General features: G+C 45.4%; 5 protein-coding genes across 13 annotated transcripts; 2 read left to right on the top strand and 3 right to left on the bottom strand.

Annotated features, from left to right (window-relative positions):
* Positions 1-5150: 5150 nt before the first annotated feature.
* Positions 5151-9091, bottom strand: CSTL1 (cystatin like 1). The gene is made up of 3 exons (XM_058562166.1): positions 8873-9091; positions 5926-6039; positions 5151-5234 (listed from the first exon to the last, which is right to left on the bottom strand). Exons 1-3 carry the CDS (start codon positions 9089-9091, stop codon positions 5151-5153), a joined length of 417 nt encoding a protein of 138 aa, XP_058418149.1.
* A 16202-nt stretch (positions 9092-25293) lies between these two features.
* On the top strand, positions 25294-79553 carry NAPB (NSF attachment protein beta). Of its 2 annotated transcripts, XM_058563345.1 has the most exons (11): positions 25294-25435; positions 44742-44821; positions 49067-49183; positions 51302-51348; positions 51499-51576; positions 68307-68362; positions 68519-68603; positions 75942-76046; positions 77077-77145; positions 77506-77556; positions 78760-79553. In XM_058563345.1, exons 1-11 carry the CDS (start codon positions 25338-25340, stop codon positions 78868-78870), a joined length of 897 nt encoding a protein of 298 aa, XP_058419328.1. In that variant the 5' UTR covers positions 25294-25337; the 3' UTR covers positions 78871-79553. The 2 variants fall into 2 exon arrangements, with proteins under 2 accessions (XP_058419328.1, XP_058419327.1); XM_058563344.1 differs by lacking the exons at positions 44742-44821; positions 51302-51348 and adding an exon at positions 44856-44930 and having other exon boundaries at positions 25374-25435.
* A 4378-nt stretch (positions 79554-83931) lies between these two features.
* Positions 83932-95006, bottom strand: GZF1 (GDNF inducible zinc finger protein 1). Of its 8 annotated transcripts, XM_058563339.1 has the most exons (7): positions 94239-94314; positions 93367-93438; positions 91154-92532; positions 89696-89790; positions 87922-88089; positions 87089-87295; positions 83932-86097 (listed from the first exon to the last, which is right to left on the bottom strand). In XM_058563339.1, exons 3-7 carry the CDS (start codon positions 92509-92511, stop codon positions 85793-85795), a joined length of 2133 nt encoding a protein of 710 aa, XP_058419322.1. In that variant the 5' UTR covers positions 92512-92532; positions 93367-93438; positions 94239-94314; the 3' UTR covers positions 83932-85792. The 8 variants fall into 8 exon arrangements, with proteins under 8 accessions (XP_058419322.1, XP_058419323.1, XP_058419320.1 ...); XM_058563340.1 differs by lacking the exons at positions 93367-93438; positions 94239-94314 and adding an exon at positions 94945-95006; XM_058563337.1 differs by lacking the exons at positions 93367-93438; positions 94239-94314 and adding an exon at positions 94322-94897.
* Positions 94298-107590, top strand: LOC131418217 (basic proline-rich protein-like). The gene is made up of 5 exons (XM_058562210.1): positions 94298-94396; positions 94489-95737; positions 103219-103492; positions 103644-103813; positions 107013-107590. The coding sequence occupies exons 1-5, from the start codon at positions 94298-94300 to the stop codon at positions 107588-107590; spliced, it is 2370 nt and encodes a 789-aa protein (XP_058418193.1).
* A 7927-nt stretch (positions 107591-115517) lies between these two features.
* NXT1 (nuclear transport factor 2 like export factor 1) lies at positions 115518-117069 on the bottom strand. Its single transcript, XM_058563346.1, has one exon. It carries the CDS (start codon positions 116428-116430, stop codon positions 115783-115785), a length of 648 nt encoding a protein of 215 aa, XP_058419329.1. The 5' UTR covers positions 116431-117069; the 3' UTR covers positions 115518-115782.
* Between the last annotated feature and the right edge of the window lie 21226 nt (positions 117070-138295).

Raw genomic sequence — 138295 nt, 5'->3', positions numbered from 1 at the left:
CTGAGGCTCTATTCATATATTTAGTTGACTTTCTGTTGTTCAGATGAGTAGTTTCTATTGTTTTCTCTTCCAGTTCTCCCTCCATCCATGGTGAGTCCATCCACTGAATTTTTTATTTTAGTTATTGTATTTTTCAATTCTAAAATTTACATTTGTTTCTTCTTTATATCTTCTATTTCTTTGGTGAGATTTTTTACATCTTTGCTTAGACTTCCTATTTGTTCATTTGTTCAAAGCATGTTAATAATTGCTCATTGCAGCATTTTTATGATGACTGCTTTAAAATCTTTATTGCGATTTGTAAGAAATATATATATTTGGTCATTCAGATGACCAACATGTGTTTCTCACATATATTTGGTCTTCATCCACAGCTCCTGGCTCACAGCTCCCAAATCCCTTGGCATTTCCAGAGCAATAAGAGCGGTGGGAGCATTCTCTGTTAGAGTATTCAGTTTCTTGTCCTCAGTTACTGAAAACCCCTCAAGGCCATAGAGATAAAACCGTCTTGTTTATGTTAATGAAGGTGACTTTGGGACCCCTCCCAAGGATGGGGGCTGGCTGCCAGGAGAACCAGCCAAGTGACCAGAGCATTGGAAATTTCAGTCCCTCCACCTGACCTCTGGGGAGGGGGGATGCTTGAGGTTGAGTCAGTTGCCAATGGCCAATGACTTAGCCAATCACGACTGTGTAATGAAGTCTCCATAAAAACCCAAAAGGACAGTTTGGTGGCCTCTTTTTATGGAGAGCTTTCACACTGAGGAAACAGAGTGCTTCCACGCGTCACTGTGCCAGGCCCCAAGCTCCACGAGGACAGAAGCTCCTTTGTTCAGGACCTCCCCCGATGTATCTTTTCATCTGGCTGTGACTTTGTATTCTTTAATGTCATTTGTAACAAATCGGTAATCTAGTGAGTAAACAGGTTTTCTTGAGTTCAGTAAGCTGCGCTAGAAAACTAATCGCAACTGAAGAGGGGGTCATGGGAACCTCTGATTTATAGCCAGTCAGTCAGAAGTACAAGTAGTAACCTGGACTTGCAATTGGCAACCTGAGTTGGAGGGGTCATTGGAACCTCCAGTTTGTAGCTGGTCAGTCAGAAGCACAGGTGACAACCTGAGCTTGCAACTGGCATCTGAAGTAGATGGCCAATCTGTGAGACTGAGCCTTTTACCTGTGGAATCTGATCTCCGAGTAGGTAGTGTCTGAAGTGAGTTGAATTCTTGGACACACTGCTGGTGTCGGTATGGGGAAGCCTCCATACACACGCACGGAATTGGGTCCAAGAACCCTTTGCACTTATCAAATGACGTTAAATCTGTGGCATCTCTATGTTAGTATCTGTTCATTATCTTTTCTCATTTAAGTTTAAATTTTCCTGTTTCTTAGTAGGACAAATGATTTTCGACAAAAACTTGGATGTTTTCCTGTTGTAACTCTGAATCTTATTTGTATCTCTTTTCAAAGGCCTCCTCTGACGGTGTTCTGATGGGAAGAGAGGGCCGCCACCTCATTACTGACAGGTGAGGATGGAAGCCAGGTTCTCCCCTCGTCCTCTGTTGACATAGTGTGGGGAATGCTCATCACAGCTGGACAGGGGTGGGAGTTCAGGCTCCCCAGCAGGCCTCTGCTGATACCACTCTGGCTGGGAGGGACATGAGTACCTCATCACTGCTGCCCCACGTGCCTCTTCTGACACCACCTCGGTGGAGAAAAAGAAGTCCAGGCTCTCCACACGGTCTTCACTATCAGCACAGGGAGGAGGGGGCTTGTTACCACCCAATGAGGATGAAAGTCCCAGCTCCCTACTTGGCCTTCTCTGGCACCATCCTAACACGGTGTTGGGCTCCTCATTACAGCCTCAGGAGGGTGAAAGTCTAGGCTCCCTACTCAGCCTTTGCTGGGGGGGAGGGTTGTAGAGCTTCATTTTTTTCCTGTGCTCTTTGGCTAGAGCAGAGCAGTTATTGTCTAAATGTTTTCTGTCCCGATGGGCTGCCCCTTTCCTGGCCCTTTGGCTAGAGAGAGCAGGCTTTTGTTGAGGCATTTTTCTCTGCACATATTGGCATTTCCAGGTTGCCAGCTTCTTCATCCCCAAGTCTGAAATATATGAAGCAAAAAGAAAACCCAGTGTATCAGCTTCCTCTAGCTGATGTAACAAATTACCACAAGCTCGGTGGCCTAAAACTGAGAAATTTGTTCTCACAAAGTTCTGGAGCCGTGAAGTCTGAAATGAAAGCTATTAGCAAGACCATGTTCCCTCCAGAGGGCCTAGGAGAGACTCTGTTCCCTGTCTCTTCCAGCCTCTGGTAGCTTCTGGCATTCCTGGGCTGTGGCCGCATCACTGCCATCTCTGCCTCATCTTCACACACCTTCTCCTCTGTGTGTCTCTGCCAAATCTCTCTGCCTGTCTCTTATAAGGACCTGTCTTGGGTCCTTTAGATGTCAGGGCCTGGACTTCGCACTCCAATCACACAGGCCTTCCTTGGGCCTTCCACAGCCCTTCTAGCTGCACTTTATAAAGATTTTATTTATTTATTTTCCCCCCAAAGCCCCAGTAGATAGTTGTATGTCATAGCTGCACATCCTTCTAGTTGCTGTATGTGGGACACGGCCTCAGCATGGCTGGAGAAGCGGTGCGTCAGTGAGCGCCCAGGATCCGAACCCGGGCCGCCAGCAGGGGAGCACACGCACTTAACTGCTAAGCCACGGGGCCGGCCCTAGCTGCCCTTTATAAAAGCAAGATAGGTGGGTGGGGCAGGAAGAGCTCACTTTAAAAATTCAAAGCAAAGCCATAAAGTTTGGTAAAATATTATTTAAAAATTGAGGGACAATATGAAATTACATAAAATAAAGATAGAAACAAAAGAATTAGGCCATATTACAAAAAGATACAAAGAAGTAAGAACTTAGAGGTTGAACAAGGTCTAAATCAAGAATTAAGTAACATTAGAGTGGTACACTAAGTAAAAAATTAAAAATGTTAGGGGCCAGCCCGGTGGCGTAGCGGTTAAGTGCATGCACTCCACTGCGGCCGTGCAGGGTTCGCAGGCCTGGATCCCAGGTGCGCACCAATGCACTGCTTGTCAAGCCGTGCTATGGCGGCGTACCATATAAAGTGGAGGAAGATGGGCACGGATGTTAGCTCAGGGCCAATCTTCCTTGGCAAAAAGGAGAAGGATTGGCATCAGATGTTAGCTCAGGGCTGATCTTCCTCACCAAAAAAAAGAAAAATCCTTAAAAGATCTTGAATAAATTAAAGACTGAACATAGACGCACCACATTATCCACCAATTCCACTCTTAGGTATGTACCCAACAGAACACGTGCACACATCCACCATTAGACATTGTACACATTTGTTTATTCTTAATAGCTATTATTCTTAAAAGTTAGAAACTACCCAAAAGCCCATTATCAGTAGAATGAATAAATAGATTGTGATATATTCACACAATGGAATTCTACACAATAATAAAAGTGAACTACAAGTACACACAACATGGATGAATTCAAAAATATGATGAGTGAAAAAAGCCAGAAACAAAAGAATATATACTGTATGATTCCATTTCTAAAAGTTCAACCAACAGGCCAGACTCAGAGAGGATATTAGGATCTGGACAGAGGTTATCTTTGGAGGCTCCTCCCCTGTAAAGTGGAGCTCAGAGTCACTGGTTCACTGGGTTGTCATGATGATCAATCAAGATAATGAGGGCAGCAGGCCAGTGCCAGGAACCTAATCAGCCCTCAGTGAGGTTAGATTTGTAGGACTGGGTGCTTCTGGCTTCCCTCTTTTTTGGAACAAGAATTTCACCACCTTTAACTCTTCACCTCCATCCCCTCTTCTCCCTCAGGCATCCTGGGAAAATTTGAGGTTCTCACTTGTGTGTATACTTTTCCCCTTTGGAAATACTCTCTCAAGTTGCCATTATGACTGTGCTGGTGGGACTGGTCCCTGCGGAGGAGACCAACTGGTCCAGTGGTACACTCTCAGCCCACACTCGCTCCCCATTTCTGGTTCAGTGTGCTCCTCTCTGCTCCACCATGAGTCACACAAGGGAAGACACCACAGGTCCTGTTCCACCAGCAATGAGCACGTGGGAGGCTCAGGAGAATGGAGTTCTCCTAGCCAGCCCGAGACCACTGTCCTTGGAAAGACCTGCTTGCAAAGTTGGCCTTGGCTGGAGTCTGGGAACTCGGATGATAAACAGCTCCCTACACTGATATAAACATTTCCCTAAATGATAAGACGGCCTCCCTGTGTCTACACTGTTGTACAGACAACGTGATTTATGCTGAATGCCTTCTTTCCTTGTGGGAGCCTGAAATTTGGGTACATGCTAGGCAGAGGCTGCTGCGTGCCCAGCTCCAGGGAAAACCCGAGGCACAGAGTCCCTACCGCGCTTCCCTGGCAGACAACATTTCACACGTGTGTCCTGCATGACTGCGCCAGGCGAGGACTCTGGACGCCTGTGCCTGGCTTCCTAGGTCTTCTCCTCACGCACCTCTTCCCTCTGCTGACTCTGCTTCATATCCTTTCACTGCGGTAAGTCACGGCCGTGAGCACGACTACACGCCAAGTCCTGGGAGTCCTCCCAGTGAGTTACTGAACCCGGGGTGGTCTCGGGGACCTGGAACACACTCACAAAGATGTGCCTCAGTCACAGAGTTGTATATGCACAGAGAAGAGACAGAGCTCGTCCAAGCTTAGGCCAGATGTCATGAGGTGCCTGGATCATGAAAAGCCTCAGAGAGATGGGCCGAAGTAGAAAAAAATTTGAGGTTCCCCCAGAGTTAACAACCTTCTGCTCAAATTGACCGGCTGCAAAAGACCACTGAAAATGTAGACAAGTGAGTGTGAGTGTGTGAGAATGCATGTCAGAGTGTGAGTGCATGTGAGAGTATGCTGTGTGTGTGTGTGCATGTGTGTGAGCGCATTGTGAGTTTGAGTGAATGTGCACAGGCACGTGTGAGTGTGTGAGAACGTGAGTGTGTATGCAAATGTGCATGTGTGAATGTGTGTGTGTCTGTGTCTGTGAGTGGGTGTGTAGCGAGACCCTGATGAGGGAGATGTGGTCCTTTCTGACGCCTATAACAGAAAGCACACAGGGGAGAGGTCTATGGTTTCATCAAGGATCTTTGCACAAATGCACTTAGGCCTCCAGACAAGAGTTGTTCCAGAGCTGATAATAGTTCATCCAGGGCACAGTGTATATCAAAAAATCACAAATGAAACTCTGTGGAAGGAGAAAGAAAACAATCAGCTTTCAGGGAAATATTTTTTGAAGGCGAACAAAAAGCTCCTGCCCCCTGAGGTCTGGGGGGTCTGGACCCCTCACCTGGCTGCGCACTGACCACGTGGGCCGGGAGGATCTGCTCCCTGTCACACGGTGGGGGTGGAGGGGGCGCCAGGCCCTGAACAGGAATCTCACCCCGGGCTTCCCCTGCCCATCTGGAGAGGTCTCCCCACACTGCCCCAGTCCTCCTACACCTGCACCCAGGCACAGGGAGACCTTCGTATCTGCCAGCTTGCAGGTGGTGCCACCAGGAGGGACCAGGAAAGGGTGGGCAGAGGTTGGAAGACAAGGAGGCAACTGGGCAGTCCTCAGGGACCTGGAGAGTGTAAGCCGAGACCAGAACAAGGTTCCCGAGGAAAGTAAACGCCACTTCCTCCTGAGGCCTGGGAGTGGGCCAGGTGGGCAGGAGTCCAGCGACAGGGAGGCCTGGGGCAAGGGTGGTGCCAGCACAGGGTGGGGAGACTGCCTTCCTCCCACCCCCAGGGGCCTCCGATGGCGTGAGGTGGCCCTAGGGCTATGCCCTCACCCTGCCCCAATCCACACAGCTGGAAAAGCTGTCAATGTCCAATTCGTGCTTACTTTGTAAGTTTTTACTTTTTCCCCTCTTGATCATAAGTCCCTTCAAACACACCTTTTTCAGGTTCTTCTTGCTTTGAATGGGACATGAATGACTTTTTATGCTGTTCCTCTTGCATTTGGTCCGGCTAATCTTCACGGTGACCATGTACTCCACTCCCGTTGTCAGCTAACGAGAATCAATGGCACTGTTAGTTTTGACTCCAAGCATCCAGTTGCTGACTTTCTCCAGGAAAAACTAGGACAGAGAGTGAAGCCCCAGGAGCCACAGTCCCTGTTCCCGGAGCTCATCCACCAAAAGCACAGCTCCCTCCTCCCCTCCCAAGCTGGAGGATGCACAGGGACGGTGTGGCCCCTGGTCAGCACCCAGTGTGGGCGGAACCCATTTTCTTGCCCTGGACTGGCTTCACTGCTGCAGCCACAGCCAGCTTTTCCCCTGTCTCCCTCACATCCTTGGGACGAGGGAGGCTACACATCACGAGCTTGGCTGCCCTGCAACCCCAGAGCACCCCCAGTCTGCACACAAGGTCCTCAGAAAGCATGGAGCCACATCTTGTCCCTCAGCTCTCTCAGTCCCCTTCATCCATGTCCTCTCTGCCTACTCTCCTTTCCAACAAACCTGATGGGAGGCAGTTTAGGAACACAGCTGAAAACACGGGCTTAGGAATCAAATCAGTTTGGGGCACGAGTTCCGCATCTGCTAATACTGTGACCTTGGGCAAGTGCCTAGCAGCTTCAGTGTCTCCACTTACAGAGCATAGATAATAATCATGCCTGCTCAAGGAGTTGTTATGTGGGCAAATGGGAAGCACGCATTTCGCTGAACACACAAAATAAAATAACTTAATATTTACAAATTATTAAATTTTTAGGAAAGTGTCAGGAACATTACTCTGAAGTGGCTATGGAGTTGGGAGAGCAACAGAATGAAAGACAGAAGAACTGTGCTCAAGTGCTGGCTTAATCCCCTGCCATCTCTGTCACCTTGGCCAACTCCCTCCACCTCCCTGAGTCTCAGTTTCCTCAGCTATAAAATGAGGAAGATGCTGTCGCTTTCTTCCTAGTGTGTGTGCGAGTGATGAACACGTAAGCCATGGAAAACACACGCCAGGGCTCTTCCTGTCTTCTTGTACTCATGTTCAAGTATGAGGCTGTGAAGACTTGCGGGGTTAAAGACCGAGAAAGCCTTTTGTGGCAGGGAAGCCCCATACCCAGAAGCGAAACTTTAACAAATGGTTTGGTGATTATTGTTGCCTGTTGGAAGCTGAGCTGGATTCCCCAAGTAAATATGTGGACTAGAGAGTTCTGCACTGGTGAGGGGAGAAGCTCCTGGAAGTTCCCTGCTTCCTTGTCCTAATGTCAGTAGTCAAACCAAATGAGGAGGCTTGGCACTCTCTAGGGTGGCAATAGAGGGAGAGAGTGCTCACACTGCCCCCAGGAGGAAAGCACCCCCAGAAAACCTCAAGGCAGTGCAGGGGGAGGGGCTGAGGGCAGTACCGCTTTCCTGGTCCTGGTGGGGCTGAGCATCTGCCAGAAGAACCTCAGGATGTGGGGCTCTGTTGCTCGTTGTCCAAGGACAGTTCCATGCAGGTGATGGCATCTTGCAGGGCTAGTGCCACGCACTGTCACACTGACCTTCAGCACACTGTACATATGAAAACACTAAAACACTGGCCATAAATTTAACTAACAGTCCAGGGTGCAAAGTGTCTTCTTATTCACCACTAGACTTGATTGTTAGTAATAGGAATAATCATAATAATACAAATATTCTTACAAGTGCTGCTTCACTCGTATTCTGCCCACTTTGCAGGTGAGGAAACTGAGACCTGGGGAGTATGGATAGCACTTGACCAAGATCCCATGATAAGGAGGGGGAACTGGAGCCCAGGCACAGGCAGCACACCATGCCACCTCCTGATCCCCTCTGTGAGGGATTAGGATGGACACAACCTTGCAGCCACAGGTGTGAGGATGCCCAGGGACCCTTGCCCTAGGTCACCCAGCTACCAAGGAGCACACTCGCTCTGTCCACTCATTCATTTGCATGACATCAAAAGTTTGCTCATAACAATTCTTTTAAAGTGAACTGTTAATGACAATGGATTGATTCCACAGGACAGACCTCCTCCGGTTCTCAGATTCATCCTTGGGAAGATTGATGGGGAGAACAAGCCAACTTCAACAAGAACTTGGCTGCCACCTTGTGGCCAAGTCACCTCAACGTTCTTGGCCCTGATGAGCCACCACCTTGTGGCAGGAGTGTGTGACTGATGCAGGGACAGGCTAATGTCTTCATGCTGTGACTTGAGGCCATTTGTGTCACACTAACACTGCTCACCCGTCTCTGCCTCTGCCCTTGCTGGTTTCTCCTGTTCTCGCTGCCCGTCTCTCTGGCCAGAGCAGTTTTCTCCTAGTCAATTATTTTTTCCAAATCTGGTTAATTGAACTAAGATGTATTATTGACTGTGCCCCAACTTATATAGTTTACTATCTGAACTTGAAGGCAGTTTAGACCAACAAAAGCGATTTTCAAACAACTTTTCTTTCCTCTGTCACCCTTCAATTGATATATTTCAGAGAAACTTAATACATAAAACTAAAAAAAGAAAGGTGTTCTGTGGAATTCCAGGTTTATGTGGAACCCAGCTAGGAAGTGCTTCTCAACAAAGCACTTGTTCCGGGGAACCTGCTGTCACTCTGATAGGACCTACTTTCAGAATGAAAGGAATTCTTCCCAAGGAAGAGCTGCTGAGAATCTCAGGGGACTAAGAGTAAGAGAGTTGGGATTTCACTCCAGCCCTTAGACTAGCATCTCAGAAGGGTGGCTAAGGCAACTCTGGGGCCTGAACAGCTCTAAGGCATGCCCATTCCAAGTGAAGCCACTGCCGGCTTGGTGAAACCATCACTTAGTTCTCCCTGGGAGCCACATCGTGTCCGCATGTGTCTGAGTGGGCAAGAATGGGGGCAGTGCCCACATCTGGAGAAACTGAGGCACAAACCTGCATCTGGCTTCGAAGTAGCTTGTCAACTCCAAATAAGTAGGTGTCGTTGCTAGCATTGTTGTAGGTTTCAATGAAGAATTTGAGAGTTGAATTCATGTTTTTCTGACTCGTGGACTTCTCTCGGAAGCCTCCCCACCTTTGAAAGTGACCCAACTTGGCCGCCAGGACCAGGGCAGCCAGCAGCAGCAGAGGGTTCCTCCAGCATCCACCTCCCATCTCTGCAGCCTCAGAAACCTCCTCTCCACTGCACCTTCCAGGGTGGGGAGGCGCCAGGCTGTGGCTCGCTCACTTTCCAGCAGCAGCCCTCGCCAACGCAGCCTTCTCCAGGAGATGGCCTGCCTGCATTTAAACAGAGGTTGAGACTGGAACCTCATCCTTCTGAGGCTCTGCCCACAGTACGACCAAAGGACCAACCAGGGAAATCTCCTTGCATGGCTGCCCAACCCACTCTCAGGTCAGAACATTTTCCACACATTTATGACACCCATTCACTTCTTTGGTGATTCAGGCAAGTGTAATTTCTAAACACCTGCCAAGATGGACAAGACCCTCTCCCTGCCTTCACACCTGAGATGTACTATTGCCTCTGCCCCAACTTATATAGTTTACTATCTGACCTTGAGGGCAGGTTGGACCTGAGAGGAAGAAAGCCCCCAGAACAAACCTTCACAGTACTATGCAATAAGAGCTGGTATATTGGATAGAGGATCACCATTTGTGGGAATTGGGGAAGACTTAGGGAGAAGGTAAAATTTGAACTGAGACCTAAGGAATCAGGGACATGGAACAGGGTATGGTACATTCTACTTACCTACTGTGGGTTCCAATCATCTAACCCAGCCATCAGCTACTCCCTGTGCTTCCTCTAGGGACAGGTTCTCTTTACTCACCTGCTACATACTCACCACAGATATCTGCCTGCGGGATCCCACTGTGCCTGCAGGCCCTGGAGCTAACTCTTGCTATCTTGGTGAGACCCCAGCAGAGCTTTGTGAGGTAATCCCAGCCTCCCTGTGAGGGAGGAATAAACTGTGAGCCTTATTCAGAAATTAATCCTGCAGACCACTGAAGGTTAGGTGTTGCCTGTGTAGGGGAGGAAATTCTCCTCTACCTTCTTTGGGTCTCTGGCTGGGCCTAAGAATTAAACTGACATAAGGTAGAGTAACAGGAGAAAAGCATACAAATTGTGTTGAATTTTTACATGTATATGGAAGCCTTCATTAGAGAATGGAGACTTGAAGAAGTGACCAGAGCAGGAAGCTTTTATATCTTTTAGAGAAAGAAAGAATAAATTTGTGAAGAATTGACAAGTTGGAGGGGTTTGGGCTAGGGGTAGGTAGTCCATGGTGAAGAAGTAACAAGTTTGTGTATACAGCCTTCTCGGCCCTAAATTCCCCATCTCTGGTGACGAGGTGTCCTCAGCCCTCCTGGTACAGGAGGGCACCTTTCAAACAGGAGATTTGTCTCCTACTTTCAGAGAACAAGGGCCAGGGGGGAGGTCAGAGTGTTCTTCCCGCTTCTGCTGTTTTCTCAGACTCCTCCAGCTTAAGAGATTCAAGATGCCAACGGGCCATATTCTGGGGTAGCGTGTCCTGAACCCCATCACCTGCACCCATAAGAGCTCCCTATTTTTGAAATACTCACTAAGGTGGGATCCTGAATGAGGTCCTGCTCCAGAAAAAGAACATTAGTGGGACAACTGATGAAATGTAAATAAAATCTGTAGATTAGTTAATAGTATTGTATGAATGCTAACTTCCTAGTTTTCACCATTGTACTGTAAAATTATGTAAGATGTTAACATTCGGGGAAGTGGGGTGAAGGGTGTGTGAGAACATTTATGCTATTTTTTTAAGTCTGAAATTATTTCAAAATAAATGTTAAAATGTTCCAAAATAAATAAATAGGACCTTGGTCTTTGAGAAGCAGCATGATTTGGTGGGGAAAGCGTGGGCCTTGCAATCCAGCTCTCCTGGGTTCAAATCCCTTGCTGGGTGACTCTGAGAGAGTTACTTAATCTCCTGAGCCTCAGTTTCTTCATCTATAATATGAGAATGGAAAAAGCACTAATCTTGGATTGTGGTGGAGACTAAATGAATACAGGCAAAGAACCTGTTCCCAGGTCAGGCATCAGCCAGCGCTCAAGAACATCCTCTTGTCGGGAGAGAGGGAGAATCTCCCTCTGCCCTTTTCCTTAAGGTTCTTATGGCTGGCCAAATAATTAACAAGACAGGTTAGCAGGAGAAAATAATACCAAGTTTAATAGCATGTATACATGGGAGAAACTCAGAAATGAGCAACTTGCCCCTCTGTCTAAGCTGCCCGCTTAAGCATTGTAGCTAAAGGCAAGGAAGGTGTTGGGGGTGGGTAGTGGTCTGGGACCTTAGAGGGCAAGAAGACAACTCACATGGAGATAGGAATGCAAATGTTCGCCTGACAATTCTTCTCAGGGTCATCTATAGACAATGTGGTCAGGGAGACAGAGAGTTTTTGATAAAAGGGGCTTGGTGCCTTTCCTATTGTAACCTCTATCCTATGTTATCTTTACAGCCATCATGATAATAACTCCTTCCTGAAACAGATCTTTTGTTTTAAATTCTTTAGGCAGTTTGGGAGGGGAAACTCAAATATTCTTCCTGAGTTCTCTGAGTCCTTATTGTCTTCAGCTCGAAATAATCCGCATACCAGAGTGGTGCCTCCTGGGGTAGCTTGCCCTGAGCACCATCACTCTGCACGGTTCTTCCACAACTCTGAACCCACATGCTGAAGCCCGTGGTCTGTCAGATCCCAACTGCCTCAGAGTGTCATTGTAAGATAGATACATCAGGATTCTGAGGAATATGTGCGAGTGCTCAGATCTAGACAAGCTCAGCCAGCCCTGGAAATCTGGGATATGCCCTTCAGACTGTGGACCTGAGGAAAGGAAAGTAGTATTCAAGAGGCCATATTAGGAAACTCGTGAATATGGGGCTAAATACATAAAAAATAGGTCTGTTTGGGGCCAGCAAATTGGCACGCTCCACTTCAGTAGCCGGGGTTCACGGGTTCAGATCCCAGGCATGGACCTACGCACTGCTTATCACACCATGCTGTGGCGGCATCCCACATATAAAGTGGAGGAAGATGGGCACGGATGTTAGCCCAGGGCCAGTTTTCCTCAGCAAAAAGAGGAGGCTTGCCACAGATGTTAGCTCAGGGCTAATCTTCCTCACACACACATAAATAAGTCTGCTTAAGAAATATGGGCCTTGGCTATGTGCATAAAGTAGGAGAAAAATGGGTCCCTATAATTTCCACGGAATAAGAGGAAATATAGGCTTTGGCTATGTCCTTACAATAAAACAACAAAAGGAGGACTTATCACGTCACTCCTGGAGTTCGTTGGCTTGTGGCAGCGTAGGTCTAGTCTCTGCCACCGTCTTCACACAGACTGGCTCCTGTGTCTCTTTGTCTCAAATCTCTTTCCTTTCTCTTGTAAGAACACCAGTCATTGGATTTAGGGCCTACTCTAAATCCACTATGATCTCATCTTAAGATCTTTAACGTAATTAAATCTGTAAAGAATCTGTATTTAAATAAGCTCACATTCACAGGTACTAGGGATTAGGACTTGGATATATATTTCAGGGGAACACAATTCAACTCACTAAAAAGTCCGCAAAATAAGAAGAAAATTGGGAGGGCAAGCGTGTCCACGTGTGTATAGTTTCCCCTGGCGACTGTAACAAATTACCACAAACTTGGTGTCTTAAAACAACAGGAATTTATTCTCTAACAGTTCTGGAGGCCAGAAGTCCAAAGTCATTTTCAGTGTGTCGGCAGGGCTGTACTCCCTCCAGAGGTTCTAGAGAGAACACTTTCCTCGCCTCTTACAGCTTCCACTGGCTGCCGGCATCCCTTGGCATGTGGCCACATCACTCCAATCTCTGCTTCCATGGTCACATGGCCCCCTTCTCCTCTGCCTCAAATCTCCCTCTGGATCCCTCTTATAGGGATACATGGGCTGCATTTAGCGCCCACCTGGAAATTCCAGGATGATCTGCCCATCTCAAGATCTTGAACTTAATCACCTACGTAAAGTCCTTCTTTGCCACATAAGGTAATTTTCACAGGTTCCAGGGGTTAGAATGTGGCTATCTTTTGGAGGGCCATTATTCAGCCTACCACACCATGGATTAGGGGAAAATAGGAGGGCTGATTATTTCCATGAAATAGGGGGAGAACAAAGACCCTGGTCACATCCCTGGAAAAGCGAAAAAGGGAAATGGACACATTCAGGGAAATAGGAGGCCCCACCAATTCTATGCTTAAGAGGAAAATAGGTGCCCTGGTTATGTCCATGGAATAAGAAAAAATAGGGCTCTGGTTATCTTCAGGAGTAAGGATAAAATGGGGGCATGATCGTGCACCAAGGGGAAAACAGCAGTCCTGGTCATGTCCATGGAATAAGGGAAAAATAGGAGACCTGATAACACATGGGATCAGATGATAACAGAGAGCAGTGTTATATCTATGAGTCAGAGGAAAAATAAGGTAAGACAGATTATTTCCATAGATTAACGGGGAAATGGGAGTTTTAGTCATGTCTATATTATAACAGGAAAATAGGAGGCTGGTCATGTCCATGGAATGAAGAGAAAATAGGATTCTAGTAATGTCCATGGTATAGGGGGAAACAGGGAGCTTGGTTAAGATCATGGGATAAAGGGAAAATAAGGGGCCTGGTTATATCTGGATTATGCTGTGGGGAAAGGTGGCAATTTAATGTTCATAAAATAAGGAGTAACCAGGGACCCCTATCAAGTCCATGGATAAGTGGAAAATAAATGCCTCATTATGTCTGTGCAACAAGGGTCAAATAAGGACCCTGTCATGTCCACGGAACATGGTGAAAATAAGGGGCCTAGCTATGTCCATGAATTAAGAGGAAAATATGGAACCTGATAAAATCCACAGAAAGGGAAAATTTTAGGCCTGATTATTTCCATGCAATGAGGAGAAAACAGGGTAGCGTGCTGGATGTGTCCACATGATAAGGAGAAAGTGGGGGGGGACCTCGTTATAACCATGGAATAAGGGACAGAGCAGGGGGCCCTGGCGAGGGCTACAGAATTAAAGGAAAATAGGAGGGGGGCCGGCCTGGTGGCGCAAGCGCTTAAGTGCACGCACTCTGCTGCGGTGGCCCAGGGTTTGCCGGTTCGGATCCTGGGCACACACTGACGCACCGCTTGGCAAGCCATGCTGTGGTGGCGTCCCATACAAAGTGGAGGAAGATGGGCATGGATGTTAGCCCAGCAAAAAAAAAGAGGAGGATTGGCAGATGTTAGCACAGGGCTGATCTTCCTCACAAAAAAATAAATAAATAAAATAAAGGAAAATAGGAGACCCATTATATCCGTGGAGAAGGAGAAAAATGGAGACCATGACTATGTCCACATAATAGGGGGAAATAGGGACCCCAGCCATGTCCATGGAACATGAGAAAAGCCCTGGTCATGTACATGAAAGAGGGGGAAATCAAGGACCTGGCTGTGTCCATGCACGAAGAGGAAAATATTAAGCCCAACAATGTCCATGGAATAGAGAAAAGTATGAGGTCTGATTGTTTCCATGGAATAAAGGGAAAATAGAAGCCCAAGATGTCCAGGAGTAAGAAGAAAAATGGAGACATGGCCATGTTCATGGAATAAGCAGAAAATAGGGGCCTTGGTCCTCTCCATGGAATAAGGAAGAAATCGGGGGCCTGATTATATCCATTGAATAGGAGGAAACAGGGAGCCTGGTCACGTCCACAGAATTAGGGGAAAGTAGGATCTCTGGATACTTCCATGGAAAAGGGAAAAATAGGGAACTTGGTCATCTCCATGAAATAACAGGAAACTAGAGGCCCTGGCTCTACATATGTCCTGGTCACGACCACAGAACAATAGGAAAATAGAGCACCTATTTATTTCCATGGAATAATAGGAAAATATGTTGCCTGGTTACAGTCATAGGGTAAGAGGAAAATAGGGAGCCTGATTATTTCCATGGAATAAGGGTACATTAGGCAGGCTGGTTATGTTCATGGGAAAAGTGAAAAACAGGAGCCCTGTTCTTGGCAATCAAAGAAAGGGGAAGTAGGAGCCCTGATTGTGGCATGAAATTACAGGAAATAGGGGGCCTGCTGTGTCCATGGAATAAGAAAGGAATGCAAAAGGGCGTGAGGAAACTTTGGGTGATAGATGTGTTCATTTTATGGATTACAGTGATGATTTCATGGGTGATACATATGTCAAAACTCATCAAATTGTGCACTTTAAATATGTGCAGTTTGTTTTATGTCAATTATACTCCAATAAAGCAGTTGGATGATGGATGGAAGGATGGACAGACAGATGATTGGGTGAGTGGACAGATGAATGGATGGACAGATGGATGGACAGACGGGTGGATAAAGGGTGTGTGGGAATACGCACAGTGCTTTCCATGGAACAGATATTCAGCCTGGGGTCCCCTTCCTGCCACTGCTGTGCCCCTTTTTGTGACTGGTACCCAGGGCACTGAGTGAGAAACGGTTGCCTTTGGTCAGAGCCACATGGGGACAAATCTGACAAGAGTAACGACTGCACCGTGGGCCCTCCCACCTGCCTGCACCCAGGCCACCTTCTCATCTGCTGCCACACCACCCAGGGGAAGACAGCCTTGCTGGCAGTTGGTTCTTAGGAAAGAGAAAGCATCTCTGCCAAGAGCCCAGCAAACCTGGCCTCCTGTCTCATGGGCTGGGCCTGGCAGCAGGGCATTGCTGGGCCAGTCACGGTGGCAAGTGGATGAGACTTGTCTTAGGGTAGCCCGTGGCTATGTGGTGTGTGGGTGAAGTGGTGGGGCCCAAGGGGGGCCCTCTGTAGGCTGCACAACTTCCTGGTTTTGCCTGTTGCCAACCATGCTTGGGAATTCTTTGTGAGGCCTGCTCCCAGGGGACAATAGGCAGGAAACAAACAAAGGGACAAATGTGTCCTATCACTGCATGCTCTGCTCGTGTGGGCTGAGGAGTCTGGAAACCAGGAATTTCCTGGCTGTGGCTTTTAATTCACTCCCTTGTCCTACCTTGTCATTACTACCCATCCCCCCACCCCAGAATAACTTCTCAGGCTCCTCCTTGACCTGAGCTCTCAGGCCTTCCCAAATCACGCATCAGTCTGGTCAAAAACCATTGCTCATGGTGTTATGCCTCTGATTGGGAACGTGAAGTGGGGTACCCTTGCTCCCCAAAGCAGGAAGTGACCTGGAGGTCATCTAACAGGTGGGAACCCATGCCCAAGGATGCCAGGCATGTTCTAGGACAGGTAGCCAGCTAGAGCATCCTCTTCCCAGCCAGGCTGAGTCCAGACATCCAGGCTGGTCAGTCCTGGTCTCACTGTGGGGCCTGGGGCTTCTCTGAGGGGTGCAAGAGCTGCAGAGTAGGGTCAGACGCGGGGAAGGAGGCAGTTTTTCCACTGTTGCTTGGCAGTTACTTCACCTTCTGAGTCTCAGTTTCCTCATCTGTAAAACCGGTATAATAGTAAATACCTCAGAAGACTGTGAAAATTAAATTACAAGAGGCACAGAAGTGCCCGGCACAGGGCGGGCGCACAGGGCTCAATCATGTCGGCTATTTCAATAAGGAGGGAAACCTCCTCCAACAGCCATGGAGATGAAACTGGTGGAACTGCCCCGGGGCTTTCCTGTAAAGTCCTCCCTGCAGCCCTCCCTCCATCTTCATTGCCACTGACAGCATCAGGACCACGAGATGGGTCACGGGTGACACCCTCTTCATGAGCCTCCATCTGCTATTCTGCATCTGCTCCTCACTCTGGGCGAACAAAGAAGCCCTTGGGAACAACAGGGCTGATCTCATTTGGGGTCTTCTCTCCACCCTCTTTTCTTGTTTTCTTTTTGTAGCACTGTTTGATAAGTTCATCTTTGTCCCCTAAATAGTCCTACTCTGGACTGGCTGCTGACCTGGATATCACCCACACAGAAAGCAAAGCTGTTTGAGGCCCACCCTGCTGCCAGCAACCCTTCAAAGCCAGCCCAGTGAGGAGCAATCCACAGTATGGGTACCTGCCTGAGTACTCTCCCAAGTGAGGCTGCAGAGGAGCACTGCCCAGGCTGCCAGTGGTAGCTCCCACTGTGACCCTCAGCCCTCGCCCCTGGGGCTGCAGCAGAAGGACATGGCTGACCTTGGCTGGAAATGCCTGCTGGTCCCGGGGAGCAGGCCAGCAGCAGGTGCAGAAGCAACAATGATGAGGTGGTGCTACAGATGGCTCCGAGCTGGCCTCGCCAAACAAGATCTAGTGTACATTTTCTCTTTCCACACGAAGAAACTCGAGAAATCATGAGGATCAGAAAGTCAGAGATGTCACAAGAGGCCAAGCGTTCTCACTGACTCCATAGGACTTCCACCTGGGATCAAGGATGGCAGAGGGGCAGGGGGTGGGGGAGTGTTGTCAGCAGGCCATCATCCTCACACAGCCGCTGGTGTCCTTCTGCAGCTGTTTTCCATAATGCAGGCTGGTTTGCCAGCCCCGTGCACAGGCCACTCCAGTTAAATAACCAGCAGGTCACCTTTTGAAAGCAAATAAAAAGCACATAGTTTCTGCAGGCTGCTGTGCCCCTGCTTCTGCTTTCTCCTGCTATCTTTCTGTTTTTCTGTGAGCAGACAGCCGTCCTCCTGAAGGAATGAGCAGCAAAAGCTGAAAAGGGCCAAGACTTCGTTGTCACCATCAAGTTCCAGTCCTCTGCCCATTTTTTCTCTTTGGTTATCTGTCTTCCACCGATTTGCAGGATTTCTATATCCCTAATAATAGTTATTTTGGGGTATATGTGCTGCAAATATCTTTTTTTGGCTTGTGGCTTTGTCTTTTCATTTGAGTTATGCTATGTTGGTGAAAAGAAATCCTTAATCTTAATGGAGGGAATGCATCGATTTTTTTTCTCTTACAGTTTGCAGTTTTGATGTCTTACTTAGGAAATCAAGGTCATAAAGCCACTTTCCTGTATTTTCATTTAAAACTTCTAAAAGTTTTAAAGTTCAGCATTTCACATTATGTCCGTAACATCTTTGTACATGGTATGTATGGTAATGCTGTGTTCAGAAATTTTGTATCCACATTCCTGAGACTGGCCCAAGATTGTCCTTTCTCCTACCGGCCTTTTCTGGTTTGGGTTTCAGGGTTATCCCAGCCTCATACAATGAGGGGGGAGCGCGTCAGTCAGGGTCCCCACAGTAAACAGAGGCACACTCACCACAGGGGGGTTCATTTACAGGGTGTTTACGATTCTGCAGATGCAGGGGAACCCCAGAGCAGTCACAGGGCCATCATCTGCTGAAGGATGGGGGAGGCAATCTAGATGTCAGGGAGCCTCAGCTGGCCACCCTGTGAAGAGTCCAGGGAACAAATGCCATGACGTTATTCACCTTCTGCCCCCCCACCTCATGCTGGGCATCTCGTTGGCCAAACACAACAGGAAGTCAGAGGGCATGGGAGCCCCACTGACAGAGTTCATACAGGTCAGCGTCCTGGGCCAAACAGCAGCATAAAGACGGGTAGTGGGTGGAACTGGGGAGCAACGTGATCTGATACAGGGAGTTTTCCCTTTGTCTTAATTCTCTGGAGGAATTGCTAGTTTTTCACTTTCTTGATCATTTCTTTGAGGGATTGGGAAATAGAGATTCTATGATCTGGCTTCATTTCATTTTCTTTGTCCAGACACCCTCCCAATGTACAGTTGATTCTCATCATTTGAGGAAGTTATGTTCTATAAAGTCACCACAGACACTGAATTAAATACTGAACCATTGCACCTAAGGGAAATAAAGGTTTGGTTCCCGTGAGTCTCTGGTCACATTTTTGTCAACCCATCAATACATAACCTTGTTTTATATGTATTTCTGTTTAAAGACACTTTATTTGACGTATATAGTTGACTCATTAACATTGAACTCATAGCCAACAGCACTATAACTCGTGCCTGTGCAAAGCTCATCTAACACATGTATTTTCTCCATAAGGCACATCACAGCCTTCTTGTGCCTAGGAACACTAGACAGCACTTCAGCACTTTGTTTTGGGGGCCATTTTAAATAACAAATTGCCAACAAAAAGTACAAAACATATGGGGCCGCCCCAGTGGCGTAGGGGTTAAGTTTGCACGCTCCGCTTCAGCGGCCCAGGGTTTGCAGGTTCGGATCCCGGGCACGGACATGCACACTGTTCATCAAGCCATGCTGTGGCAGCATCCTACATATACAATAGAGGAAGATTGGCATGGATGTTAGCTCAGAGACAATCTTCCTCAAGCAGAAAAAGTTGTTGGCTCAAGGCCAATCTTCCTCACAACCCCCCCACCCAAAATAAAAGTACAAAAAATGTGAAAAACGTGGCACTAAATAGACCATGACAAGGACACTTATAGTACGAGAGCTAAAAAAAAAAAAAAAAGGCAGTGTTGCCTTGTCCAACCTTAGCTGGGAACCTGTGTGTCACGCCACTCAAATTTTTCACTGCTCTGTAAATGTCCATAATGACCACAAAACTGCCATGAGTACTGATGTTGGGGTTACAAATAAATTTTACCAAAAAGGCAAATTTGCAAAAAGAGAGTCCATGAATAATGAGCATCAATCGTATTTTCAAATCCAGTCACTACAGTGCAGAGTGGGCGTATGAAGATGCGGTTCTTTCAGACTGAACATGAAGAGATGCAGGCACCACACCCTGAATCAGCCTGTGACAGTGTGGGCACTGATGGGAAGACCCTTCTTGCTTTTTCAGACAGACTTAGATATTTTGGTAATAGACAAATATGATGGAACCCAAATCTGCCACAATTTACACAATGTGTAAAATTTGGTGCATTGAACTATTATCCAACAACAATTAATCACAAAGATTTGTAGCAATATAGAAAATGCTTGTTTCCTAAACAAACAAAATAAAGATTTGATAGGACACATATACATAAAAAATGAAAACAGTCTGGTTAGGTAAAAATATAGAAGAAAAAATTTTCCTAAAATTTCTTTTAATGTAATATTAAATAATAATGTGATAGGAAAGCAAAAGACAGTCCAAGAAATAAACCATTTTTCCCTTTAAGCCATTGTGCCTGTAGCTCAGAACCATAACTTTGAGAAGAACTATATTAAGCATAGAGAAGAAAAGTCTTAGAATATATCATATAAATAAAAGTTGTGTCATCTTTGTTTTTATGCCCATTTGCCATATTTAAAAGCATCAAGTTAATTTCAAAATGTGTTTGTGGAATTTCGTATCAACTAATCAAAAGAATAATGTTAACTAATGACAATATTATTTTTTCACAAGTATTTATTTTAACTTAATTTACCATTTTCTATGTTTCTGCTAACAGATATTTGTGTATATTTAATTTTACCTTTTCTAATTCTTTGGTCTAAATTTTACAGAATAATTTCTTAAGGAAATGTTAAATAATATTAACAAAGCTGCCTTTGGGAATATTTGTAGCAATTTTGACATAGTGTGTAATGTCACACACACACACACATACACAAACCAATGTTGATTTGAAAAGTTAAAAAAAATTATAAGAAAAAGCACTTATCTAATTATTTGTCTGAAGTTCCCATTCAAATGCTCTCGAGTTTTGCAAGTCCATGAGGAAAAGGAAAAGAACCACTGTAAACAGAGTGAATAAATTCTGTCCTTAAAGCTGCACAAAGTACAGAAGCCCCACCTCAACACCAGGAATGGAGAACATTCATTTTCATGAATTCATTACTTTTATGCTTTTGGATGAAGAGCCTACTGGAATGGCTTCCTTTCTTCCCTGCCTTCTAAAGGGGAGCACGCTGCACAGACTTGGCCTTGTCCAGCTGCCTCCGAGCCACTCTTATTTTGCAGACAGAAGCGAGGCGGAGATGTCATTGGAGGAGGAGCTGAAGGCCGGGCAGGGCCCCTCGTGGCTCCAGGGCCCTTGGAGGTAAGGGGCTGCTCCCCAGCCCCCACAGGGAGACTCCAGCTTCACAGCTTTGTCAATGTAACTGGAGTGGACCAGGGTGGGAACTGGCTCCCCTGAACCTAACTGTGGTTGTTTTAACATGTCTGTAAACCCTTCGAGATCCACCCCCTGAATATGGGTGAGCCTGAGTGATTTGCTTCAGGGAAGCAGGAGTGATGGCTCAGAACTTTGGAGACTAGATCATAAAGGTGATCCACCCGCCACCCGGCTCCCCCTCCCCCCAGCACCTTTGACGCCCGGGCCACCATGTAAGAGACCAGAGAGTGATGCGAGGATCTGTGGCTGCTCTGGCCTTTTGAGTCTTCTCATCCCAGGCACCAGGCATGTGCGGGAAGAGGAGGCCCCAGCTCTGCTACCATCTGACTGAGAACTCCCCAGCTGAGCCCAGTCCCTAAAACCCCTAAGACCACAGGCGATAATACTAATAAATGACTGTTGTTTTACACCACTAAGTTGAAGTGGGGAAGCAGAACCCTAAGTATACAATTATCCATGGATGAGAATGCTAATCTATGAATCTGTAATGTAATGAACACCATGACTGCCCATGGGGACCAGAACACACCTATTGGTCCTCAGCGCATACTCTCTCTGTCTTAGTTTGTGTCCTCCCAGAAGGAGACCTTGAGACAAGGAGTCTAGAGAAAGCAATTTATCGGGAGGTGACATCAGCAGGCAGCACCAGTGGGGTGTGGGGGCAGGGAAAGGAAGGAAGTCAATAAAGGGTATAGAACAAACGACCTTCTACTGTAGGTAGCTGGTGCTCCTTCCCACTGGGGCCCTCTAAGAGAGAGTATAGAACATTCCTCAGAGTTGTCCCACCAGATGGGTATTTATCCTTCCACTTCCCAACAGTCATTGATTGAGGGCTGCTCCCAGGAGACAAAGAGGCATTAATTCCTCTATTAATAAAGCTAATTAATCCCCCTACTCCTCCAGCGTTCATGCAGAGCAGGCTGGAATGCCAAAGAGAACCCCCAGGAGAATTGCAGGTGACAGTAGTTGGGACCAGCAAGCATGTGAATATTAAGTGCTAGTCATGATCAGCAGTTTCCAACTGACTTTGGAATTACAGGGAGGGGAGGTGGGTGACACTAAGTGACCTTAGTAACTGGTAGCTGCTGCTGGACCCTGAGTAGTGTGAGCAGCTGCACTCAGCTGCATGGCGGTTATTCACCCAGTGCACTAGGCATCTGCACTAGCCAGTCAGGAGGCCAGCCCAGGCAATCCTGGAGGTACACTGCGTTTGTGCCTGCTGCACTCTCTCGCAGTGCCGAACTCCACACAGGACTCTCTGCATGCCACACCCCCTTCTATGAACACACGCAGATGGCCACACCTTGTTTTCCCCATGGGTCCTTTTCTGACCCTGCTTCTCTTAGAGCTGGCTGTTCTCAAATGGCTTCAGCCTTGCCTTTGCAGGCCACCTCTCAGGGTGGGTAGTTGGACACTCGACATTCCAATCTAACCTCATGCGTTCATTCAGTCTGAGTGTCTTTGTGTCTACTCTGATCTGCTCATAAGGAAAGGCCTGCAGGTTCTGCTTGGCTCTGCCTTGTTCAGGGTGCAGGCACCTCCTTTCCTGCTCATCTTCCCAGAAATGCAGTCTGAAGCCTTTTTCCTCTTTTCTTCCAAGTGTCCAGAGCCATTGAAAGGCAAGGTGTGTATAGGCCAGCATTGTCCACCAGAACTTCGTACAATGACAGAAATGTTCCATATTTGTGCAGTCCAATATGGCAGCCACTAGCTACCTGTGGCTATCAAGCAATTGAAATGTGCCTAGTGTGACTGAGGAACAAAATTTTGTACCTTATTTCATATTATTTGGTTTAAATTTAAATGGTCACCTGTGGCAAGTGGCCACCATCCTGGTCAGCACATGTGTAGGCCACAGGTCCTTTCGATCTACTCCTGGACAGCTCCTACTCGAGGGCCTCACTCCCTCCCTGGTCCACACCAGAGCAGGTCTCCTTTTCTTTCACCCTTCAAAAATGCCTCATCTGTCCCCCTAGTTGGTCCTTATTCTGTGAGGTTTGTCTCTCTGCTTTGCCAAATCCCCTCACCTAGACTCTGGGAGAAGAAAACACACGCTGTACACAATAATTAAGGTTTGAAGTTTTTCTCCCAACTGAGCCTGGATTGGGGGAACAGGAGGAGTGCCCATGATAAAGAAAATGAGGGAAATACCCAGAAATATCAAAAACATCGAGATGTACTCCCGCCACCCTTAGTTGCAAGTTCTAGCTTAGAGGAGACAGTCCATTCTACCTCCTTTTAAGCTGACTATAGATCTAAGAATCTAAAATTGTATGCTTTAGAATAGTGGTGGAGAATTCTTTTTAATATGTGCACTTCCTAGACCGCAACTCCAGGAGATCCTGATACAAAAAGCTGGTGGCTTAGGAATCAGTATTTCTTGAACATCCTTTAGAGTTTTTGCATTGAGCCAGCTTTGGGAACTGCTTTAATCAACATCTTGATGCTGCTCGTAGGAGCTTTCAAGTTGGCCCAACTCCATTAAATCCCCATAGACTGCTCTGCTTTTCAAATGCTGATGTCCACTTTTTGCAGTTTATTTCTTTACTCCTGCATTTATTGCTGAAGCCGGGTACCTGAGGGTTACTGTAAATATTCAGTAAGAACATGACTACCCTTCGATCTTGTTCCCAACACAGACATAGATGAAAAGAAGTTAATCTTGCTGACTTGCTGTTTTCTTGTTTAACCTGAGGGGTGACTCAAGGGTCACAAGGATTTATGAACTTGTCTTGCAGAAGAAAAACAATGTCTTTAAGGAGGTTACGATCACCAGATAACCAGGCCCCAGCTGCTGTTGACACCCAGAAGTCCGGCTGCCCAAAGACTTATCTGGAGTGAAAGAAACACGGATTTCCCCTTTGTTTCTCTAAAATTCTTCCTGCCAAGCCTCTTAGCTCTACAAAGACCCCCTGTTTTCTTCTTTTGTAAAGGTGGATCTGAGAGAATCCATTGTCCTGCCTTCTCGCTTTGGCCCATTCAAATAAAACTTTCTCCATCTCCAAGCACTGGTGTCTGAGTGTTCGGCTTATTTCACATTGGGCACACAAACTTGAGATTAAGAGGTTCAGTATCACTGCCACCTTTAATTTTCTGCCTCCTTCTTCCCCCATACTGCTCCAAAAGCACACACATAGCTTTTGGAAGTTAGAATAATGCATGTAGTAAGAGTAAATAAACTCTGTCTGAAGATGTGAGACTTCCTTCTCTCTCTAGAGTGCCTGCAATGCGTGGACTCTGTGACACGTGCTTTAGTTACCTTTCTTTCTAGGAGTTGGCCCTCTTGCCTTGCTGTCTAAAGACAGGATTCATTTTCTTAGATATATTTTGTGTGCCAGAGCCCACAGTGTATTTATTAATAGTTTGAAATTGTCACAAGTTCTCATTTGGCAGTGATTTTCATATTTGCTTCACCACCTCTGCTTTAGTATTGCCAATGTAAATGGTCTAGAGTTTGTATTAAAAAATAACTCCCTCTGGGACAGGCCTGGAAATCCTTAGCACCCGAGGGCATCTATCTATGGATACTTCTCCTAGAAAATTAGACGTCTTCCTGGCAGGCAGGACTTGCATCCCAGGAGATGCACTCTCTATGGTCACCATTATATAAAGGATAAGAGAGCTCAATGGCTCACATCCATTGAAAAGAATTCAGTCAATAAAAAGAGTAGATTGGTCATTAATGCAACTCATTAACAATCAAAGAAGAGAGGAGAGACAGAAAGGTACAATATGGGGAGACTGAAAACTAACTCTGAATTCATACTAGCGAAAATGATATATTCTTAAACGTCTTGCTCGGGAGATAAAAATGGCTGTTTCTGCGAGCTGTTGCTGGTGAGTGCGTGGGCATCACAAGGTTAATAAAATTGCTTTCGGAGGCTGCTTTAGCTCCTTTGCAGAGCTGGGGCATAGGTTGAGCGTTCCAGTCTGTTATCCGTTTCCTCATCCATCCCATTGCCATGTGTCAATCCTGACGAGCAGGGATTTTTGAACCAACGTGATGCTGCGTATTTGAGTTGATGATTACTGGAAGCCAGGGGTCATTTTCCATTTCCCGCATACCTAAACGATTAAAATTTACCTTGGCCTAGGACCCCTACAGAGGGTCACACTCCCCGGGCGCCCGCGGTCTCCACGCTCGGTTCCCACCACACCCAGCTCTGCGGCGAGCTGGCAACTGTAGTCGACCGGCGAGCTTCGCCGCCGCCAGACCCGGGACCACAAATCCCGTCAGGCCGCGCGGCCGCGTCTGCGCTCCCCGCCTCCAGACCCGGGACTACAAATCCCGTCAGGCCGCGCGCCGCGCCTGCGCTCCCCGCCGCTACGAGAGGCGAGCGAAGCCTTGGACGCCGCGTCCAAGCCGCCTGAGGAGGTTTTGGCGGCGGCGGCGGCCGGCGACATGGACAACGTGGGGAAGGAGCGTGAGGCGGTGCAGCTGATGGCGGAGGCTGAGAAGCGAGTCAAGGCCTCCCACTCCTTCCTCCGAGGGCTGTTTGGGTGAGCGCCAGACCGCGCGTGCCCTGAGGGTCTCTGTCCCGGGCCCCTCCCTGGCTGGCTGCCCCCCGCGCCTCCCTTGGGGTCCCCCGGAGCCCGCAGAACGCCCCAGGGGCCCTCAGCCCCACACACCCTCCAGGGCCGCAGAGCTCCCCCCCAGCCCCTCGGCCCGGCGCTGTCCCCCTCGGTGCGGGGGTCCCCGGCCTCGCGGGCCCGCGGTAGCCGGGGGTGCGCGGGCCCTCACCGCCGTGCCCGGCCGGGGTGTTCCTCTGGCGGCGGCTGGACGCGTTGCTCGGGGCCCGGTGTCGGGGGTCGTGAGGCGGCCCCGCGGGCGCCGGAGGGGCGTCTGGGCGCGTCCCCGCGGAGGGGCAAGTGGCCGCGGCGTCCCCGTTCCAGCGGTCAGGGGCCGTGTGCCTTGCACCGAGTGGGCATTTGGTGAATTGTCGTGGGTGAACGAATGCGTCTTCTCGGCATAGTATTTTTCCTTCACCGGAGACTGGTGTCGTGGCCAGGGCCTCCTATTTGGTTATGGATGAGGCGGCGCCTGTTGAAGGCAGCGTCCTTGGGGGAATCCCGTTAATTTTCTATAATTTTTCCGTGCTCTCTAGGGAAGGTCTTAAATTCGGACTTCCCCAGAAGCAGAGCCTGCACTGGCAGTTGTTGGAAGAATTATGGACGGTTGAATGAATGATTCAGCTGTTTAGGATGAGAGACAGAAATTTCGTAGTGGTTTTTTGTTTTGCCTTTTGAAAGCAAAAGATCCTCTGTCGACACCAAGAGCGTGTTCTCGTTCTTGAGAAGCACCGGTGGCCCCTACTTAACCATACCATGATTAGACACAGTTTTATTTCTGTACAAATTCAACGTGGAACCTGCTTTTTTTGCCACGTTCGTTCTTTTGGTTATAATACTTTACAGTTGTTGATGCATCTGCTGGAAATGCTTAAATGCAGGTTTCATGCAGTGCACAGTAGTACGGGCTGCAAAGATGCATAAACGTAAGAGTCCTTGTCCTCAAGAACCTCTCAGAAGGCATTTATCCCAGCTGGTTTCCGTACTTCTCATGTGATGTGTGGTTTGGAATATAGCAGTGAATTTTAAGTTTCTTTCCCTTTCAAAGTAATGACAGTACATGAGGAACGCTGCCTAATCTTGATGCTATCCTTAAAAATAGATTATTTCTCCGATTCACAAAACATTTAAATTTATTCAGATTAAATTGAGTGTTATGGTACCTCAAGCCAGGAGGTGATCTTAATGTCACAGCGTATTTCAAGCCAGGATGTGCTTCCCTGGAAGAGACAGAGGAGGAAGGCATTACAGTCCTTGATGCTTGTTTCAGCGGAACATTCCTTTTTGTGAAGAGGTGTTGCGTTGTTGGTTTTGTGAAATTAGGCCAAATCTTGAGCCAATAATTCTAAAAGGATTTTGAAAAGCCTTTTTGTTTTGAAAGAACCGTCTCTTTTCTCCTTGACTATTGATCACCTATTTCATTGACAGGCCATATAAGAAGACTTGCATCTTCACCATTCACACTCAGTTTGGGCAAAGTTATTGCATCCTAGGTCAGACCTTGGTATAGCAGGTCATTTTATTATCCTAGCTTTGGGACCCGGGGCAAGTTACTTAGCCTCTCTGTGCCTCAATTCCCTCTGCTATAAAATGGGAGTAATAACAGTTCTTCTCATAGTGAGGGGTCAGTGAGTTTATGCTTGTGAAGTGTTTAGTACTGTTGGAGCTGGTGATTATGAAATATTAATTAGCATATTCAGCCAAATTGTCAGCCTCAGTTATTTATCAAGGAAGCAGAGAGCCAGATAGATTGACTTTTCCAGGATTTCAGAGCCAAAGACCTTTTGAACTGGATCATTGGTCTTTTAATGAAATAAAATATCCGAAAGAGCCTGGTACCATGAAGTGTTATGGAGGACTGTGTTATTTTCAGTAATACTTGGGTCCAGCAAAGCTTGGGGAAGAAGAATACTCAGAGTTCTGTGAGTTTTAATAGTGTTATATAATTATTTGAAGCCAAAAACCAAGCCTAGTTTCTCTGTCAATTACAATGGGAAGATAAATTCTGTATCAATTTTAGATGTTTAGAATCCTATGTTGTATGTGGCGTCACTTGCACCTGTCATCACCCTTCTAGGCTGGAATGCATGTTACTCTCCCCTGCCCCCATTTCCTTAGCTGTAGAATTTTCCTTGCTAATCGTCTACTTGTTATCCTTTATTTAAACCATGGTAGACCCTCTTTGAGTCAGACTCCTGAATTAACAAAGTAACATACATACCAGGTATCATCTGAGCCCATATATTGATAAGAGCTGACCAGTTAGTGCTTTCAAGAGGACAGGTGATGCTGTTTTGAGGCTGTGGCAGCCATTAAAAGCTGCTCAGCATATTGCAGATATTTCAGATCACAGACTCATTCTCAGCATCCTAACTGCAGATTAAAACCTATTCATCTCCTTCACTCAGTGTTTATCCACCATCCAACACTGGTTTTGTGGCAATACTGTATTCTCACTACTCTTCTGTAGCTCTTCCTTTTGTGTTGCTTTCAGTAAAATTAGATGAAAATATGCATTGTATATTTCTGAGAAAGGGTCAGTCATGTATTTCTTCTGTGTGTAAGGCACAGGTCTCATGCTTGTCTGCAAGATGTCAGTGTTCCTTCCCCAAATCCCCCCTGCTGGAAAAGAGCTGCTGAGGGACCAAAGCATCACGAGAACCACTGTTAGACAGTGTTGTGTTTTTGTAGTTGTGGAATTAAATTAAAACTTCCTCTTTCTAAAGGGCTTAGCATAGTAGAGTAAAACTGCCACAAAAAGAATAGGTTTTCATTTCATTTGTTTCCAGCGATGAGCTATCAAATTTTGTAGTTAATTTCAAATTCTAATTTAGAATCTTAATGAACTGCTATATTGTCTTAAACTGGCCTGAGTCTGACATTAAGATAGTTGTGAATTGTGAAAGCCTCTCTCACTATCCTCTCCATCTTGTTACTAGGAGACCAGATTGGGGATAACCTGCACAGTGCACATCAAAGAGAGTGGCAGCTTAAGAATGACAGTGGGAAGATGTTCTGGATGGTTAATGCTATCGTCTCTTGCTTTTGAATGTTCCCCAATCTCAAAGCTTATAGAAGAACCATAAATCTGGCAGGGTCAAAGTAAATTTAATGAAAGGCTGTATTGGGTTATCTTGAAATAATTGTGAATCTATAATTTCTTAGCTATTTGTGAAAATTGGGACTATTTCTTAAGCATTGTAGGCCATTAATTATCAGTATTCTTCACTCAGTTTTGTTTCGATGAAGATTGTGTTTAAGTTTTGCCAAAATATGGTGGGGACACGTAATAGCGTTTATAAAGCATTTAGGTCTTCCTCAGTTACGATAGATACTCAAATGCAGATTGAACTTTAAAAAAATCATTAGGCTCAAATTTACTTAGAGACCGGTAGTATAGTATAAGGAAAATGTATGTACTGACTGTATTTCATGTATATATTATATAATTAAGAAATAGAGGAACCTATATATTGGATAATTATTTCATATATAATGAACTATAATAATATATATTATTATATATAGGAAGACTAAATACAGGCTCTAGTTCTCTCATTTACTAGTTTTGTGACCCTGGCCAAGTAAATCATACTTGGAGCTTCTGTGTTTTCAGCTTTCAAACAGGCAAGGGGACAGAATCTGCTTTTCAGAGTTGTAAGGATTGAATGAGGTGTCAGAATGCTTATTAAGCTACGCAGCTATATTACTGTTAATTATAATCATTTGGTTTTCTAATTTTAGTATCAAGTTACAGTTTATGTATCAAATGATAAACTATTACCAGATTGGCCTTTTTCTGATTGCATTTTTGCATTGTTCACCATATATGCTCTCATTCTTGTGAGCCCTGTGAGGTGCAGAGTTGTTTAGAAGAGGTAGGGAGCGCCCAGTGGTGGTGTGTAGGTTTAGAATGTAAGCTCCTGGGAGCCGGTCTGATTTTATGGCTGTGGTCCAGCACCTCACCCAGCGCGTGGCAGGCACTAGGCACTTAGTGAATATTGGTGGAGAGAATGAGCGGATGCATGCTAATACAAATGCTGATTTTTTTTTCCTCTTTTTTGTTTAGTTTTCAAGAGCAAAGGCAACAAAGTGAAGGGGAATTCATGTCACTTTCTTCTGTGTTTTACTTAAATATGTGTTTATTATAAACGTAGCAGCTACACAGGGTAGAAAAATGCAAGGAGTACAGAAGGGTTTCAATTGAAAAGTGCAATTTTCCCTCAGTCTTGCCTGTCCTAAATCTTCCCCAGAAGTAACTGTTTCTAACTTTCATCCTAATTCTTCTGATGGTTACCACCATAATTCTAAATAATTTTAGAATACTTCTACTTCTGAAACCAGTAAACAGCCATTGATGATTCGGTAGCTATTAACTAAAGTTGTTTTTCTTTTTTGCAGTTACTGATTATAGCTTGTAGTTGTTCACCCACCCATTGTTAGCTGTGCTGCTTAGGCAATATGCTGACTCCCACTAGGTTCCTACAGATAACATCTCCCTGGTGCCTGGGTCACCATGGTAATGGGTCTTTTTCAGGAATTAGGACCCCCTTGTCCAGTTCAGGTCTGTTGAGACCACCCACTCATCAACTAGGCCCTCACAGATGCCCGATAAGTGACCTTTTGATGTCAAGAGGCTAAAAATTCCACTCCAGATTATGCTAATGCCACCATTTTGTGAACATGCGTCCTATGAGGAGGCATAAAGTTTGACTACGCTTGCACAGATCATCAATTACTTCACCTCTCCTCACCTCCAATCATCTATCTCCACATTTCAGACCACCTTGCCCCCTACTCCATAAATATCCCTGAGTCCCCATTTTTTGAGGAGACGGATTTGAGACTCGTTCTTCCTCACTTGGCTGCCTTGTGCTTAAAACTCTCTGTCTGCTGCAATCCCATCGTCTCAGTGTTTGGCTTTCCAGGTGATGGGCAGAAAGGAACACGGTTCGGTAACACTTCCTGATTTATTAATTTTAGACAGTATCTATCAATTCTGCTAAAAATGGTGAAGCTTATATGGCCTTGCATTTTCTCCTTTACCTAATTCTCAATCTCTGAATATTACCTTTTATATGTAAATAACATATTTAAACCTCTAATTCTACTTTCAAATTTTTTCAGATATTTCCCTATTTCTGTAAGTTATAGAGTGGCCATGAATATATTGTCCAAACTGGGATATTTTTGAGATGCCAAGAAAATGGGTATAAACCAAGAGTGTCCATGCAACCAGGACACAGGATCATTCTAGGGATAGGAGACTTCATACTCTGTCCTTGTGCTTTCACTTGGTGTTCATTTGATTAGGTGGTAAAATCAGCAAAGCTTTTGTACCTGCAAAGAATTTTCAGTGATTGGTACTTAGAGTTCAGTAAGGAAACTTGGGAAGTAGAATTTCAGAATGTTAACCATTTCTGTATTTAAATGGAGCTTATTATAAGTAATGGTAATTTGATTAAAATCTAACAAATTAATGGATCAATATTTTCTTGAATTAAAGTATTTTTTCAAGGTAAGGAAGCATCTGTCAATTCCTGTTTTAATGGGTGTTTTCATTAGAGATTGAATGAAGAGTTGTATTTTGAAGGTCTTTTCAATACCTGTGGAGATAAACATGATTTTTCTCCTTAGTTATTCATATGTTAATTAATGGATGTCTTGATATTGAACTGTCCTTGCATTCCGTGAATAACTCTTTTGGATTTATAATGTTTTTTTTATTTTTTAATTGGCTATCAGATTCTGTTTTTAAATATTTTATTTCAGATTCTTTTATTTATAATTCTTTTGTGTATAGTCTTCATCAGATTGAAGTATTGATGTTAAAGGTGCCTCATGAAAAGAATTTGCAAGTTTTTCTTTTTTCTTGTGCCCTGGTCTTTGAAGGTTTAAGTAAAATCCTTTTATATGAAACTATCTCAGGATTTTTGGTGGGTATTTCTTTGATAAGTTTCTCTTTTTTTCTCTGGAATTTGTAATGTTTACACTTTCTCTGCTGAGGTCAGTTTTGGTAAATTGCATTTTCCTAGGAAATTATTCATTTCATCCAAGTTTTAAAATTTATTTGCAGAATTGTGCAAAGTAGTCTTTTATGACTTTTAAAAGTTCTTTATTTAAGTAGTTATTTCCCTCTTGTGACTTCTTTTGTATTTGTGCTTTTCCCTTTTCTTGATTCTTTTGATTCTTTTTCTCCAAACAACTAATGTTTTGACTTATTAGTTCTACTAGTTTTCTGCCTTATTAATTTCTGCTTTTACCTTTTTTGCTTTCTTTTGTTTTTCCCTCTGGCTTTCTTGGGGGTAATGGGGGATGGTATTTAATTTACTATTTGCATTGTTTTATTTATATGGATCCAAGTATTCATGGATGAATTCGCCTTTAAAATTGTATTAATGTTTTAATTATATCCCATAGATCCTGATATATAGTGTTTTTATTTTAGTTGGCTTCCTCTTTGACCTACGAGTTGTTTGAGGGTATTGTTCCAGGTGGAAGGGCCTTTTTTGTATGTTACTATTAATTTCTAGTTTTACTTCATTATAATCAGGGAACTTACTTGAGGTCTTCTTTGCCACCTAATATATGATTGGTGTCCATGAATGGTCCATGTGCCCTTGAGAAGAAGTTGGATTTTCTCTTATCAGAGTGTATGACTTAATAGAGATCCCTAAGATCTAGTTATTGATTATATTGTCTAGGTCTTTGATGTCTGTGTTTATTTTTTGTCCACTTGACCTGCTTTGGACTAAAAGAGGTATATTAATGTCTCCTTCTATAAGTGTATTTCTGTCTTTTTGCATGTCTTGTAGTTTCTGTTCTATAAAGATGGCTACTGTGTTTTGGTACATAGATATTCACAACTAATATAATTTCATTATGAATTGTATCATTAGCATTATGAAGTGAACTTCTTTATCTTATTTGATACTTTTGAGCCCAAATTCTGCCTTGTCTGATGCCAGAGTAGCAGTCCCTGCTTTCTTATTATTTGCATTTGTCTGCTGTAGGACTGTATTATGTAAGAGGATTATACATTCTGCCAGTTGCCGGGTGACCTGTGCTGCCCAGCTCTGGGAGAGTGTACTTCCCCTCCCCATTGAGTCCGTCTTTGCTTATGATTGACTTTGACTGAGGAGTGTGAGTGGAAGCAGTGCGGGCTCTATCTGAGCTGCAGGGACCATCCTGTGCTTCTGCCGTGGTGTTTTTCTCTTGATCATAAGAGGAGTGCGTCCCAGATTGGGGCTGCGTTCCAGAATAGAGAAGGATGACCATGGAGAAAGAACCAGCAGAGTCACAACCAGCCTGCTATAACAGGTAAAGTGAGCAAGAGAGGAGCCTTTGGGAAGTTTTGGGGTGTTTTTGGCCGCAACAAACCTAACAAAAGCTGGTTGATATGTTTGGTATACTTTTGACCATCTCTCTATCTTAAGCCTTTCAGAAAAGCTTTATTTTAGTTGTCTCTCTCAATTTCTTGTATTGAGCACAGAGTTGGGCTTTGTTTTGTGAGCAAATCTAAAAATCTTCAGCTCATTTATATTATTGGTATGACTGGTATATGATTGGTTTTTAATTCTATCATCTTTGTTATATATTTATTATGTATTTATATTATGTATATTACATTTTATTTGCAGTTTTTCTTCATGTGATCTCTTTGCTTTTTATTTTGGAAATTTTATATTTTTGTTCTACTGGTTACCATTATACTATGAATCTTTTTTAATGTGCTTAGTTCTTTTTCTTTACTTAGGCACCTAGTATTTTGTCTGTTCTGGAAAACACTCATTACCTGTGTGTTAGTCAGTGAGCATGTTCTTCTTCCCCCTTTCTCCAAGGTGTGTGTGTGGCGGGGGGAGGGTGGGAGGAGGAGGTTAAGTAATTTGTACTTTGTCATAAAAAACATTTTTGCATTATTTTTCTAGCCTCATCTCTCCTTTTTTAGTCTTGGATCTATAATAAAACATATTCAGTGCTACCACCACTAGTCTTTTTACTGATGTTTCCTAGTCATCTCTTAGTTGGAAGTTAGTGCTGTGTTCCTTGAGTTTTTGTTTCTATCAATGGTGGATAATGGATGGCTTGGCTGGCTAAATAATCCTTGGCTCACATTTTTTTTCCCCTTGAGTTTCTTGAAAAATGTTGTTCCTCTTTTCTCTTCCTTTGTATGTTGCTGTTGAAGTCTGATGCTTACTTGATTTTCTTCATTTTGTAAGTGACTTGGCAAAAAGGTTTTCTTTCTTTATAAAATCTGATCATCTGACTAGGCTGTGTTCACAGTAGACCATTCTGGGTCAGTTTTCCCAGTACATGATAGGTCCTTTCAGTATTTAGATTCAGATTTTCTATTTGTTAGTTTGCAGCCTGGAGAGTTTACCCGGTGTAATCTGAAACTAGTCCCCGTACACTGAGGGCAGGAGAAACCAAAGAAAGAGGCAAACCACTCCAGACTGGTAGGTGGCAGTTTTAATAAGCAAGGGCGCTTATTTATGAGGCTTGTCTTGGACGGCCACAAGACGAGTAGATCTCCACACGCGCCTGCCAGACTGAGGTCCAGTCACTTAGACTATCCATGTGGTCTCAACTACACCTTACTATCTCAAGGCTGTGTCCTTGGGCAGCCTCTAGCACGGGGAAGGCAAGTGGAATGCACATTCCAAGGGCAGGAAGGAATGAGGAGCCTCCAGTTACCTGAATGGGGCTCACAGGTCAGCTGGTGGTCATGTCCTCTCAATGACCTCCTCCAGCATTGTTTCCATAAAATTTTTGGAGATTGTTGTTTTAAATATTGTTTCAATGGCTTTTTTTCCTCTCTTCTTTAGAGACTCCAATTACATGGATATTGGTTCTTTGCCCATCTTCTATATCACATTTTCTCTGATCCTTTTTCCTCCTCTATTTCATTTTCACCCTCTTGACTTTTTTCATTTTTCTCCTCAGTATCAGTAGAATCTGTTCTCCCGATACATATGTTACAGCTAAGATTTCATTTCTGAGGTGATTTTGTCTTTTTCTTTCCTCCTCGAATTTGAAACAAGAGTTCATTGCTTTATTTTTTGTGCATGTAGGGGAGGAAAAACTTAACCTTTTTCCTCTATTGTCCGAGATTCTCCTCGGTAGTTGGGGTCCTACAAGTTAGACCAACAAAAGACAGATTAACAAGAGAAAAACAGTTTATTAAACACTTGCAGTGATGCATATCTCAAAGGGGTGGTTAGGACTTGGGCTTATATAGCATCTTAACAAAAACAGTACATTTGTAGAGAAGTGTCAAGACAAAAAGTTTTAGGCTTCCAAAGGCAGCAAACTGTGGGAAACAAATGGAAGAAGGTTTGTTTGTGCAGGTCCATCTCGGTGCCAACTTTCGGTCTTCTTCATAACCATAAAACTTCCCCAGGAGAGCAGATTAATGGCCGTCCTCATTTCTCAGAAGTTTCTGCTTTTAATCAGATACAGGGAGCACTGAGAATGTGTCTTTCTGCATCTGCTGATTCTCATTTGCCTCCAGCTCAAAATAATCCTTATGTCAAAATGGCATGTTTTGAGGTGGCATATTCTAGCTCCCTGCATGCTCTTCCATTCTGAGTTTTGAATTTCTGACTTATGGTGTAGTTTTGTTACTGAACCATGTGGGCTCGCCTCCTGGTGAGTTAAATAAGACTCTACACCAGTGGAAGTTGTCTCACAAAGTAAAGTGTATTTGCAGCAAATAGGAGGCCATGAGGAGTCATTTCCCAAGTCATGATGTCCTGGAACAAAGGGAAGCAGGAACTTTTATTTCAGATGGGGAATGAATATTCAAAAGGGAGAGGCGGGTATTCGCTTGCACAGGCTCAGTTGGAGAACATGCTTCCACATAATGAGGCCTAAGCTCCTCCTGGAGAGATCTTAGCATTAAAGGTAAGGTAAAGGTCATGGGCATAGCTCTTGTGGTGAGGCTTGGTCAGTTTCAGGATGTTGGTGGTTACATCTCCTTAACATACCAAAGGAAAGAAATTAAGGTGGAGAAACAGTTCATTGTTTCCAAGTGCACCCTTGAGTTTCTCCAGGTGCCTAGTTGGTGACAGTTTCATATCTGTAAATGTTTGTTTAATAATATTTAGATTATATGGGATTGTTTTCCTCTGCCTTCTGGTTGTTTCAGGAAGCATATTTTTGTCAGCTACAAAATTTTTATTCCTCTTATATAGTAGTTTTGTATGGATGCTGTTTGCCTTTTTCTGTTTAATTTAGAGTTTCGTGAGCATGTGTTTCTATGATGGGAGATGAGGGTATCAACTGAAATAAAGAGTCTGGGTAGAGGTTGATTGAAGGAGTTTATTTGATAATCAAAGTGAGGAACTCGACTACCGAGTGTTTTGAGGAACTGCTCCGAGGACCTGCTCCGAGGTCTACAGATCTGAGTGCGGTTTATATACTTTTTAACTAAGTAGTGTCGGTGCAGGAAAGGGCTTACACATCTAATAGCCATAAACGTTAAAGAGAACATGAACAAGAGCTTTTTGGTTGTATGTCAAACAAGGCTTGGAATGTCGGTGTTCTCTACGTGTGGAGGGAGGCAAGGACCAGAGTCGTTACTTTTTCCTTCAATCTCTAAGAAATGCAGCTGGGAAATGTGGGAGCAACGTACCCTTTATCTTTCCTGTTGTGGATCTCTCCAGCTGGCGTCTTCAGTCATGAGGTATGGAGTTGCAAGGTCATTCTAACACAGGCTTTTGAGGCCTGCAAGGCTGCTTCACAGTACAGCATGGATTTCTGTACTGACTTTAAGCCTATGCGCCTTGCTTGCTAGATTCGCCTGTTAGACCAGGGAAAGAGTTCCCAGTTTCGCTCACAAAGGGTTTGGGTGGCTTCACAGGTTTATTAGTTTTAATGCTCTCTTCTGTTGGTACTGACATGGCCAAAATCTTGTTTGTGACTCATTACACAATTTCCATGAGACAGTCTCGAATGCCCCTACTTACTCAATCGCCTCTGGCTGGGAGCGAAGGCATTTACCTCAGGAAGTGATCAGTGAGTTGAATCTCCTGCCCATGTGTTCCTTGAGGCGTATCGTACCTTGGAATGCAAGGGCACATCTCATTCATCCACCCCCATGCCCTAATCTTTGAGGCTAACCAGATCACCTGATACTTTTTCCTTTGACATTTCTATAGAGTAGTAAAATAGCTAAAATCGTATGTAACGGCCCCGCACAGACTCTTGCACCACAGCTCTTTACTGCCCATGGGTCCTGTCCCCATGCTGAACACAAAAGAAAGGTGCACGAAGGAGCGGCTGGTGTCTGAAAATTCTTTTTCAACTCGAGACTCAGCATCCCCACATCTGTACTATTAAGTGCAGTTTCTGTGACGAATAGTGTCATGGGGGGTGGATAGGAGCTTGATATGACTTCCAGTTCTGTGATACTTTGTTTCAGTAAGACTCTTAGTTTATTTCCACCACTTGCTTTCTTTCCTTTCACTACCAGGCCTCCTCCTCCCCGAGAAGCAGTGTCTTCTGGAGACTGCCACCTCTGGCCAAACCCCCCTTCCACCTCTCCTCTGATGCTCAGGCCCTCTGTGGCCCTTCCTTGCTGAGGTATTGCTCCACGTGAGCTGCTGCTGTTAGGACCCTGCCGCACCCCCTCTTGTGTCCAGGCATCCCCTCCTCGTTTCTGGCGGGGGGCTGTGTCACCGGCTCTGCTAGTTTGGGGTTTTTATTTCTCTAGTTATATTTAAATAGAGTGTTGTTGAGTTCTGTCTTCTAGTTTTGCTGTCAACATGGATTACTGGGGGTTGTATCTGCTGCTTATTGATCTGTATGGTTTTGGAGGATGTGTGGACAAGTTTGTATTTAGGCAGCTACCATTATTCTATGGGAATCACAAGTCTCGTCAGTATATTTTAAAGATTGAAATTCAATTTAAAGATTGAATTTTTTTTAAACTTCAAATTAAATATAAAAACTTACCTTGGCAAGTCATGTGTGAGTCATTTCTGAGTTTATCCAATAATTAGTACTCTTAGCTTTAGTTGTATTTAAGTATTTTGGTTTGTTTTATTAATAGTTCCTATCTATAAATATCTCCCCCCTATAAGCAAGGTGACTCCCCATATCAAGTTGAGGCACTGGAACAATTATTAAAATAAAGTCCAGCTAGCTTTCTTTGCTCTACCTGTTCTCATAAACTTCATTTCAGGACATTATGCTTAAACACAGATACTTTTGTCAGGCATTCCTTAAATGTCTCCAATTGTTTCCTGTGTCTGAGAATCTATGACTATTTTTTTCTTAAATAAGCAGAAATAAAACGAGAAGTTCTTAGAAAATTGAATGCTAGGGTCCAAGACAGAGAGCACTGAGACTGCATTCCCCCTGTTCAGTCTGCAGGCTGCTCTGGTGGGATTTCCCTCAGGCTTGGAGGAGTGGCCTGCTCTGTCCTGGGAGCATGCAGCTAATCAATGTTTGCAGGTAGTTTGACTCCAAAGCCTGCATCATTGCCGCTAAGCGCTTCCTGCTACTGGTTTGTGAAAAAACGAAGGACCTCAATCTAGTGGTTACAGGCATTTGGTGTAAGAATTCAAATTAGCTCTCTGAAGAGTCTCTCTCTGGGGCCTCTGTATCTCCCCTGCTGCAGATATCTCTGCTTCCTGCATCACATGAAAGAAGTTGGAGTGTTTATAAGTATATTAAACCTAGAAATAAAATAATCTTGAAAGGGTAAGTTTATCTAGAAAAATTTCAAGATTTTAGACTGTGGAGATTACAAAAATGAAGTATCAGATGAAAACTAGTTGCTTATGGAGGGTAAAAAAATGATATTAGGGATCAAACAATTCCATATGAGTGTGATGTTGTGATATAATGAATATATATTTGTTCTTCATCCCCAGTTCCTGGGACAAAACTCCTAAAACCCTTGTAATCCTGAGCGCTAAGGTTGAGAGAAGCTTCTTCTGTTATTCATAACCAGCTTCTTTATAATAATATAATAAGCATACTTGAGTTTATGCTCATGGGGTGACTCTTCCTGGGTCCCTTGATGACTTCAGGATAGGGGCTGGTTGTCAGAGGAATCAACCTTGTGTTAGAGTGTTGGAACTCAGCCCGGTCCCCGAACCTCCCAAGAGCGGAGAGGGGCTGGAGGTTGAGTTAATCACCAATGGCCAATGATTTAATTAATCATGCCTACGTAATGAACCTCCATAAAACCCCTAATCGATGGGATTCAGAGAGCTTCCGGGTTGTTGAACACAGAGAGATGCCGGGAGGTGGTGTGCCCAGAGAGAGCATGGAAGTTCTGTGCCCCTTCTTCCATACTTTGTCCTGTGCATCTCTTCCATTTGGCTATTCCTGAGTTGTATCCTGTATCATAAACCGGTAACCGTAAGTAAATTGTTTCCCTGAGTTCTATGAGCTGTTCTAGCAAATTATTGAATCTGAGGAGGGTCTGGTGGGAACCCCTGATTGTAGCCAAGTTAGATATGTGAGTATCACGGGAACTCACTACTTGTGATTGGCATCTGAAGTGGGGGCAGTCTTGTGGGACTGAGCCGTTAACCTGTGGCGTCTGCGGTAATTGTGGGTAGTTAGTGTCAGAATTGAATTTAATTGTAGGATACCTAGCTGGTGACCACAGGGAATTGGAGAATATCTTGGTGTGGAAAACCCACATATTTGGTGTCAGAAGTGTTATGAGTAGAGAAACAATGTTTCCTTTAATGGTAGAGGTATTTTAAACAGATTTTGAAATTTTCGTTCCTTTTCTGGACGCTTTCTAAATGTATTTGCTTGCTTTGAGTGACACATGTGAAAACTTTTTAAAAACTATAATGTGGATAGTTTCTTCTGTCCAGACACTGAGCAATCAGCATTGTTATTGAGGCCTGCGTGCCAGGCCCTGTGCTGGTCCCTCTCCTCAGAGCATCAGTCTAGTGGCTAAAGTGTAAATAATGAGAAGGAGCTCGAGTAGTTGATGGGGTTTTCCCCTGAGGGTCCTGGGCACTGCTAAAATGATCCATCCCTGTGTTCAGTCCTTTGACATAGTTTGACATCCCTTCAGGGTATTCTGATGATAGAGCTGAGTTTTGTCTCTAGTTCTGCTTTCACATCATCACAGCACTGTCACTGTCGCTTTTTATATTTCTACTCTACTGTGTTGTGATTTTAGAAGCAGCTTTCTTTCTCTGCAGTCGTCACCTTTTCTTTCAGGAACATCTCGTGATGTGTGTGTGCGCTGTTAGTCCTCACGAAATCTACTTTAAAGACTCCCTCCTCCTGTTACCAGCGCATTGGGTTCTTGTTGTCCCCCAGGATAGAAATCAAGAGAGATGGCAAAAAGAGATGGGAGTAGAAAAGTAAAAGTTTATTAGCTTGTGTACAAGGGAGGCACAAGGGAGACGGTGCGGAAAGGAAAGGGGCAGGTGACCATCTTGTTAGGGAGCCGGACTGTGGGGCTTTTATTAGGCAAAGGCTGGGGAGGAGTGCCTTGTCATGGTGTGTAGAGGTGGGGTTGTGCTTGCGCTTGTGCTGTTTGACATGCCGCCACATGTGTTGCACGTATCATTAGCATGCTAGCTCTCCACCCCTGGGTGTGATTTTTACTACAGTAATGGGGCTAAGGTCACCTTCAGCCAACTCCTGGGTGCTAGGGTGCGTGCATAAGCCCAGGAAAGTCCGGAGGCTGTGGAAGGTGGATCTTGGTGGTCTCTCTCTGATTCTCTTAGCTTGCCGATTGATTAGGGGCCTTATCTTGGTAGGCCAGGGGCCTTAGCAATAGACAACCCTATTTCATTAGGCTGGTGCCTGTCTCACTCCCATCAACAATTTTAAAAGCAAGACTTCTGATTATTTGAGGATTAATTTTGTTTTCTGTTTTCGTTCTTTGGCTCAGAAAGACTTGCCCTAAGCTAACATCCATTGCCAGTCTTCCTCTTTTTTTTTTTTTTTTTTTTACTTGAGGAAGATTGTCCCTGAGCTAACATCTGTGCCAGTCTTCTTCTCTTTGGTCTGTGGGTCACCATCACAGCATTGCTTGACAAGTCGTATAGGTCTGCGCCCAGGATGTGAACCAGTGAACCCGGGCCACCAAAGCAGAGCCACAGAACTTGAACCACTCAGCCATGGGGCCCGCCCCAAGGATTAATTAGTTTGTAAAAGATCAGTGACTTGTCTAAGTCATCTGAGCTCATTGAAAAAAATGGGCTATAATTCTCTTGGGTTGATTCCCCCCTCCACCCCCCTACCCCTCAGGCACCTAAATGGGAATAGGCAGGATGGGATAGTGAAGAGAGGCAGGGACTTGCAGACCAGGCTCAAGGGCACAGCTCTGCTGTTCACCTGCTCCTGATGGGACATGTTGTGGCTCTGACCAGGTTTCCTCAATGGAACATGGTACGGATTGGACACTCTCACATTTTTTCCAACCCTGAAGTTTAATATTCTTTCCTCAGCATTCTGATCTCCTCGTGGGCAAAAACTTTCTTTTCTTAGTGTTTTCTAGCACGTATTGATCTCAGTGAATGTTTCCTGAATAAGCATGGCCAAGAAAACGGGAGTGTTGGCCTTGCCCCTAGAATTGGTGGGGGTGGTGGGGTCAGCTGGGGCTGCGTGGTGGAGGGGGAGTTTGTGGTGGTCGTGGTTGTGGCGGGGGTTGGGGTGCAGGAGTGGTGGTGGTGGTGGTTCTTATGCAGGCTGGTGATTCTTAGACAGTTTTCTTTCATGGTAAAGAAAGTGTTCTGTTCTTCAAGGTGAGGATACCATAATTCCCCAAAATAATTTGGCTCAATTTAGTGTCATGTACTTACATTGTATCACTTTATAATGTAGATTCCCTCACAGAAACTTGTTTCTGTTTTCAAAGATCTTCTGCTTCACTATGGGGGCTCTGGATAACAATCAGTTGAATTATTTGAATGTGAATTCTGAATATTTGTCCTTAAAACTTATAAAAATTAACTGTCACAATATATAACACAGTATGCATTTGGAGTAATGTCAAAAGTACATTTTTTCGTGAATTGTTAAAGTTATGTTCTGTTTATGAAAGGTGAGTTTCTCTAGTGCTTTTAAAATGAAAATACTTCTGGTGATTCTCTTTTAGTAGAGGGGAGGGTCTTGAGTCTAGCAGGGTTCATTCATTATTTTTATATAAAGATCACTGAACTTGAAGTCAGATGTCAGCTCCGCCACTGACCTTGGCTGGTTGACCTAGGATAAACCGTTGACCACCAGATGCTGTGAAATGGAGACAGTCTTTCATGGTTGTTGTATGTGGAAGTATCCAGCATAAAACCTAGCGTAATGTAGGCGTTCTATTATTCCTAGCTTAATCTGTCTCTGAAAATAATAGGATAGAGTACATTTTAATTCAGCTAGTTTTATTTGGAAACCTTTAATAAGAATGCTTGCACTATAATTACAGTTCAAGATTCCTGGTATACTTAAGAAAAAGAAGACACAAGAAAGTGGCAAACCTTTGTTAGCTTTAAGGAGCTATGACTAAGGTTGAAAACTTTCTCATGTTAGGAATTTTCCATTGGGGAAATTAGCTAATTGTTTTTTTTTTTTTTTTTAATATATAAATTTGAAGTTGTGAAAAAGGGACGTGAAGGTATGAGAGAAGGCTGTGGCTATTCTGACACTATCGTTGATGTGATTTGTTGCCATCCTGTCATTCACTGTGTGACATAGCCCCCACAGTTGTTTTTTGGGGGGAAGGAGATATAGCTTTATTGAGATATAATTCACATACCACACAATTCACCCACTTAAAGTGTCCAATTCAGTAATTTTTAGCATATTCACAGAGCTTCCAGCCATCACAACAATAAATTTTAGAACATTTTCATCACCCCAAAAAGAAACTATACCCTCCTCTGTCTCCATTTTTCTCTAATACTCCCAGCTCTAGGCAACCACTAATCTGTCTTCTGTCTATAAAGTTGCCTATTCTAGACCTTTCACATAAATGGAATCATATAGTATGTGCTCGTTTGTGACTGGCTGCTTTCACTTAACATGTTTTCAAGGCTCATCCATGTCGTAGTATCTATCAGTACTTCATTCCTTTTTATTGTCCAATAATATTCCATTGTATGTGTATACCATATTTATTCATCAGTTGATGGGCATTTAGGTTGTTTCCTCTTTTTGACAATTGTGAATAATGCTACTGTGAACATTTGTATACAAGTTTTTGTGTGGACATAGTGTTTTCATTTCTCTTGAGTGTGTACCTAGGAGGGGAATTGCTGGGTCATGTGGTAACTCTATGTTTAACTCTTTGAGCAACTGCCAAACTGTTTTCCAAAGCGGCTGTGCCATTTCACATTTGTACCAGCAGTGTAGGAGGATTATACATCTGGGTTATACATCTTTCCTGACACTAGTTATTATCTGTCTTTTGATTCTAGCCGTCCTAGTGGGAGTGAAGTGGTATCTCATTTGTGGTTTTGATTTGTATTTCCCTGATGCCTAGTGGTGTTGAGTATCTTGTCGTGTGCTTATTGGCTATTTGTATATTTTCTTTGGAGAAATGTCTGTTCAGATCCTTTGCCCACTTTTTAATTGAGTCATTAGTCTTTTTATTATTGAGTTGTAGGAGTTCTTTATATGTTCTAGATATAAGCCCCTTATCAGACAAGTCCCTTATCAGATGTACAAATATTCCCAAAAGTTTTTATGCTTTCAATACATAATTATAATAACCATCGTGATTGAGTCCCTAATCTGGGTTAAGCCCTGCACTGCAAACTGTGTATGGATTTTTTCTTTTGATCTTCATAATAACCCAGAAATATAGGTCATATTATCCTCAGTTTACACATGCAAAAACGGAGGCCCAAACAAGTTAAAGAACTAGCCTACGGCCGGCCCCATGGCTTAGCGGTTAAGTGCTCGCACTCCGCTACTGGCGGCCCGGGTTCAGATCCTGGGCTTGCACCGACGCACTGCTTCCCGGGCCATCCTGAGGCCGCGTCCCACATACAGCAACTAGAAGGATGTGCAACTATGACGTACAACTATCTCCTGGGCCTTTGGGGGGAAAAAAAAGGAGGAGGATTGGCAATAGATGTTAGCTCAGAGCCAGTCTTCCTCAGCAAAAAAAAAAAGAGGAGAATTAGCGTGGATGTTAGCTCAGGGCTGATCTTCCTCACAAAAAAAAAAAAAAAAGAACTAGCCTAGGGTCAATTAGTAGTTAACTGCCTAATGCGAGAGTCACACCTGGGCCTAAAAGTATGCCCAGGCCCGCTGCGCTGGAACTCAAAGCTGTGCATGCCCCTCTGCTCAAGCTTGGAGGCTATGTGAGTTCCTGGCATATTCATATCGTGCCCACTCTCCGAGGGTCAGGCTTGACCTCTCCTGTCTCTTAGTCCTTATGTCCATACTCTGCTCTGAGTTCTTCATTATGTGTACTGCACAGTCTACTTTGTGCTGGTTCTTTGGTTATTTTATGTTTATGATGTAGATAGAAAAGATAGAGAAATATTGTTCATAGAGAGGCCTTAGCTTAGTAAAAACAAGGTTGAATTTAAAAACTCTGGTGGAAGTTACAGAGGATTATTTTTGCCTTTATGTGAGAAGAAATTTCTAAGCAGCTAAAGCTGTCCATCAGTGGAATCACCTACCTGGTGAAGAACTTTCCAGAACAGTATGTATTCAGGCAACATCTCTCAGGATGTTGAAAAATGCATTTCCACCTGGGATGAGGAGCTGGACCTTGAGGCCCCTTCCACGCTGGAGAAGGGCTTGTCCCCTGCCAGAGCCAACAGATAATACAACTGTAGAACAGCGTAGTGCTTTCTCCTATGCTCTGGCTTCAGGTTTTGTTTTTATTTTTAAGTCTGAATAAACATATTGCTAAACTCTTGGAAATTAACAAGGTAAAGATGTCTTTATCCTTCACAATTTAATCTCCTTTGAAAAATGTACTTCTGATTTCTCAGACTGACATAAAACTTCAGTTTTCATGTGTGGAAAAGACTATAGTTAAGTGTGTAGGCTGTAGGGTCAGCCAGATCTGTATTTGAGTCTCAGTTATGTGGTATCCTTGCCATGTGATCTTACTTTCATATGCCTCATCTGGAAATCTGAGATAATATCATCTCCTTTGAGCAGCTGTTAAGATTCTGTTACGCTTATCTGGCACATAGTAAGTGCCTATTAAATGTCTGTGATTTGAGGGCGGGAGGATTAGGGACATGGCTGGTTATTATGGTAAAACTTAACCTCGTTTTAAAATTTTTCTTAGAGGAAACACGAGAATAGAAGAGGCTTGTGAAATGTATACCAGAGCTGCAAATATGTTCAAGATGGCTAAAAATTGGAGTGGTATGTATGAAGTTTTTGTTTGTTTGCTTTTCAGGTAAATAATATCATTTTGAAGGAGGAAATGACTGTCTGCATTTCCCTTAGAAAAAGACTTCTGGCTCTGAGACAGGTATCAGTGCTGAATAACTGGTGTGGTCACTGTGGGCTGGGAGAAAAGGACCTTCATCTAAATGAACAAAACTTGAAATCCTGACTAAAGTTTAAGCATAGAGACCATTTCTGTTTTAGTTTCTATAAACCACTTAATACAGTAGGTATGTGGTAATTAAAAAGAGTTAAAATTACTTGAAATTAGGAAGAATAATCTTTGCTTCTTCTTAATGTGCTCAAATAAATCCAGTACCATAAGGAATGAAAATCATAGTAAAACTCATTGAAAACAAGTAGGGTAAATAGAAATGCCTGCTTTTCTTTACCTAAACATTGGTTGAGAATATCTAACCATTCCTTACTCTGAGAACAGCTCTGTGATAACTGATTGTGGTTCCATTGAGAAATGTGATGGGGGGGTGTTATTTATATAAACCCCACAAGATTTGTCGTCATTTTTCAAAGTAATACTTTCTACTCAGTGAAATTACACATGAAAAAATCAACAGAATTATTCTTTTTATTGGTCTGAGAGGGGATGGCTCTTTCTAACACTGATTTGAGAAACAAATTCATCCCTTTCCCCTGGAAAAAGAGGCTTATCATGGCTCAGTGAGAGGGTATTTCTGTATGAAAATGGAGAGGACTTGCAACCAGTGCAGGGATGGGTCTCTAGCCGGGCCTGCACCTGCTGCATGACCTAAAGCTGGGCCCTTGCCCCCTACAGGGCCTTTTCCTCATTGCTTTTTTTTTCCCCAGCCTCATTGAGATATAACTGACACATAACATTGTGTAAGTTTAAGGTGTACAATGTGTTGATTAACCCATTTGGTTTTAAGGCTGACGCTTTAAAATCATTTCAATGAAGAAAATGCTGTTCAACTAGATGAATCTGAAAGGTGCTTTCTGGCTCCAAAAGTCTTTTTATAGGTTGAATTTTAGGTAAAAAGGATATGTTATGTTTTTAAAATGCACTTACCTGACTTGTATTGAAAAAAATGGAGGAGAAAAGAGTATTGTCTCAGCATTCCCATCTTTTGTTTTGTTCAGTTCTGGTAATCATAGGTAAAAAGTGATCTTATCTGAAAACACCACTTATCTATTTTATCTGGTGACCAGATGTTCTAACCTTTGGAAATTCCATTTTGGAGGGGCCATTAATATTTGTATAACCGAGGAGGTTCTGTATGTACCCCCCACCCCAATCATCTCTTGCCTGGACTGACATCTCCATGCTTCTGTACTTTTCTAGTTTGTTTTAATGAAGAAACCAAAGTAATCCTGTTAAAACATAAGTCAGATCATGTCATTTCAAATAAGAGCTCAAGTCCTTGACAGTGGCCTTCCAGGACCTACCTGATCTCCCCAATCCCTTCCGGTCTCTAACCTCATGTCCTGCCCATTCCCTTGGTTCACCCAGCTCCCTGCTTAGAGCCTGTGCACGTGCTCTTCCGTCTCTCTGGCACTCTCTTCTCCTAATAGAGCATGGCTAGTTTCCTGCTCCTTTCAGGCCCTTCTTCAGAGGTTATCTTCTGTGTGAGGTCTTCCCTGGTCAACCCTTTTAAAGATAGCAATCTTCTCCTTCCTGGAAACCCCTTTCCCTTTTCTCCAATGTCTTTATCACCATCTAGCAAAAGTAGATGAGATACATTTATTCATTTATATTGTTTATGTGTTTTTTATTATGTGCTGTCCCTCACTAGAATGTAAACCTTAGAAGGCCGGGATGTTTTTGTGTTTCTTTTCTTCTATACTTGCAGCTCCTCGACTAGTGTCTGCAACACAGTAGATGCTCATGATATTTGTGTAGTGAGTGAATAAATACTAGGTTCTTTAAAATTACTGCCTTGTTGCAATGATGGTGATGATACCACCACTGCATCTCTTTATAGTTTTAAAAGTTGTTTTATAAAGATTAAGCTAATTCACATGGTATTCAGCTTTTGAGAGATCATCCTGGCAGATATTAGACCAATTTTACCCTCGAGGAAATTGAGCCTGAGAAGTGGTGTGACTCTAATTTAAAATACGCTCCTTTAAAGATGCTTCCGAGATTGAGCTGGCATTTGTTAGCAGTGATTGGAATGAGTGCTCAGAGTGAGAAAATAAGCCAGCAGTTAGTTTTGGAAGGCGGAATCACGAAATTGCCATGTTAAAGCTCTTAGTATTGTCTGGGGAAATGGAGCTAGCCCGAGAGTGCCTGGATGTTGTGGTATTACACTCAGTGAGGAATGGATGGACCATGATTGCTTCTGGGATAGTCAACACAGATAAACTATGTAAAATGAAATTACTGGTGGAAGAGGGATGACATTTAAACATGCCAAACCACAGGTATGATCTAAGGATAGATTTGCATGTAATGATGAGAATGGCTAACATGCGTAACTAGAGCCAGGCTATTCTAAGTACTTTACTTGGGAGGTCCAAGTTATTACTACACTCTTCTGAGGCAGAGCCCATCAGAACTGTGATTCAGCTGGTACATTCCTGAACTGCCACTTGGAAGTTAGCTGCTGCCCCAAGTACCCTGGGTGCCTGTACACTACCCTGGCAGTGGCCTTGGCCCCTCCTCTGGGACTGCCAGCCTCATGGGTCACCAACGTAACGGTTAAAGCCTGGCAGGCAGGGCTTCTCCAGCCCCAGCGCTAGCTGGGGGCCAGCGTCCTCTCTGGTTGGTCAGTGCCTGTGCCATGCTGGTGGTTAAATATTATCAAAACTGCCCGAGCACTCTTTGTATCTTGCACAGAACAAGAATTGAATCTGGGCAGGCTGGCTCGGGAGTTGGTCCTGTCTGTTTTTCCTCAGATAAAAACAGAAACCCAGAAACCTGAATGGGAATTATGGGTTACCTCTGGAGAGGGGTTGGGACAAGGGATGGCAGCTGAAGCTTTAGTGGAATTGAGTGCTTTATATCTTAAAAAGAAATTTAAAGTAAATGTTTAATACCAGCAGTGGGTACTTAGGTGTCTGTCACTATTTTCTGTACTTTTCTGAATGTTTATGACAAATTTTTTTTAAGTACGAAAGGTTTTGTGATATCCTTAATCGTGCTTTTCCTAGTGGAGCAAATTCTTTCCCCTCCATTCCTGTTGGTACTAACTTCCCTATTCCAGACCTTACTGAGCTGCGTCTCCAGAGGCCTCTGTGCTCCCCGGTCTGGGGGGCTCATTTTTCGGAGGACTGCCATGGTGTTCTCTGAAGTGAGAACCTCGCGATGAAGTGGATTCATCCTCATCCTGGTTTCTCGTGTTGACATTTAAAGCCTCCCTGACGGGCCTGGCGCGTCTTCAGCCTTCAATTCCATTGCCCCAGCACGTTCATTCCTCCTCCTACAGGCAGCACAGGCTTGTCACTCGCCTCCAGTTCTAGCCCTTTCTTGCCTTCAAGCATTTGTTCCTTGTTCGTGTGACTCCTCTGCTAGGGATTTCTTCCCTCATTCTTTCCTGCTACTCCAGAAGCCACAGTCCTTGATCCAAAACCTTTTCTGAAAAAATTTAGTGCGTAAACTTGCATGTTGTGCTGTGTCCCAACAGAGACCTGGGCAGCACCCCGTAACCAAACCCATCTGTAGTTCTGTGGGGCAGTGTCCGAGTGTTCACACGAAGTGAAATAAAGATAGATTAAACCTCATATAAATTTCAGTCAGATTTTGTTATGAACTTAAGAAAAAACTTCGTATGGGCCTAATTTTCACTCTTTGAGAAATTTACTTTGTCCATGAAGCCTTCATTAGCAATTTCTTCAACAATGACAACTAAGTTCAGTGGACACTGTAAGATAGAAAGACAAGCAAATAAATATCCTTGACCTCAGTGTTTTACTTTCTTTAAACATTTGTACCTTGAAGCCCCCAGTCAGTGTTTAGTGTATGCTGGGGAACAGAATGGAACAGCCCGGGACTTGCCTGTGGCTGTTGAATGGAGGCCAGGTCTCCTGGAGCTGAGAGAAGCTTTTATCACTGTTTGACTTGATTCTGGTTGTTTTTATATACATCTAAGATGCCCTTGATCACATTTACTGTGCTTCTGACTAGAATGCTTCTTTTCAGTGAATTGGAACTTTCCTAGGAGTAGGTCCAGCACTTAGAGCATGGGTCGTTCTGTGGGAATACTTGTTCCTCTGTGTTTAATTGTAGTAATTTGTCTTCTTCAGCTGCAGGAAATGCGTTTTGTCAGGCAGCCAAGCTCCATATGCAGCTTCAGAGCAAACATGATTCTGCTACCAGCTTTGTGGATGCTGGGAATGCTTACAAAAAGGCAGACCCTCAAGGTAAGGCACGCCTCCGTCTCTGCATAACTAGGACAGTAGGGCCGATGTTGGTGACCTTTTCCACAGGTGACACTGCTGGACCTTTGAATCCTGGTAAAAAGAAATTTTTGCACTTTGGAATAACAGAGATTTTGGTAACTTTAGGGATTTTTCTTTAATCATTTGGAGCTTTTATGAGAAGAAAATATATTAAATTTATCCTGACTGTTTAGTGGTCAACACTATTTTCTTAAACTCCATTTATGTTGCATTTTGGAGGATTTTTTGGAAATTGGCTTTAATTTTATCTAAGACTTCTTCTCTCTTAATTTTATGAATGTGTATATTGCTCATTAAAAGAAACTAATGTTCCCTTACTCCTAAGTACCTGAGTACCTGGTGTGTTGTAAGATCCAGTTAATGAGAGATTGTAATATCGAATAGTTAAAAACAACTTATTCAGACAGTATTTATCTGAATTTTTAAAACATGTTTTTCAAAAAATTGGTTTTGAGGAAAGAATGAACTTGAGTATTTAAAATGTTAAAATTTTGCAAATAGTATTTCTTTCTTTCTTAGAGGACTGTACGCTTAATGATTAAAAGCATGAATTTCTTCTTCCCTTCCACACATGGCACTGGTAGCTATGGAGTCTCCCTTTTTCTTTTTAGCAGTCCATTTTAACACAGAAATCTCAACTTTTATGAATATATCATACAGAAATAGATATTTCAAGGGCTAATCACAGTTTATTTCCCAATGTGAAAAACAGGACACAGCCTAAATGAGCAGTAAGAGTAGAATGGTAAAATTATAATCCATTATGCAAACATTAAAATCCCTGGTTTCAGAGACTCTTCAATGACCTGGTAAATGCTCACATGGTAACTAAAGAACCACATGAGAATTGAGACCTCAAATTCATGAAAAAGTTTTTGCACACAGAATTGCATCCAGAAAACAGTGGAAGGAAAAGTACGTCAAAATACTAACAGCGGGTTTGAGTGGGGTTGTGGATAGCTTATTTTTTTGTTTCTCTGTTTTTTGTTTTTTGTGTTTTTTTTTGCTGAGGAGAATTCACCCTGAGCTAACATCCATTGCCAGTCTTCCTTTTTTTTTTTTGCTTGAGAAAGATTAGCCCTAAGCTAACATCTGTGCCAATCTTCCTCTATTTTGTGTTGGTTGCTGCCACAGCATGGCTGACAAGTGGCATAGGTCCATGCCTAGGCGTAGGTCCCAACCTGCGAACCTGGGCTGCTGAAGCAGAATGCGCTGAATTTAACCGCTATGCCAAGGGGCCAGCCCGTTTCTCTGAATTTTTAAAGGTGTAACAATGAATCCACATTTCTTATATAGTTTAGGAGAAAATTGCTTTTACTTTTTGTTAATCTACTTACTTTTCTAGTTCTTCAGTCAGGCCTTTTCACTTTGCTGCCTTTTTTAAAGGAAAAGCAGTAAACTTGGAGCTGTCAACCATGTGCTAGCATTTTAAACACCACCGTTTTGTGACAAGAAATTTGTTGGCTCGATGTTTTAGAAAATTAATATAATTTATTAGCACTATTCATTTATTAGCTTTTTTTCTTCCTTCCTACACCAAATGTTAAAAGCATCTTTTAACATTGTACAAAATGTTGACTTTGCTTAAGAGTTGTCTGAACAGGGATTTCAAAGTGCTTTTGATTTTGGCTGTATGAAGCGTAGTCTATTGGAGTGATCTTTCTTGTGAAGTACTATCTTCCAAAATTAATGTGTATACGTGATATCAATGAAGAATGTATTTATGTTTATGTTTTAGCAGATATAGCTGATCAGTGTTGATGACACCCCCATGGTTTTGTCTTCTTATAATGCAGTCTTTCCCCTGGATGGAGTCGTCACTGTCAGGTTAAGAGTAACTGAGCCATACCCCTGCAGCTCCAGTTCTCTAAATTGCACTGCAGCTGCTGCGGACAGAGCATGCTGAGGGGTCTGGACTTGTTGGTGATTTGTATTTGCTTCTCACTAACTAACCTGCCCACCCTCTGCCCCTAATGGGGCCTCCTTAACATTCTAGTAACAGCCAGGAAGACAGGCTCACCTGAACCCTCTTTGACTGAATGGATTTTTCATTGTTTTTCTTAAATGCCTTCGCTTCAGAGGCTATCAACTGCTTAAATGCAGCCATCGACATTTACACAGACATGGTAAGACATTGCCTTGCTTGAGCGGCTGTGGGGTGGAGTCTTTGAGATGGCTTAGAGTTGTACTTTTTTTTTTTTTTTTGGTTTCCGAACTGATTGGCATTTAGATAGATAAAACAGGAATATGACTGTCTTTTTTTTTTTCCTCCCCAGGGAAGGTTTACAATTGCGGCCAAGCACCACATTACCATTGCTGAGATCTATGAGACTGAACTTGTAGACATCGAGAAGGTAAAGCAGTGAACGTGATTCCTCATAAACTTGATGCGAAGCAGATAGATAAAACCCTCCCTTTTCTAGTGTCGGGAGAGAGGGAGAATCTCCCTCTGCCCTTTTCCTTAAGGTTCTTATGGCTGGCCAAATAATTAACAAGACAGGTTAGCAGGAGAAAATAATACCAAGTTTAATAACATGTATACATGGGAGAAAGCAGGGACACTGCGTTTCTCAACACAACAGCAGAAATTCTCGTCTTAAATATATCATCTTCAGCTAAAGACAAATAGAGGGTGTTGGGGGTGGGGGTGTCAGTTACAGGAGCTTACCACTAAAGCACTGTAAACAAGAGTAAGGTTATTATGCAGATTTAAGGCCTCACCTTCCACATTGATAAGTTTCTAGAAATGAGGTCATCCCCCCTCTTCCCAATACAGAGAGGGAGATACCTTTACAAATGGACATTTCCCTTATAAATGTAAATGTTTGTCTGGCAACTCCTCGCAGGGCCATCCAGAGAATGTGGCCAGAGAGACAGAACTTCCAATAAGATGGGCTTGTTGGTGCCTTTTCTATTGTAACCTCTATCCTGCATTATCTTTACAGCCATCATGCTAATAACTCCTTCCTGAAACAGATCTTTTGTTTTAAATTCTTTAGGCGGTTTGGGAGGGGAAACTCAAATATTCCTCCTGAGTTCTCTGAGTGCTTATTGTCTTCAGCTCTAAATAATCCGCATACCAGAGTGGTGCCTCCTGGGGTAACTTGCCCTGAGCACTATCAGTTCCGTCCTCTGAAACTTCCCTAGAAGTTTCACGTATTAAAAGCTGAGCTGGTGACTGTGGAGAGAGAAATCGTGTTAGTATCCGAGTGATAAGAAGTCTGCAAAGAGAGAAAAGAACGTAGATTAGAATGAGGATGAACAAGCAGAAAAGAACAAATCGGAGCACATTTCCCCACACTCCATTAAACCAGTCCCCCAATCCTGGCTAGGGCTTGGTAAACTGGCATATAGGGGGTGTTTGGTCTGTGCCTGACTTGTTTAAAAGGAGAGGGTTAGTAAAAGCAAGACACAGATCGGAAAAAAGCCCATAGCGGAGACTTAGAGAGGGGAAGAGGGACAGATAGAGACCAGCACTCTCCAGTCAGCTTTCTAATAAATGATTAAAAATATATATATATATATCCACTAATAGTTTGTGTGTGTGTGTGAGTGTGTATATGTATAGGGAGTTTTAAAGCAAGGGGGAGAAAATGGGTCAAAGTAGGTTTTCTTGATCCGTGGTCTTGGGAAAAGCTGTCTACTTCATGATGTCGGCTGCTTCTGGGGCCTGGGTTTTGGCCCTCGAAATCCTTAGTTTAAGGTCACCTTTGGGGATTATCCCCCAGGTGTCTTGAGAGCGATGTTCTGGGTCTATTTTGGCATGGCTTGCATGGATCCAGGAAGATTTTTCCTTTATTTTGATGGCAGTGCAGGTCGTCAGTAAGACTTCATAAGGTCCTTCTCAGCGAGGTGACAGTGCGTGTTTTCGTCTAAAGACCTTGATGTACACCCAGTCTCCTGGTCAAAAGGGATGGCAAGGCTTGTCAGAAGGTGGGGGCCAAGCCTCTTTTACCTGTTGACGATATGCTTCAAGTATACTAGTTAATTTTTGTATATAACTAGTCATAGCATCAAATTGTTCACTTAAGTGCCCATAATATTCACTTAATACAGGAATTGAAGGTTTAGAGACGCCAGTAGGCATCGGATGTCCAAAAACTATTTCAAAAGGAGTCAGTCCATGCCTTCTATTTGGAGTATTTTGAATCTCCGTAAGGGCCAAGGGCAGAGCTTCTGACCATTTAAGTCCCGTTTCTTGATAGACTTTTCCTAGAGTTCTTTTTATGTCTAGATTTTTACATTCCACTTGCGCTGATGACTGAGGGTAATATGGGGTATGAAATTTTAAGGAGTACCCCAGAGTTTTTGCAAGCAAGTGGTTTATCTCTGCTGTAAAATGAGTTCCTTGGTCTGATTCAATCCATAAAGGAATGCCAAAGCGAAGAATAACTTCAGTTATTAATTTCTTTACCACTGTTGTGGCATCTGCATGTCTGGTCAGATAGCATTCAGTCCATCCACTAAACATGCAGACAATAACCAAACAGTGAGAGTAACCTAAAGCTGAGGGCAAGTCTATAAAATCCATTTGGAGTGCCGCAAAGGGCAGCGTGGGCCTGGGAGGACTTCCTGGAGCACACCGATTTCTCCCAGAAACTTGGTAAGATTTGCAAGTTGTGCACTGGGAGGTAATTTGGTTAGAAATTTTATGGATGCCAGGGCAAAACCAATTGTCTTTTAGTTCCTTAACTATCCCCCGTTTGCACATATGTCCCATTTGGTGGGAGATAAGTGCAAACCAAAAAGTCAAAAGAAAGGGAGCTACTGGAAGTCCATTTGGCCCAATGTATAATCCATCTGATAATTGTTTGGCACCCTTTTGTATCCAATTGTCTTTTTCAGATTGTGGGGCATTTGCCTGATAGTTAATAACATCAGTCAGGGATAAAGGCAGGTTTAAAAATTGGGTGGAAAACGGATAAGGGGGTCCATAGTGAGCTGCATGTTTAGCAGCTCTGTCAGCCCTGTCATTCCCTAAAGATATGACATCAGTCTCCTTAGTATGGGCTGAACAATGAACAATGGCAATTTTAGAAGGAAAGTGAATAGCTTGTAATAAGGCTGCAATTAAGTGTCCATTAGCAATAGGAGTTCCTGTAGAAGTTAAGAATCCACGGGATTTCCAAACTGTGCCAACAGCATGGCAGACTCGAAAAGCGTATTTGGAGTCTGTGTAAATAGTGGCAGTTTTTCCTTTTGCTAATGTGCAGGCCCTAGTAAGAGCAATGAGTTCAGCAGCTTGGGCTGATCTTATGGTGGACAAAGAATAAGCTTCAGGAGATTCATGTGGGGAAACTATGGCATAACCAGTTATTATGCTTCCCCGGGAATTTCGTTTACAGGAGCCGTCACAAAACAGAAGTAAGTCTGGATTGTCTAAAGGGATGTCAGAGATCCTCTCGTGGCTTCGAGACCATTTCTGTAGTTGCAAGGCAATCATGTGGAATGGAGTGGGGCTCTCCATCATCAGGAAGGGGCAGTAAAGTAGCTGGATTTAAAGCATTGCAACAATGTAAGATGATGGAAGGGTTAGTTAAAAGAGGCTGCTCATAGGTGGTCTGTCGCCGTGTAGAGAGGTGTTGTGTCCTATGAACTTGCAAAATAGCTGACACAGAATGTGGGACATAGAGGTGAATGGGAGAGCCTAATGTAAGAGTACTGGCTTTATCAATCAGGGTGGCAGCTGCAGCCACCGCACGTAAGCATGGGGGCATGCCTGATGCCACAGGGTCTAGTTGGCATGAGAAATATGCTATAGGACGTATTTGAGAGGCAAAAGATTGTCCTAGAATGCCTGCAGCAATTCTATTATTTTCATGACAGTATAGATGAAAAGGCTTGTCAAAATTAGGTAAGCCAAGAGCCAGAGGCATGGACAAAGCTATTTTTAAGGTCTCAAAGGAGTTTAATGCCTCTGAGGGCCAGGAAATAGGCTCTGGGGCGATATCTGGGAGAAGAGAATACAGAGGTTTAGCAAGGGCTGCAAAATTAGGGATCCATTGGCGGCAGTAACCAGCAGCTCCTAGAAATTTACGTAGCTGTTTCTTTGTTTTGGGGAGAGGGCTGGATAAAATTGACTCAAGGCGTTTGGGGGTTAGCTTTTGAATGCTTGAGATATTTCATGCCCTAAGTAGCTAACAGTCGTTTGCACCCACTGAAGTTTAGACCTGGAGGCTTTATGGCCTTGTTCAGCTAGGGCTTTCAGGAGAATGAGAGAATCTGTAAGAGCTCCCTGCTTAGTTGGATTACAGAGTAAAAGGTCATCAACATATTGAACAAGAGTGGAGCCTTGAGTGAAGACTACAGAATCCAAGTCAACTTTAAGGACCTGGGAAAATATCGAGGGGGACTCACAATATCCCTGAGGTATTCGAGTCCATGTTAATTGTCTCTCTTTACATGTAAATGCGAAAAGAAATAGTGAGTCAGGGTGCAATGGGATTGAAAAGAAAGCTGAGCAGAGGTCAACTTCTGTAAACCAGACTGCATCAGCAGGTATTGAGGTCAGGATGACAGCTGGATTAGGGACCACAGGATGCCGAGGAATTACAAAAGAGTTTATGGTTCTGAGGTCTTGTACAAATCTATAGATTTGGTTCCCGTCTGAGTCAAATTTGCCTTCCTTTTTTACTGGCAAGATTGGAGTGTTACAGGGCGAGGAAGTAAAAACTAGTACACCCTGTTGCAAAAGGGAGTCTATTATGGGTTCAGTTCCTCGCTCAGCATCTCTGGAGAGCGGGTATTGGGCTACTGATGGAAACGGTTTATTTTTTTTCCAAGTAACATGCACGGGCTCAGCACTAAGCAGCAATCCTACCTCATTTGCATGTGTAGCCCAGAGACTGATTGGGACATTCTTTAAAGACTCATCTTCCTGAGAAGGATTTAAATCAGGACTGAGTTTCCATCATGGAAAGTAGGAGACTTGGGGCTTGGTCAGAAGGCAAGGAGATAAAAACACCTTTTTCATTACAATTTATAGTGGCATTGAATTTACATGACAAATCTCGGCCAAAGAGGTTTGCTGGTGAACAGTCAGAGACTAAAAAAGCATAATGAGTGTTAAGGGGGCCTAAATATATTGGAGTGGGCTTAGATATGGGCAGTGAAATAGGCTGTCCAGAGACTCCAACAGCTTGAATAGAATCAGAGGTAACAGGTAGAGATATATCCTTTGAACGGATAGTAGAGAAGGTCGCACCAGTGTCAATTAAGAAATCCAGTTCCCGATCCTCTATTTTAAGTTTAACTGTAGGCTCAGGGGTGCGACTGAGGATCGGCTGACCCCATCATTTGAGGGAGAAATGCCCCTCAGGTGGAGAAAAATCAGCCTTTTGGGGGTGCTGGGGCCAAGCGGGAACATTTTTTAAACTTTCCCTTCTCTGAAGAGCGGGACATGCCCTTTTCCAATGCCCTGGTTTCTTGCAATACCTACAGTTGTCCGAAGGCAAATAGGGAGACATCTGAGTGGGCTTTAGTTTACTTTCAGGGTTGAATTTTTGCTTTCCAAAAGATTTAATTTGCAAAGCAAGAAGAGTTGTCTTTAATTCTCTTTTCCTTTTGCTTTCTTGCTGACAATTTTCAAAGAATTGTGTAGCAGCCTCCATTATTACACTTAATGGTTGCCCTGCCCAACCAACCACACTGTTTTGAATTTGTTTCTTTATATCAGGCAGAAAATTTCCAACTAAAGCAGAAATTAGGAGATTCCTATGTTCTGGGGCTTCCAGATTCAATGCAGTGTGTCTTTGGAAAGTCTGAATAAACCGTTCAACAAAAGCTTTAGGATGTTCCCCCTTGTTCTGAGTGCATAATTCAATTTTTGACCAATTAACTTTAGGAGGAAACGCCTCTAGAATCGCTCCTGTTAAACCTTGAATATCAGCCTCTAGCTGTGCCACTTCTTCGTCATCTGCAGGAGGGCCTGGGAGAGGGTCTGGCCATCTATTTCCTCTATGAGGGGGGTTTTCTTCAAGGGGCCGTCTGGCCTGTCTGATAACTAGAGTGTAGTCATGGGCTAGAAGAACACCCCTTAGCAGCCAGTCAAGGTCTCGGTGGGTGGGGCTATGAATAGCCACTAATCTTTCTAATTCTTCTCTAAATTTAGTGGGATCTTCTGTTAATGGAGGCAGGAGGGTTTTATAATTTAATAGATCAGCTGCTGTCCAGGGGACATGAATTCTCTGCAGCAGAGGTCCAGGATACATCCGCAATGGACACTGCATAGGAATGTCTGAAGCTGACAGAGCCTGATTACAGAGCCCTGGAAAGTAAGAGGAGTTGTAAGACACAGCAAAACAAACCTTCCTGCCCTTCCTGAGTGTTTCTACTAAATTTACTTCTTGGTTTTCAGAATTTACACAAGTAACCTGTATGCCCCTCGCTTGGAGGTCAGGCCTAAGCGCCCCCTGTAGGTCTTCAACAGTGAGAGAAGTTAAAACAGGCAGCTGAATGCCCTTCGGAGAAGTTGGAGTTCTGGGACCTAAGGGAACTGGCTGAGGAGGTGGCTGAGGAGCTAAGTCTTGAGGGGGAGGATTTGGACCAGGGGCCCAGAGCCAAAAGATCTTCTGGGGAGTCAGGGACAGGGAGTTGGGGATATAAGGGAGTGTAGGAGGGAGGAGAAAGGGAATTTTCAGTAAATTTGCTTTTCGATCTTTGTTCTAACTCCGACTTTTGTTTTTTCATTTTATTAAGAGATTCGCTAAGGCTAGGCGTTATATCTTTCTGGGTTTTCTTTTCAATTTGATCTTCCCATAAATACCAATAAGGCAGCTGCTTGGGATGAGAGCTCTCTAAAATATTTTTCAAATATAGAAGTTTTTCCAATTCAAAGGATCCATCGTCTGGCCATTGACGAGTAGCATCTTCATTTGTGTATTTATTCCAATAGTGACTCAATCCAATAAGCCTTTTTAAGGAAAGACCCGGAGGTAACTTCCCATGCTTAGAATAAATCTTTACCATGGACGCAAGAGGCGTCCCTGGTGAGGGCGCAGATGATGTAGCCCCCATGATCCACAGAATTCACTCCCAAAGATATTCAGAGAAAGTAAAGACCTTCGTTGCACAGGCAGTAAGGATGGTGTAGTGAAAACGGTGTCTCCGGTCTCCCACAATAGTGTGGGACGCCTCCAGTCACAGACCCGCTAATCTGTGACACCGGGCAGGCAATACTGGAATGGGATTTTTCCAGCACTAACAAGCAACGAAGGTTAAGACGACAAAAGCCCTTATGGACTTGGCCCGTTATGACAAACTCCCCTGAGAGCTTGGCACAGCCGGACAAAGAGACAGTTCAGAACCCCAGTCTACTCAACTGGCCACCAAGGGGCACCCCCGGTAAATGCACCTTCCGTATGGTGGAGACCAAGGAGAATATTCTCACTGGTCACAAAGCCAAGTTTTCTTAGGACACAGAACAAGACAGAAGGAAAAACCTCATCCGGTTTTTTCTTATGTGCGCAATGACAGCTTTAGCCATGCCTTATGTCTCTTGGAGCCAGAATAATACCTAGCGGGGGAGGTGCCGCGGGGTTGGGGACTGTGTGCTTTACAGAGTACCTCGTCATTGCACGGACATTTTCTTGCAGTTGCCGGGGGACATGTGTCATCTACCCCGTTCCGTGACCCAACTTATCCTGTCACGGGAGTCTTCTGAAAGTGGCGAGCGCCCTAATGGCTCTTAACTGCTCGACCCGTGCCCACCAAATTTGCAGCCTTTTTGGCTTCCAAGATGCCCTTGGCAATGACCTTCACTTCATGTGCATATTAACCCACAGCAAAGTTTGTCTAACTAGATGCCGGTCTGATGAGACCCGCAAACTCACCAGTCTGTGGGGCCGGCCCGGACAGCAGGCTTATAGGGCCTATGCCTGCGTCCTACCCTATGGTATTTCCTTCTTATGACAAAAGACACAGACAAAAGAGAAAAACAGAGACTATCTCTGGGAGGAAAAGCGATCAAGACCAAAACCAAGAGTAGTCTACCAAATTTACCAGAGTCACTAAAAGCGCAAGAAACTAGTTTCCCAAATATTTTCTCCTGCCAATCTAAATTTAGAAAAAGAAAAAAATTCTCACCACTTCCTTCCATTGGACCCCGCAGATAGAGATTCCGGGAGGCTGACGTGGTAAGAAGTCTTAACCTTTTGCCGGCTTTCGTGAGGCGTTCCCGTATCTCATCATCTGCATTAGTCCAGGGAGAAGGCAGTTCTTCCAGCCAGAGGAGGCAACTTGCCAGCCAGTTAGAGTCCCTTCGTGGTCGCCAAAACTGTCGGGAGAGAAGGAGAATCTCCCTCTGCCCTTTTCCTTAAGGTTCTTATGGCTGGCCAAATAATTAACAAGACAGGTTAGCAGGAGAAAATAATACCAAGTTTAATAACATGTATACATGGGAGAAAGCAGGGACACTGCGTTTCTCAACACAATAGCAGAAATTCTCGTCTTAAATATCATCTTTAGCTAAAGACAAATAGAGGATGTTGGCAGGTGGGGGTGTCAGTTCCAGGAGATTACCACTAAAGCACTGTAAACAAGAGTAAGGTTATTATGCAGATTTAAGGCCTCACCTTCCACATTGATAAGTTTCTAGAAATGAGGTCATCCCCCCTCTTCCCAATACAGAGAGGGAGATACCTTTACAAATGGACGTTTCCCTTATAAATGTAAATGTTTGTCTGGCAACTCCTCGCAGGGCCATCCAGAGAATGTGGCCAGAGAGACAGAACTTCCGATAAGATGGGTTTGTTGGTGCCTTTTCTGTTGTAACCTCTATCCTACATTATCTTTACAGCCATCATGCTAATAAACTCCTTCCTGAAACAGATCTTTTGTTTTAAATTCTTTAGGCAGTTTGGGAGGGGAAACTCAAATATTCCTCCTGAGTTCTCTGAGTGCTTATTGTCTTCAGCTCTAAATAATCCGCATACCAGAGTGGTGCCTCCTGGGGTAACTTGCCCTGAGCACCATCACCAGCTGAGCTGAGTGGTGCAGAGTGGTCAAAGATGACTTCACATGGAGACTCTAGGGGCCTCGTGGGCTGAAGAGTAGACAGGCTGTTTTCCTAGAGTGAGTGTCTGAGACATGAGAGTTGGTTAAGATTTACCAAGCTCACTCATTGTTTCTGCTCTGTCTGATTCGTGTCAGAATATTGATATTACCAGAAGAATCTTCATCTCTATTGCTGAGGTCCCTGCAGCCCTGTGAAGGAAGCCCAAGTCCTGTGGGTATTTGCACACCTTTATATTCAGGCCCTGCCCTTGGGGAAGAAGATGGGTGAACACTGACTTGCCACACATGTGTTTCACTTGGATCTGGTTTTCTGAGCTGTGATTTATGGTAGTGTCGGGGGAAGAGGGAGAATCTCCCTCTGCCCTTTCCCTTAAGGTTCTTATGGCTGGCCAAATAATTAACAAGACAAGTTAGCAGGAGAAAATAATACCAAGTTTAATAACATGTATACATGGGAGAAAGCAGGGACACTGCGTTTCTCAACACAATAGCAGAAATTCTCATCTTAAATACCATGTTCAGCCAATGACAAAGGAGGATTTTGGGGGTGGGGGGAGTCAGTTACAGGAGATTACCACTAAAGCACAGTAAACAAGAGTAAGGTTATTATGCAGCCCCAAGGCCTCACCTTCCACATTGATAAGTCACTAGAAATGAGCTCATCCCCCTCTCTTCTCAAAACAGAGAGGGAGATACCTTTACAAATGGAGATTTCCCTTATAAATGTAAATGATTGTCTGGCAACTCCTTGCAGGGTCATCCAAAGAATGTGGCCAGAGAGACAGAACTCCCGATAAGATGGGCTTGTTGGTGCCTTTTCTATTGTAACCTCTATCCTACATTATCTTTATAGCAGTCATGATAGATCTGTTCTGGGAAGGAGCCACCATGTCAAATTCTTTAGGCAGTTAGTGGAGGAGGTCAAATGTCCTTCAGAGAAAACAACCAAGGTAAAGAGATAGATTGCAGGGTGGCCAAATCTTGATCTCCCACAGTAGCAAAAGAAAATGTTACCGCACCAGGTCTGTTTTTGCCCTCCGCCCAGAAAGCCAAACACCGAGAAGACAAGATTGCAAAGAGAGAGAGCGTTTATTAATCACAAGGCAGCCAAGTGAGGAAACGGGAGAATGAATCTCAAATCCACTTCCCCGAAAATAGGGACTCAGGGATATTTATGGGGTAGGGGGCAAGGTGATCTGAAGTGATTGGAGGTGAGGAGAGATGAGGTAATTGTGATCTGCACAAATGGAGTCAGGCTTCATGCCTCTTCGTAGGATGCATGTTCACAGAATGGCGGCCTTATCATGCCCTCAAGGTGGTCGCAGCCCAGCCTGAAGTGGACAATGGGTTCCAATTCCTGGAAAAAAAAAGCTCAAACACCCATTATCATGGTGACCCAGGCTCCAGGGAGATCATCTGTAGGAACCTAGTGGGAGTCAGATAGCATATTGCCTAAACAGCTCAGTTAACAATGGGCAAGTTTATCATGCAGATTTAAGTCCTTGCCTTCCGTTCTGATAAGTTTCTGGGTAAGGCCTTCCCCACCTTCTTCCTGGTACAGAGAAGAAGATACCTTTACAAATGGAGATTTCCTTTACAAATGTAAATGTGTCTTACAAAGGGTAACCAGAACTAAGAATGGGCTTAGCAAGGACCCTCCCAGATACCCAGAGATGTCTATGGTCATGGCCTGTTCTGGGGACAGGCCTCCCATCCCAAACTCTTTTGGTCAGTTAGTGGGGGTGAGGGCCACAAGTGTCTTTCAGGCAGAGACATATTTTGAGGTGGCCAAATCCAATCCCCCATAGTTACTAGCTGCTTAATCATCAATGGCTAACTGTTTGCCGGTTTCAAGAAGAGGGAGGAAACACTTATTGAGCACCTACAGTTTTCCAGGCCTAGGCCTTGTCCTTGGTGCCATGCCATGGGTCTTACCACATTTCAGCTTTGCAGCTCTGGCGGCCCCTTTATGCGTGTGGAAACTAGGGCTCAGAAGGGTTGCACTGCCTAGGATCACTCAGGTTGGAACCAGTGGAGCTGATGTAAAGCTGGCCCCAGCACTGAGTTTTCTCCTGTCTCGCGCTGACTTCTCAGTCATGGGATCACCAGCAGGGCTGGAGTGTATCTCAGTGTGAGGAAAACACATTTGTTAGGTTCCAGAGGCTGCCTTAGCTCAGACTGGAGACAGATGTTTATGTAAAACTGCTCCTGAGTACTGTGGAAGACAACAGATGTGAGTCAGACAGATAGACAGTAGTGGAGGAGATCATTGCTAGTTACTGTCAGACTAATGAACGCTAAGCGTGCTTGTAGAGATTACTGTCCCATCCTGTATTGAGGGTCATGGCACTCCCTGGGCCTGCTGCGGCATCAGACAGTTGTCACTCTTCCTCTTTGTTTCACTTCTTCCCTCAGTGGCTTCTGGAACACTGCCCCCACCTGGTTCGGTGGCCACCTCACTGAGCGCTCTCTCCCAGCTCCTTGGCTGGTGCCTCCTCTTCTCCTCCCCCTCTAGTGTGGGGTGCCCCAGGGTTGGGTCCTTGTCTTTTCTCACTCTGCATTTGCCCGTTGGTACTTCTCTCTGCACGCAGTCAGCATCACAGCTTTAAGTGACATCCGTATGCCAGTGACATGCAAATCTGTCTGCAGTGCAGACCTCTCCTGAATATCACATTCCCGTATCCCCCTGTCTGCCAGCCTCTCCACTTGCGTCCAACAGTCGTCTTAAACCCAGCATGTCTGAGCCTGAATTCTGATCTCGTCCTACCTCTCACCCCAGTGTTCCCCTGCAAACCACAGGCCTCTTTGCGTTCTCTTTCTCCATGTCCAGTCTGTAAGCAATTTCTGTGGGCACTGTCCTCAAAGCTCCTGAGTCTTAGCACTTCTGACTACCTTGTTGTCCCTCAGCTTTCACTGGATCACGGCAGTAACTTCCAAACTGGCCTCTCTGCTTTTACTCCTGCCCCGCTACCGTGTAACAGAGCAGCTAGTGATCCTTGTAGGCAGTAAATCAGACTGTTTCTCTGCTGCTTACAACCTGACATTGGCCCTCCCCTTTACTCAGAGGCACAGTCAGAGTCTTGCAGATGGCCTCCAACTGCCCACTAATTTGCCCCCTCACCCATGTGCCTCTCGGACCTCTCCTCTTACTCTTCTCCCCCTTTCTCCCCACGCTGTACCCTGCCGTGGCCACCCTGACCTCTTTACTGATCCTCACACATGCCAGATGAGCTCCTGCCTCAGGACCTTTGCACCACTGTTCCTTCTGCCTGCAGAGCTCCCTAGATGTCCACGTGCTTCAGGTTTTTGCTCATTTGTCACCTTTTCTATGAGACCTATAATGACCACTTAGTTAAAATTGGAACCTCAGTCCCTCAAGAATACATACCCAGACACCTCCCCCCACCTCAGCCTTTTCTCTGCAGTGCATGGGTCACCTTATATCATGTGCTGCAATATGCTTGCTCATCATTCCTGTCATTCATCTTCTCTCTATCTGCTAGAGTGGGCGCCAGTGTCAACAAGGGAGCTTTGCCTCTGGTTTACTGGTGTGTCCCAAGAGCCCAGAACTCTGGGACATTGTAGGTTCTAATAAATCAACAAACAAACGACACACACGTCTCTGCCATAGCAGTGTACCTGCCAGAGCAAATGGAGTCTTTCTTGGTCAGGGAGGCATCTCTTAGTTCTCAAGTTGGACTGGTATGGTTAACCTTCACCCTCTAACTTCATGCTGACCATCACCTTTTTGTTATACAGCACAAAATTTGCGGACTTGTTACATAGAATTCATTATTTGGCCATTTTTATCATAATATGCCGTGTTTTTCCAAGGCTACCCTCTCTCTGATCTTGACTAGATCAGGGCTACCAAGCACGGTGGCATGTGCACCTTCTTTTTGGAGAGGTTATCTGCAGATCCTGCAGGGAGATGATGAGCCCAGATCTGAGCTCTTCTTTGTTCCCTGGTGTAAAATTGATGAAGGAATAGGAGGGAGACAGGTCTGGTGTGGCTGGGATATTTATTTGGTCAGGGTGTCTTGGGTGGGCACAATATCTTTATTGAAGGTGAATCATCTTGGGGAGATGAGCACTCATGTGCAGAGCATCTTGCCAGCTGAGTCTACTTTGTCACCTCCTTGTCCATGGTGGTCAGAAGAGCACTCTGAAGGTGGGAGCCCATAGCACTGTGTCATCTCTGTTGCCAGGGCATGGTCTCGGGCAGCCACTTCACCACATGGGTCTCCTTAAAATGCAGGGTAGGTAAAATAATCTATGGCGCACTCTTATTTTCCTTCTTTTTTAGAAAAATTGATTTGTCATGGCAGCTTCTAAAGCCCCCCTTCCTTGGTGTTCCTGCCATTCTGCGAGTTGGCCAGTAGGTGGCATCTTCTTTCATGGATAGGATGTGTTCTTTTAAAAGCAATTTAAGAATATTGCTCAACACACACACAGGGTTAACTTGTCATATTCCCTGATGTTTGGGCTCTTGTGTTTAGAAACATCATCACCGTCATTTCCCTGGTTGGACTCACTGTATTGTGGTTGGTGGTGTATGAAGTTTAAATTAGAAAAATCAGACACACCAAGGTATCTTATATCTTATTTATTACAGATCAATTTCATCCCTGTTAATACTGGCCACTATATGTTCTCTGATTCATTCACAGATTTTAGCTAGTGAACCATGAAGCGTGAAGTTTATTAAACTCATATTACTTGACTTCATGAAGTAAAACACTGAACCAAATAATAGTTGGGTCCTTTTTAAATGGTCTTTTAAAATATCCAGAGGAACTATGACCCATTTGTGTTTTAGCCCCTAGAGAACATGACTTCATACTGTTTGTTACAATGTAGGATAGATGTCTGTGGCAAGTTCGTGTTAGGTTCTCTCTAGGGGTATATATTCTAAAAGAATTGATCCCATTGGAAGGCTGTTGAAAGTTATTTCATCTACAAAGTGAACTGTTAAGCTTGAGCCCTGGAAATTGCATTTGCTTTAAGACACTGATGATGACTGTAGTCCTAGAGAGCTTTGTCTCATTTCAGGATCCGTGTATTCTCCAGCATCGTGACACTTAACCATGTTCCCCAAGGAGGAATATTGTAATTCCTTTGGCACGCTACTTAAATAATAGGATAATCAGGCTGGTTTTCATGTCTGGATTTATCGTTATTGTGCTGTTGTTATTGGTGGCTGTGTTCTACTTTTGATATTTGTTACTATCCTTGAAATTGTAAGATACAGCAGGCCAGTTTCTAGTGTGTAAGTGTCTGTTTGTGCCTGGTAAGTTTCACTACATGTTAAAAGTTCAGACTAGGTGTAGACATGCAAAGAGAACCTGAGGCCAACCTGTTTTCTCTGAAACTTCTCTGTTAAGGCTGTAGATAAGCTTTCCTTTCAACTTTGGTCTCTGACAGAACTTGGGACAACCATGAAATTTGATTATTAGTTTAATTAGCATTATTAAAAACCAAACTTTAAGTTTTTCTTTTATGTGATAAATTTAGCTATAGTTTACAGTTATAACATTTTTTAATCTCCAAAACAGCAGTTACATATGGTTTAAGCCAACCCTATTCATTGAGTTCTGGTGCCGTAAGAACTAGGAAGATAAGTAGCTACACTCCCTCTCTGGGGAGAGCTTGTATAATCTGATACTCTGCAGAAAGATTTGGTCACGTTTCTCATACCTTACCCCATTTATGGCAGTGGGAAAGAGTGCTGAATACTGGGGAGAGTGAGGACAGTTCAGAGATTATTTTTGATTAATCATAAATTCACTGACAAACTTTTCTTTCTGGGGCATTCAAATTAACCAAGATATTGGTAGTAGTTAATAGGGGACCCTCATGTGAAGTGCAGTTTGCGTTCATTCACCTAGCGTCTGTTTACTGAGCACCTACTACATGACACGCATTGTGCTGGGCTCTGGGACATAATGGTGAGCAAAACCGCCATGTGACCTGCCTTCACAGAGCTTAACATTTTAGTAGGGGAAGATGTGCATTCCTCAGATAATTGCATACATGTATGTATGTGACAGCTCTGACTTGTGCTCCAAAGGAATATATTCTACCAGGCGTTTTCTGGGTGCGTCTAGTATAGTATATTTGTTAAAAGAGACTATAGTGTTCTTTAATTTTAATATTTCATGAAGGACTTTTCATATTGAGCTTTCCCTCCATTAATTTTAATCATAGCACATTAGCCCATTATATTTCACCACTTAAATTGTTTCCGTGATTTCTCCGATTATAAATAATGCTGATAAAATTTTGGGGGGAGCATAGTAGTCAGGGTGGGCTAAATGACTGGAACAAATAGACACAAAACATAGTCATTTGAACAGAGAAGCGTCTGCTTTTCACAAACCGTCCGCGGTGCTCTGCAGCCCAGACTAGGCTAATGTTGGCCCTGCCCCCTTCAGCCTGTGGCTTCAGAGGTGGCTCTGCTCTCTTGGTCATGGTCACTACCACCTGCAGGACAGGGAGCCTGAGGCTTTACGGGCAGGTCTGTTTGTTTCCAGTCTGCTCCCTGACCAGTAACCACACCACAGTGGTTTTCTAACATACTTCCCTAGCCTGTTTTATTTTGTTTGTTGTTTTCTTGTCCCTGGGCCTCTTTTTTAACTCATTAGGGCTGCCTTGAAGTCATCGAACTGATAGTCTCAAGTGGGAAGACAGCACCTGTAATCTGATTTTTGCATTGTACTACCTCCCTCTTACGGGCTTACTGGGAAAATCTTGAAACTTAAGGCAGAGGTCTACAAACCCACCACTTGTTTATGTATGCCCTCGAGCTAAGAATGGTTTTCACATTTTTTAATCATTGAGGGGGAAAAAAAGCATTTTATAACGCATAAAGATTATATGAAACTGAAATTTTGTTGTCCATAGATAAAGGTTATTTGAACACAGCCGCAGTCATTCATTTATATATCATCTGTGACCACTTTTGTGCTACTGTAGGAGAGCTAAGTAGTTGCAACAGGTCATATGGCTCACAAAGCCTAAAATATTTATTATCTGGCCTGTTACAGAAAAGTTTGCCGGACTCCTGGTTTAAAACATTGTTCAGACTTCTCTGTTGCCATTTGGGGTATAGAAGCCGTTGGCCTTTCCATCTTATGAGGCTCTGTTTCTGTACTTTGTCTGCTTCCTTTCATAATTGCCTACAAACAGGCTAATTCTTTCTCGTAAAACCTTGCTGAAAACAGTAATCCAAACTATCATCTGGCTCTGTATAGAGATTCTTCCCATCGGGTTTCCGGCTCCACTAGGCACGTGTTTTGCCTTCCAAATTGTCACATGGTTGATTTCACCAAATCTTATGCCACAGAGTGATAAGGGCCTTCCAGCTTTCCAGCCTGCAACCCGTTTCCTCTCCACTTGACTCTTAATTCAGCGCCACACATTTTAGATGGAAGGCATCACCCTTATTCTAGATAACAGTTAAGGTATTAGTGAGCATAGTCTGTGCTGCTGTAGTGAGCCATAGGTCTAAAATGCAATAGAGCTTCATATGTCTCTAAAATAACAATCCAGTGTAGCCGTCCTGGGTTTGGCAGTGGTGGGGACATGGGGGTTGGGGTACATTCTGCCCTTTATAGTTATTTAGGAACCAGATAGAAGTTCTGCCATCTTCAACTTGTGAAATGTCACTCTAGACTTGGTCATTGCCATTCTAGCTCATGGGAAGGGGAAAAGGCTTGGAGAAGGATGCAAAGTCAGATGGATGGGCCAAGACTGGAAGTAGCCCATAGCATGTCTGTTTCATTCTACTGGAAAAAACGGGTCACATGGCTACCCCTAACTGCAGTGGGGGCTGGGGAAGTGGAGCAGCTGGGAATTTGCCATGGGGGAAGGGAAGAAGAGATTTTGATGGACAGGGAGCGTTTTACTCCTAGGCTTCTGGAGATGCGTGCTTTTTTGTATTCCATAAATAAAGTAGGCCAAGTTATGTAAGATTTGCTGTTGGAGTAGGTTTATTTATAGGAAAAAAATACCTATGCAAATGTAGTTTTTAAATGCAAGTAGCTTGAATAAAATATATGTGTGTTTTCAGGCTATTGCACATTATGAACAATCAGCTGATTATTACAAAGGAGAAGAATCCAACAGGCAAGTATTAGTTTTCTTAATATAATTAAATGGGTTTTGTTATACATGATAAAAGACAAACTTTTACTGTACTGGACCAAATGGAGGTGTACTGGGGTATCTTTTTGTTGTTCTATCAGATTGTTATATTTACTCTGCTCTGGTCCTTGATTTCAGTTCAGCTAACAAGTGTCTGCTGAAGGTGGCAGCATATGCTGCCCAGCTTGAGCAGTACCAGAAAGCCATTGAGATCTATGAGCAGGTGAGCTGTCTGTTCAACTTTGAGTAGAAGTCATTCTGAATCTTTTTTTAAATTAAAGTTTTTAGTTAAGTTTTCTTTTTATTGAGAAATAATTCACACATTGTGTAATTCATCTTTCTAAGGAGTGAAGTCGGTGGTGTTTAGTTATATTCACCAAGTTGTGTAACCATCATTACTACCTAATTTTAAAATGTTTTCATCATCCCAAAAAGAAACCCCATTCCTTTCTCCTCCCAGTCCCTGGAAACCACCGTCTACTTTCTGTCTCAATGAATTTGCTTATTCTAGGTCTTTAATATATATGGAATCATACAATATGTGGCCCTTTGTGACTAGCTTCTTTTATTTAGCATAATTTTTTCAAGGTTCATCTATGCTTTAGCATATATTTATACTTCATTCCTTTTCATAGCTGAGTAATATTTCATACAGGCATACCTCAAAGATATTGTGGGTTCAGTTCCAGACCACCGCAGTAAAGCAAATACCGCAATAAAGCGAGTCACGTGAATTTTTTGGTTTCCCAGTGCATATAAAAGTTATGTTTACACTATACTGTAGTCTATTAAGTGCAATAGTATTATGTCTAAGAAAACAATGTACATATCTTAATTAAAAAATACTTCATTGCTAAAAAATGCTAACCTTCATCTGTCTAACTGACTAACAAGTCATAATATTTTTGCTGGTGGAGGGCCTTGTAAGAAAAATGCAGTATCTGCGAAGCAAAGCGAAGCACAGAGAAGTGACTTATGCCTGTCATTTGTTTATCCTATTTATCAATTGATGGACTTTTGGGTTTTTTTCACATTTGGGCTATTATAAATAAGCTGCTGTGAACATCTGTGTTCAGGTTTTTGTGGGTGTATGTTGGCAGTTCTCTTGGTTATATACCTAGGACTGAGATTGCTGGGTCATGTGGCAAGTCCATTTTTAACTTTTTGTGGAACTGTCAAGCTCGTCTCCACAGTGGCTGCACCATTTTGCATTCCCACCAGCAATGTACAAGGGTTGCACTTTCTCCACATCCTTACCCATGCTTGTTGTTTTTCGTTTTTTTGATAATAGCCACCCTAATGAATGTGAAGTGGTATCTCATTGTGTTTTTCATTTCCATTTTGCTGATGATTAGTGGTGTTGATAATCTTTTCATGTGCTTATTGGCCATTTATATATCTTCGTTAGAGAAATGTCTGTTCAATTCCTTTGCCCATTTTTTAAATTGGTTGTTAGTTTTTTGGTGTTGAGTTTTAGAAGTTCTTTATATATTCTAGGTATTAATCTCTTATCAGATATGTGATTTGCAAATATTTTCTCCCATTCTGTGGGTTGCCTTTTTACTCTATTATTCATGTCCTTTGATGCATAAAGTTTTAAATTTTGATGAAGTCCAGTTTGTCTGTTTTTTCTTTTGTTGCCTGTGTTTTTCATGTCACATCCAAGAAATCATTGCCCAACCCAAGCTCATGAAACTTTCCCCCTGTGTTTTGTTCTAAGAGTTTTATAGTTTTAGCTCTTAGGTTTAGGTCTTTGATCCATTTTGAGTTAATTTTCATATATGCTGTTAGGTAAAGGTCCAACTTCATTCTTTTGCATATGGATATCCAGTTTTCCCAGCACCATTTGTTAAATACACTGTCCTTTTGCCATTGAATAGTCTTGGCACCCTGGTTGAAAATTATTTGAGGGGCCGGCCCCGTGGCATAGCTATTAAGTGCTCACGCTCCGCTGCTGGAGGCTCGGCTTCGGATCGCGGGTGCGCACTGACGCATTGCTTGTCAGGCCATGCTGTGGTGGCTTGCGATATAAAGTAGAGGAAGATGGGCACGGATGTTAGTTCAGGGCCACTCTTCCTCAGCAAAAAGAGGAGGATTGGTATGGATGTTAGCTCAGGGCTGATCTTGCCCACAAAAAGGGAAAAAAAAAAAATTATAAAAAAAAATTATTTGACCAATATGTAAGGGTTTATTTTTGGGCTTTCTGTTCTATTCCATTGGTCTATATGTCTGTCTATTCTATTCTGTAACAATATCACACTGTTTTGATTACTATAGCTTTGTAGTAAGTTTTGAAATTTGAAATTAGTTCCTTTATAGGAACTGTGAGTCCTCCAACTTTGTTCTTCTTTTTCAAGATTGTTTTGGTTATTCAGGGTCCCTTGCATTTCCATATAAATTTTGGGATCAGCTTGTCAGTCTCTGCCAAGAAGCCAGCTGGGATTTTGATGGGGATTGCATTGAATCTGTGAACCAATGTGAAATTGTTGCCATCTTAACAACATTGTCTTACAATCTGTGAACACAGGATGCCTTTCCATTTATTTTAGCTCTTTTTTAATTTAGTTCAACAGTGTTTTATAGTTTCAGCGTGCAAGTCTTACACTTCTTTGGTTAAAATATACTTCTGAGTATTTTCTTTTTGATGTTATTGTAAATGGGATTATTTTTTTAATTTCCTTTTCAGGTTGTTAATTGCTAGTCTTATATACTACAACCTTGCTGAACTTGTATATTAGCTCTAATGATTTTTTTTTTTTTGATTCCTTAGGATTTTCTATATACAAAATCTTGTTATCTGTAAATAGTGGTAGTTTTGTTTCTTCTTTTCCAATGTGAATATGTTTTACTTCATTTTCTTGTCAATTGGCCTGGCTAGAACCTCCAGTACAGTGTTAAATAGAAGTGGCAAGAGCAGACGTCCTTGTCTTGTTTTCATATTAGAAGGAAAGCTTTCAATCTTTCACCATTACGTATGATGTTAACTCTAGGTTTTTTGTAGATGTCCTTTATCAGTTTGAGAAAGTTCCCTTTTCTGCCTAGTTTGTTGAGTGTTTTTATCATCAAAAGCTGTTGGATTTTGTCAAGTGCTTTTTTTGCATCTATTGAGATGATCATATGATTTTTGTCCTTTATTCTATTAATATGGCATATTCCATTGATTGACTTTCATATATTGAACCAACCTTACTACATTCCTGGGATAAATCCTACTTGATTATTACAAAGTTTGGGGGTCTCCAAGAATACCTTCAAGTTCGATAATTCTCTAGAAGGATTCATAGAACTCATTGAAAGCTGTTATACTCACAGTTATGGTTTATGATAGCAAAAGGGAACAGATTAAAATCAGCCAACGGAAGAGGTGCATAGGGCAGGTCCAGGAGAGTTCCAAGTGTGGAACTTCCTGTTGTCCTCCCCCAGTGGAGTTATGTGAACAGTGCTTACTTCTCCCAACAACAACGTGTGAAAATATGCATAGAGTATTGTCAACAGGGGAAGCTCACCTGAACCTGCTGTCCAGAGTTTTTACTGGGGCTTAGTCGCTTAGACATGGCTGGCCACTCACATGATTGACCTTATTCTCTACTCCTTCCAGCCTTTCCAAAGGTTGAGCTGAACCACAATGCCTAAGGCCCCCAGGTAAATAAGAACACTCTTTCAAGCAGGACACTCCAAGGGTTTAGAGATCACGTCCCAGGAGCCACAGGCAAAGGCCAGACCTCACTTTGTACAAAATTAATCCTTTACTGCATACTCATGGTGTGTAATCCTTTTTGTAAGTTGTCAGAATTAATTTGCTAGTATTTTGTTGAGGATTTTGCATCTATATTCATAAAGGATATTGATCTTTAATTTTCTTTTCTTCTGGTGTCTTTGCAGACAAAGACTTTGGTAGCAAGGTAATACTGGCCTCATAGAATGAGTTGGGAAGTATTCTCATCTCTTTTATTTTTTGGAAGAGTTTGTCAAGGATTGGTGTTAATTCTTCTTTAAACATTTGGTAGAATTCAATGATTTTCTCTTTTGTTTTTCTGTTTTCAAATTCTTTGATTTCCACTGTTATCTTTATCCCTTCCTTCCAATTGCTTTGGATTTATTTTGCTCGTCTTTTTCTAGGGAGTTGAAGTGGAAGCTTATTAGCTTATTGCTTTTCGTCTTTGTGTGTACGCATTTTTAGTGCTATCAGTTTTCCTCTCAGCACTGCTTTGACTGTCTCTCACAATTTTGTTATATTGTTTTATCTTTATTTTAATTCATTTCATTGCATTTATTGATTTCCCTTGAGACTTCCTCTTTGACCTGTGGATTATTTAGAAGTGTTTTGTTTAATTTCCAAGTGTTTGGAGATTTTTCTGTTATCTTTCTGTTGTTGACTTCTAGTTTGATTCTTTTGTGGCTGGAGAACACACTCTGTGTAATTTCAATTCTTATAAATATGTTGAGGTTTGTTTTATGGCCTGGAATATGGTTTTGTCTTTGCATATGTTCTGTGGTTCTGCTACAGGTGGCATGTTCTATAAATGTTGATTAGATCCTCCTGGTTGATGGTGGTGTTGAGTTCTTCTATATGCTTGCTGATTTTCTATTTCTATCCATTGTTGAGAGTGGAGTTGTTGAAATCTCTAACTGTAGTTGTGGATTATCTGTCTTTCGTTTCTCTCTGTCTTTGCTTTACATATTTTGCAGCTCTGTTGTTTGCTGACTGCATGATTAGGATTGCTATGTCTTCTTGGTGGGTTGACCCTTTTATCATTACATAACGTTCCCTTCTGTCACTGGTAATTTTATTTGCTCTGAAGTCTACTTTATTTGATATTAATATAGCCTGTCTTGCTCTCTTGATTAGTGTTTATATGATAGATCTTTCTCTATCCTTTTTCTTTCTGCCTGCCTATATCATTATAATTGAATTGAGTTTCTTATGGACAGCGTATTGTTAGGTCATGCTTTTTAATCCACTTTGCCAATCTCTGTCTTTTAATTGGTGTATTTAGACTATTTGCATTTAATGTAATTATTGATATGTTGGGGCTTAAGTCTACCATTTTATTTTTTGATCTTGTTTATGCTCTATTTTCTATTTCTCTATTTTCTTTTTCCTGCTTTCCAGTGAGTTACTTATCTATTGCGTGTTTGAGTATATCTCTTTGAATAGTTTTTTTAGTGATTGCTCTAGATATTATATTTACATAACTTATCACAGGCTAATGGTGTCATTATTTTAACAGTTCCAGTGAAATACGGAAATCTTATCTTACTTTCTGGCCTTTTACTCTCCTCATTCAATGTGTAATTGTCTTAAATATTTCCTCTACATACTTTTAGAACCATATCAGTGTTAATAATTTTTGCTTCAACCATCAAACATAATTTAGAAAACTCAGGAGAAGAAAAGCCCATTGTATTCACCCATATTTTGCTTACTGTGTTCTTTCTTCCTTCCTGATGTTCAAAGATTCCTTCTTTCATTGTTTCCTTTCTATTTAGAGAATATCCTTTTCCCATTCTTTTAGGGTAGGTCTACTGGTGATAGATTCACTTAGTTTTCCTTCACCTGGAAGTGTTTTGATTTCTCCTTCATTCATATAGCATATTTTCCTGGGTGTACAGTTCTGAGTTGATAGTTATTTTCTTTTAGTACTTGAAATGTGTGCCACTTATGGCCTCCATTGTTTCTGATGAGAAGTCTGCTCTCATTCAAGTTGTTTTTCCCCTGTAAGTAGGGTGTTGTTTTTCTCTGGCCGTTTTCAAAATTTTTTTGTCTTCAGTTTTCAGAAGTTTATGTGGCTTGGCATGGATTTCTTTGCTTTTATCCTGTTTGGGTTTCACTAACCTTCTAGAATCTCTAGGTTTATGTTACTTGCCAAATCTGGGAACTATTCAGCCATTATTTCTTCAAGTACTTTTACAGCCCCTCTCTTTTTCTCCTCTTCTTCCAGGACTCAGACAACCTGAATGTTAGACCTTGTTTTATAGTCACGTAGGTCCCTGATGCTCTGTTCATTTTTTTTTTCAGTTCATCTCACTGTTGTTCAGACTGAGTAGTTTCTAATGTTTTATCATCAGTTCCCTGATTCTTTCCTCTGTCCTCTCCATTCTGCTGTTGAGCCCATCCACTTTTTATGTTGGTTTTTGTATTTTTCAGTTCTGAAATTTCTGTTAGTTTCCTCTTTATATTTTCTGGGATATTTTGCTGGAAATTTCTTTTTCTTTGTTGATGCTTTCTGTTTTTTCTTTAGTTTCAAGTGTTTCTTTAATTGCTCGTTGAAGCATTTTTATGAGAGCTCCCTTAAAATCTTGGTTAGATAATTCTAACATTTATGTCATCTCAGAGCAGTCTATCTGTCGGTGGTCTTTTTTCTTTCAGCTGGAGATCTTTTCTTTTTTTTTTGGTATGATGAATGAGTTTTGATTGAAAACGGGACATTTTCGTATTATGTTGTGAGACTGGGTCTTATTGAATTCTACTCTGTCAGCTGGTTTTCTTTGACACTGCTCTAAGGAAGGGGAGCGTCACCTCATTACTGCTAGATGGATTTCAAAGTTCAGGCTCCTCACTTCGCTTCCACTGACGTCTAGGGGGAGACCCTTCTTAATTCTGGGCAGAGGTGGCCATTCCAGCCCGTGCTTGCTCTCCACCAGTGCCACGCTGGGGTTGTCCTTGTTACTGCCAGGTGATGGTGAAAGTCTTAACCCTCCACTAGGCCTCTTCCGGGAGATGAGGGGTGCCTTGTTCCTGCTGGGTAGAGGTGGAATCCATGCTCCCCCTGTGGTCTCCGCTGCCTCAGCGGCGGGGGTGGAGGGTGGGCTTGTTGCTAGCTGACAGGGGTGAAGGCTTGGCTCCCTACTTGGCCTTCTCTGAAGCCACCTTGACAGGAATATTGGGCTCCTCCTTGCAGTCTTGAAAGGATGGATGTCTCAGTTCCTTCTTCAGTCTTTGCTGATGTGAGTGGGGATAGGGCCACAGTTTTCCTGTGGTGTTTGGCTGGAGTAGAAGAGTTATTATCTAAACATTTTCTGTCTTGCTAGGCTGCCCCTTTCCTAGTCCTTTGGCTAGAGAGAGCAGACTTTTGTCTATCCTCTTTTTTTGCTATTCCCACTGCCATTTATAGGTTGCTGGGTTTTTCTGTTTCAAGTCAGAGATATATGAGAGAAAAAAAAAAACCCAGGGAACTCACTGCTGTGTGTTCCCTTGTGTCTCAAAGTCCCTAGCTTGTCTGCTCTCTTGTCTCTGCCTTTCAGTCTTCTTATGTTTGTTTTTTATAAAATGGGGCTTTTAGTTGTACCTAGCAGGAGGAGTAGAGGAAAGTATGTCTATTCCATCTTTCTGGAAGTAGAAGTCTTCCAAGTCATTTTTAACAGATCAGCACTTTAAGCATTATGTACTGGTTCTTGTCTAGTAAAATTTTCTAGTATATGATATTGGCTTAAAGGAATATATTTCATGCTAAGCTAATGTAAGAGAAAGAAGTATTTTCTAAAGGGCAGCAGATGAGAATCAGTTTGCCTCATATAAGAAGGCAAATCTTTTAAATCTAACACTGCTTTCTGTGCCTAGGTTGGGGCCAACACCATGGATAATCCTTTGTTGAAGTACAGTGCAAAGGATTACTTCTTTAAAGCAGCCCTCTGTCACTTCATAGTGGATGAGTTGAATGCCAAGGTAAGGAGTCCTTCAGCGGTAGTTTTCTGATACACCTTACCTATGAGAACAGGCTTCAGGTAACTGTCGTTCTTGATATCATTTCGTTTGGGTCGTGTTCGTTAGTAGCAAGACTAAACTGGGTACATTTATAATAATAGTAATAATAATACCATGATATGTGTCTCACCTGTAGTCTTGTAACAGCTGCCAAAGCTGGTCTCTTAAAGTTCCCTGTAGCCATGTTTCCTTCAGTAGTTTTGCTTTAAAGAAATTAAGGGCTGGGGCTGGCCTGGTGGCATAGTGGTTAAGTTCACGTGCTCCACTTTGGCGGCCCAGGGTTGGCGGGTTCAGATCCTGGCGCAGACCTACACACCTTTCGTCAAGCCATGCTGTGGTGGCATCCCACATACAGAATAGAGGAAGATTGCCACAGATGTTAGCTCAGGGACAATCTTCCTCACCTGGAAAAAAAAAAAAAAAGAAATTAAGAGGCTAAGTGGGAGATAATACAAGTAGAATAACATCCTGCTTTTAAACTCAGAAATGCAATTGGAATGAGGATTGGGGAGAAAGTGAAAAGTGAAGTGAAAGCTGAGCGACAAGAGGTGAGACTTGAGCAGCCTTGGTGTTGTCAGTGTCTGGAGTTGGAAGAGCAGAATTAAAGCGTCTGAGAGGAAAAGCGTTCTTCCCTCCAGCCTCAAGCAGTGGTCTAACTGTGATTTGTTTGGAATCTGGACAGTGTTAAGGAAGAGCTTCTCCACATTTAATGGATGAAGACAGATATCTGGTCTGTGAGGTTTTAGGAATTAGATTTGGTTCACATTGTCTTCTTTATAGCAGTTTAATTTAGAAAAATTGTTTTAGAAATTTATTCTTAACTGAAATAGAAAATTCAAAATAAATAGGTTTTCTGTGTTGATTTTGATGTTGAGTTTAACAGCATACTTCTTATACATTTAAGTAGGATATAGATAAATCTTACTGAAGTCAATAGAATGTTCAACGCTTCGTTGAGTCAGACATTAACAAGTGGCTTTTTTTCTCTCAGCTTGCTCTTGAGAAATATGAGGAAATGTTTCCAGCATTTACTGATTCAAGAGAATGTAAATTATTGAAAGTAAGTAATATTAGAACCTTGAAGAAAATAAAGCCTTTGCTGTCAGGTGGGATTGGGTATAAAGTGAAGTTTGCTGAGAACCCCTGGTACTTTGTTGCTTTTGCGTAATAGGTCTCAAATGCCACTAGAGTCAGGGACATAAGCCTGTGTTCTGAAACAGGAAATGCAGAAATGTTAGCGCAGAAACTGGATCTCTGACTTGGAGTAATTCTTGACTTGTATTTGAATATTTCCCTAATTTTGTAAAGTATTTGGCAACATCAGTAATGTGATACTAAGGCTATTTCTGTATTTAAAGTATCTATTCATAAATGGAACTTTTTAGCCCACCAAACTAATTTTTCACATTTATGCTACCAGAAACTTCTAGAAGCTCATGAAGAACAGAACAGTGAAGCTTACACTGAAGCAGTAAGTTATGCCTTTATGATATAGTACATTCTTTGAAGGTTTAAATTATAGAAACTTCTTGTCCTTTTTGTTGTGTAAATGCTGAATATTTATTTGAACATTATTCCAGTATACCTAAGTTGTATTTTCCAAAGGTCATGTTTTTTATATCTCACAAACCTTTACAAGTAAACAGTTCTGTTAGCCATGCTGAATTTAGCTGAGGCAAATTCAAGAGACAATATCAGATACTGTTACAATTTGCTGTTTGAATGTTTTCTTTTGAAAATAACATAAATAAGTGTCAAGTAAAATCAGTTAAATATAATTTAAAATATGAAAACAAAGCAGTGAGAGTTTGCTATATTCTTGACATAAAATAAATGGAAGATTTTTTCTTTACACTCATCAGTTTTTTGTTTTCCCATCTTTTGCCATCTTATGTTTAGAATCAAGCAAATTTCTCAGTATCCTCCATTAATATATTCATCATGGCTTTGAAGCCATGGTGGAAAGGAATGTTTTCTCATTTAACTTTTGCTGCCAAACCATTTTCATTCTATTGAAATGTCATTCTTTGGTAACGCATTGAAATAAGTTAAAGGAATTCTGTTTCCACACATCCTATCTCTATAAGTTCATTTTGTCATGTTCAGTGAATATTGGAGCAGTATCAATTTTCCATGTTCCTTTCTTATTCTTATACAGAGTCTCATTTCCTTTGTCACATTAAATGTGCTCTTCTTCCAATGATAAAGGCTGTTATTAATTTTTGCCATCACATGTTAGCATACAGAGCAATATAAAAAGCACAGGGGTGCCGGCCCAGTGGCATAGTGGTTAAGTTTGCACACTCTGCTTTGGCAGCCTGGGGTTCGCAGGTTTGGATCCAAGGTGTGGACCTACACACCACTCATCAAACCATGCTGTGGCAGCGTCCCACATACAAAGTAGAGGAAAATTAGCACAGATGTTAGCTCAGGGACAATCTTTCTCACCAAAAAAAAAAAAAAAAAAAAGGCACAGGAACTTGTCACTAGCTCCATCAAAATAGTCACAGGATAATGAAAAAATAAACAGTTCTTAATGAAGATAGTTATAAACTGGAATGAATTGATTTTAAGTGAAAAGTTGGCAGATTATCACTAAATGTTTAAACAGCTTGGGGGACTGTTGTTTTGGGTTTTCCTTGGAATAATTCCTGTTCCTCTTCCCTTAAACCAGGTGAAGGAGTTTGACTCAATATCTCGTTTGGATCAGTGGCTTACTACCATGTTGCTTCGTATCAAAAAATCCATCCAAGGGGATGGAGAAGGAGATGGAGACCTCAAGTGAAATGTTTTTGTCTTTGTGGCATGCAGCTAAACTCCTCTTTAGTTTCATCCTAGGGCCAAGTGATCTTTATGGAATGCCCATTTAATGGCTTAATTTTGTGCACATGAGTGAAACGATCTGTCTGTTGTTTAAGCTCCCAGTGTTTGTGTCACTGTGATGTGGGCAGATGGGAAGCTCCTGTGCATATTGTGGATGTGATGGGCTATTTCACGCTTTTCAGAGTTCCCAGAGTTTTCTGAGAACTACTGCAGAATTGTATTCCCGTTATTTTGATATTTGCAGAGCCCATGTTTAGTTTTGCCACGTTCTTATATCCTTTTTCTTGTACTTAAGTACCCCACCCATATGTTCTGATAAATGCTGTGCATATTCTCTGTTAATTTGCATCTGGTTGTATTCTCTAAATGTATGTGTTTAGGATGGTTGTTAGGAATGAGTTTATGACTTTCCTCAGAAATTTGATGTGTGTGTGTGATCTTGTGATTCTTTGGTGGTGCTAGTGGCTAGTCTCTTTGCTTTTTATGTTCTGTATGCTAACATGCATGTGAAAATTCAGAACAGCCAGGGTCTGCTGGCATCACTTACGTTGTGCGAAAGGGGAGCTTCTTGGCAGTGCTTAGTTCTGTGTGTGGATGAATGTCAAGATGGGTTTGACTGATTGTACTTACACACACACACACACACACACACACACACACACACACACACACACAGAAGATCTGTAAGAAACAGAATTTTTTCTTTTCCTGGTGATGGTTTTCACTTTTAGTTGGGGTGGAAATCCCTTTCGTTATGTTCACATAAAGGTGTTGTAACTGGCACATCCCTTTTCTTCACTTTCACGTTCATACACTTTCCCACATTGAGATGCTGCCCTCTGTGCCACCATCATGTAAATCTTCCTCAGGGCCTGGAGATTATCTAAGGAGAAGCTTGAGAAGGTGTGCCATTAACTTTATCCATTTATTGAACATGGTGAGTTAGGCAGGGTAAGTATGGTTACACAGGTTTACTATATGCCCAGTTGGGGGGACAACCCCAATTAGCTTCCGAGGGGACTTGATTTTTCTCTTAGCTAATGGAATTGTTTTAGCTTGTGTGTTTGAACTCTGTCCTATTATTTTGGTTGACATGATATGTGCTCTATTGATTTATGAACTTGATCCCTACCCATTATATTACATGCTGACATTGTACTTTAGATGTGGTCGGAATCTCCTCTGTGCATATTTTTAGGCTTAAATGATTTATGTTTGGTGTGTATTTGTTGCCAGACATAGCATGTGGTTCTTTCTAAATTGTGCTGCTGTCATTAGTGATAGATAATGAAACTTCCCATGTTCTGTCAGATAGTAACTAGTATTTGAATGATGTTTTCATTTTTGGATGTCCCTTAGCTGGGATTGGTAGGCTTTTGTTGGGCAGGAGTAGAGTGGGTGTGCCCAGGCCAAGGGCTGACTGAGAAGGAAGGTTTGGAGATAGTGAATAGGTCAGTCTGGGATGAAGGAGAAAGTAGCAGGAAAGGAAGTTGAAAAGGGCCAGCTGAGGCCCAGTTATGGAGGCTGTCCCTCAGGTGGCTGTGAGGATTCCCTGGCCGTAGTTGTGGGATAACCTGCACAAGGTGGACTGGTGGGAAGGAAGGTCAGTGATGTCGTAGTGTTGTCTGAGGGTAAAGGGAATGGGCCAGAAGACATGGATACTCTGGCATTGGGCCCTGGAATCTGATAAGAATTCCTTCCTTCCTTCAGAGGGTCTGGGATTCTTAAAAGAAAGATGGCTGTCACTTATTGTACAATTTGGAATGGAGCCCGTTTGGTACTTCTTCATTTCCTGTTGGAATCTCTTATGAAAAAAAAGATTAGCGGTAAAAGTAGATTCTTGTTGCTATACCTAATCTAGTCCACAACCAAATGCACTTTTGTGAAAGTGAGGTGTGTGGAGTGCTTGTAGCCTGTGTCCCTGGGTGTAATCTCTTCCATCTGGAGAGCATTTAACTCCTAGCCAGCCAGCACGCTTCACGCTTCTTTCGTCACTAGTCTAGAAAGTTTGTTTCCACTTGTTAAAAGAACCTTCTGGTCTGACCACTTAAAATAAAAACTAATGATTTCTTTTAAGGCGATTCCGTTTAGCTTGCATCATGACCCCCTAACAAACACCCATCTGAAGAAAGAGCTATGGTTTTTAAAAATAGTATTGGCAACATTTTGTTACATCAGTCAGTCGAAGAGTTGCTTGTTGTATTGAAATAAACACTGGGCTCAGTGCCTGAGTTAAGAATTTTTTGTTTTTAATATTTTCACATGGAAAGAGTAAAAATTATTGTAATGGCTAGAGCAGAGCTGCCAGAAAATAAAAGGAAAATGAGAGGAAAAAAGTCCCATTAACGGTATCCAGACTTCCTTCCCTGAAATGTCTCCTCTCTGTGGAGCAGTACCATGACTCAGAGGCCTGAGTTAGGGTTTCAGGATTTATAGAATGTTGTTTATGAACAAAACATAATGACTTTTTATGTTACAGTTCTTGTATTTTAGCAAATCTGGGGTTAGTTCATAGTCCAAGTCAGTTAAAATTTCTTACGGGAAAGCTTTACTTCTTGTGGCATTGTTTTTATAGCTTGTGTGAATTCCTTTTTTATTTAATACTTTGAAAACAGTGTTTTTGCACAGTCATGACCATGTGTGATGGCATCTCTGTAACCAAAGTGTGTGCATTTATTGTTTCCTCTGATACTGTGCATTTAAAATGTCCAAATGCAAACCTTTGTGGCTTTCTTCAGGGGATTTGGCAGCACAGCATGCCGCGTGTGACCCACCTACCTGCTATGTGAGCTGTGATCAGGAGCAGGTTCCTGCCTGTGAAGTTCTGAGTGGTTCACTGTGGTGTTTTCCTCTCTTATGCTCTCGGGCAGAGGATTATGTTATGAAAACTAACCATGTGATGATAAATCTGCCTTAGCAGAAAGAGTATGTATGTTTTATGTGAACCTGTACAGTAAATAAAGTGGAAATTATGAGTAATATTTTGATGGGTCTTTCCTAGCTAAATTTACACAGACCAAGAGTAGCTTCCTTTCCTTGAAGTTGTTCCCATTAAGTTTGAGGCAATGGACATTAACATGCTCTAGGCTCTTTGAATATCCATCTAAGCATGAGTTTGACTATGTTACACCCTCCATTACTTGGTGGAAATTCAGGACACTGTAACCGTTTTGCAGGCAGAGGGTTTATGAAGGAAGCCGTGATTACAGCCTATCGACTGCAAGTTTGCACACAATCTCTGAAGCCTCACTCTCATCTCTTCCTGATGCCCCATTAAGGAATCTTGCTTGCATCTTTAGTCTGCAGTCACCTGGAAAGTTGTGGGAGGAGTGGTTCCTAGAAGACTATTGTGAGAGTTGGGGGGCGAGGAACCCTGAAGTCACTCAACTCTGTTGGCAGTGAGGGCATTATTTAACTTTCAGATGTCTGTTCAGGGATGGCGTGTGCCCCTGGGGAGGGTGGAGCCCACTGGCCACTTGGGCCTCAGATTCGGGGGGGACGAAGAAGAGGCTGTGTGGGGGAAGTCCAGGCTGGTTCATCCCATCAGAGAACAGTGTTCAGGTCCGTAAGTATATTCACAGCAACTTAAAGGTAATTCAAAGCGGATTTTAAAAAATGAATGGTAGAGGGGCCGGCCTGGTGGCACAGCGGTTAAGTGTGCACACTCCGCTTCGGCAGCCCAGGGTTTGTGGGTTCAGATCCCAGGCGCGCACTGACGCACCGCTTGTCAAGCCATGCTGTGGCGGAGTCCCATATAAAGTACACGAAGATGGGCACAGATATGAGCCCAGGGCCAATCTTCCTCAGCCAAGAGAGGAAGATTGGCATCAGAGGTTAGCTCGCCAAAAAAAAAAAGAATGGTAGAACAGGCCATCCCAATCTGGGAATTCTGAGAAGTTGTTGACCAGTTAAGGTTAGTTTATCATTCAAATGTCTCTTCTCAGAATCATTATTTCCTAACAGAAGCCACCATGGTGGTTTAAAAACCTGGTTTTGCCAGCCTTGGTAAGAGTCTCTGTACAGATTGGCAAAGGTTAAGTGGGTGGTTTCTGGGGCTTGGCTAGGGTGGCATGACAGATGGCCCTCTGACCCATGTTTGTAGCCTGCTCAGTTCTATCTGCCCATCTTGGTAGATGTGAACAAATGACCCTCTGCATGGGTATGCCCCCCTCCCCCGAGATAACATTGCTACTTCAAGTGATGTGAACACCATCCTTTAGTTAAGGAGACAGCACTCATTTGGTCTCAAAAAATGTCCCTGGTGTGGCAAGGTATAAAATTTAACAGGTTGGAATTAAATTAAACTACCTATGTAAAACCACATTTCTGTTAAAATCGCTTTTAATAAAAGGCTTCCCCTGCCATATGGCCCCTGGTTTTTTACTCTGTACAACAAATTTTGGTAAAACTCAAGGCAGCAAGCGCTTTGGAGTTTGGGCTGAGAGTATTTCCCAGAAATGGTTGGAAGGCACTAATCACCTCCTCAGTGGCCTTTCCTGATGCACAGCAGGGCCACCACTGAGGGTACTTCCCTAATCCTGGATTGGGGACTGACATACTCAGAGGGTAGCCTTGCTGTCATTCAGCGAGGCTGTACGTGGATTAATAGAGGGAGATGCCCACAAATCCCTCTGTGATGAGTCTTTGCCAGGGTGTTTGGATTTCTCTGTTCTCAGGGGCAGCCTGACCATAACCCCCAGGAAGTGGACACAGAAATGGATATAGTTGGAGAAGTCTTTGTGATGCAGACTTTAACATTACATTGAAGGAACCAGTCCACTTCCACATTCCAGCTGCACAGGTTATTCTGCGTAAGCAGAGGTCAGTGTTACTCATCACCAGGCCTCTCACTTCTGAATAAATGTGCAGTGCAATCCACATAGTTTAATAGATTAATCCTAGGACTATAGACCCTGATTTTAAATTTCATTATCCATGAAATTAAGGAAATTATACTTGTTTCAATTAAGAACCTTATTTCTATAAAGCCTAAATTCTAATAATGGAAATACACTTGCAAAACTATTTTTACAAAGCAAACATTTATTAACACATTAAATGATTTTTTGTAGAATTTCTAAAAGAAATTCAAGACAAAAATTCTTCCAGTAGGTAACAAAATAATCTATTATTTAAATTCTTTCTCATTGGGATGACTTTATTCCTTGAAACAGTACATCAGCTGGGCAGGTTCATTCTCTCACGGAGAATAAAATGGCTGTCTGACAGTCACTGTTTTGTTCTATAAACACAACTAGGATATGTTGTCGTAATTGAATCTGAAGTAATTCAGTACTGCTACCTTCAAGAGCAAGTGTGAAACGTGTTATCAGCACCTGAGACACCTTAGAGTGGCTTGAGTATTCACTTGACCATGTCAGAAGTTAGAACAAAATAAGCATTTATGAAGAAAGTCTCCTTCCCTCATTAGTTTCTGGCATAGTGCAGCTGTATCTTCATCCTGGAACTCACAGAGAAAGTACCTTTCTCTTAGAAAACAAAAGTGTTTTCACAGCAAGTTTAATTAATAAATTAAAACGCAGGGGAAAAAAGCAACTAGTGAACAAAAGAATTCTCCTCCTTCAAGGTTCTCTTTTTAAATTAATGTGTTTAGGGTTACACGTGAGCCAAAGCACTTTGCATGCGGCAACATACCCAAGCCACTAGAACCAAGAGTCAGATTAGGAAAGACAGCAGAATTATCTTTCCACTGCAAATTCATTTTGAGCAAAAGGCCAGCATGAGACAGACAAAGGAGCATTTAAGACAAAGTCATTGGTTCCTCATAACGCACTCTTAAGGCGGCATCATCACAGATGAGTGCTAAAGCTTTCGGTCCCCTCAGCTGTATTCTCACGTGCTCCCAAGGAAACAAATGTCTGGCGATTACTTGTCTGTGTCAGGCTCTTGATGTGGAAATGAGAAATTCTGCACTTCTGAAAATTACAGAAATTAAGTCAGAAAAACCTAGCAAAAATATTAATACTCTGTGTTCTAAGATTTGCCACAATCACCTCATTGCTACTCATGAATAAAAGGACTACACGATGATTCAAGTATTCTAAAGCCTCTTGCTTAATTTTTCACACCTCTTTGCAAAAACCACACTGTTTGCTGCTATAATCTTTGGTAGGACACCTTTTACCTAATCAGATTTTTAGGAATGAAACCAAACGTTTCATTTCCAAAGTTATTTTGTGGCAAATTTCCTTGCTGCATACGTGCTGTGAGTAGAGATTATACTAAGCTATTTCACAAGTGTTCAATTTCTCATTCTTTTTTTAGCGCCTACAAACGGGGGTAGAAGGGAATGAATGCAATAATCCATTTCTTCAGTCCCATTCAAGGGTCCCCAGAGCAGATCTGATTTGCCTTCAATTCAACAGGAAAGAAACAGCCGAAAATACATGGCCCCAATTTTATTTCAGCTTTGTAGAAAAATACCTTAAAAGTATCAGAAATAAACCCACATGGAAGTATAAGGCAGGCTGAGACACCAGGGAGACCATTAAAAGCAATTGCATGAGCTGGATCAATGCTCTGTACTAAGATGAAGCAGTTGTCCAAACTTCATAAACATCAAGATAATCAAGCGTTAGAATGATTAACGCATACAACTACACAAGTGAGGTTACGTTAACTGCCTTGTTTGTTGATAAAGTGTAGCTGAGATCATGCAGATCAGGATTTTTAAGGGAAAGCTTTAAAAACACTTTGATAAAGACGTGCAAGTTAGCAGAAATTCAGAGAAACCTGCTGAAGCTGTTCTTGCCCACTTCTTTGCCCATAGACAGTCTTTTTCTTAGCCCCTGACATTATCTCGTGTACAGCTATCACACGCAAAGAGACAGGATGAGACCTGTTTGGCAGGTAACTTCAAGCTCTTATTCCATGTTGGTCAAAGAGTGAAGTTGTGTGGGCATTGAGTCTGTCTGTGGAGTCAGCTCGCTAAGCTCACTGATGGTGGTGGCCAGCAGAGCATCCTGGGACACCATGGAATCATCTGACTTGCAGGCCGTGTCTGCAGAGCTGTTCTCGTGCACGGTAGATACGCTGTCTTGGACTGTCGCCAGGTTGTGAAAATGGCCATTTTCTGCAAAAGACAGCAATTTATCTGAAAGTTTGGATGATGCATATTCTTCATCAGGCTGTTCAGTCTTGTGCCCTTCATCATTCTTGGGTGAGCCATCTACAATAACAAGGAAAGACTTCCATGGAGTATTCTTATCATGTATCTACAAATCAAACACAAAACAACAGTCACTTAATGTGTTTCTAAACAAGTATCTGTAAATCTCCCAATTCACAGCTACTTATTAACAAGTACATCTTTTAAAACAATAGTCTCGGGGGACGGCCCTGTGGCTTAGCGGTTAAGTGCGCGCTCCGCTACTGGCCGCCCGGGTTCGGATCCTGGGCGCGCACCGACGCACCACTTCTCCGGCCATGCTGAGGCCGCGTCCCCACATACAGCAACTAGAAGGATGTGCAACTATGACACACAACTATCTACTGGGGTTTTGGGGAAAAAAAAAAAAGGAGGATTGACAATAGATGTTAGCTCAGGGCTGGTCTTCCTCAGCAAAAAGAGGAGGATTAGCATGGATGTTAGCTCAGGGCTGATCTTCCTCACAAAAAAAATAAATAAATAAAACAATAGTCTTGGGGCCGGCCTCGTGGCTTAGCGGTTAAGTGTGTGCGCTGTGCTACTGGCAGCCTGGGTTCGGATCCCGGGCGCGCACCAACGCACCGCTTGTCCAGCTATGCTGAGGCGGCATCCCACATAACAGCAACTAGAAGGATGTGCAACTATGACATACAACTATCTACTGGGGCTTTGGGGAGAAAAAGGGGAAAAAAAAAGGAGGAGGATTTGCAATAGATGTTAGCTCAGGGCTGATCTTCCTCACAAAAAAAAAAAACACTAGCCTCTCTTCAACAAATTTAGTTTCTACTGCAGCAAAATGCCCTTTCACTAATGGTCAAATATCTTTTTACCACCATCACCGTTAGAATGTATTTATCACAGGTTGCACCTTCCTGCGCTTTGAGACCTGGTCCTTCACTTCACACTGTGAGTGTACTCACTGCAGAGAAAAGCTGAGGAAAGACCTGTCATCTTCTATAACCATCTTATGGAATGGTGACAGGTGTTTCTGACTGTGTAGGATTGTGCGTACCTAAGGACCAGCAGTTTGTCATTCTTAAAGAAGCCAGACTATTGCTTACGGAGGTATGCCGCCGGAGAGTGGACTTGTCAGTAAACGTCCGTCCACATGCGTTACACATGAACGGCTTCTCTCCCGTGTGGATCCGATGGTGGCGCTGTAGAGCATTGAGCTGGGTGAACTGCTTACCACATTGGTCGCAACAATAGGGACGTTCCCCTGAGACAAGAAGAAGAGAAAACTACTGGTTGGTCTCTTTAGCCTACTGTACCTTATTTTGATTACACTCTGGAATAATGCTGTTTGTAAACCACTGGAAAGCATCAGCTTTCCACCATAAGGAAGGCTATGTTGGGAATGATTCAAGGGTCAACTGACAGGCACGAATCTACTATCGCTATAATACCAGGAGTTTATGCTCTACACCAAAAAAGGGCCAACACCCATGCAGGCAGCTGGTATTACACCTATAGAAATTTTACCTATTTTCCACAGTAATGGAATATAAAATCCCAAGTCGCATAATAACTGAATGTGCATGCATCTGTGTATAATATAGTCTAATATGTACCTAATACACCTAATATGTACAAATCATTATGCCTAATTCTAATGGGAAAATGTTATAATGTTCACATATCCACATCCATATTCAAACATTCAAACCTTTTCAGTTTCTTAGAGCCAGAAACTCAAAAATTTAAAAATGCTATTATGACACACACAGTTTGGCCGAAGGTCTTTCCTAAAGCTAAATTCCACGTAATTTTCTAGTAAATCAAAAACCGTTGGGAAATTTTTCTTGCCACGTTGAACTCCCTTCTTTGGCAACATTCCAGCCATACCTGTGTGGACTTTAATATGCTGGTAAAGTGAATTCCGCTGGGCAAAAGTCCTAAAACAAACTTCACATTTAAAGGGTTTGGATCCAGTATGGATTCTATTGTGATGTTTTAAATACTCCTTAGAAGCAAAACTCTTGCCACACGTTTCACACATAAAAGGTCTTTCACCTACGTGAAAAGATGAAACAAAAAGTTAGAAATGATACAGGCACTAGAACACACCAGAATAGTGGGTCCACACTCTTAAAACCCATATGAACTCAAAAGTGCTTTTGACGGGCAGTGTGTTACATTTCCTAGTAAAAATTAGCATAAAACATCTATTCATGTAAGATGCTTACTACTTGCTGAAAGCTGTTGTAAAATATCCTTGAAATCTCAAGAAAGATTCCACTAGACTAGAATTAAAGAGAGATCATTCAGCAGCTCACAATTTGAAAATTTAGTCATTCCAAACAAAATAATTTTACAACTTGTTTGGAGGAATTGTTGGATTTTTTCAAAGTACTTCTGTGGGTCTTTATCGGAATGAAAGTCCCTCTTGAAAGGAGGTTCACATTGGATATATGTGCACGACTATTCCAGAATAGCAAAGCCCCGTCACCTGGATTGGCTTACAGGACAAGAAAAAAAGGTTTCAATACTATTTCACATTACGTAGTTTGAGTCCTTTAATCCCACAAATCAAACTCATCTGATTATTAGGTGTGCCCCTGATTTCACCAACATCAAAATAAAAATACTAGCTTTAGTAAAATCTGACTATATTAATATTTTCACCAAATGACCAATTCTAACAATCTTTCAGTGTGACATAACCTCACTTCCACCCCCAAGCATCTGTTAGACACCAGTTCAGCTCCTTTTAGTCTAGTAATTCATGTCATTAAATGCCTCATCTCTGTCTTGCCTGCATTTGAACTTGAGGCTCATATGATAGTCCTTAGAAGTAAAAATTTACAAATGCAAGCAAATAAGAAGGAACTGGGTTAGTATGATAACTACATTCAACAGTTAGATTCTGTATGCTTCTGTACCATATACAACAGGGTTCTAAACTCAGGATTATTGTGCTGAATCAGAAGAAAGCCAACTTAAATTTTCTCCCTCACATAAAAAAATCCCCCAAATTTTGGATAACAGAAACGAGATAATTCCACCACCTTAACACATCACGTAATTTATTTTCTTCTAGTCTTTTATGTGCAGGTTTTCAATATAGTTGGGATTAAGGGATTAACTATGCTTAATTGTGTGTTTTTCAAGTCTATATCCAAGCACAGGTGTTTTTCATACTGTTCAGAGCCCTTACTAGGAATAGCCAGGTCATTAGCCAGGAGGAGGTGGATTTACGAGTTTACTGAACTACTTCCTTTGGTTGGACAATCAGGTTGTTTCCAATGCTTTGTTATTAGAAAAAGCAAGAAGAGGGATAATAGCATATAGCCTTTTCCATATTGTGAACAATTTCTTTAGACTGATTCCTGGAAATGGAATTTGGGACTAAAACAGTAGGGCCTGTTTCATACCTCTTGATACGTAAGTCTCACATGCCAGTTCCCACTGCTCAGTGTGCAGAGGCCATCGCCACAAGCACACCAGCCCTGGAGGCAGTGGGCATATTTTATTTATTCATTTTTGCTCATTTACTAGATGGAAAAGCTATATCATGGTTCTAACCTGCACCACTTTGGGAGATGCCAACTTCTAAATAAATTGCAGTTTCCTTCTACAGCTAGGAAAGACATTCAATCACAACAGCATGAGTATTTACCTGTGTGACACCTTTTATGATAAATCAGCATGTGGTTCTGAGTGAATCTTGCACCACATTCATCACAGACAAAAGGTTTTTCCCCTGTATGAATTCTGAAAGTACAACATTCAGATGATAACTTAGGATGTATTTAAAACCTCACTTTGCAATACAATTTCCACTCTAGTCTGCAAAGATAGTTTATTCCAAGAGACCACACGAGAATGACTGGAGTGAAAGGTGAAGAGGCCCATAGTCTCCATCCCCAAATCCGTTTCTGCACAAGGCCAAAAACGGACATGTTTCCCAGAGACGCTGAATGACCACCCACATCTGCCTTATGCTGGACAGCAGGAGCAGGCAAAGACCACGCCTTTGCATATTTTTTAAAACACTAACTAGTACCGTGTGCTATGTGTAAAGCTTTCTCGTTCAGAATAATCAACTACAAACACCTTAGGAATTATTGCTGACAAAGTACCAACACATGATCAAAAATTTTACTATCATTTCCTGATACAACATAACCAGTCTAGAAAGAACTGTTCTCAAAATGCTGAAGAAACCTGGTTTCTGAGGAGTATGAATAAGCATTTTAATTTCACAACTAGCATGAAGTAGCCATCAACCACGATTTACTGAGCACTTCCTACAACAAGTTTTTAAACTTGCAGGGAGTAAAAAGATGATGAACACCATGCTACCACCCCAACCCCAACAACTGGCCCAGGTGTGAAGGCAGATCTAGAATAGAGTAGAAGAATGCTTGTCTGGATTTCAAGCATAAATGCTAATGTCACCCACAGAAAACACCGTCCTAATTCTGGAGTTTAGACTAACCAATGACACACTTGCCAAGCCTGAGAACAAACAGACAAGACCAGAGAGATGTCCCAAAGCCCTCAATGTCATCTCACTGAGGTCTTTAATGGGACTATAGAACCCAGGTGGTCACAGGCCCAAGTTCTAAATGAAGAGTCAGGAGGAGAGAAATAAAGGGAATTAGCCCCAACTCCTCAAGTACGGCGGGAACCAAGCACCAAAGGCTACTCTGGGAGGGGAGAGCCCTGGCCTGCAGACGAGACTCGTGCCGTGTGGCGTTTACAGCAGCCCTCCACTGCGGTGGGGACGCTAGGTGCTGTGTGCAGGCGTCCATGTGTGAATGTGGATAGGAGGAGGGAGGGTCCTCATGGGCCTGAGGCCTGTAGGAACACTACAGGATTTTGTAGCGTTGAAGAGCAATCTCTCAGCATCTCTACGCAGAGAGAGAATTTAAAGATGTCTCAAATAGCCTCCCAACTTTTGGAGGGAACAAGTTAACAAGCGAAATATCTAGAGACGTAGCCACACTGGTCCAAATCCTAGAACCACCTCAATTTCTCAACACGCATTCAAGAAAATAAGCCACATTCTAGAAAAAAAATATTTTCATAGGGTCTATATTTCCCAGGACACCCCTCCACCCAGAGCCCGCACCTCATGTGGGTCTTCAGAGCCGAGGGCTGCGAGAACTTGGCCTCGCACTCCGTGCAGCCGTAGGGCTTGTGGCCCGTGTGCGTCCGCTCGTGCAGCCGCAGGGCCGTCTTGGAGCTCAGGCCCTTGCCGCACTGCTGGCACTGGTGGCGCTCGCCCCCGCCCTCGTGCACCTGCACCACATGCCGCTTGACATCCTTCTTCCTTTTGAACTTCTTCCCACACAGCTCACACGGGAAGTGGCGCTCGCTGCTGTGCACGTGGCGCTGGTGGCTCTTCAGGTTACAGCGGTTGGCGAAGGTCTGGCCGCAGGTGTCGCAGCGGTGGACCACCTCCGTGGCCACTCCGTGGTGGTGCCTGATGTGCTTCAGGAAGCTCTTCTCATACAAAAAGGCTTTTTCACAGATAGTGCACTTAAAGTTGCTCTTCTTCTTCTCCCCCTCCTCATCCTCCTCCTCCTCTTCATCCCCCTGCCCTGCTTTCTGCAGCACCTCCTCCACCTCTACCCCAGCATTGTAATCCGCGGTTTTTGGAATTGGCTCCATCTCTGTTCCCACAGTGTCTGGGCTGGGGTCTTGGGGACCCCTGTAGTCCCTCACATCATCCTCAGCACTTTTCTGCTGCTCTCGGAGTCTTCTTGTGTATTTCTTTTTAGGGATTTCCACAAATACCTTTCTTCCAGCCAGCCTTCCACTAGCTCTTCTGACTTTAGGGTAGGGAGGCTTAACTACATCTTTTTTCTTGTCTGGTTTGTCCTTGGACTTCCTCAGGGGCATATCTGGCAACATGCCGTTGCTAATTCTCTCCACTGGGGGAGCTGAGGAATCCGCACAGCCATTGGCAAGAGGACTGTCAGCGGGCACACCTGCCTGAGCATCAGGAGCAACAGTGACTTGGGAGACACTGCTCCCTTCCTCCTCCTGAGACTCCGAGAAATTCTGCAACTCCAAAAGTACCGACTCCAACATCTGTTTCTTTAATTGAAAACAAGTTTCCGATAAGTCCAAACATTTTAGCTTTTCAGCCATTTCTAGCATTCGCTGCACCCGGTCTTCTTCCACCTGTACCTTTGCAGTGTAGACAAACTCAAGAAATGAAGCAAAGTCAACAACCTGCACTTCATTTAAGTAGACATTAGTCCTAGTGCCATCCACGGTCTTCTCATTAAGGAACATTTCCTTAAAAAACTTGCTAGTGGCTGCCAGCACCGCCTTATGGGCCATGAATTCTTCTCGGACGCCCTGGTACTCCACGCTGACAGTCACGTCACACAGGTGACCGAGAAGACGTAGCTGATGCATTTCATGCAGAAGGTTAAATGGTGAGGATTTGGATTCCAGCAGAACTGCACCGCTTTCCATGTTTCTTCTTTCCTAAAACAGCTTTGAAAACAAAACCAAGAATTATTCATGCATGAGCAATCACTGACATAAAAGGATAAAAAGTATGAGGATTATTTCAGGGCCGGCCCCGTGGCTTAGCGGTTAAGTGCTCGTGCTCTGCTGCTCGTGGCCCGGGTTCGGACCCCGGGCGTGCACCGAAGCACTGCTTCTCCGGCCATGCTGAGGCCGCGTCCCACATAGAGCAACTAGAACGATGTGCAGCTATGACATACAACTATCTACTGGGGCTTTGGGGCAAAAAAATAAATAAATAAATAAATAAATAAATAAATAAAAAAAGTATGAGGATTATTTCAGATCTTTAGAGAATACAAACTGATTAACAACCTAAACCTAACTTTTCTTATGTAAACATTCAAATCACACTTCACTTTCTAGTTTTCTTAAGTGAATTCCTGATGCACCCTCATAATATGTGCATGAAAAAATAGAATGTTACTAAGATTTCCCCCAGATAAACATAAATGATTAAAGTTTTAATTAATGAAATACATTAAAGCAGTAATTTGCTTACAGACACAGATCCCAAAACTGTAACAGAATTTATGGCAACAATAATATCTAGTTCTTTGATCAGGAAATCCAATAATAAAAAAAAACACATGGCCTCCACCATCTGGGAGCAAACCTTAGAGAATCATGTCTGCCTTTGAAAACAACCAAATAAACAAATACTTTCCATGAGGAAAAGTCCATGGAAAAGTAGACCACAAGCCATGGCCATTTCTAACACCCCTAAACTACCTCATAATTTGAATTACTGTTACTCTACTGAAGGAATGCAAGTTCCACAGCTTTCACAAACTGTGTTACCTTGAACAAGTAACTTAACTTCTCTGAACCTTAGTTTGCTCCTCTGCAGAAGGCTAGCAGGTCACTGTGAGGCTTCAAAGAATGCAAACATGTCAAGTGCTTACAGCTGTGTTAGCGAGTTGTTACTGGCTTTCTATGCGCCAGGCCTGGCACATCCCATTTCACTATCATCCCCATTTCACAGACGAGGAACCCACATGGGAACAGTAAGTGGTTGGGCTGGGCCTGGAGCCCGGGCCTGGTGGACTCTGGACTCAGTGAAAGTGCTCAGCACGCCCCCACCTCAGCCTTGCCAAATGCAGAGAGCTGCTTCCACTCCCTGGGTCTTCCCACAGCAGTGGGTATTGCAGACTGCATCCCCGCCCCACCCCGAGGCTCCTCTCCTTGGCCTCCTCAGTACCCCATACCATCCTGGGTCATTTCTTCTGCTCTGCTGGCTCTACTCTCTCCTCAGACTCCCTGAATATGTGCTTTCTCCTCAAGGTTCATCGCTAACCTGCTCTTGAATCTACCTTCCTCTTCAAGTTTGCTCTGGTTCCTAAATCTCCACCCACCCATCCACAGTACCCACCTTCCTTCTAACCTCCTTCAGCCAGCTCTCAGATGTCACCTCAACTCAATATGTCTATAGCATAACTTGTCTTCACCTTCCCAATCTCACCTCTCTCGACTTTTCCCGTCCCATCCACCATACTTCTTTCCGTACCCAGGGCTACAACTGGCTTCCCCCAACCACCAGCTCCCGAAACATGAAAAAAGACTGCCCTCTGAGAGCTCAGCTGTAAAAGGAGATCTAGGAAGCCTGAGCAGTGTCCCCTGAAGGAGGCTCCACAGTAAACTAGAAACACTGACCCAGCCTGAGTAAAGGATACGTGGTGTGGGGGCGGGGCGGTGAGGGAGTCCAGGCCCGCCTCCGGAGAAATGGCCGCAGATGGCTCCTGATGCCCATACGCACCAGCAGCCCTGCACTTCCCCAACCTCGGCCAACGCGGCCCTCGGGCAGACGTGCGGACTCACAGCCGGCCTGACGGTGATTTCTGAGCCAATCAGCAGAGCAGTTTCTGAGCACGGTTTCCCATTCTGCCCGACCACAGGGAGAGAAGGCAGTGATCACGGCGACAGGAACACTTCGGCCTAGGTGACAGCTGCATCTCCCACTGTAACTGGCTGGCACCCTGGCCGTCGCCTCCGTCCCGAGCATCAGCCTACGTCGGCGCTCCCAGCGGCCCTCCAGACCGGGGAGGCTGCAGCGCTCCAGCCCGGCCCGAGCCCGAGTCAGCACCGGCTCCGAAGGCGCCCGCCCCGCCCCGGCCACCCGCGCACTGGCCCCGAGGCCACCTGATCGGCACACTTCCGAAAGACACGGGGCCCCGCTGCAGGCGGACCCGAGTGCGAGCCCGGCATCCACGGCTTGCGCGTGATCGGGCCTGGCCTGCGGCCCCGGGCCGCCCCGGCTCCTGCACCCCCGAGGCCCGCCGCCCTTCCGGGGGGCCCGCGCGGCCGGCCGCTCCTGCCCACGGACAGCCGGGAGGCGGCGGCTGGGAAGAGGGCGGGAGGGCCCGCGAGCAGCGCACTCACCTCCCAGCCGGCCCGCCGCAGCCGCGCATCCGCTGGACCAGGCCTGCGGGACAGGAGGCCGGCTGGGCGGGGAGTGGCACCCGCGCGGGCAGCGCCGATTGGCCGCCGCGGGCCCCTCCCCGCCTCCGGAAGCCCCGCCCCCGCGCGGGGAGGGAGGCAGGGGCTGCGCGCGCACGTCCTATTGCGGAAGCCGCTCGGGCCGAGTTACGTGATCCGACGTACGTTGGGGCCGCGCGTCGGTCCGGCCGTACAGGGTGGCGCCGCCCACCGCCTGCCAAGTTCTGCGCCTGCGCAGAAGGCCGCAACGGCGACCCTGCGGCTCTCTGCGGCGCGGCGGGCGGGGCTGGCGCAGGCCCCAGAGGTCACGTGAGCGGCGGGCGCGGTCACCTGGGGTCCGTGCCTGGCTGCTGGCCTCCGTCGCCGGCGGTCTGCGTGCTGGCGTGCCTGGGCGGACACAGCCTCTGCGTGCGCCGGGACCTGGTCCGACTGGCCCTCGAGGGGCGGACCACGCCCCCTGTCCCCGCGGCGCGGATCATTGTCGGGAGGCCTCGGCGCGCACACGGCCTGGCGAGTCGTCAGGGACTCCCCGGAACCGCGGCCTTGGGAACAGTTCCTGCCCTGGGCTCCGAGTCCTGTGGCTCAGGGCCGTGCTGTGCCGGCCCGACACGGCCCCGGTCACACCCGCCGAGGGGACCCCTGGGCTCAGACCCGGGTCTCAGTGCGTTCCGACCTCGGGCCGGCGCCGGGCCGCCGCCAGGCTCCGCGAGGGCACTGCCCCTTCCCGCGGCCGGCGGTGCCCTCGGCTCTCCTGTCGGGAGTGCTGGACCGACACAGACTCCAACGAGGAGGCTCAGCTCTTCCTCCTGGAAATAGTTTCCTCTCCTCTTGTCTCTTTGAGCATTTAGAAACTGGTCATTATGAATTCTTTATCCTCTCTTTGAAATGTAGATAAATCCTTTTGGAGATTAGCTAGGCCTTGTGTCAGCTTTATGACCTAGAACCTAGAAAAGTCCTTCTCAGGGCCTGGGCGCCGTCTCTCTGAAATGTAAACGTCCAGGGGATAGCGCCCAATTCCCCGTTTCCTGGGAATGTAGGAGCCTCGCTTCAGTGGGCGCCGTGCTCCAAGTTGCAAGACTAAGACTTGTCATAAAGATATGAGAGGTGTGTTTTTCCTCTGGATAACCAATAGCTGACCTAGATGGTCATCCCAATTACCAGGTGGAGTTAGGATGAACTAGGACCGATAGCGCTTTCAAGTCCTCTCACTGGAGGACTAGTTACTGTTTATGTTGAGAATATGTACGTAATGGGTTGTACCTCGTTGGCTACAGGAAAGGGTGAGATTTCTTTCTGCCTTTGCCAGCTGCCTGTGATGCGCATCCAATTCTGGTTTAATGCTTACTCAGCAATGAAAGTATTTTATTTCTCTCTTACCTTTGTGGAGAAGATTTCTGGATTGGGAGACTTTAATTGTATTCTCCCAGCAGGAGCAAGCTTCCCACACAAAGTAGGTGCTCAGTCAAGATTTGAAGAATGAATGATAGGCATCTTTGCTTTGGCACACTATCTTTTTATTTGCATCCCATGATTCCAGGAGATTGAAATAAACACAATTTTCACTTGTGGCCCAGAGAAGGTCCAGAATCATTTTTTATTTTATGATTTCGTTTTGCATTACAAAAAGGTGATTTGCTTCCTCACTTACCTCAGTGCTTGTTAGCCATTTGTATATCTCCTCTGGAGAAATTTCTATTCAGATCCTTTGCCCATTTTTTTTTTTTTAGTTGTCTTTTTATTATTGAGTTGTAAGAGTTCTTTTTATGTTCTAGATAAAAGTCCCTTATCAGATAATATAATTTGCAAATATTTCTCCTATCCTGTGGATTGTCTTCATTTTCCTGATGGTGTCTTTTGAAGCACAGCATTTTTAAATTTTGATGAAATCCAATCTATTTTTTCTTTTGCTTTTGGAAACCAGGGCCTAATCCAAGGTCACGATGATTTACACCTGTTTTCCTCTAAAAGTTTTGTAGTTTTAGCTCTTACATTTAGGTCTTTGATCCATTTTGAGTTCATTTTTGTATATGGTGTGAGGTAGGAGTCCCACTTAATTCTTTTGCATGTCATTATCCAGTTGTCCCAGCATCATTCGTTGAAAAGACTGTGATTTCCCATTAAACTGTCTTGGCCTCTTTGTCAAAAACCATCTGACCGTAATGTGAGGGTTTACTTCTGGACTCTCAACTCTAGTCAATCAATTGATCCATACGACTGTCCTTATGTCAGTACCGCACTGTCTTAACTATTATGTATATTTTTTCTTAGGTTTTTGATGATCAGTCACTCTTTTTTGGGGGGGTTCTTCCACTGATTGTAAACTCAGAAAATGCTTCTAAATGTAAAGAAGAGAGGAGAGGAAGGGAGAAAGTGTCGAGATGATGCCCTGAGAGCCTATCATGTCCAGAAGAGGATACAGACTTGGCTTGGAGATTCCTAATGGCCAAAGAGAAAAAGACTGTAAAGCGTTGTCTACTATCTGTTTTGTAGTCTTTTGCCTCTGATCAGCTGGTGAGCGAGACAGTCGTCCAGTACACTGGCCGAGGTTTTTGTCTTGTCCAGATTCATGTATTCTGTAGAAAAACAAGATGTTAACTGCAGTGGATAAACACTTATTTACATGAACAGTGTGTCTATAAGAAACCAGATAAACATCAGAACGAGATGGTCAGTGATGGCTGCATTACAGATCCTGTGTCCTCTGCGGGGGACTACATGGGTACAGAAGGACTTAAGGAAGCAGGCTAATGAGAGACTCATGGATTCTAGGCCAAAAATGCCACTACTTAACCTGTGATTTGGGGCAAGCACCTCACCTAGTCTGTCAGTATTTGTCTGTCTGAGAGCTCCTGGCCACGGGGGAGGCCATGGGGGTGTTCCTGGCACTCTATTTCACCACAGTGTTGGACAAGCTGAAAGAAAGTGTTTTAATGGGTTAGTGGTGCAGGCTCCTTGCTAGCTAGTGTCCAAACAAGGCAGTTCCTTGGTGAGAATCCTAGAACATAGAGATAGGCAAGAAGTCCATGCTCATTTACAGACATCCTGGGTGCAGAGCAGTTGATCTGGGATGGGCACATGGCAGGCTGCTGGAGTGGCCACAGATCTGTTTCTTGACTGACTGGTGGTTATAAGAATGTCTTTTACTAAGATTAACACTTGCCTTGTGTGGTTTTTCTGTATCTGTGTTTTATTTTTCAGTAAAAAGAAAATAAAATTAGGATACAGAAGACACACTCATTCTCTTCTACCAAAGGAACGTGTGCTCAAGGAGTGTACATGTCCCAATGTTGACTGCAGATGTGGCTAAACAGCCAGTTCTCCCTTGGTCTTTTGTTTCCCACATTGTAATAATTAGGGTCACTAAAATCACTAACCAGGTCTCTTCAGTTGCATTATAGCCCCACTTGGCTCCTACAAGCAAAGCAAAAGGAAAGGTATGTGTCACTTTAAATTGCTGATCCTGCCAGGAGCCAAAGATCTTTCCCAAGTGAGATTATAGAAACAAAATTTGAGGAATTCTAGCAATTGAGCCAACTATGTAATAACTTGAAAAATGTGCTACAAACACATAGAAATGAAAGCTTAAATACAACAAGTATCTTTTCAAATGCATGGCCGAGTTTACAAGAAATTTGGGAAATTTCTAGGGTCCAGAAATGAAGAGTGGGCCCAAAAGCAAATCTGTAAGTGAGTGAGCTGTGGCTGGCCTAGGAAGGGGGTGTGGGTCTGGTCTTAATAGTCCCGGAGTTGGGATTTCCATACCCACACACAGTCTGGAAACAAGGGAGATCACTGCATAAAGCTGAGACCCACAAAGAACCACACCCCCAGTGAAAGAGCAGATTAGGATAAAAAATTTATCCACCAGCACAGAAAATCTAGAAAGTTGTTGGGCTCACCCGGAGCTTAGGGTGTAAAAGTTTTCCCTGAGGATTTATAACTATGGGCCTGCCTGACACATCAAGTTGTGGTTCAAAATTATGCTACCCATGAAACCTGGGAACTCCTTAACTTGCACATTAACCTGGTCTCTGGTCAGAAACATCCCAGGGACAGCTGTAGAAGCCGATGCAAAACTGCTCTGGAGGGAGGTACACACTCCCAGCTCAGGCTTCAGAGGGTCCAGCTTACCGCAGATGAACTCACAATTCAAAACTGGAAAACAGAAGAAGAAGAGGCTTGCATGAGAGCGAGGAGGCCAGCAGTGTAACAAACAGCAGGTTAGACCCCTAAGAACTTCAGTAAAACTCTCAGCTTATAAAATAAAAATGTTTATATTATTTAAAACAAGAGAAGGACTTAAACATATTAGAAAGAATAGGAGCAAGCAGATATGAAAAAGGACTAAATAAAACTTCTGAAAATTAAAATATACTCACTGAAATTAAAAGCTCCATTGATAGTAGTTTAGGCACAGCTGAAGAATTACTGGATTGGAAATAGAACCGAGGAAATTGCCAAGAATGCAATAGAGACGTAGGATGGGAAATATGAAAGAGAGGTTAAGAAAGAGCAGAGAATAAGAAAGTCTAACAGACAGTCATGCGTTGCTTAATGACAGGGCTGTGTTCTGAGAAATGCATCATTAGCCGATTTCATCATTGTGTGAACATCATAGAGTGCACTTACACAAACCTAGATGATGTAGCCTGCTACACACCTAGGCTACATGGTGCTAATCTTATGGGACCACCGTGGTATATGTGATTCGTTGTTGACTGAAATGTCGTTATGTGGCACATGACTGTAATAGGAGTTCAAGAAGGAAAAAGAGACTGAGAAGCAATATTCAAAGAGATAATGGCTGATAATTTTCCAGAATTGAATAAAGAAATTCTGAGATTTGGGAAGGATAAATAAAAATAAATTCACATCTCACACAATGTAATGAAATTGCAGAATATCAGAACCAAAGAGACCTTTAAATTATCCAGAGATAGACCAGAGGAAATTGATTAAAATTCTCCAAGGAACATGAAAGGAAATATGTGATCTATACATAAGATTTGTGAGGAGGGCCGACAGGTAAAGAAAAGAACATAGGCATCCACAAATTCAGCAGCAGAAATACTGAAGAGCAAGTAGCGGGTTTCTTTATAGAAATAATACGGATGAATTACACAGAAAAACAAAATCCTCATTTAAGAACAGAGATTTTTCTTGCTCTCAATTTTTCTAGTCTCTGGTCTTATCCCAGGTGTGATGGTTAGTTTTTTGTCAACTTGACTGGCCTAAGGGATGCCCAGATAGCTGGTAAGATATTATTTCTAGGTGTATCTGTGAGGCTGTTTCTGGAAGAGATTAGCATTTGGTTCAATAGACTGAGGAGAGAGAAATGCCCTCCCCAATGTGGGCCGCATCATCCAATCCTATGGGGGCCCGAATGAAACAAAGAGGCAAAGGAAGGGCAAATTCTTTTCTTGAGCTGTGATGTTAATCTTTTCCTGCCCTTGGACGTCGGAGCTCCTGGTTCTGAGGCCTTTGCACTTGGACTGCATTATACCACCCATTTTCCTGGTTCTCCAGCTTGCACATGAAGACTGTAGGACTTCTCAGCCTCCATAACCTACGTGAGCCAATTCCTATAATAAATCTCCTCTCATATACATTGCTCTCTCTCTATATATATCCTATTGGTTCTGTTTCTGTGGAGAACCCTGGCTAATACACCTGGGCAGACTCCTCCATTCTATGTCCTCTAACCGCCTTGACCCTGAGCTGTTCTCTTTAGCCTTCCTCTTAATTTAACTCTGTCACTTTCTGATCCTATCCTACAATTCTTGGCACTATGATATGCTCTCAGGAGAGAAATCCTATTAAATCTATGGCCTCAATTAATTCTTCTGTTCCAAAGTCCCCAAACCAATACATCTTGAAATACGAGTCCATTATACTTAAAATTTAGTTATATATGAAAGAGGTTTCTTTTGTAATGAATCTATATTACAATGTAAAAATTCTGATAGAGTTTTTATTAAAATTGGGTGTTATATTTTATTATTATTTTCAAGTGAATGTCTGGTGCAAGTTCAACTTCTTATAAATAAATACAACATTAGATAATGATTCATTCACTTACCTACCATAATGTTCGAAACAGATGAGTCCAGCATGAAGGTTCCAAATTAAATTATAGTCTTAGCTCTCTAGTGACTAAACAAATATTTCTATCTGCCATTTCAATGTCTTATCACTTTGGCTGGTTCTTCACTAAGCAATTCCAACAGTAAGTCAAAGTGATTAAAAGTGTAAACTCTTAAAAATCCTGACAAAACCTCACATAACTTATGTGACCTCATTATCTGTGTGCGTATCTCTCTCTCTCTCACACACACACACACTCACTCACACTCTGCGGTCCATAACATGAGTTATAGGCAGCATTCTGCAGAACCAGAAGAACAGCATCCACATTTATGGAACTTCTCGCTGGTATAGGTTCCAGTGTGCCTGGTCCACCACACTTTGTGACAGGAGGAGACGGCTGGAGGTTTTCCTCTTTTCATGCTCCCAGAGGACAGGACACTTTACCCTCTTGTCAGAGGGCACTGGGGGGAGCGCCGCTTCTCTGGCAGTTGGAGAAACGCTGCCTGCACACGCTATGGCCAGACCAGAGGAAGACATTGATCCTGTCTGCGGTCTCCGTGCAGGACTGCCCACAGTTCTGCAGGCCCTGGGGTCCAAGGAGAGTGCAGTCATGACTACATGGGCTTCCCTAGCAGGGCAGGGCAGCTTGGCCCACCATCTCTGCTGCGGCTCCCACCCCCTCCGCTCCCTTCCATCTGACCACAGGCATTTCTAGTTTCCAGGCTGATCCCACCAGGCCTTTTGCATCTGGGCATTCTAGATGCCCACCCAAGAGCTCGCTCCCTGCTGATGAGGCTCTGTGCACACGCGTCCCACAGTTTTCTCTTCCCCGGTCTGCTTTTTCCATCCCTGGCCCACAGACCGTGGGGACCTGCCAGTCTCACACACCTGATGCTTCAGTGACACCACTCCAAGCCTTCCATTTGCCCTCATTTCTTCACAAATATCCAGCAGACCCTGGCACTCATGTCTCTCAGCTACCCCTCTCATTCAGTGCAATTTTTCTAGTCAATTTTTTCAATGCAGACAAATTCCAGAAATGAGGCAAATTCCTCTGTGCAAATGTCATCAAAACAATCTCTCTCAATATCTGACATCTCATCTTTGAGACCAAGTCCCTTAAAGCAACTACTTGAAGCAGCTAAGATGCTTTGTGGACCAAAAACGCTCCCTGGCTCCCCAGGTGAGCAGGGTGCCGCGTCACAGCCCGAGAGCAGCCCAGCTGGTAAGAGGCTGCAGGACACGCGGAGGCTTCAGGCGGCAGCTTTCTGTCTCATGAGCAGTTTCTTCTTTTCCATTCGATAAGGGAGGGAGGAAAAAGGAATAACCAGAACTGGAGCAATGCAATACAAAACCAGCAAAGAACACAAATAGACAATTCACATAAGACGACACATGGCAGAGACAATGGAATCCATAAAAACAACGATAAACCAACAAATACAACAGATTGACCGGAAGTTAAACATACTGTTTGATGCAGCAGCAGTTTGCATGGGAAATGCAGTCTCAGGGGCAGTTGAAAAATAGCTATGTATATACACATATACATATACACATAATCATGTAACTGTCCCTACCCTTTAGCCCTCCTGAAGGAGTAATGGCAGCGAACAATTTTCATGTAAGGGAGTTCACTGCAGTGCACTATATTAGTGAAAATTTGGACACAACCTCCTCTCCCACAAGGAGACAACTGAGTATTTTATGATATATCCATGCACTGGTTTATTATGTAGTCATTATCATTAAAATAACTTGAAAAATGTTTAATGGAACTTGTGGCAATCATTTCACAATGTGTATGTATATATATATCAAATTATCATGTTGTACACTTTAAAGGTATACAATTTTATTTGTCAATTAACTTCAGTAAAGCTGGAAAAAATGTTTAATGGCTTGGGGAAATGCTCACCCGATTATAAAGAGTAAAGAAGAATAGACTATTTTACATAGGAAACGATCTAATTTAAAAACAAATCTGTAGAACTAGACGCAAAGAACGTACACCAGAAATTTTTACAATGTTATAAACCAATAAAAAAAAAAAAAAAAGAACGAAATCAAAATCTAAACTGCACTAACACGTGTGCAGAAGACCGCGCAACCGCAAGGCCCAACCACCAGCGCCTGCCTCGCCCGCCCCCTGCGCCCGCCCCCTGCGCCCGCCCCCTGCGCCCGCCCCCTGCGCCCGCCCCCTGCGCCCGCCCCCTGCGCCCGCCCCCTGCGCCCGCCCCGCCCCTCACCTGTGCCGCTACCGCCCGCCCGGCAAGTCGGGCCACGCCCCTTACGGGAGGGCAGGACCGCAGCACTCGCTGCTCATTGGCTGTCGGGCAGCCTTACAATTGGTCCTGGGCGGTCGCAGGATAATGACGTCAGCCTCCCTGCGTGAGACCACGAGGTGTGCAGCGTGCGCGGGTAGAAAAAGCTGTGGTGTCGCAATGTTGTGTGGGGGCCAGCGGGGTCGAGGGTTCTGGTGCATAATCTTCCCTGCAGAGCTGCCCGCAGTCCTCCGATGCCCCCTTTTGGCCGGGCTGCCCACCCTCCGTCAGCCCGCTGGGCGGAGACGCTGGAGCCGTCGGCGGGGCGCTTTGGACTCTGAGGGTCGCGGGCGGCCTCCGCGCATCGCCGGGAGAGCAGCAGCCCCGGGGCCGAGGCCGTGGCGACCCGGAGCCCGGGCGCAGGGTGGGCTCTACCGAGGAACGACGTCGCCGCCTAGTGGGTGATTTTTCTAATGTCCGAATTCCAAGGCGCTGAAATGCTATAAATTACATTCCAGTAGATCAAATTAAGCATATTTAGGGTAGCTTGGGAATCGATCAAGAGTTTGAGTTTTAGCACGTCTTCACCTACCTTAAATTTGGTTACGTTATCAGAACTTTATTTCTCACAAGGTTAGTTGGTGACTTTTTAAATTTTAAAGTGTATTTTTCTGTGAGACCCCAGTGTTTCAATGGGACATCTACCTGGAGACTTCTCCATTGCTCAGGTCAGACTCAGGTTGGGCTGTTCTGTGGGAAGAAGTGAGGCTACTCTGCGAATGCCCACGACTTGAATGCCCTTTACTTCTGGCTGCGAAAACACATTCCTAATTCTTACATGAAATTTTAATTTAAAAAGCAAGACGTGCACACTGCATAAAAAATGAAGAGTCTAAGGACATACAGCAGCAAATGCCTTGTCCTCACATTAAAACCCTCGAATCCAAACCCTGAGGTCAGCCTTCCATCAGTTCTTGCCAGTCCTCCCAGAAAGCCCATGTGTACAGAGCAAGCCTATGTGCAATCTCAGCCTTTTAAAAAAACAAAGCAATTTCTTCATCTGTAAAATGAGGTTGAAAATAGTGTAAAGCACCTTGAACAGTTCTTGGGATGTTGTTCTCACTGACTGTGACAACTGTTGTTAATATTCAACAAAGAGTTTGAACTTTGCTTTTCTGACGACCAATAAATCTCAAAGATTGTGTCATATCATTCATATCACGGACAGGTCTACCTCTTGTTTTCAAGGCTGCACGATAGTCCATTGTGTGGAAATATTGTGAGTTTTTAAATCTCTTATTGGTGGGTGCTTTCCCTAATATCTTACAAAGACTGCTATGATGAATTATCTTAAATGAAGATCTGGGTATATGGGCAATTGCATTTGCAAAATACATATACATAGAAATGGGACTACAGGAATAAGAGGAGTACGTTTTAAATGTCACTTGCCCTCAGAAGAGCTTGCACCAATCAATGCCCCCAACAACTGAGCAGGAATGCTCCTTTTCCTGGACCCTGGCCAACATTGGGTACAGCAAAACTGTTTGGTCCATTATCACTATGATAAATGAAAAGTGGTGATTAATATTGGTTGGACAACTTTGATTGCAAGTAGCAGAAAGGCCCATCAAACTGTTTTAGATGGTAAAATGGCTTTATTGATTCCCATAAGACCTGGAGGTGGCTTTGGCGTCAGATTACTCCCATAGGGCATCAAAGCCACCAAGAACACAATTTCCTTTTCCCCTCTGCTCTTCAGTTCTGTTTGCTGGGCCCAGGTCTCTGAACCTACCACTCTTTCAAGGGCAATAGCATTACTCTGAGTGCCTGAGACCCATGAGGAGGTTTACCCAGAGATAAGCAGGGGTTCAATCCCCTGAAAATCGGTTACAAATGGGATACCAGGGAAATTGCCACAACATCCACTATAGTCCTCCTTTGTAATGTGCATTTTTAAAATGAAGTTGAGGTGAGCATCTTGTCCAATATCAATAGGCCATCTGTATTTCTGTGATCTGCATGCATGAGTCCATTTCCAAGTTTTCCATTTTGCTAAGCCTGAGATTTATAGAAGCTCTTTAAATGGTAAAGAAATTATCTTTGTCCTGTGTAGCAAATATTTTCCCAGATTCACTGGCATCCTTGAGGATGCTATGAACACCTCTTTCTTCACAAGCTTCCCTCCACTCCCACTCCCAACCTTGCCCCTGCCCATCATGTGGAAATGACAGTAGAAAAGTTGACTGGCCATGAGATTGTTTCTGTTGGCTGTCTAAACTGGGCTGAGACTAAGGTGAGATGAGTGGGTGCCTAAGGCGCACAGTGAAAGGAGGCGCTGGCTCTCAGGCTTGTTCAGGTGCTCGTGCATGGGTACGTACAGCCCTGAGAGCAGCACCTCCTTAACTTTTGCACCCTAGTTAGCTCATCTCACCCAGACCCAACCCTGTGTCTAGAGGACAAAGCAACCTTCTGCAGTTTCCAGTTTGCCGTTTACAAAGGAGAGACTGCCTGAATTAGGCAAGGTTGTGGGGAAGGCAGGGCTGGTGTTTAAGGTCAGCCAAAGCAGCATTTAATCTCTGAACTTCCCCAAAGACCCCACGGCTACAACTCTGAAAGTAGCTCCTACCAGACTCTTCCTAATCTGAGAGGATAAACTCATCTTCAAGTAATTTGGGGGGAATTTAGGATTCTCTAGTCCTGTTGCCCTGTTAAATCTCAGCTTCAGTGTCAGGATCCTGAAGGAAACCCTTCCCATCTTGCCCCCAGTGCTTTAGGGGTTGGGTAGATTGTATTGATGATCGATGGCCTCGGTTCCTCACCCCACATGTGCCCACCCTTTTTCCCATGTGTTTTCAGGTTCTCCCATAAGAGGCAGCGTCTATTTCCATATCTGTTGACCCTGAACTCAGCCATGTGACTTGATTGGGCCAATGCAATGTGTAGGAGTGACAGTGTGCCAGTTCCAAGCCTTGTCCTCAAGAGGCCAAGCCCGTACCTACTTGCAGTCTGCACCTCTGCCATCGCCATTAGACTACCATGGCAAAGCCCACTGATCCCAGGAGGAAGATGAGGGCATGTGTAGCAGAGATTTGCCAGCTAAGGTGAACCAGCTCAGCTCAGGCGAGAAGAGCCCCAACCTGCAAACTCAAATGAGATCAGCCAAGCCTCAGCCTTATGTCACCTGAACTAGACAAAAGCTTCTGCTGTATGCTGCTGAGGTTTGGGGAATGTTTGTTACCCACATTATTGAAGCCGTAGTTACCTCACACAGAACCCTGCAGAAACCTATGCTGTCCTCTTCCAGCCGTCTTTACCTGTGGCTCCCCCACTTTGGACAATAAACCACTAGCACACAGAGATCTTGTTTTACGAACATGTGTATTTCCAAAGACCAGCACAATGCATAGACACCGTCATCTTAGCCAAATTCACAAATCTTCATTCTGCTGTGAGCTGTATTTTACTTTAGTGAAGACACAAGATATTTTGAAATATCGCTATGCTGTTTTGTTGGAAAAGTGCTGCAAACATTAAGTATACGCTTAACAGTGAGGGTAATATTAATTAATACTTTGCCTGGTTATCTTTAATTTCAGGAATAATAGAGACAAGGACGACAATCTGGACTGGCACGCAGCCGGCCTCTGGGATTCCCAGGGGACCCATCGCTGTCTCCTCTTGCCTCCCCACCCCCACCCCGGGCCTGGGCGGGCTCTCTGCCCCAAGAAGAACTGCGCGGCTGGAAGCTCTTAAGGGTCCTGCGGTCCTGCAGGCTGGACTTTTGGGGACAAACCACTGGTCACGAGCGGGCTCGCTTGACCCCGCCCGGCGCTTCGAGGCAGACCTCGGGCAGGAAATCGGGTCCACAGGGCAAAACCTTAAAAATCGACCGTGGGGTGTGCCTCCAGCCCCCTGCAGACTGGGTTCTGTCGGCGCCTGGCCCTCGGGTCTGTTCTCAGACGGAGGAGAAGGAGGAGCGCAGGCCCCACGGGTACCTCGGGCGTCTCGGGGAGCAGGGACGGTCCGGGCTGCGCCCCGCCGTGCCGAGCCGTCGGCTGTGCCCCGGCGGCAGCCTGCCCTCGGTGGACACCGCCCGGTGGCCGCTGGCGGGACGTGGGGCGCCCACGGAGCAACGCGGCGCTGGGCGCGCGGCGGGCGCGGCCTGGGGGCCTGGCGTCTGTCGGGCAGGGTTCCCGCGCCCAGGACTCCCCGTGTGTCGGGCCCCTGCCCCGTGAACAAAGCACGCTATACGTCTTTGCCCCGCGGGGTCAGGTTCTGGCCTGGAGCGGCCACGGCACGACGAGTAAAGGCAAGTATGTAACAGGCTGGAAAGTGATGCCTGCGCAGGCGGGGGCAGGGCGGCCCGAGGCTCGTCGTCCTGGATAGGGTAGGGCTCAGGGAGGCGACCTTGAGGAGGTGAGCTGTGAGCAAACATTTAAGGAGGTGCCAGCGCAGCCTGGGGACACCTGGGCAAAGATCTCCAGGCAGAGGCACAGGCCAGTGCAAAGGCGCGGCATGGGAGGGGTGGGGGGTAACGCGGCGTGGACGCCCGGCCCCCTCCGGGTCCAAGTCAGATCCCCACGGGGGCAGGGCGGCCAGTGGGGGCCGGGGGAGGGCGCGCGCTGGTGCCCACCCGCAACCTAGCCGGGAGTGCAGGAGGCATCGCGGGGCGAGGCGGGAGGCTCGGCTCTGGCCACGACCCGGCCACCCAGAAGGCTGGACCGACACGTGCACCCGGCCCGTTCCTCCTGCCATTCTGGGACGCCCCCAGACAGAGCACCCAGCGGCCGCGGCACAGGAATTGGGCCAGGGCTCCTCTCTGCGGGCGGGGATTCCCACCTGGAGGAGGCACTTCGCGCTCTCGCATCCCGCCTGGTGCTCTGCCTCCAAGGTCCAGCCTTCAGGCCAGACCCACCAGAGCCTCTTACCTGGCAGCCTTTCCGGGGCGGAGATCTTGCCCTACCGGGGGAGGGTTGGAGGAAGCGGATGGGAGCCAGGGAGCGGCGGGAAAGGGACCCACATTCGGTCTTCCCCACCTCCATCATTCCTGAGATTACAGGACAATCAGGCAAAGTTTTTCACGAAGTTGCGAGTACAAGTTTGAATCGTATATGTCTTCTCCCCCCTCCTCCACCCGTTGCCTTTATTCCAGCAGTGGAACCGGCAAGCAAACGCTGTCGATAACGCTTATATCGGCAGCCTTTAGAAACAGATGAAAAGGAACACGAATTTATAAATCTGGTTTAGAAAAATAATTGTAAGGCAAACCTAGGTGAAGAGGTTACTAGTTTTTCTTATTTTTGCAACTTTTTGTAAATTTTAAATGATTCTAAAACGAAAGTTTAAAAAATTAATTGTGCTGAGATGGTAAATAACCCCTCACGTGGGTTCTTTTTTATTCTTGCCCAAGTCCACAAGCCTGATGCGGGTGGGGGGCCGGGGGGTAGGAGAGGAAAGATGGCCACTGCCACGTCTCGGAGCAGGTCAGCTCAGGTCACACAGCTGCCGGGAGGCCAGCACAGCAAGGTCCGGTTTCTCTCTGTGGCTTTGGTTTGGTTTGATGATGGCCACAGTGGCTGGGCAGAGGGGTGGGCAGGTCTGAGAGAGGAGTGGTGAGGCCCAGACAGGGCAGGGGTGGGAGGGACAGGCGCTGGGGCCTGGAGGATGGGGAGGGGGAGAGGAGGAGAGTGACTGAGAGCATGCTGGCAGAAGAGAAATTGGGGGTAGGGTGTGAAATGGACAGCGAGCAAAGCTGAGGGGGCCCTGGTGGACCATTTTAACTCAGATTCAGATATTCAGGGAATGCCAGGAAATCAAGAAGCTTCTGAATGTGGTCTGCTCCCAGCTCAGAAGGTCACACCGGGCCTGCTCACTTCTGTTGATCATGACCCGCGTGGCAGGCTCTGTCCTAAGAACACTGCACGCACTTGCGCCAGGTATAATCCTACCCCGCCGTACAGGTGAGGAAACTGAGGCTGTGGAGCAGCAGCTGAAATCTGAGCAGTTCCTGTCTCTGCAATGCCCATTTTTTAACCTTCATACTCTGCCAACAGTTCAGTCTCCCAGCAAGAGAAAAGGAGGGATCTTCCACTAAAGCAGCGGTCCTCCAGCCTTGGCAAGCATCAGAATCATCAAGGACAGCTTGTTTGGTTGGTAGTGGAGTCCGAGAATCTGCATCCCTAGCAAGTGCCCAGGTGATGGTCTAGAGAACCGCTGCTCTACAAGGCTTCTAGAGTGCATCTAGAAATAGGGGTCAGTCTTTGAAGACTGCCATTCTCAAGCTCTTTCCCTGGCTTGCAGCTCCTGATGACCTGAGACAGAAGCTTTTCCCAGGCTGCCTTGTCCAGCGCCTAAGATTATGATCTCTTCTTTGTACAGTTCCAAGAAATGCCACGAGGAGCTGTGCAAGGCTGACACGGAGCTTGTCAATGATTACTACCCCAGTGTGGATGAGAAGAGGGACCAGCTGTCCTGCTGTACATGGAGGAGGCCACACTGATGTGGGATGGAAGCCCAGTCTCTGGGCAGAAGGCCCTGGGTGAGCTTTTCAGCTCAATGGCTTCCAGCTCATTCCATGTCAGCACAGTCCACTGCCAGCCTGTGAAGCAGCCAGAAACGGACAGCCAGATGATGGTCCTTGTCGTGATCTATGGGACAGTGAAGTTTGAAAGCTGCTGCCCACCATGCAACTTCCACCAGACCTTTGTTTTGAAACTTCTCACTTGGTCCAACCACATGGATAGGAAGTTTCTCGTGGTTGCTCCTGGTCTGGGGTGGGGGAGGGCATTAAGGGTGGGAATGCCTTCTGTGTGGTCTGTAATGTGGAGGCCACGTTTTCCTTGTGGTGGACTGGCTGCTGCAGCCCTATGCTGTGCTGAAGTTCACACACTGAATATTAGCCGCCCATCTGCTGAGGAATTTGCTGTTTGTTATGGTTCCCTTGTAACCACCTATTTTTTTTTTATAACTGGCCCTAGTTCTGAAATTCTGAAAAATAAAAACGCAATAGAAATGTTGCCAGATTTGTGTGTTTGGGATTGGGGGTGGTTGGAGGAATGTTTGGGGGAAGGGACACCTTCCTGGTGGGACGGGAGGCCCAGTTGCCTTGGCTGGGCCTGCATGCGCAGGAGTTCAGACACACTCACACACGTGCACCCATTTCTTAGAAAGAAAGTGAAAGAGCTCATCTTCAGGCTAATGCAGGAGATTCAGGTGAAAGCTCTGTCCTTTCTGCTCCCACTTGATTCTCTGAGAAGGCAGAATGTTCTGGGCATTGGATCACTTATACACCTCGTGCTAGTCAGTGAAAATAAGCCGACTGGGCACCTGGCTCACCTTCCTCTCTGAATTGCGAGATGACAACCAAGCAGTAACTGTAAAGCCCCGAGCAGGCTGGCTGCAGAGTGCAGGCAGGGAGCAGGGCCTTGGCTCTAACCAAGGGTGGCGCAGCAGGATGTGAGATTCTTCACATCTAGATCTAAAGTACACCTACATTTACTTGAGGGCGGTTTTCCCCAGAGCAGTTTCAAGCCCATCTTATGCCACATTTCAAGGAGGAGGCAGGTAAGGCTCCTAATGGCCTTGGGAAGTCAAGGAGCAAGGTCTTTCCAGCTTTGCCTCAGTGAAGCCCTGATGGGCAGGAGACATTCTCTCCTTAGGAGACAGAAGTGGAGCATCTGCATTTCATGTCCTGTGCTGGACAGTCACTGTGGAAACCCGTCTGGTTCTGAGACACAATCCTGCTAAGAAGGCGCTGCCTATTCCTTCTGGACACTCAGGCCCCGGCAGTGGCAATACTTCCTCATTTCCGGTTTTCCGCTGGACCAGGGCTTTCCCTGTGCTGTGCCATCCATTACAACAGGGACTGACCACATGTGGCTCTTCAGATTTTAATTAATTAAAGTAAAATGAAAACCCAGTTTCTCAGTCACAGGAGCCACACTTCAAGTGCTCAGGCATCCCTGGTTGCTGGTGAAACATGTCCACCCGCTGGGGCCTGTCAGACAGCTTGATGCGCTCCTGTTCTCAGCATTAATGGCTACAGCCTCTCCCCACTCCCTGCTTCCCTATTTCCAGAGACCACAGTGCAGTTTAGAGTTTACTGGTCTGCAGCATAAATTGGGCTGAGAGCAGGGTAACCACCTAGTCCCAGTTTCTCTGGAACTTCCTTGATCTTTGCAGTGAAAGCTTACATCCAGGAACCCCCTCAATCCTGGGCAAACTGGGGTGGTCAGTCCACCTGGCTGAGACCCACAGAGCCAATGCTGTCTGACAGCGGGACGGGGTGCCCTCCATGCCCCTTCACTGGGGGCACTCTATCACCTTCATGACACCTTGTGCTCGCTCCGAGATGAAACAGTCCTGCACTCACTTCAATCCCCCCAAAGCCTCACATGTTAGAAGGCTCTGTGTCTTGTCTCTCCCTCAGCCGGGCAGGCCGCCATCTTGGAGGGGACAGAGGCGCCCTCTGGTGCCCTGCACCCACCTGCATCTCCCCTGAGTTTCTCAACCATGAGTCTTTGGAGGTGAGTGTTCTGGTAGGAGGAGTTTTCTCTCTCTGAACTGGTGATTTTTTTCTCTCCTGGGGCAGTTGAGTGGGTTTTCTGAGGCCCCTCAGCATTGCTGAAGTCTTTCTGCCTTGGAGAAGGACCGCCTATTCTGGGGAGCTCTTGCTCCCCTAGTGACTCAGAGGAACCCTGAGGACCACCTCCACTGTCCTCTTGGTCTCTGCCAGGAGCTCAATCACTCGGTGCCTGAGACGCCCCCAGGCCGGGCTCCCTGCTCGGCCAGAGTCTCAGCCCGGGAAACGGGCTTGCATCTGAGTTAAGGGTTCCCCCAGCAGCACTGTCCCTCCTCCTGCCCTGTCCCTCAGTCCTGCTGGCCCTCTGTCCAGTTCCCGTCCAGGGTTCAGGCCACTTTGCTGCTCGTCAGAGGGGACTGAGATCCTTCTCAGCCGGGCAGCAGCGCTCCCTCGCCCAGCCATCCCAGGTGCACAGCACAGCCCTGGGCTTCACGTCCCCTCACACTGTGTCCGGTGGGGTCTCGTAGACTCGAGGCGCCTCCTGTCGAGCTCAGCAGGTCCTGTCGAAGCCCCTTCTGTCTGGGCTAGAGGCAAGGGAGATGGCAGCTCACACTCTTCCCTGTGAGGGGCCTTGGAGCGGGGGCAGCTTTCTCCAAGGAAACCTCTCCCCAGTATGCTCCGACCCCCATTCGCTCCACCTTCTTCTGTCTCCCTTATGAGACAGTCTGCACCCTCAGTTCCCATCCTGACAAACACTGGGGCGTTTGGGGTTTCCTGGCTGTTACCAGTCTGATGGGGTAGAGGATGGTACCTCGCCATCACTTAAGTGGCTGCTACACAGTGTGGGGGGCGATGGATGTGGGGACACCACCACAGTGTGTGCAGACCTTGGCTAAGTCCATTACAATAAATTGTTACTTTATGCATCATTTCCTTCCTTCCTTCCCCACTTACTTCCTTTCTTCCATATGTATTTTTGATTTGCCTGTTCTTTTCTGGCGCTATTGTTTTTTTCATCTGATTCTTATTGATTGTTTTCCTTACTGATTTGTAAGAGTTCTTTATATAGTAAAGAAATACCATGCCTGTCCTTTTTTGCACATACTTTTCTTCAGTTTGTCACTGATGATTACGTTTGGCTGCGAAACAACAGTGGCTTCTGTAGGATGGAAGTGTACTCCCTGCTCCCCTGAGAGAAGCCAGAGGGGGATCACCCAAAGCTGGTGAGGGGCTCCATGAGGTGGATAGGGACCCCAGGGCCTCCTTTCAATTCCTCTATCCCTCACATGTGGCCAAATGGGCCTCAGGGCCCAATAGAGCTGCTAGAATATCAACCCTCATACCTGCTTTCCAAACAGCGGGATGGAGGAAGGTTGGAAGAGAGGAGAGAAGGGGAGGAGGAAAGAAAGACTGGCTGCCTCAGTCTTTCAAGGAGACTTCCCCCAAGTGTGTCACAGCCCTTCCTCACACACTTCACTGGGCATTGAGTCGCAAGGCCACCCTAACTAGGCGGTCTCGGGAAGGCTGGTCTTTCATCTGACTGCTTTCCCAGCTGAAAACCCACTTTCTCTTGTTCCTGAAGGAGGGGAGAATGGATACTGGGAGGCCAGTAGAGGTCTGCCCTTCAGAATGCTGTCTGTACTTTTTATTTCCCAAACCTACTGTCCCACCGGGACACCCACAGCTGTTATCGTGAAGCTTCTCAGGCCAATGTGATTCACAGACTCCAGGCTCTGTGAGGGCCCCAGGGGACGTGTGCCCTCTACCCAGGCCTGAGGTGAGGAAGGAGGGGGCTTTGAGATTTGAAGCCGAGCAGCATCTCCCTCCAAATCAGTCTCTGCACTAATCCTCCTACCGCACGCCCTCTCTGTGGGACCATGCTCAAGGGCCTCAGACAATTCTGCATCTTGGTTTGAACGTCACTTTTGTGTCTCACACCTATTTTACCACCATCTCAGCTGAACTCGTCTCGACTTGCTATGCACACATCTACATGACTGGTTGGACCACTCTTTATACGTGGCTTTGAAATGGAATTTACTTAATTTACTGTTTCAATGTCTCGCCTCCGATTAGATTCTGACGCCCTGGAGGGCAAGGAACTCACCAGGGCCTCCTCTGGTTTCCCAGAGTGCCATGGCAGGGCCATCCCCCACAACACACCCACTGTCTGCCCCTGCTGCAAATCTTTTTCCTCCTTGGGATTAGGTTTCCTCCTTGGGATATGGAAGGTGACACGTGCCCTGAACCAGTAATAGCTTAAAGAAAGGATTTCTCTCACTTAAATAAAGATGTCTAGGGGTAAGCAAACGGGGGCCATTTTGGTGGTTCCACGTTACCAGGGACTCAGGCTCCTTTGAATTCAATACAATCCCACCTCTAGGGTATAGGTGAGTTGTCCTCATGGCCCAAGACTGAGCCAGAACCAGTGGTCCAGCCATCACAGCCGCTTTCCAGGCAGCAGGTAGAGGAAGGAACGGTCTATTGGAGCAGATTCCCACAAGCCCCACCCTTCTGCTTCCACTTCCTTGCCCAGGCCTTAGTCATGTGGAACCCAGCTATAAACCTAGCTGGGAAGTCGTCTTTTAGGTGCGTACTTTGTCCCACTAAACACTGGGCTTCGGCAACTAGAGAAGGGAGGAGCATTAGAGAAAACTGCCATCTGAGCCATCAAACCCATCAGTATCCTCTTCCTTCTCATTCCAAATCCTACCCCACAACTCTAATCCAAACCTAGCACACTCTTGTCAAAGAAAATTTAACTGAGGAAGCCATGTGGCCACAAGATCTCATCTACTGGTCAAAGGATGATGGAACCGTCTACATTTTTTTTTTTTTTTTTGAGAGTGGCCATGAGCTAACATCTGTTGCCAACCTTCCTCCGCAAAAAGAGGTGAGCTAACATCCGTGCCCACCTTCCTCCATTTTTTGTGTATGGGACGCCACCACAGCATGGCTTGATGAGCAGTACGTAGCTCGGTGCCCGGGATCCAAACCTGCGAACCCTGGGCCGCCGAAGCAGAGCCTGGGAACTTAACCACTATGCCACCAGGCCAGCCCCTCTTTTTTGACACTGGGGAAATGCAATTAGAGTTGGTCTTCAGCGTCAATAAAACTAGCTTTTAATTCTGATGCCTCCCCTACCCTCAGCCTCAGTTCTTCACTTTCTTTACAAGAGTCATTAATATGGCTGCTTCATTTATAAGCAGTCATTAGCTAATATTTCACCTATTCTCATTCCACTCTCTGAACCATAGAACCACTCTAAGGTTCTAAGGCAGGGCCCAGCCACCTCCATTAGGTGATTCGGATGTACTCCAAAGTGAATGACGTGTTAAGACATCTAGGGTGCTTTTGAAAAATGCCAATGCCTAGCCCCTACCCTCAGAGATTCGGGTGTAGTGGTGTGGGCTGTGTGGCCTAGGCAAAGGTCATTTTCAAAGTGTCCCAAGGGATTCCAGTGTGCAGAGCGCTAAAAACCCTGGCTCAGTACACCTGTGTGCACACTGTGACTGGGGTGGGTGCTTGGTCCTGGCCTCACACCTCTGCAAGTGCTTTCTACTAAGCTTCCTGCCTTTAACTCTCGTTCTCCTCCTCCCTCCTCAAAACCTAGTCAAACATACCAGGCAAGGGAAAATACGCAACATTGGTATTAGTTTTTATTTGTCAGAATTTCCAGAACCAGGGTCTCTACTGTGCAAATAGAAAAATAGAAAATTTTACTACTTTGAAAAGGCAACTATGACAAACAAGTATATGCTCAGAAAGGCTCCTGGGGCTCGAGCAAACACAGAGCATAGCCTGGCGGTGTAGCCTGCAACCACAGAGAGGACTTGTGTCCCCACATTGTGCGATCTGCATTTCCCTACAGAGCTGGGGCTGAGGCAGAGGCCTGTCCTGCCCCCACTAGCTGGCCCAGTCCTGGAACCGGAAGCAGTCACTAGCTATCTTCCACACCGCATTACTGGGCGAGGCCTGGGCCGTCAGGATGAAGTTCTGGTTGAAGTCCCGTTGTTTGTTGCCCTCAAACTTCACTGTTCCACAGATCACGACGAGGACTGTAGTCTGGCTGGGGGTGGCTTCATCATGGACAGGCTGGCAGTCTACCACGTTGATTTGGAACTCACTGGAGGGCAACATTTCAAAAAACTCACTCAAGGACTCTTGTCCTGACACGGCATTTCCATTCCACACCAGGGTAGCCGTGCCCATGTAGAGGCGGGACAGCAGACGCCGGCGCTTATCCATGGTGGTGTAGTAGACGTTGACGAACTCCTCAGCGGCTCTGCAGGCCTGATCCACGTAAGTCTTGAAGTCCACTGAGGCCATCTCTGCTCTGCTGAAGGAGGCTCTGCCCAGGGGCTCCCTGCGCCTGAGGGGGCTGGGGCTGTGGGCAAGAAGGTTGGAGAGAGCCTGTGTGAATGACACAGTCTGTTCTGCCCTGACAATGGAACAAACCTCTTTTTCTATTGGAGGCAAAACAATCACATACTGTAGAGATAACTCTAGGCTCAAATTGTTGCCAACAGCTACTCTAAGCCTCAGTTTGCTCATTTTAAAATGGGAATATCACCACTTGTGGCATAATTGTAATATGAGAATTAAACAAACAGTGTGCACCAAGTGCTTGGTTAAAAACCCTGATACCTGCATGTTCAGAAAATGGCAGCTATTACTATGAATTTTGAGAATGTCATTTTATAAACTATGATATATTTGACTGTGGAAGGCCACTTTTTCCTGGAAGTGTGAATGCACGTCACTGCCCCTGGAAAAGTGAGGAAAAGTTTATCCTGCATAAAGACAGTGGACCATGTTAAAGGGATCAGTGGCCCAAGAAAGACCAATCAGACAGCATATGCTTTCAGCTGGTGACAGTCTGGAAAAGCCTATGGTGAGCTCTCCCAACAGGAGATGGGAGGGCGAAGAGTCGGCAGGTTTCTTAAGAGGGCAAGAGAACCAATGCCAGGAGGACAGGACGACATGGTGGCCACACCCCTCTGGACAAGCTCTAACAAGCAAACCTGCTGGCTGACTGGGAATGAGAAGGGAGGACACCTAGGTTCTGTGAGCACAAACACCCACCAGGTAAGTCAGTCCTGTGAGCCACTATGGAAAGACAAGTTAGAACTGAAGAAGCTGTGGGGGCTGGGGTGGCAAAAAAGAACTTAAACTGTAACTGAAATGTCACATTTCCTTAAAAAAAAAAAAAAAAGTCCAAAAGTCTAAAGAAATATTATTATTTGCTTTTCTCAGGGTATGGTACAACAGTTATAGTTTTCTGGTCTTTCTTGTATGATTAAAAAAAAATCCAACAGAGGGCAATATTACTAAAACAGTGGATGTGTTCAGATTTACAGCCTTAAATACTGAATAATTTTTTCATTTCAAAAAAACTTTTCTTTTTAATATCAGTTTTATGAAATAGATAAAAGCTTCCACAAGGTACTCTTGAGAGCTGAGAAATGTGGAGGCCTCTGACTCCAGTAAAGAACTGTAAATCTAGGGGGGAGCTCGGTCCCAGAAATGAGCAGTTAAGGCCAGACGCTCGTCCTTCCACTCCCTCCCTGGACCTCAAGTCAAGCCTCTCCCAACACCTACTCTGAGCCGGGTGTTTGCTAAGTGCCTTACCCACACTCCTCACTGGACGGTCCCGCGAGCGGATGAGAGAGTGTTCCTAGGACAACTTCACTAACGAGGACAGACACAATTTCACACGTGAGAAGGCCTGGTCCAGGTCTCCACGGTCGGGATACTCCCGACGGATCATTTATAAGAACGTGGTGGCCTTCGCAAATGTCAAGACTCTGCTGTCTTTTCACCCGCTTCTTTTCTCAGTCCCTGCACTTCTGAAATCAAGCCCGTAAGACACGAGGGCACAGTCCCAAGACCGCTGGCTGGAACACTGCCTTCCGCGGGCCCCCGTCCGTCTTGCCGGACCTCCCCCCCCCGAGGCCCGCACCACTCCGCACCCCGCCACTCCTCAGGCCCTCCAGCCTCTCCGCCCCTGCTCCGGGCGCCCGCTTTCGTCCCGCCCAAGGGGACTTCCCGCCCGCGCCGCGCCGGAGGACGAGCGGACCGGCCCCCCGCCCCCGGCCCGGCGCCCACAGCGCTGCGCCTGTCCGTCAACTCAGGACGCCGCCCGCGCTGCGAGGCGGGCGCGCGGAGGAGGCCGCGGCGGCCCGCTTCCGGCCGGGCGGCCCCGCAGACCCCCGCCCCGCCCCGCCGGCCGCGACTCCCACCGCAGAGCGACTCCGCGGCCCGGCGCTGGCCCCGCCGCCACGCGGAAAGGACGCCCGGCTCGCCGCACGCGGGGGACGCGCCGGGAGGGCCCGGCGTCCCCGGCCGACCCCCAGGCCTCGGATCCCGGCGGCAGGGCCCCTACCTGCGCGGCGGCGACCTGGGGGCCGCGGGGCGGGGAGCTCGGCCGGCGGGGGCAGGGGCGGGGTCCCGGGTCCGGTGGGCGGCCGCAGTCAGTCGCCTCGCGCGGGCCGTCTCTGAAGGTCGCGGGCCGGCCGGCCGAGGCTGCGCGCTCTCCCCCGCCGCTGGCCTCAGGAGAGGCCGGGGAGAGCCGCCCTTCCCGCCTCCCCTTGCTCCAGGGAGGCTGCCCCGGACTGGGCGCCCGGCCCGCGCGATTCCCGCGCGCCGCCTCGCTCCGCGCCCACGCGAGCGCGTGGCCCCACGCACGCCTCCCCGTGACGGGCAGCTGTGCCAGCCAGTGGGACGGCGGCCCAGGAGGCTGACTCCGCCCAGGTGTGGCTCAAAGGAGCCGGTGGTTTCCGGAGGAGGCGCCTTCCCAGAAGGCCACGGCCAATCCGCGCTCGAGTTTTCATTGGTCCAACCGGGTCACAGGATCCAGCCCAGCTGTTTAGGTGGGGTCTCTGATGGACGAACCCTTCTAGGTCCCGCCCCCCCGCAGCTGAGGGGAGGCCACTGGGCGGGAGGGGATGGGGACGGTGGGCGGATGCGCTGAGGGTCCTGGCCCACGTTCCCCGCCCATCTGCAGTTGGGGGTGATTCCCGTTTAAGGACTAGTGAGACTTCACGACCTGCTGCAGTCACGGGAAGCCAGCAGCAGCAGCAGACAGCTTGTGGGGCGCCAGGATGTCCCGCGGTGGCGCCAGGAGCGTTAACTCCACGGAGAGGGTGGAGCCGGCCGAGCCCGATTGAACGCGACCAGATCAAGCGCCTGAGCTGCCCAGTCTCCTTTGTAGTTTAAGCCCGCTGGAGTTGACATCCTAAAGGACACAGAGAGGAAAACCAATTTTCAGTGGCAAGCTCAACTAAAAGAGAAGAGTTGAGGATGTGGATAAGAAGTGACAGAAGTGGGCCAAAAAGGGAAACGATGGCAATTTACCATCTTGTGTCTTGTGAATTGAGGGCCTCCGAGGAAGACCGCCTGGCCTGAGCTCTGGCTGACAGCTTGGTTGGTATTGGGATTCTTTCTTTTCTCCATCGCTGAAACCAGCTGTATTTCAGCTAATCTGGAACCTGGGCTGATTTTTTACTGTTTTTGTTTAAAACGACAAGTTCAATAGAATGGAACCAGTTACCGTAGAAATTGGGAAACTTAGAGTTTACAGGGTTGTGGGACTTGGAACGGTTGTGGGACAGTTTACAGCAGAAATTTAAAAATTTGATTTCTTCAGACACAAGATTCTCAGCTCCAACCACTAGTCTAAGAGGCTGAATATTCTTTACAAAACTGTGGGAGCCCTGTGGGCTTGGGGAAGTTTACTGATGTTGTGGCATCTTTAGAGTGTGCCTACATTCAACTCATACCTTCTTGGCTGCTCTCTGGCGTGCCTTTGCTTGCATTCCTAAGATTTCAGGACAAATTTAGAGACTAGGTGGGCTCTTTAATATAGGTGACCCCCCTACTTAAATCAAGTAGGTGAAACATTTGGGTATGAAAAAATGAGTTGGAAACTGAGTAGAGAGGGTGAACTAGCATTTTTGGAGCAGTGTTCACACTAAAATGTCTTTGTAAAGCCTGAGACAGTGAAATTAGAATTTAACGTACAGGGCTGGCCCGGTGGCTTAGCGGTGAAGTGCGCGTGCTTCGCTTCTGGCCGCCCGGGTTCCGATCCCGGGCACGCACTGCCGCACCGCCTCTCCGGCCATGCTGAGGCCGCGTCCCATATATAACAACTAGCAGGATGTGCAACAGTGACATACAACTATCTACTGGGGCTTTGGGGAGGGAAAAAAAAAAAGGAGGAGGATTGGCATTAGATGTTAGCTCAGAGCCAGTCTTCCTCAGCAAAAAGAGGAGGATTAGCATGGATGTTAACTCAGGGCTGATCTTCCTCAAAAAAAAAAAAAAAGAATTTAATGTACAAAAATCCAAATCACAGCATTAATGGGATGAAAATGAGAGTTGACTTACTGCATGCCCACCAGGCTGGAGGTCGTGCTGCTTTAAGTTTCCTTATATTTCCCACATAAGCCCTTTTCATTTCAGTCTCATAACTTTGAGGGAGGTGCTATTATTCCTGATTTTGTAGGCAAGGAGGCCAAGAGAGAGAAATTAAATGAGCAGCCTGGATTCACAGAGCCACAGATTACAGAGTCACAAACCTAGAAAAGCTGGTTAGGAGAACATTTGTCCAGCTCCAAGGTCTTATAAAAACACAAGGCTTTAGCCCTGAGAGGCCGCAGAGCCAGCAGCAGTGAAAACAAGAAGGAAGAAGTTAAAAACATCTTCACTAGAGTAAAAAGTTTGAGATAAGCTTTGCTAACTGCAGCTGTGCATATTCAGCATAATCAGCTGTTGTTAAAACTAACCAGGTCTTTCTGTTCCTCCTTAGTATATGGGTGAGCTGTCTTTCCCAGGAAGTCAAGGCCCAGACATCAAGATTCAGCCTCACAAGGCTGAACGCAGGCTGAAGATAAAAACTAACCAGAAAAGTCCAGACGGTCAAGGGAAAAGAAATTCAGTTTTTTCTTTTTTTTTTTTTGTGGGGAGGACTAGCCCTGAGCTAACATCCGATGCCAATCCTCCCCGTTTTCTTGAGGAAGATTGGCCCTGGGCTAACATCTGTGTCCATCCTCCTCTACTTTATATGGGACGCCGCCACAGCATGGCTTAGCAAGCGGTGCGTCGGTGCGCGCCCGGGATCCGAACCTGTGAACCCTGGGCCACCGCAGCGGAGCGTGTGCACTTAACTGCTGCGCCACTGGGCCAGCCCCAAGAAATTCACTTTTTAAGGCTAAACACAGGCTGGTGGGAAGGTGGCAACCAGCAAGGCCACATGCTCCCCTTCCCCTACCTAAAACTCTAGTACATGCTCTCCTTCCCTTACCTAAAACCCCTGCACATGCTCTCCCTCCCCTATGTAAAACCCTGGATAAAAATCCCTACCTTTTTCCCTTCGAGGAGGTGGATCTGAGTTCTAACTCCCATCTCCTCGTCTGGCTGCCTTTCGATAATAAACCTCTTTCCTTGCCATAAGCCTGGCGTTTCCAGTTTTTGGCCCTCCTGTGCAATGGATAAATGAACCTGTGTTTGTGTTTGGTAATAGGAGGAGGGTGTGAGGGCAGGGACATTTCAGGTTTGTGTCCAAGATCTAAAATGGTGCCTGACCCACAGCAAGGGCTCAATAGATACTGTTTGATTGAACAGACAGGCCTGGGTTCAAATCATTGCTCCATAACATTCTAGTTGTGATGACTCCTCTCTAATAGTCATCCCCCATTCTTGGAAGCAAGCCTGGTTTTCATTCCCCCTGCCGTCATTGAGTCTGTGTGGTTTAGAGACATCCCTGGTTCTAAGGGGTGCAACACTGGCACTGTATGCCCTAAGCACAGTTCTAGGGGGGTGGGAGGCCCAGTCAGGGCCATTGAGCCTGGAGAAGGTGTTTGCTAGGGTATTTGGGGAAAATGCTTTTCTCTTTCTCCTTCTGGACACATGGTGTGTGCACAGTGCAGCTGCTGCTGTCTTGCCACCCTGAGGAATAGCCCCTGAACAATGTTGCAGACAGGAGAGATGGGGAGAAATTAGGCCTTTGGTGGCTGTGTTGGGAACCAAATCTGCTCTGAAGTTTGTACTTTCCAGTTTCAAGAGCTAGTAAATTCCTTTTTTTTTTAAATACCATTTAAAATTGGGCATACACATAAAGGTACTTATTACTTAATTACTGTGGCTTAGTGCGCTAGCAGAGTGATTGTGGCAAGTGAGTTAACCTCCCTGAGGCCCAGCTGCCTCCTCTGGGGACAGTAATAATATCCATCTCTTCTGTAGGATGGGGACAGTAATAATATCCACCTCCTCTGTAGGATGGGGACGGTAATGACATCCACCTTATCTGTAGGACGGGGATGGTAATGACATCCACCTCGTCTGTAGGACGGGGACAGTAATAATCTCCATCTCCTTGGGTTGGTGTGAGGAGTGAATGAAAGGATGCATGGTGAGTGCTTACCACAGGGGCAAACACAAAGTAGGCATCCAGACAACGTTGATATGCTTTGACATTTTGTATTGACAGCAACTTCCTTATTTGCCAGCAATTCTTCCAACTGGCTTTCAAACTCGGGACGAGAGTACTGACAAATTGGTAGGATTTGTCAACAAATCACATGGGTACCTTCTGGAAGATGAGCCTGGCTTAAGCAGCGGTGGAGCCAGGGGCCCCATTTGCTGTGTGGAGTCTGTACAAGGAGGAAGGGCACATCTGGGCATACACGCCGAGCCTCTGGCAGCTCTGAAGGCAGGCCTGACTTACAGGTCTTTACGTCTGTAGACGCAGGACTGAGCTTTTACCCATTGTCAACATAGTTCTCGGTGCAGGATCTAACAGCATTTGTTTGCAGGAGAGGCTGCGTGACTTGGAGCCAGGCGATCTACGGATGCTGGGCTGTTATGCCTCTAATGTGTCGCCACCAAAACCAACCGTGTGTTGGTTTTTCCTCTTGCCTGAAAAGAATCATCTGAGCTGGACCAGAGCGAGCTGAGGCTACGTTTCTGGGAGATCACTTGAGGACCTGACTTTTGGGGAGATTCTGAGAAGGAGTTCTGGGAAGAACTGAGGCCCATAAGCTTAAGAGCTAAAATGTGGCCGTGAGCACAGAAAGGAGATAATGAAGCAGAGGCGAAAAGCCGTGTGACGGGAGAGAAGGAGAAGGAGAGCTAGAATCAGACAGATGCACGCACACACTCACACTCAGGAGCTACGGGAGTGGCTGCCTTGGTGCCCAGTGGTTTCTCCTTCCTTATTGTGGCAGATTGTATTCTCCATAAATGGCCACAAAAATATTTTGGTTCCACGTGCTCGTCCAGAGCCTTGCCTTGCCACCCCCATCAGGAGATGGCATTAGGTCCCCTCTGTCGGCTCAGGCAGCCTATGTGACCAAGTGAGGCAACCCTCCACTGACAAGAGTTCGAAAGAGAGACGACGCTGCTTACGTAACTTAGCGACACAGCCTCTGCTGGGCTCCCTGGCAGTTTGTAGCCCAGGCCGTGGGAACAGGCCGTGTGGAGAGGAACCAGCTGAGCTACCCCTGACAGCCAGCAGGCCTGCTACTGGGCTGCCTTGGAAATGGACCCTCCAGGCCTGAGTTGGGCTGCCTGGGCTGGGGTGGCTTAGATCAGAAATGAGCCTTCTCTGCCATGCCCTGCCCAAAGTGCAGATTTGTGAGCAAAATAAATGATTGTCACCCTGTTAAGCCCCTAAGGTTCATGGTGGTCTGTTATATATCAAGGGAACCAGAACTCTTTCTCATTCCCTTCCCTGGAGTCTGCTGAGGCCCTGCCCTGAGGCTGCAGGAGAGAGCCTCCAGCCGGTAGTACTTCCATCCGCATAGACTGGGTTTGCCACTTGCGGCTAAGGGCACCCTGAAGACAGGGCCCCACGAGGCCTTACAAGGTAATACCCCCTCAAAGAACTCACCACAGTCCTGAGACTGGCTCCTTCCTGACCTCTGAAAAGGAGTCACAAAACACACAAGGCTGTCAGTTTGTTCATCTACAGCCAGAACCAGTTTCCCCGGGACTAGAACACTCCCCTTTGCAAGACGAACACCTTCTCTCTGTGTGGGCAGGTGAGGTGGGAGCCACAGCAGCAAGGGCAGGTGACTGTGAGCATGGGCCAGAACAAGGAGGGCAGGGCTGGCCTGATCCCACAGGCCAGCGGCATGGAGCTGACAGGGCCTGAAGGATCCGTTCCCAGGAGGGAAAGTGTCACAGGGAGACCAGACCAGAATCCCTGAGCAGAGCTCCCTCCACCAGCACCCCCACGTTTGCCCCCAGGAATCCCCCCCTTTTTTTTGTGCGTTTCTGTTTCTGTGCTCTGCTGGTAGATATCTTAATCCCTTCATTGACATTATAGCCAGGTGGCCTGAGCCTCCTTTCTCTTAAGATGATGTTGCATGTCTGCTCCAATTAGTGTCTTGCTGGCTTTTAACTCTCAGAGGACCATCTTATTTCTGTGCTTCTAAGCAGGTTCCGTGAATTAACGTGTATGAAGTGCCTGTGCATGGTGGATGTCTATTTGGATTACCCGAGAAGTGGATCCAGAGCAGGTATTCAAGCAAGTTGTTGATTTGGGAGGTGCAGGGGCACTGGTAGGAGAGTGGGGAACTGAGACAGGGAGAGTAGATGTGATATTGTGATTTATAATAAGAAATATATATTTGGTCTCCATCTCCTTCCTGGCACAGAACTCCTAACACACTTTGAATTTCCTAAGTAATGAGAAAGATAAGGTATCTTTTGTTACGTTAATGAGGTGACTTTTGGAAAGCACATAAGGATGGGGGCAAGTTGCCAGGAGAACTAAGGATGTAATTAGAGGTTGGAACTTTGAGTGCCACCCCTTGACCTCTGACCTCCAAGCAGGGGAGAGGGACTGGAGATTGAGTTCAATCACCAATGGCCAATGATTTAATCAATCGTACCTACATAATTAAGCCTCCACAAAAACTCAAAAGGACGGGGTTCATAAAGCTTCTGGGTTGGTGAACACGTGGAGATTCAGGGAGAGTGGTGCCCTGGAGAGAGCATGGGAGCTCCCCGCCCCTTTCCCCATACCTTGCCTTGTGCATCTCTTCCATCTGGCTGTTCCTGAGTCATATTCTTTTATAATAAAGTGGCAATCTAGTAAGTAAAATGTGTCTGAGTTCTGTGAGCCACTCTAGCAAATTAATCAAACCCAAGGAGGGGACCGTGGGAACTTTGGTTTATAGCCAGCCGGTCAGAAGCACAGGTGACAACCTGGACTTGCGATTGACATCTGAAGTGGGAGTAGTCTTGTGGGAACTGCTGCTGTCTCCAGGTAGATAGTGGCAGGATTGAGTTGAATTGTAGGACATCCAGCTGGTGTTGGAGAATTGCTTGGTGTGGGGGAAAAACACCCACACATTGGAATTGGTGTCAGAATTAGAATATTAGTAGATTACTCAGCCAGCTCCCACTGTGGGTAGCTGGAGCCTAACCATGCTGCAGAACTCAGCAAAGAGCAACATAGAACACGCATGCCTCCGAATGATCCCACCTACAGGACCAGAGAGGGAGAGGGAGCTACGGTATTCACACACCAACTCCTGAGAGTTGAGGGCTGCTGGGAGGGTGTCATTTCCTGGTCCTTCTGGCCTGCTGGCAAGAGAGGCCAAGAGGTTCTTCCATAAGTCTAGAAAAAACCTTCAGGCATTTGGAAATCAGCCGGAGCCCACTGAAGTGAGAGGTCCCAGGCCCGTGGGTGGGCACAATGGTGTTGACTGAGGCAGGCTTTGTAAGTAGTAGTCCACATGAGCCCCTGGGTAACCCTGCACACTCAGTGTCCTGCACAGGCCACCCCTTGGTGACATTGGGGTGCCAGTGTTATCACACCCAGATGCCCAATCAGGTGGGCCGACTGCAGATCTGAGGGGTACCGACGCCTGTGTGCACCTGATTAAGCGATGGGTGCTCTGAGCTGACCACATGAGTAAGGTGTTTCCTGACGCATGCCCTCAATGAGCTGACCTTTGAGCTGAGGGCATGAAACCTATAACTTAGAGGTCTGCAGGGAATGATGACCTTGTAAAACGGCCTGCTCTGGAAATGCAAATCAAAACCCCAGTGAGATGCCACTTCACACCCTCTAGGAAGACTCTCGGATGCTCTCTGTGCCCCCTTACAGGATTCCTTTCCCACTGCCTCCTCAGTTTCAGTTGTCTGTGGAAGTGTTCTCTTCCACCTGGGCGCTGGGCAGGACAGGCTGTGTGGCCATGCTTTTGCCCAGAGTCAGCAGAGGTGTTTGAGTGATGAACTGATTCGAGGGCTGCACTGTGTGTCTGGAGAGGCAGCTCTCAAACTGGAGATGCTGAGGCATCCAGGGAAGATGGGACTCGAGAGCCCTTGATCAATGAGGAGGAGTTGAACAAGGAGCCACAGAGTCTTAGGAGCTCAGAAGTGAGTTACAAGACCTTTTCTCTCCCTGCCAGTCTGGGGAAGCTGCATGGAGCAGATGCTGGGTGCCCTCCACTCTTTCCTTCCTGCAGGAGGGTCCTCTGGCCACAGACCCCAGCCTCACCCATGGCAGGCCACCCGGGGGTCAACCCCCAAGAGCTGCCCTCAACAATGACAGATGGGAGATGGAGGATAAATACCCCAGCTTCCAAGCCCTGGGCGGGACATCTCTGAGGCATGCCCTCCATTGTCCCTCGGAGCTCCCCAGGGACTGGCCCCAGTCACCCACAGTGCCAACCTGCTCACTGGCACACCCTGGGCTGGCTCGTCCCCATGCCCCATCAGGTGCGTCCTGGTATCAGCTCCCAGTGCTCGGCTTGCACTTGAATGATTGTCTTGGGGTCTGCTGCTGGGAGAACCAGCCTAAGCAGTGAGCGAGAAGACAGGACTTGCTCTTCACATTAGAATTCCTGGGGAATCTCCAGAGGGTTCTCCTGGTCCCATAAATGGTCAGCACCTTGGTTATCAGGTCTGTTTCAGTGACAGGCAGTAATGAACTCAAACATATCTAGTGCTAACTAAAGGCAGAGGTCCCAGACTTGAGGGAACATCAGAACCTTCTAGAGGGCTTGTTAACTCACAGATGCCAGAGCCTTAGCCTCAGGGTTTCTGCCACAGTGGGACGGGATGAGGCCAGGCTTTGCATTTCTAACCAATTCCCAGGGCATGCTGAAGCTGCTGGTCTGGGGACCACACCTTGGACTACAGAACAGAGCACCCGAGGCTCAGGCTCCAGCGGGAGGGCTGGCGGGAATGACAGTTGAAGTAGAGGCTTCCTAGTGTCTGCTGATAAAAGTGACCCCCCAGATCCACGCCTGGAATCCTGATGTCTCCTGTATTAAATCAAGCATTATTTCCACTCCCCCGGCCATTAGTTCAGACCTGACTGGAGCATCGTTTCCTGCTTTTGAAGCTGACTGGGCTCGCCCTGCTCTTCACTTCTGAGTTGCTATTCAAAGCAGCGGCCACACGAGTGTAGTCTAGACTTTGGAAAGAGCTGTTCTCCACGGCGGAGACACAGAGACACATCTGAGGGGGCATCTGCGGTTAGCTCATCGGCTCCAAGACTGAGGATTTTCTCATCGCAAACAGAAGGCCTCCGTTCCTAGATCAAACGTTTGAGAAGGTTGCGAAGTCCAAGAACATCCCTTGTGTCTGGATAGGGGGATGTGCGAGGGGCTTCTTTGTTTCTTCTTCCCTTGGAGGAGGTTTTAGAGTCTTTTGGGAAAGCAGGTGTCCTCTTGCCTCCCAAAGCAGCAGAGTTGTACTGTTTGGCGCCGTTTAGAATCGCAGAGGTGCTGTCTCAGATGCTGCTTTGTTAGCGTTTGGTCAAATGTTTGGCATTTTGAGCTTCGGCCCGGGGGTGGTTTCAAGGTGATGGATGAACAATATACATGGGACAAAATGGCAAAAATGATGAGTGGGTAGAAGGATCAGCTTAGGGGCGAAGTTCCGTCAGGGAGCCAGTCCTCCTCAGCTCGGTGCCGATGGTGGGGGAGAAGTTGCGGAGAAGACGCTGCCCCTCACAGAGGTCCCTGGGCTCCTCTCCACGAGATCAGAGGGTCAGGGCAGGCGAACACTCCCAGGTTGGTCTTCCTGCTCCGGCCATGGGCCCCTGGAGGTGCTCAGGGCAGTGAGGGATACCATCTCTGCTGGGGGTGCCATGGGGCCCCGGCAGGGGGAACTGGCCCGGCTCCACGCCTCGCAGCCCCACCCGCCGTAGTTCTGGGAGGGCCCGGCTTCCTGGAGAAGGGCAGCTGTCAGCGAACGGCCAGGCGTTTCTGTCCACCTTCTGGTAACTCTTCTGTCCTCCACCCTGAGTGGAGGCAGAGGCTGCCTTTAGTTTAATTTAAACGTTTACGCCCAAGTTCTTGCACATGGTCCAGTTATTAAAGGGTATACAAGAGTTTACATGGAAAAGCCACTGCCTCTTGTCCTGCCCCCTTCTCCTCCCAATCCACGTCCCTGGGACAAACACTTGCCACACTTTCTATTTTTTGTTTCTTTCGCTGTTACCTCTATAATTCTAAATAATAAGCTTGTAATTCAGTTGCTTGATTTGTCAACATTAGACGGTCTCCAATGACTCCATACAAGGAAAGGTCACTTACAAGATAGATGCTTAGCCAATTTTATCATGTTTAGTCCCAGTGGTTGCCTTTGTGGCTTTAAATAAACAATTACTCCCCTGCTTCCTATTCCGTCAGTGATGGAGATCGTCTCTCTCCGCTCTCCGGTGAGATAGCAGTTCTCTCAACCAGCTCTTCCTAAGTCGCCTCTTCGTACACAGTCAGCGAGTTGCTGTCAACTCCGCACTCTCCTCCTCCTGTAGTAACAGCATCCTCATTTATGATGTAACATGTGGCCACCACGCCTGAAGACCACACTTCCTAGTTTCTCTCACAACTAGCTGTGGCATGTCACTCTTCTGGTTGATGAGATATAATTTGAAGTGTTGTGTGAGACTTCCTAAAAGAAAGGAGGCTGGATCATCTTTTCTCTTTCTCCATTCTACTGCCTGAAATGCAGATGTGATGGCTGGTGCTTTGGCTGCCCTTTTGGACCAGGTAGATGTGGGCCATATCCCAGGGATGGTGGAGTGAAGGGTGGAAAGACTTGGCTCCCTTGTGATTTCATGGGAGTTACCACAAGAGCTCTCGATTGCATACACACAGACTTCTTTTAGGTGACTAAGAAATATAATTCTATTTTGTTTGCTTCATTTTGAGTTCATTTGTTAGACGTCATCAAATCTAATCCTAACTAACATAGTCAGGAATATTTTTGCAATTACAGTGTCAAGGCTGACTACATTTGCCTTCTATTCTATAACAATGATTATATCTCTTATCCATTGTCTAGATTGAATCTAAATATTGAAAGCAAATAAACAGAGCTTACTTTATTATGTAGCAGTTGATCACTACAGACCCGCACAGTATGTGAGGAGTCACTCTGCCATCTCTCAGAACATCTGTGCCACTCCAAGGGTGATGGTCCCAGATTCAAAGTCCAGTGTACTTTTCCTGCACTCCTTAAATCGCACTTGCTTTACTTTGCTTCCTGTTTGGACCATGACCTTGTGGTATAGGATTTTGTTTTTTTCTTGGAGTTTCTAATTGTTTTTATCTTTATTGCTTTTGCTGTTGACAAAGTAATAATGTGCTTTAATCACATCCTCCAGTCTACCAGCCTTTCAACAACACAGCTCATGCCTGAAAGGCCCTTTACCCCTGGAGTCGTTCCTTGTGCACTCTTGGACCTTTCCAATCTGAATGGCTTTCCTTCAACTCTGGAAATGTTATTCTATTTTTTGTATGACTTTCTCCCACCTGCTTTCTCTTCCCTTTCTTTTCTTTCATAATTTTGATCCCTCTCTCTCTCTCTTTTTTTTTTTTTGTGCCTATGCCCTGGGAATTAGGAAAAAAAGCCCAAAACTTTATTTTTCATCCTTTCTATTGCCTTATTATTTGGCTTATTTTGCCAATCATATCTTTGTTTTCTACATTTTTTTTTCACGATTCATGTTCTCTGGTGCCTTTTCAAGTATTCATCTATTCATTTTCCTGTTTTCTTTTTTGTATGTGATGGATGTGATAGCTCCTCAAATTTTGTGAGAACATGGGTAAATGCACAGAAATCTCTGGACCTGGGCAGCCTGGGTTCAAACCACCCTCTGCTGCTTATAAGCTGCGTGATCTTGGGCAAGTTAATTAACCTCCCTGTGCCTCAAGTTCAGCATCTGTAAAATGGGGGAGCAGCAGAACCCCTGTCACTGGTTGTTGTCAAGATCAAAGAGCTGCTCTGTGTGTGTGAGGCTTGTGCAGAGCCTGACATCCACAGTGCCTGGGCTCAGGAAGGCACTACGTGCACGTCACTATTGTCACCTGTCTTGTATCTCTGGCGAGTGCTGTGGCAGATTGTGTAGTCACAGGTGGCCACACTGTTGTAGATCTCCCTTGTCACCTGCTCATACTTGAATGGCACTCCTCCCAGAAGAGGTGCATCTGTGTTCTTTCCCCTGGAATCTGGGCAAAGGTGTGTCCTCAGCCGGGTCATGAAAAGTGAGATGGCTTCCACCTGGCTCTCTCTCTCTCTCCATCTCCCTCCATCCCTCTCTCTCTCAGGATGCTTGCCCTTGAACCCAGCTACCATGCTGGGAGGAAGCCTGAACTAGGCCAGCGGGAAAGGGGACAAAGAGAGGCCTGTCTGAGGAGGAGCTGAGTCCCAGATGACAGCCAACATGGACCGTCAGACAGATAGTGAGTGAGCCTCTGAGTTTTCTAGCTGAAGTTCCAGATATCATGAAACAGAAACCAGCTGTTCCCACCCTACCCTGTTGAAGTCCCTGACCCACAGACACCTTGGATATAATAAAAGTTGTTTCCCCACTGTGACCGGGGCACCAGGCCAGAAAAGGGTTAGTGAGAATCTGATCGTAACTAACATGGTCTGTCAGATGTTTTCCAGACAAGGAGAAACGAAATATTCTTAATATCCAAGTTTTGCAGATGTTGCCATCTTGCAGAGAAACTTGCACGCTTTCAGCAAAACCCCTGCAAAACGCTCCAGCCGCAAGCCGCCACAAGTTCCCTTGAACTCGTCATGGCCTGCTTACCTGCTACACCTGTGCGCTGATTGCGCGCTGATTAACAGCTGTTACACAGTTGTAACAAACCTGTTATTCTCTGCACTCTTGTGTATAAAGTCTCCACCAGTGCTTAGCTCCGGGAGACACTGCTTTCGGGAAATATCTCCAGTGTTCTCCCTTGCTTGTGCAAGCAATAAACCTTTTCTTCACCTGCTTCAGTCTTGGTTGTGCTTTTCAGCTCTGCACTCACCGAAAGGCGAACCCTTGAGTTCCGTTACACCGCCACTAACTTTTGGGCTAATTTGTTAATCAGAGTAACTGCCACGAGCACTCAGCTGTGACAAAGCGCGGAGTAATCTGCTGGGCTCGGGCCAGTCTCGCGCTCACCCCTGTGACCCACGGAATCAGCTCAGATCCTGGATAAGGGCTGGGGTGCGTGGCAGGCGGGCCAAGCTGAAGCCACCCTGGGGCACCAAGGAAGACGAATGTCCCAGAAAGGGCTTTGTGGCCTGTGAAATGGGCAACTCTGCAGGATCTGGCAACGGGGCTGAATTTGGGTGGGAGAATTACCAAGTGAGAGAAAGCGAAGACCTTGAGGCTGAGATTACGTGGGGCTGCTGTATTTGATGTGTGGCCCACTGGAGCCATGTTTGCAGGGGTCTCCCTGCCTGCCTGTGGACAGCAGAGGCTTTGGGGAGGACACACAGCCCATGGCCCTACCGGCCAGCCTGGCAGGGAGCCTGGTGTGGGGTAATAAGGACGAGTCGAGGATCCTCTCCTGGGAAGAGGCTGCTGTGCGGGGTCACAGCACTCTGGAGGCACTCGCAGAGTGTGGATCCTGCAAGGACCCTGCCTGGGAAGGTTCGCGGCACCCTCGGTGGCAGGATCCGAGGGTGTTGGGGCAGCTGTGAAGTATGTGATGGTCTGGACCACTTGCATGTGTGGCTGCTCATCAATAGATTTGATCCTGGAGAACAAAGGGCTCCAAGAAACGCTGCCGGAGCTGCCCTTGGCCCAACTCAGTTCTCCTGGAAAAGTCTCTTCAGTGTAGAGGAGATAGAAACTGAGAGCCCTTTGAACGTGGCCCACACCCAGCCTGGCTTTAGGGGTGAAGTGATAGACAGGGAGCATCTAGCTGGCCTCCTTTTGTCACCAACGTCTCTCTGGATCAGCTCCTGACCCCTGCCGGCCAGTGTCACTTTGGTGGCCAGTGGCTAATCTGTGGTCAGCTTCTTAGGGAAGTTTGTCCTGAGCCCACAGCACAGCAGGAACAAGCCAAACGTGGCGTAAGGAGAGGTCCTTCCCGGAAGTTCAGCGGAAGTGGCTGCAGAGCCACAGGCGTGGCTGGCCTGCCTGACGTTGTTTCGGGGTGCAGGCACAATTGAGTACAAGGGGCCAGTTTGGGATGCACCGGGCATAGAGGAAGCTGTTAATAAGTGGCAGCCATCATTATCATATCACGTGTGTGTTTCTGAGGGTCTCGTGTGTCGTTTGCATCAGCCAATGTATTAGTTGTAGTTTGCTCTTTCCGTAGGTTCTTCTGTATCTGCTGAATATTAGAATTTATTATACTTCTGGTAGGAGAGAAAAATGGAAATGGCAAATCAGATGGAAAAATAGAGCTATTTTCAGAGTAAATTGAGCTCAGGAAGGAATGCAGAGGTGTGATGAATCGGAGCTCACACAGTCACCTGGGGACACTTAAATGATTTAAGTACCTGCAGGTACAGAACATGTGGCTGATTCGTGGAGGCAAATCACTGGGGAGAGGTAAGGGTTGTTTGGAAGGATGTAAGGGGAAGGGGCTTTACTTGCAGTTCCAGAAAAGGGCAGCAGTTGGGACCTTTTCCTCTTCCAGACTCCTCACACCCCAAAAAGAAGTCATCCTGAAGCCTCTTGAGAGATGGGATGAAGTGCTGATTCTGTTGCTATAGCAACCAAGGGGCCAGCCTCAGACCTGAGAGGGCACGGGAGGAACCTGGCGGGGCTGCCTGGGCTTCCCTGGCTGGAACGGCTCCTTAGCCCTCAGCCCGGAAGTTCTGCAGCCCTTCGTAGATGGCCATCCGGTACCTTTTCTGAAGCAGTTCTCTGTAGGCCCATCAGCCACAGTTTTCATCAAGCAGTGGATAAAATAAGCCTGCAGGGAAAGGCAAACAGGTTACACGGGGACCCCAGCACTTCTGCCAGGTGAGAGTGTGGCAGGCTGTCCCCCAAGTGGAGTCTGAAGAAGGAAAGCATTAAGGGTGGTAATGTTATTTAACCAGGAGTCGTTGGAAGACTAAAGGGCATCTGTTTTCATGAAGGGGAAGACAGATGAGATGGGAGGTTCAGATTATTCATTTGTATGTGCCTCCCTCCAGCAGGCGGAGGAGGCTTAGTTAGCAGGGAAATGAAGACGAAAAAACGAGACTCAGCTTGTCACCGATTAGGTGCCTTGAGAAACTCAAGGGAGATGTAACCACCAACCATCCTGAAACTGACCAAGCCTCACCACAAGAGCTATGCCCATGACCTTTACCTTACCTTTAATGCTAAGATCTCTCCAGGAGGAGCTTAGGCCTCATTATGTGGAAGCATGTTCTCCAACTGAGCCTGCGCAGGCGAATACCCACCTCTCCCCTTTGAATATTCATTCCCCAACCAAATAAAAGTTCCTGCTTCCCTTTGTTTGAGGACACCGTGACTTTGGAAATGATTCCTCATGGCCTCCTATTTGCTGCAAATACAGTTTACTCTGTGAGACAACTCTCAATGGTGTAGAGTCTTATTTTACTCACCAGGAGGTGAGCCCACTTGGTTTGGTAAAAAAGCTGGCATAGGACAGAGGCAAAGACAAGTGACAGCTGGGTTCTGGATGATTTATTTGTCTTTATTCATATGTGTTGGTTGTTTTTCATTGATCATAGCTCTTATAAGTTGAATCCATGTAGGAAGGGTTTGAAAAACTTACAATAAAAAGTATAAAATGGAAACCAAGGGTTATAAAGGCAGTATTTATTCAGGTAATACTGATGTTGTTTATAATAGTGGGTAGTAATTAATAACTTTAATTAAAACCCTCCAGGACTAGTTAGATGATGATGGGCTGATGCCTTTCTTGTTGACCACCAACCACCGACCAACCTAAACCAACTGAACAAAAGGATCATGTTTTATAAGTGGGCAATGTGCAAGAGGAGTTCCCAGAGAAAGCCTGTCTATGAAACGTTATTTGTTACCTGGGTGGAAACCAGGTACATGAGCAGCTATGCTGTTCTTGTGTCCGTCATGGGCCCAACAGGGAGAAAGATCAGAGCCCACCTGCCTATGCCAGGCTGCATGCATGGCCTTCCATCACCTGAAACAACCTGTCCTGCCTTCACATTGCTCACTTGACCAGTTCCAAACCAAAAGGGGACGCGCCTGGACGAGTGTGGCTGGATGGTTGATGGAGACATTGTTGGTGTTTATAAGAAAGTAGAAAATCCACTCCTGGTGAAATGAATCTCTCTTCCTGAGTCTGGCATTGTATTTGAATGATTCTTTAGAAATTGTTTAGAAATTTTCTGCTAAGCACAGGTTTGTACAAATATCAACAAATAGCTCACCTTTATCCAAAGAAGATGAGATTTAAGATCTGGAAGTTCCTGTATAGAAATGAAGAGGTTGAATTGTATATATTTTAAGATTTGTAATGGAAAGTAATGGGGGTTGGGTCAGCATTCTATTGTGATGGATTTTGATGAGGCTGTTGGGTGGGAAGGGTGAATTGATGCACCAGGGATTGGGTCCCTGGGAGAAGGGCCTTAACAGGCCAGATATGGCTTTAGGGAGCATCTGAGAAACAGAAAAAAGATGTGTGTGTTCCATTTCTGTTAATGACACCTTTATCTTCCCAATCATGTCTAAAACATTGCATTGGTCACCTCTCTCTTCTTCCTTCTCCAGTCCCTTTCAAGTCTCTTGTGGAATTTTCCAGTATACTTTGCTTAGGAAAAAACACCAAAGAAAAACCATCGAAACAAAACCATCAGTTCTCGGAAAAAGCAGCGTCTTCTCCAGAGGTTGATTCCTTTTCTCCTTCTAACACCAATAGTGCCTCGCTCAGCCAGCATTAGCACCCTCTTGGGGAGTGTATCTTGGCTCATAACTGGGCCTGTGGGTAGGTCTGAAAGCCCTGGTGGTAGACACTGCTGGTGCCCTGCGTGAGTCCTTTCACTGGTCACTGTCCCACACCCCAGCTGCTGTGCATGTTGGCTGGCATAACCAACATGCTACGATGGTACCTGTGTCTCCACGTAGGATCAGCCTATGGCACAGCTCATGCACCCTAGGGGCCAGGCTGAGGCTAACATCCCTTCTCAGGTATTTCCCTGGCCCTCTTCTGCCTCTCTCCCTCTCTTTCTCCTGAGCCCTCCCTCAAACCATGGGCACCACATCCCTGTCTCAGGCTCTGCTTCCATGAGACCTGAATTGAGAGGGGCGTTTCAGCCCCTTCTCTCTGCATATCTCTTATATCTGTCCCACTCTTTTGCATTCCCTGCTCCCCGCTCATGACCTCACACTTGGATTATTGCAAGGGCTCCTACCTTCTTCACCTCCTCCAGCAGTCTGGCACCCCTCTTCTATTTAATGCATTCTACACCAGCTGCCAGAGTAGCTCCCTATTTATATGAGTGCTTGTTTCTAAATATTGACAGATCTTTTCTCAAACTATGTGCTGTGCAACCACAGGCAAAAAAATTACACAAGGGTCTTGCTTAAAATGTAGATCCCAATACCCATCTCTGACGTTTTGATTCAGTCAACCTGGGCAGGGCCTAGGAATCTGCCGTTTCAATAAGTCCTCTCCCACCCAAGTGGTTTTGATTTGAACTAGGCTTCATATGACACTGATTCTTTCCTGCTTTCTATTAGAGTTCTGCACCTGTTTTGTTCTCCTTTCTGAAGCATCTTTGAGGAGATGTGCAACCTTTTCATCTTGTGGGAGACAAGCTTAGTCCAGGCTTTGGGTATGGCAATCCCATGTCATAAATGTTTGATAAAGGAAGAAATGAAGAAAAGACAAAAGAGAGGAGGGAGCAAGGCCAAGTACGGGCAGCATGTGTGGGTGGTCATGGGGGACATGGGGGGCCACCTTGAGTTTCATCACACTTGGGACATTTTATCGTATCCTTCAGCTGTGTGTGCCAGATTTGATAATGGAGTGTAGCCATACAGAAGAAGAGTGAGCTCCACAAATCGTCTTTGACAGAGAAATTCTCCCAACTTCAGTCCTTGGGTGGTGGTGACAAAGAATAAATCCAAGATGCATCATGAAGCCAAGAACAGCATCTCACTTTTTCAGATAAAGTGCTTCAGGTAGGATAGCCATCTCAGCTCTCAAGGATCTAATCTTTGCAGGAGCGGAAAATAAACACATTGGTGTACGTGGCAAGGCAGCAAAAGAGAGGGATCCGTCTAACCCAGGGGACTGGCCCATCCTCATTTAATCTAATTTTTTAAACATCAGTTTAAAAACCCGTTGTTGACTTCAGCAGCGACCCAGTGGGGTCCTGTTGGCTTCACGTATGATGAGCTTCCACGGAGGAAGAAGACTGAAAATATGGGTCTCAGCCCACTGAAAAGGGATGAGTGAGGACTGCGTGGGAACCTACTCGGCACCCACGGGCATGGGGAAGGGGCGAGATCCTAAGGTGCTGGGTGGGGGGAGGGGAAAGGTACGTGATATGCCAGGGGGACCATGGCACATGACAACCAGGAGGTCTCACAAGGGCAGCTTAGTTTGGGCAGGGGCGTGGATCTTAGAGCAGAGAGGGCTGTTGCTGGGGGAGCCCCCCAGGGCAGGGAGAGGAGGGCAGCTCACCCATGGACCCTGACACACCAGAGTTCAACCAGCTTGAGGTGGCACTACAGAAACTGCATTCCCAGCCCTGAGTAAGAGTGTGGTCTTTGAGAGCTTGGTGGTTTGGAAACAGGAGCAATGGCTGGGAGCTAGAGGGCCATGTCGGGCCTGGGGCAGGGCATCCAAGGTGGCCCCAGGGGCTTGGGGCACTGGGGACATGGGATGACTTTCCTATTGGGGCCCAGATATTAAGCAAATGGTCCACCAGGGCTGGGGTCCTGCCTCAGGAGTCCACTGCCTCCCCGAAGAAGAGCAGAAGGTGTCCCCAAGAGAGAGGACCCAGTGGTGATGGAGGCAGGTGCACAGGCTCACCCAGCACAACCCCCTCAACATATGCAAAATCCCCTCTCCAAAGCCTGGTTCTCTCCGTTCTTGTCAATATTTCTTAAAGCTACTGCTTGTTGCTTAGTAACGAACCCTGTAAATTGGAAATCAGATCAGATGATATTTTATTTTAAAGAACTGTGTAAAACGATTGCAAACTTATCATCATACATTGTCAGGATTCATGACTGGCAGCAGCTCCCGAATCGTGGAGATTTCTTTTTGGATAGGCAAATCGATTCTCCAAACTGAAAACTGTTTTTCAAGATTCTGAGTTAAAACCTGTTTTTACTGTCTTAAATAATAATTACTTTCGTCTGTGTATGGCTTTATACATAGTTTAGAGAAATCTTCACAACAGTTCTGTGAGTTGGGTTTTGTGATTATTTCCATTTTACAGATGAGGAAGCCCAGGCTGAGAGTGTGAGGTATTAGTTTGGATTGTGTATTAGTCTTCTCAGGCTGCCATAACAAAAGACTATGCCTGAATGACTTAAACAACAGAAATTTATTTCTCACACTTAGAAAATTTATTTCCCCAGCCACCTTCTGGAAGCTAGAAAGTCTGAGATCAAGGTGTCCACAGGGTTGGTTTCTTCTAAGGCCTCTCTCCTTGGCTTGTAGATGGCTGTCTTCTCTCTCTGTCTTTGCATGGTCTTCCTCTGTGTGTCTGTGTCCTAATCTCCTCCTCCTTTTTAAAAAAAATTTTCCTCCAGTTTTATTGAGATATAATTGACATATAAGATTGTGTACGTTTTTTTCTTTTTTTTATGAGGAAGATTGGCCCTGAGCTAACATTTGTTGCTAATCTTCCTCTTTTTGCTTGAGGAAGATTGTCGCTGAGCTAACATCTGTGCCAAACTTCTTCTATTTTGTATGCGGGATGCTGCCACAGCATTGCTTGAAGAGTGGTGTGTAGGTCTGCGCCCGGGATCCACTACGAACCCTGGGCCACCAAAGTGGAGCACTACGCCACCAGGCTGGCTGCATCCCCTGCTATTGTTATATTGTTGTCTATTTGTCCCTTCAAATTTGTTAGCATTTGCTTAACATATTTAGGTCCTTCGATGTCAAGTGCATGTATATTTATGATTGTTACATCTTCTTGATGAATTGACCTCTTTATCATTATATAATGACCTTCTTTGTCTCTTGTTACTGTTTTTGGCCTA

Source organism: Diceros bicornis, chromosome 19 (assembly GCF_020826845.1).
Source record: "Diceros bicornis minor isolate mBicDic1 chromosome 19, mDicBic1.mat.cur, whole genome shotgun sequence".
NCBI classification, from domain to species: domain Eukaryota; kingdom Metazoa; phylum Chordata; class Mammalia; order Perissodactyla; family Rhinocerotidae; genus Diceros; species Diceros bicornis.
This window is presented reverse-complemented; position numbering and strand designations above follow the sequence as displayed.

What these genes read in the sequence shown, in the direction of transcription:
- CSTL1 (XM_058562166.1), bottom strand. Translation starts at nt 9,091, where the DNA reads ATGGGAGGTGGATGCTGGAGGAACCCTCTGCTGCTGCTGGCTGCCCTG. An exon ending in TACTTCGAAGCCAGATGCAG is followed by an intron (nt 6,040 to 8,872) that starts GTTTGTGCCTCA and finishes GATTCTCGTTAG; the next exon opens with CTGACAACGGGAGTGGAGTA. An exon ending in GCAAGAAGAACCTGAAAAAG is followed by an intron (nt 5,235 to 5,925) that starts GTGTGTTTGAAG and finishes CTCCTTCCACAG; the next exon opens with AGTTTCATTTGTGATTTTTT.
- NAPB (XM_058563345.1), top strand. Translation starts at nt 25,338, where the DNA reads ATGGACAACGTGGGGAAGGAGCGTGAGGCGGTGCAGCTGATGGCGGAG. An exon ending in CAAAAAGGCAGACCCTCAAG is followed by an intron (nt 49,184 to 51,301) that starts GTAAGGCACGCC and finishes CCTTCGCTTCAG; the next exon opens with AGGCTATCAACTGCTTAAAT. An exon ending in CCATTGAGATCTATGAGCAG is followed by an intron (nt 68,604 to 75,941) that starts GTGAGCTGTCTG and finishes TTCTGTGCCTAG; the next exon opens with GTTGGGGCCAACACCATGGA.
- GZF1 (XM_058563340.1), bottom strand. Translation starts at nt 92,511, where the DNA reads ATGGAAAGCGGTGCAGTTCTGCTGGAATCCAAATCCTCACCATTTAAC. An exon ending in GCTCTGAAGACCCACATGAG is followed by an intron (nt 89,791 to 91,153) that starts GTGCGGGCTCTG and finishes TTGTACTTTCAG; the next exon opens with AATTCATACAGGGGAAAAAC. An exon ending in GCATATTAAAGTCCACACAG is followed by an intron (nt 87,296 to 87,921) that starts GTATGGCTGGAA and finishes TTCTTGTCTCAG; the next exon opens with GGGAACGTCCCTATTGTTGC.
- LOC131418217 (XM_058562210.1), top strand. Translation starts at nt 94,298, where the DNA reads ATGGCTCCTGATGCCCATACGCACCAGCAGCCCTGCACTTCCCCAACC. An exon ending in GCCCCTTCCCGCGGCCGGCG is followed by an intron (nt 95,738 to 103,218) that starts GTGCCCTCGGCT and finishes CCCAACCACCAG; the next exon opens with CGCCTGCCTCGCCCGCCCCC. An exon ending in ACGACGTCGCCGCCTAGTGG is followed by an intron (nt 103,814 to 107,012) that starts GTGATTTTTCTA and finishes TGGGATTCCCAG; the next exon opens with GGGACCCATCGCTGTCTCCT.
- NXT1 (XM_058563346.1), bottom strand. Translation starts at nt 116,430, where the DNA reads ATGAGCAAACTGAGGCTTAGAGTAGCTGTTGGCAACAATTTGAGCCTA.